This window comes from Capra hircus, chromosome 27 (genome assembly GCF_001704415.2).
Source record: "Capra hircus breed San Clemente chromosome 27, ASM170441v1, whole genome shotgun sequence".
NCBI classification, from domain to species: domain Eukaryota; kingdom Metazoa; phylum Chordata; class Mammalia; order Artiodactyla; family Bovidae; genus Capra; species Capra hircus.
In genome coordinates this window covers 21,502,907-21,647,085 of record NC_030834.1, presented here as the reverse complement: position 1 = coordinate 21,647,085, position 144,179 = coordinate 21,502,907, and the positions used below count along the sequence as shown (strand labels likewise).

General features: G+C 43.2%; 1 protein-coding gene across 10 annotated transcripts; it reads right to left on the bottom strand.

Annotated features, from left to right (window-relative positions):
* KIAA1456 (KIAA1456 ortholog) lies at positions 33,923 to 99,002 on the bottom strand. Of its 10 annotated transcripts, none has more exons than XM_018042084.1 (8): positions 98,513 to 99,002; positions 97,694 to 97,844; positions 77,324 to 77,590; positions 72,772 to 73,036; positions 60,488 to 60,686; positions 52,408 to 52,618; positions 43,322 to 43,495; positions 35,209 to 36,457 (listed from the first exon to the last, which is right to left on the bottom strand). In XM_018042084.1, the coding sequence occupies exons 5-8, from the start codon at positions 60,494 to 60,496 to the stop codon at positions 35,427 to 35,429; spliced, it is 1,425 nt and encodes a 474-aa protein (XP_017897573.1). In that variant the 5' UTR covers positions 60,497 to 60,686; positions 72,772 to 73,036; positions 77,324 to 77,590; positions 97,694 to 97,844; positions 98,513 to 99,002; the 3' UTR covers positions 35,209 to 35,426. The 10 variants fall into 10 exon arrangements, with proteins under 10 accessions (XP_005698843.2, XP_017897573.1, XP_017897574.1 ...); XM_018042085.1 differs by lacking the exon at positions 98,513 to 99,002 and adding an exon at positions 98,215 to 98,380; XM_018042086.1 differs by lacking the exon at positions 98,513 to 99,002 and adding an exon at positions 65,019 to 65,272 and having other exon boundaries at positions 97,694 to 98,149.

Here is a 144,179-nt window from a genome sequence, read left to right as displayed (position 1 = left end):
CTTCCCTGACCTTTGGCCACCACCCACGCCGTCATGGCTTCCACCTACCCCCATCCTAATCCAGTCAGTCGGCAGGCAAAGCTGATGACTCACGTTATTACTTAGAGCTCTATCTGGTGGAATAGAACTGGGTTCTGCAGCTGTGAAAACCTCCTGGCTCTCTTGTGATACCGACTTGCCTTAACCTTATTAAAACGTGCTGTTTCCCTGCCGTGTTCCCCAGGGCGCCCATGAAAGCTCTTGGTGATTCATAGGATTTGGAAATGTGAAAAATGTCCCTGCAACGGACATGTGGGACTAACTTGTTAACGTTTCTACAGCAGTTTGTTTTGGGGAGATAAAATGTAGCCAAGACACATGTCAGAGGTCAGAAAGGAAACAGGAGAGAAGTGATGAAGTTGTGATGATTCAGGCAAAAGGATGTTGAAGCTGAGAAATATTAGATGAAGCCTTTCGTGTATCTGATTCTTACCATACTGGTGATGAGGTCGTGGAGGGCTGCTGAAGTCACTTCAGTTCAGTCGCTCAGTCGCTCTTTGTGACCCATGGACTGCAGCACACCAGGCCTCCCTGTCCATCACCAACTCCTGGAGCTTGCTCACGCTCATGTCCATCGAGTTGGTGATGCCATCCAACCATCTCATCCTCTGTCATCCCCTTTTCCTCCTGCCTTCAATCTTTCTCAGCATCAGGGTCTTTTCCAGTGAGTCAGCTCTTCACATCACGTGGCCAAAGTATTGGAGCTTCAGCTTTAGCATCATTCCTTCCAGTGAATATTCAGGACTGATTTCCTTTAGGATTGACTGGTTTGATCTCCTTGCAGTCCAAGGAATTCTCAAGAGTCTTTTCCAGCACCACAATTCAAAAGCAGCAATGCTCCGCTGCTCAGCTTTCTTTATGATCCAAGTCTCACATCCATACATGACTACTAGAAAAACCACAGCTTTGGCTATGAGGACCTTGGTTGGCAAAGTAATGTCTCTGCTTTTGAATATGCTATCTAGGTTGGTCATAGCTTTTCTTCCAAGGAACAAGCATCTTTTAATTTCATGGCTGCAGTCACCATCTGCAGTGATTTTGGAGCCCCAGGAAATAAAGTCTGTCATTATTTCCATTGTTTCCCCATCTACTTGCCATGAAGTGATGGGACCAGATGCCTTGATCTTCGTTTTTTGAATGTTGAATTTTAAGTCAGTTTTTTCATTCTCATCTTTCACTTTGATCAAGAGGCTCTTTAGTTCCTCTTCACTTTCTGCCATAAGGGTGGTGTCATCTGCATATCTGAGGTTATTGATATTTCTCCCAGCAATCTTGATTCCAGCTTGTGCTTCATCCAGTCTGGCATTTTGCATGATGTACTCTGCACAAAAGTTAAATAAGCAGGGTGACAATATATAGCCTTGATGTACCCCTTTCCCAGTTTGGAACCAGTGTGTTGTTCCATGTCCGGTTTTAACTGTTGCTTCTTGACCCGCATACAGGTTTCTCAGGAGGCAAGTAAGGTGTTCTGGTATTCCCATCTCTTTAAGAATTTTCCACAGTGTTTTTGTGATTCACACAGTCAAAGGCTTTACCATAGTCAATGAAGTAGATGTTTTTCTGGAACTCTCTTGCTTTTTCTGTGATCCAGCAGATGCTGGCAATTTGATCTCTGGTTCCTCTGCCTTTTTGAAGTCCACCTTGAACATCTGGAAGTTCTCAGTTCACGTACTGTTGAAGCCTGGCTTGGAGAATTTTGAGCATTATTTTGCTAGTGTGTGAGATGAGTGCATTTGTGCAGTAGTTTGAGCATTCTTTGGCATTGCCTGTCTTTGGCACTGGAATGAAACTGACCTTTTCCAGTCCTGTGACCATTGCTGAGTTTTCCAGATTTGCTGGTATATTGAGTGCAGCACTTTCACAGCATCATCTTGTAGGATTTGAAATAGCTCAACTAGAATTCCATCACCTCCACTAGCTTTGTTCATAGTGATGCTTCCTAAGGCCTATTTGACTTCACATTCCAGGATGTCTGGCTCTGGGTGAATGATCACACCTTTGTGGTTATCTGGGTCATGAATATCTTTTTTGTATAGTTCTTCTGTGTATTCTTGCCACCTTTTAATATCTTCTGCTTCTGTTAGGTCCATACCATTTCTGTCCTTTATTGTGCCCATCTTTGCGTGAAATGCTTCCCTTGTGGCTCAGCTGGTAAAGAATCTGTCTACAATACGGGAGACCTGGGTTTGATCCCTGGGTTGGGAAGATCCCCTGGAGAAGGGAAAGGCTACCCACTCCAGTATTCTGGCCTGGAGAATTCCATGGACTGTATAGTCCACAGGGTTGCAAAGAGTCAGACACTACTGAGTGACTTTCACTTTCACTTTCTGTTAGGTCCATACCATTTCTGTCCTTTATTGTGCCCATCTTTGCATGAACTGTTCCCTTGCTATCTCTAATTTTCCTGAAGAGATCTCTAGTCTTTCTCATTCTATTGTTTTCCTCTAGTTCTTTGCTATGACTACTTAGGAAGGCATTCTTATCTCTCCTTGCTATTTTTCCAAACTCTGCATTCAGATGGATATATCTTTGTTTTCCTCCTTTGCCTTTCACTTCTCTTCTTTTCTCAGCTATTTGTAAGGCCTCCTCAGACGACCATTGCCTTTTTGCATTTCTTCTTCTTGGGGATGGTTTTGATTGCTGCCTCCTGTACAATGTTACGAACCTCCATCCATAGTTCTTCAGGCACTCTGTGTACCAAATCTAATCCGTTGAATCTATTTGTCACTTCCACTGTATAATCTTAACGGATGTGATTTAGGTCATACCTGAATGGTTTAGTGGTTTTCCCTACTTTGTTCAATTTAAATCTGAATAAGTCTGAATTGCAAACTCGTTTTGCAATAAGGAGTTCATGATCTGAGCCACAGTCAGCTCCCGGTCTTATTTTTGCTGACTATCAAGTTGGTGTATAAATAGACTTTAAACATTTTAGAGCCAGCCCAGAAGGGGACTGTATGATAAGTGACACCACTGGGAAAGGGGTGGTTACAGCAGAAGTCCTCTGTGGGGAACAGAGATAAGACAAAGACTGCCCTCTTGCTTATCACCACCCCTCCCCCACCAGCCGCCTCTGGGAACAGCAGGCAGAAGCCTGGGTGGCTGAGTAGGGCACATTTTCTGACATCCTTTCCATAAAAGTATCAGCAATCTGCAAAGACTGGGGCTACAGGGAAAGGTCCCTGCTCTACAGAATTTTATGATTTCGTAAGGAGAGGGAGCTTCAGCTGGTAAAGAATCCGCCTGCAAGGCAGGAGACCCCGGTTCAATTCCTGGGTCAGGAAGATTCCCTGGAGAATGGATAGGGTACCCACTCAAGTATTTTGGGGTTTCCCTGGTGGCTCAGATGGTAAAGAATCCACCTGCAATGTGGGAGACCTGCGTCTCATCCCTGGGTTGGGTAGATCCCCTGGAGGCGGGCATGGCACCCCACTCCAGTATTCTTGCCTGGAGGATCCTATGGACAGAGGAGTCTGGTGGGCTACAGTTCGGTGTGGGGCGGGGAGGGGGCGCCTCACAAAGAGTCAGATACGAGTGAGCGACTTTCACAAGTAGCGGGAGTCGTTCATGATTTAATGGGTGGAGGGGGTTGCGTGGATGCCCTTGAATGAGCGTTTCTAGCTCAGGGAGGTTTTGCATGTTTTAAGTCTCATAGACACCCTCTGTGTCAAGCGCCGCATCCGCAGAGAGACCCTAGGCCTCGCCAGCATATGCCTTCTGAAAGATAGGAAGTGGCTTAAGAGAAATGACCAGGGAAAGAGAAAGCACACTTTTGTTAGGGTTACAGTAACTCATGGGAAAAGGGTGAGACTTGTGGAACACAACAGTAGCTCGTGGAGGAGGGAGCACTCAGTCAGAGGAGGAAGGAGCACTCAGAGGAGGAAGGAGCACTCAGAGGAAGAAAGAGCACTCAGAGGAGGAAGGAGCACTCAGAGGAGGAAGGAGCATTCAGAGGAGGAAGGAGCACTCAGTCAGAGGAGGCGGATCCCAGGGGAAGGAGGTGCAAAAAGCTGAGCCACAGGCAAGAAGGGATGCCTCCCAGGACTGAGCAGAAGGGTTCAGTGAAAGAAAACCCCAGAAACTTCCTGAGAGACACAGCCCGCCTTCAGAGGACACGTTCCTTCAGCATGAAGCACAGTGTCGTCCTGTTGGGTTAAAGCGCAGGAGAGCCAGCCAAGAAGTAATTCTGGAGAAGCGTTCTCAAGGGTATGACGTGATTTCCTCCACGCAGTGGAACCTCCAAGCCATTCTTGCCAGTTGGGTGTTATTTCTTTTTTATTTTTGTTTATTCCTGTCTTAGTTTAAGTGCGTACTGGTTTCGATGGAAAATGTGGCTCTGTAATAACTTGGGAACAGAAGTGACAGGTTGAGGATGTCACTGTGAGTTGGGTCTGGCAGCCAGGGTATTGGAAGCATCATATTACAAATAATGCCGGTCCCCTCCTGTCCCCTCCTCCCACCAGCCTCCAGGCAGGCCAGGTGGCGCCTGGTACTTCAGCAGCCCCACATCAGCCCTTGGTGGAGCAGCAGAGAGGGTGGCTTCTTATCTAAGTTCCAGTGCCCTTCTTAGGTCACTTCTCCCCTGTGCCTTGCTTTCCCCCCTGGAAGACTAAGAGCTGCCCAGTCCTTACCACCCCCTAGCTGGTAAATACCTTTCAAATACCAAGCGGTACCCTCTCCTCTCCTCTTCCCAGTTTTCCAGGAGGTATTCCAGTGCTGCCCCAGGCAGTCTTCTGGGAATGTCCCTTATTCCCATTTCTACCCAGGAATTACCATGAGTCAGGCTGGGTGCACAAACGTGACACCTCTCCTTGGAGCATCTCTTACACACCTGTCTCCCTCCCTTGCATCAGTTTCTCTCTTTCTCTCTTTTTTTTTCTCACGAGACTTGGAGACTGTCTTGTATGATATTTGCAAGTTTCTTGTCTTGTCTTTTCCCTTTAAAGTGTAAGGATGATGAGAGCAAGGACTTTGCTAATCTTCTTGATGACTGTATCTTTAGTGCCGAGAACAGTGTTTGGCATGTAATAGGTATGGAATCATTTTTGTTGTTGTTTTTGAAGAAAGAGGATATTATTGTTCAGTCACTCAGTCATGCCGGACTCTTTTTGACCCCATGGACTGCAGCACACCAGGCTCCCCTGTTCTTTACCATCTCCTAGAGTTTGCTCAAACTCTTGTCCATTGAGTCAGTGATGCCATCCAACCTTCTTGTCCTCTGTCATCCCCTTCTCCTCCCACCTTCAATCTTTCCCAGCATCAGGGTCTTTTCCAGTGAGTCATTCTTTGCATCAGGTGGCCGAAGTATTGAAGGTTTCAGCTTCAACATCAGTCCTTTCAATGAATATTCAGGATTGATTTCCTTTAGGATTGACTGGTTTGACCTCTTTGCACTCCAAGAGACTCTCAAGAGTCTTCTCCAACACCACAATTCAAAAGCATCAAATCTTCGGCACTCAGCTTTCTTTATGGTCCAGCTCTCACATCCATACATGATTACTGGAGAAACCATAGCTTTCTAGAAACTAGACAGACCTTTCTTGGCAAAGTAATGTCTCTGCTTTTTAATATGCTGTCTAGGTTGGTCATAGCTTTTCTTCTAAGGAGCAAGTGTCTTTTAATTTCATGGCTGCAGTCACCATCTGCAGTGATTTTGGATTCCCCCCAAAATAAAGTTTCTCACTCTTTCCATTGTTCCCCATCTATTTGCCATGAAGTGATGGGACCGGATGCCATGATCTTCATTTTTTGAATGTTGAGTTTCAAGTCAGCTTTTTTCACCCTTGTCTTTCACTTTCATCAGGAGGCTCTTTAGTTCCTCTTCACTTTCTGACATAAGGGTGGTGTCATCTGCATTTCGGAGGTTGTTGATACTTCTCCCGGCAATATTGAATCCAGCTTGTGCTTCATCCAGTTCGGCATTTCGCATGATGTACTCTGCATATAAGTTAAGTAAGCAAGGTGACAATATACAGAGAGGATATAGTCAGCCCTAAACCAGAGAACTTGGGGAAATAGGATATTTCGCTGAGTGCAGCCAAAGGAGGACTTAGAGCAGCCAGAGGTCACTGGTCGGGCGAGGAAGGGGATGGAGAGCCAAGGAAAGAGAGTCAGGGTGAGGGGAGGGGGCTAGAGCAGAGGTTATCACAGTGTGGTCCACAGAGCCCCGAGGGCAGCGATCTCTGAGACCCTTTCAGGGAGTCTGTAAGGTCAAAACAGTGTTGTGATGTTGACTCTTTCACTGTGGTGACATTTCCACTGATGTTGCTGAAGCAGGAGAAGGTCCAGCATGAATCAGGGCAGAGGCACCAAACTAAGACCATATGCAGCAAAACAGGTTCCAGCCTCACTGAAGAATGTCCTCAATCTATCAGTGAAAGCTGTTCAGTTTATGAAACCTCAACCTGGAGTACGTGTCTGTTTCATGTCTGTGTGATCAAATGGGAAATACACATAACATTTTTGCTGAAAAGTGAAATATGTTGGTTTTCTCAGGGAAAAAAAATTTAATTTATTAATAAATTAAAATTTATCTTAATTTTTAAAAGTTAAAATTAAAAATTTTACTTTAAAGAATGAAAGACAAACGATACTTATTTAGACTGGGGCATTTCATAGATATTCTGCTGAAAATGAATAAAGTGAGCTTGTCAGGTGAAACGATAAATGACGTTCTCAGTTGCCAGGGATAAAATTTTAATTTTGAAGAGAAAATTAGAATTATGGAAAACCTGAGTCCATCACAGGCAGCTCAACAGCTTCCTTATAGAGACTTTTCTGATGAGATTGTGAAATGAAAGTCGCTCAGTCGTCTCCGACTGTTTGCGGCCCTTTGTGACCTATTCAGTCCATGGAATTCTCCACGCCAGAATACTGGAGTAGGTAGCCTATCCCTTCTCCGGCAGCTCTTCCCAACCCAGGAATCGAACCAGAGTCTCCTGCATTGCAGGCGGATTCTTTACCAACTGAGCTGTCAGGGAAGCCTTCTGATGAGATTGGTGGTGATATATTAATAATGGGATTTTTGATGTTGTGTGATAAAACAGATCAGCATTTGGAGTGATCCGTATAGCTCAGTGAGTCAGTATTTTCCAAATATTAACAAAATCACACGTGAGAACACATGAGAAAACCAACTGTTCAAAGAGCAAAACAGATCAGTGGCTTTCATAGAAGAGAGCTTTAGTTCATCGACAAGGTTGCAGATTCCACACTGAAAATTAACTGGAAAGAAATGAGCACTTGACTGTTTTTAGTTGTATCAAAGAATATATACAATTATCTTTCTTTAAAAAGCATGTTAAACTCTCACACTCGGGGACTGATTTTTTTTCATAAACTTTAACTAGGATATTACAGCAGGCTAAATGTAGAAGCAGAGAAGCTATGAGAACCCAGCTGTTTTCTATTAAGCAAGACATTAAAGAGATTTGTAAATGACATCACCCTTCTCACTAAACGTTTTTTTGTTTGGGAAAACCATCATAATTTATGTTAGCGTGTAATGCATTATTATTTTTTTGATAAATAAATATTTTTAAAATGTCTCAGTATTAATGTCTAACATGGTAAATACTGATAACCCTTTTTTCTTTTTTTTTTTTTTAAAAAAAAGCTCCTCAGAATCCTCTTTTGTGAGTGTAAGTGGTTAAAAAAAAAAGTGTTAAGGGGATTTTGAGACCAAAATGTTTGGAGAACCCCTGGCCTAGATTAGGCTTAAAAGAACTCAACAGTGGCTCCAAAGAAAATGAAGCATTTTCTTCTCACTTTTCTCTTTATACCTGCTATATACCTCCTATGTGTTAGTCACTCAGTTGTGTCTGACTCTTTGTGATGCCACTGACTGTGGCCCACGAGGTTCCTCTGTCCATGGAATTCTCCAGGCAAGAATACCGGAGTGGGTAGCCATTCCCTTTTCCAGGAGATCTTTCCAACCCAGGGGTCAAACCCAGGGATTGAACCCAGGTCTCCCACACTGCGGGCAGATTCTTTACCATCTAAGGCACCAAGGAAGTCCCTTTTCTTTTTAGTTGAGGCCAACTCCACACCGATGGTGTGAATTAGAAAACAGCACTGAAGGAAGGAGGCTCGTGTTTACGGATGCTCCTTTGTGTTGTGTGATGGCTGTTCTCATGTCTTTTCAGACCTATCCTATGAGGTCATAGTTATTCAGTCCCATTTTGATAGAAGAAAGAGGCTCAGAGGAGTTAAGTATCTTTCCCAATATCACACAGCCCCAAAGTGGGTGGCAGAACCACAGGTCTGCCCAGCATTTCCCACCAAACCACAGTACATCTGATAATTATCAGAAGTGTTTAGGTCCAAAATACTGTCAGGAAATGGCAACCCACTCAGCATTCTTGCTGGGAAAATCCCACGGGCAGAGGAGCCTGAGGGGCTATAGTCCATGGGGTCACAAAGAGGAGGACGCGAATGTGCAACTGAACACACACACACACACACACACACACACACACACACACTGTCACTTGAAATATAAGAATGATTGAGGTAAAATATGCTTTTGATGTATTTGAATGATCTCAGTGACTACCTGGTCGTGCCATCACCCTGGGCTGGCGAAGGCAATAGTATCACAGAATACCAAATTTTCTGTGAAAGTATAAACTAGCTGGATCTTTAAACTTCTTGGAATGCTTCTTCTTCATACAGAAAAAGGGTTTGTGTGTGTGTGCATGTGTGTGTGGTTTTTCTTTCCCTTCTGTTTCTGCTCTGGCATTCTTTTGTGAGCATGTAACTGATTATTAAATAGGGTCAAACAGCTCCAGTTGGGTTTCCTGTGTGAACGCACAGCACGGATTTCGGCCTTTTGTGTCAAATGTTGTCTGCAGCAGCTGTGCCCGCGGTTGAAGTTTCAGATCACTTCCTTCAATTTCCTGTGTTGTTGGAAGAGTGGATGTGTGTGCATACTGCCCGTGGAGACGGAAGGGTGTCTCTACATGGCTTTCCTTGGATTTTGTGAAACGTTTTCATTCAGACATGCGGAGTGCCACGTGTTTTCCTGGAAAGAGCACTGGCTTAGCACAAATACAGGCCCAGTGCTTGCCTGCTGTGGATTCTCTGTGTAGTTCGGGGCAAATTTTTTAGTTCCTAGGCCCAATTCTGCTTCCTTATAAGGTTCCTTCCCTCTCTGAAATTTTGCAACTCCGAGTCCTTGTAAAAACCTCATTCCCCAGCTCACCACACTCTGTTATTCTGAAACATTCATTTTTCTTCTTTCTGATTTTACTTTCCATCTACTGTTCATCCCCTTGCCTTTCCCTTTATTAGCCCAACATTAAGTGCAAGAGTATTTCAGTTCTTCCAGAATGGCTTTCACTGGCTCCATCATTCAGCTCCCATTGCCTCTAGAATGATATTATGGACGGTCTCCTTCCTCTGAGAAAGAAAACCCCACAGGGTGTTCACATACGGTTCAGCTGGTGGTGGATCTGGAGCTTGGACTGTGTCAGGATCCTCCCACCCCGCCGCAGTAAAGCCCAGAGGTGCTGGGCCGGCAGCCACTTCTCCAGCTTTGCTCTACTTTTTTTCAATGTAATTAGATTAAGCACGAAGGGTGATCATGGCAAATCAAACTCATTCTGCTTTCGCGGCCTAGTATGAACGTTTGAACTAGAACCAGGATGCGATAAGGTCTCTGTACTTCTCAACCTGGGCTGTCCCTTCCTGGCTTTCCCAGATGCGTCAGGAGTGGGTGGAGCGCCATCTAGTGGTGGGCTGGGCTGATGCTTTGCTGCCCGATTCTTGCTATGCCTGCCCAAGAAAACCCGTGGGCTGTGAAACACAGGCAAACAGGACCTTAAAATACTGGGGACATTTTGCAGCAGGTCACTTGGTATCCAGGAAGTTCCAGTGTGTTATTAACCATGCAAATGTGTGTAAGTACAGAATCCCTGGGGCTGTGAGAAGTGAAGATTTGTGGGCATCTTCACTTTCCTGGTGGCTCAGACCGTAAAGGATCTGCCTGCCACGCAGGAGACCCGGGTTCGATCCCTGGGTCGGGAAGATCCCCTGGAGAAGGGAATGGCAACCCACTCCAGTATTCTTGCCTGGAGAATCCCACGGACAGAGGAGCCTGGCGGGGCTGCGGTCCACGTGGTAGCAAAAGAGTCAGACACGGCTGAGCGACTAAGGCATTCCCTTGAGATGAGTCTTGTTCAGGTGTAAACTTTTCAGTGAGGTTTTGCGTTCTTAGTTTGAGGTCCAAGTTTGGGAATTTACACCCCTGTGAAAAACATGGGTAACTGGCTTGATTTTTCTCGGCCTCAGTGTCCCTGTTTCTCACCTGTAAGTAAAAGATCATTTCTGAAATCCTTCCAGCCCTTTAAGAAATGTCATCTAACCACAGGCACTGCAGTCTTTGTAACTGTGCACACTTCGGACCCATTGTTCTTTCCATCTTCCGAGAGGAAGTGTAGCAAGAATACTGATAGTTGTCATTGATGGGGTTCCTCTGCGTCTCTGATACTGTTTTAGGAACTTCACACGCATTTGCCTTTTTAATAGTTGAAAAGATCTCACTGACAGATTCTGTAAGATGAACATTATTATGCTCATACCACAGTCAAGGAATCTAAGGCTCCCGCTGCCTGTTCTCTGTGCCAACAAATGGGTAAAGAAGATAAAGAGAAACAAGTGAGAAAATATGCTGTTGTCATTATAATTCATCATAACACCGTTCACAGGGTTCCCGCAACACCAAGTGTACTCAGGCCTCCTCGGAAGAGGAGATATTTATCTTTCACATACTCATAAAGCTTCTGTCACGAAGTGATTGTTGGAGAAATAGTAAAAAAAAAAAAAAAAGTTTTCCAAGGATTCAGGGGGAAGGTCACCTTTTTAAGTGCTAACATGGTACTCAGCCCTCTTCCCTGGGAGCTGAGCAGTGAGGAGAGACGGAGGGTCAGGCCCCCAGGGGTAGCTGCAGTGTCCGGGCTGCTGGCGCGGTGATGGCAGGTGGCAGAGGTCCATCAGCACCATCGCAGAGATAGCTCTGCCTGCCCTGGCATGGCACTGTGGCAGCCTCCTATGTGTTTCTGTTAATTGGCTGGCTTGGGTCTTCTTTTCTGAAAGCTGAGCAGCCTTCCCCAAAGTGTACTTTCTAGGGTGTTAATACATTTTATGAGGCAAACAAAGCTTTCAGATCAAACAGCATGAAAACTACTGGGCTGAATAAAGTTAATGGGTTTCTTGGCTCTGGTGTAAGACTGCTTAAAATGTTTTGCAGTCAGCTAAGAAATTAGCTGCAGCTAATTTCAGTTGTTGGGAGGAGCATGAAGCCTGCAGGGTGCAACCCCACCTCCGGGAGACAGCAGCTACTGGGCTCACTGCTCTGCAGGAGTGTCCACCAGGTTGCCAGGTGACCGCGAGGAAACATTTTCATCTTTCATCATAATGGATGTGCTATCCACAAAGCAAAGTGAGGCAACAGGGACGTTTCTGGAAACCTACACGCACATGAACTAACCAGTGGTTAGCTACCGGGGTTCCCAGCACAGGAAGAACAGTTACACTTTCCCGCTCATCCCCAGCTATTGAGGGTTACTTGATTTATATAGTAAAATACAGTTAATGTAGGACTTGCCGGGTGGTGCAGTGGATAAGAATCCACCTGCCAATGCAGAGGACATGGGTTTGATCCCAGGTCCGGGAAGATCCCGCATGCCTCCGAGCAACTAAGCTGGAAAACCATAGCTACTGAGGCCACAGCTGCAACTACTGAAGCCGGAGCACCCTAGACCCTACACCCTACAAGAGAGGCCACCACCGTGAGAAGCCCACACACCACAACAAATTCAGTCACTAAGTCGCGTCTGACTCTTTGCAACCTCGTGGACTGCAGCACGCCCAGGCTTCCCTGTCCCTCACCAACTCCTGGACTTTGCCAAAGTTCAAGTCCATTGCATCGGTGATGCCATCCAACCATCTCATCCTCTGTCACCCTCTTCTCCTTCTGCCTTCTATCTTTCCCAGCATCAAGGTCTTTTCCAATGAGTCGGCTGTTCGCGTTAGGTGGCCAGAGTATTGGAGCATTGGTCCTTCCACTGAGTATTCAGGGTTGATTTCCTTTAGAGTTGACTGGTTTGATCTCCTTGCTTTCCAAGGGACTGTCAAGAATCTCCTCCAATACCACAGTTCCAAAGCATCAATTCTTCTGCACTCAGCCTTCTTTATGGTCTAGCTCTCTCATCCGTACATGACTACTGGAAGAACCATAGCTTTGACTATATGGACCTTTGTCAGCAAAGTGATGTCTTTGGTATTTAACACACTGTCATAGCTTTTCTTGCAAGGAGCAACAGTCTTCTGATTTCATGGCTGCAGTCACTATCCACAGTGATTTTAGTGCCCAAGAAGAGGAAGTCTGTCACTGCTTCCACTTTTTCCCCTTGTGTTTGTGATGAAGTGATGGGAAGTCAGTATGTGGTTAAAAATTTTTTTTTAATTAATTGTATATTGTTGTGGTGCATGGGCTTCTCACAGTGGTGGCCTCTCTTGTGGGGCGTAGGGTCTAGGGTGCTCCGGCTTCAGTAGTTGCAGCTGTGGCCTCAGTAGCTGTGGTTTTCGGGCTTAGTTGCTCGGAGGCATGCGGGATCTTCCCGGACCTGGGATCAAACCCATGTCCTCTGCATTGGCAGGTGGGTTCTTATCCACTGCACCACCCGGCAAGTCCTACATTAACTGTATTTTAATATACAAATCAAGTAACCCTCAACAGCTGGGGATAAGCAGGAAAGTGTAACTGCTCTCCCTGTGCTAGGAACCCCGGTAGCTAACCACTGGTTAGTTCATGTGCATGTAGGTTTCCAAAAACGTCCTTGTTGCCTCACTTTGCTTTGTGGATAGCACATCCATTCTGATGAAAGATGAAAATGTTCCCTCGTGGTCACCTGGCAACCTGGTGGACACTCCTGCAGAGCAGTGAGCCCAGTAGCTGCTGTCCCCCGGAGGTGGGGTTCAGCCTGCAGGCTTCACGCTCCTCCCAGCATCCTGATGCCGGGATGCTTAGGTTACTCTCCTGGTCCATGTTGGCATTGCCGTGCGTGTACATGCTCAGTTGTGTCTGACTCTTTGTGACCCCGTGGACGGTCGCCTGCCAGGCTCTTCTGTCCATCGGATTCTTCAACCAAGAATAGTGGGGTGGGTTGTCACTTTCTGTTCTAGGGGAAATTCCCCACCCGGGGGTCAAACCCGTGTCTCCTGTGTCTCCTGCATTGGCAGGGGATTCCTTACCACTGTGCCACCTGCGAAGCCCTATTGACATTGGCATTTGTTATCAATGATTTTGATTAATGATCAGTCCCACACTGACCTCATGTCCAGACGGACTGTCCTATATTATACAATAGAAATTAGCCATCAATTAGTTTATTTTAGGGCATAAACTGTATGCTTAAGAGGTCTCTTAAGAATGGCTACTAAACATTTTGGGGTAAATCCTAGTTCTTGATTCATGGAATCTTACCATTTTAGTAATAACATCTTTCCCATATGCTGGGCAATTGACATATTTTAATTTGACTAACCCTTCTACCAGCAACCCTATAAAGGTAGGTGCATGTAATATCTATGATTTATAGAAGAGGAATTGGATCAGAGATTGGTTAGGTAATTAACTTCCCCCTTAGACCACAACTTCCAGAATCTCTCAGCACCTCCTGCTGTTTTGCCTCAGCTGCCTTTTATAACTTCCAGGACTTCTCCTCAGAACCTCAGCTGATCCTGACACAGCCTTCTTGAGCACTGACTGATCTGGGATGCCTCCCCTCTACCCCCCACCAGCCAACTCTCACCTCCCACTTCCACCCTCAGCTGACTGCTCTAAGTATGACACATTTTGAACCACTTCTGTATAAAACTGTATGAAGTTTCAGTATTAAGACATAGAGTGAAAGAAACAAAAAGCAAACTTTTATGTACACTCTTGACTCCAGTTACAGGAAAACTGCCTTCAAGTCTGGAAGGAAAGATGGTGATGAGATTGTGTTAGAGTTGCAGGGGAATGGATTTTTTTTTTCTGAAATGTAGTTATATGAGGGAGAGATTTATATGTGGTTATAAAATGGGAGAGATTTATTTTTTATGAATCTATAAATTTCTTTCCAAAAACTGAAAGACGTCTATCAACTCAAATGGTTACCCTACACTGTCATGAACTATAAAGTAATTTTTACAATAGTTATTTTTTATCAGTTGATTAATAATTGCTGCTTGCCTTACACATCCAATTTTGAATCTCTATAAAATGTCATCAAAGAAGTTCTTACTGTACTCTTTTTGGAGCTGAGTAAACAAACCAAGGAAGAAAGCAAGCCAGTGGTTTGGTTTTTTTTTCAAGACCACAATTGCCAGCTCCAGGTGACTTCAAAGTGCCCTTTGCAGATAAACATCTGTCAGCGATGCCTGAATGTCTGTGGGCTCTTTCCACACACATCCTCTTGGTCAGTCACCATCATTCAATCATCATTCATTTGGTAGAGTGGCAGAAACGTCACTGGATGCTGTCACGGGGCCTCAGCCAGGGCTCCTGGGCTCAGATTCTGAGTTAATTCATCAGGCTGTGTGCTGGCCTGTCTCCAGGATGGCCCCCATGGAGCCCTGCCTCCTGCACTCATGCTCTTGTGTAGCTGCTTCTGTATCATTTCAGGTTGGTTCTACCTGACCAGGGGACCTGGCAAAAATGATGCTTTGTCAGCTCTGAGACTAGGTCATAGACAACTTCGTGGCTTCCCTCTTGCTTGCTTGCTCTTGGATCACTGACTCTGGGGAAAGCTAGCTGTCATGTCCTGAGGACATCTAAGCATGCACAGGTCCACGTGATGAGAAACTGAGGCCTCTAGCCACCAGCCAGTGTCAAAGAGGGATCTCAGAAGCATGTCCTCCAGCCTCATCACATCTCCAGATGACAGCCCCAGGCGATACCTTGATCGAAGCCTCCTGAGAGACCCGGGGTCAGACCCGCCAGCAAAACCTCCAAATTCCTGAGCCTCAGAAACTGAGCGGATAAAGGGGCATTGCCATGGGAATGGGGTGAGAGTGACCATACTGATCAATAACTGCTGTATTCTGTGATTAGTATGTTGTCTGTCAACCGTCTAAAAGGCCACCAGACAAACTTGTTGATTCAAGAAAGAGTGTGCTCATTACTTATGGGCTCATAGTTGCTGTGATCACTCATGGGCTGAATGGAAGCCTCCTAAGTCTTTCTCTTGCTCTTTTTAACAGAGTTGCTACATTCACTAACTAGTCTTAAACATTAAGGTGCATTGTTTAATGAGCGACATCGTTCAGAGACAATATGCATTGTTCTCATAAAAAAAAATGTTAGTGACCTGTCTTCTCTTGTCTCCTGGAAGTGGAAGGTGGATAGTGTATAATTAACTATGAGGGAGAAAAGCCCAGATTAGGAAGTGGGTGTTACTTCAAGGACCCAGAGTAGAATCAATGGGCATTAACCAGTATCTACTGAAAATATTCAGAAAATTACTTCAGACTCTCTCCAGTCATAGTGATAATAGTGACGTTAAGATTGACTATATAAACTTAGATGATTTCCTCTTATTTCACTTCTTATTTGCTATTTTTTCATTAAAAAGGCATTTTTGAGTTTTTTGTTTGTTTGTTTGTTTACAAGGCTAGGTTTATTAGTTCTGTCGCCATGAGGGGGACCATCACCTAGACAGTCTTTGTAGTGTCTCAGAAAAGGAAGCTAGGGCTGGGTATTTGTATAGTTTTGGGGGCTCGGCTGGGTGAATTTCGGGTGCCTCTTGCACTGTGGGGTCGGGTTTGGGCCGGGTTCCACCTTCCCAGCCTTCTCTGGACTGGTGGGCATGGTGAGGTGGGGGCCTGGGGCCCCTCTTCACACACCAGCTGTGAGTCTTGGTGAGTCAGCGGTCTGGTTGCATCAGGATTTTCTTCTAGGAACATGTGTTTCCTGAAGCGAGTAGCTTGGTTATTTTGTTTGGTCCTAGCATCATTTAACAAAGGTACAGGGAAGTATGTTGGCTTCAGTGCTTGGGTGTTACAGATGTGGAATCACGAAGCAGGAGGGTTAGTTCTTTGGAGAAGGAAGAGGATGAGGTGAGAGGAGCTTCCCAGAAGAGTTACTCAGGTGAGAGACAGAAGTGCGATGTGAATTCTGCAGAGATGCGAGCTGGGAAAGAATTTAGATTGTCTCTCAAACTTGAATGTTGCTACAGATCAGCAGGAAATGGCAACCCACACCAGTATTCTTGCCTGGAAAATCCCATGGACAGAGGAGCCTGGCAGGCTACAGTCCATGGGCTTGCAAGAGTCAGACACAACTTAGCAACTAAACTACCAGCACCACTGATCAGCAGATCAGCAGGGGATATTGCCGCAATGCAGATTCTTTATCCTGCCGTTCTCGGTTCCCAGGTGACACTGGCGCTGGTCTGGGGACCACAGTTTTGAGTCATGAGGTCCTCGACCCATAGAGGGGCATGCGAAACCTCCCCAGCATAAAGTGGTCAGGTGTATTCGGGGAGCATCCCCTAGGGGTTTGTGTGGACGGTGGTGAGGGAGGCACTGAGAGAGAGAGGCCCTGGCTTAGGAGGGCTTGTGGCCAGGAGAGGCTCTGGGACTCCAGGGGCCAGCTGCCCAACTATGACTGCACATCCAAGGTGAATTAGAAGCACGAGCTCTGAACTGGTGGGTTTGGAGTGGATGGTGTTCACTGGGATGTTGTGCTTTTCACTGTGGCTGGGCTGCCAACCACTTCTGTAAGTGAAGGGGGGCCGGGGGAGGTTTAGGTGACTCTGATGGTAGCTGCGAGCTGCAGTGGATGGGGCTGCACAGGAGGAGGCCTGAGTTCCCCGGGAGCTGTGGGAATTTCCTTCAGCTGTTGAGTTAACATGGGTTAGAAATCCGGGCCCAAGGGAACGCGAGTGCCTAGCTGGAGAAGGGACAGCCAGGTTCAGGAAATTTCCTACTCTGGGCTTGGGATGTCCTCCAGGGACGGATGCCCTGCAGGACACCTCGTGTCCCTGGGCTCCTGGCCATGGAATGGACCACCAAGGCTGGCTGGGGACATGGAGGGACCAGAGTGGGCACAAAGTGAGGCGGGGACACTGAAAATCAGTGGGTGTGCTACCCGGCTTTCCTAAGCCCGGCCCTCACCTGGGCCTGACACCATTGGGCTGTTCCTAGTTGGATATGTTCCTGGGAAAAATGCCTTTGTATAAATCAGAAATTCCGAATTTGATCTGTTGATATTGGAAATGCTTGCTTCCTCTATTTCTTTCAGTTTCGTTTGTATCCTTCTAACCAATACTGAACTCTTAATGTTTTTCTTTATACAAGTAGAATGGGACAAATGTCTCAGCTTCCTTACTCACAGTTGTTCTTGTCCTGTTTGTCCTTTTAAACGATGTCTGGGCCACCTGTTCAGAGAGGATGTTAAGTTTCACCCTGTGCCAGGGGCCCTCCTTGATAGCCCTTGCTTTTCCTGATGCTTTGAAACTCAAACACAGGTTGTATCTTACTCACTTTGCCTGGAACTGGTAGCATGAACCTCAGTTTACTGGCGAGGAAATTGTACAGATGAGAAAGCTGAGGCTCAGGATGGGTCAAGCCGATTGCTTAAGCCCGTGGACAGAGAATACAACCACAAAACTGAATCCAGGTCCTCTTAGAGCCCTGCGTCCTGGGGCGTGGAGAGGAGATAATGTACACAGGGAAAATGTAGTATGTAAAGATAGTGAGAGCTGTGGGCCAACACGAAGCTTGGAGGGGAATGTGTGTGTTTGTGGGGTGTCTGTGGGGGGTGTGTTGTAAGAGTGTGTGTGTGTGATATGTGTAAGGAGTGTGTGATGTGTGTGTGTGGAGTGTGTATGGTGTGTGTGTGGTGTGAGTGCGTATGTGGTATGTATCTAGTGTGTGTGTGGTATGTGTGTGTGGTGTGGTGTGTGTGGTGTGTGTATGGGGTGTGTGTGTGTGGTATGTAGGTGTGTGTGTGTGGTGTGGTGTGGTGTGTGTGGTGTGTGTGTGGTATGTAGGTGTGTGTGTGTGGTGTGGTGTGGTGTGTGTGGTGTGTGTGTGGTATGTAGGTGTGTGTGTGTGGTGTGGTGTGTGTGGTGTGTGTATGGGGTGTGTGTGTGTGGTGTGTGTGTGTGGTGTGTGTGTGGTGTGTGGTGTGTGTGTATGGTATGTGTGTTTGGTATGCGTGTGTGGTGTGGTGTGTGTGTGGTATGTATGTGTGGTGTGTGTCTGTGGTGTGTGTGTGTGTGAGTGCATGTGTGGTATTCATGTGGGTGTGGTGTGGTGTGGTGTGAGTGCATCTGTAGTATGTATATGTGTGCTGTGTGTGTGGTGTGTGAGTGTGTGTGGTGTGTGTGTGTGTGGTGTGTGTGTGTGTGGTATGTAGGTGTGTGGTGTGTGAGTGGTGTGAGTGCATCTGTGGTATGTGTATGTGTGCTGTGTTTGTGTGGTGTGTGTGGTGTGTGAGTGTGTGTGGTATGTAGGTGTGTGGTATGTGTGTGGTGTGGTATGTATGTGTGTGCTGTATTTGTGTGGTATGTGTGTGGTGTGTGTATGTGTACAATTGAGTGATCAGGGAGACGACTTTGAGGATGTGATATCTGAGCCGAGGTTGGGAGAAAGTGAGGGACACATTGCTTGTACTTCAGGGAAAAGCATTCCCAGTAGAGGGAACAGCAAGTGCGGAGCCCCTGCGTCCTGAGCTGTGTGAGGAATAGCCGGGAGGCAGCAAGGCCGGAGCTGGGGGCACCCGGGCGCCGAGTGGGGGTGAGACTGGAGGGCGCGGGGGTCGTGCAGTGGGCGCTGGAAGGCTGCTGACAGTTCTCTTCTCACGCCTCTCAGGCTGGAGCAGCCCTTTCTCTCTGTGCAGGACATGTGTGCATCGCAGGATGGAGGTGGAATCAGGGAGTTGGTGCGGGGTGAAGGCCTGGCAGGGTGCTGGGGGTACCTCGAGAGGAAGCCCCAGAGGCCTCGCGCTGAGTCGCGTCACACCCATGCAGCCCGGTTTCCTTCCGCTGCTCTCTTTGCCAGGTTGCATGCGCAGTATTCTTAAGTTGTTCAGACCCTCCGCATTTCATCACGCAGTAGCCTGAAGTATTCCAGTGTTGCCTTAGCAGCTAAAGATCACCACTTCAGCCCTTTATCACATTTGACATTCCCCCAAAGACCTCCCTTGCTTTTTCTCCCACAGACTATATTCTCTTCTGCCTTCTGTCCAGTGTGATCCTTTGTTATCACTAAACATATCTGAGTATGAGGCAGTGTGCTTTAGAAGACGCAGCAGCTGGCTTGGACAGCCTCTGTTTGCACAGATCTGTCTGAATTACTACTGAGTTACCAATTTGTTAGTTACGGAGCCTAGTGGGCTGCAGTCCATGGGGTCGCGAAGAGTCGGACACGACTGAGCGACCTCACTTTCACTTTTCACTTTCATGCGTTGGAGAAGGAAATGGCAACCCACTCCAGGGTTCTTGCCTGGAGAATCCCAGGGACGGGGGAGCCTGGTGGGCTGCCGTCTATGGGGTCGCACAGAGTCGGACACGACTGAAGCGACTTCAGCAGCAGCAGCAGCAGCAGCAGCAGCAGCAGCAGCAGCAGCGGCAGCAGCAGCAGCAGCAGCAGGCGTTTGAAAGTTAGTGTTGACTCAGCATCAGCTAGTTCTGGAAAGACCCTTAGGTGGTGCTGGCGTGTGCTGACAGCGTGGTTCACAGCCGGCTTTTACGTCCAGAAGAGGGCGCCCTAGTTCCACCGTCGCTGCAGGGTCCTCTAGTCTCAGCTCCCCCCGCTGGGCTCTGTTTTTCCTCCTTTTTGTCTCCCTGACTCTCTGATCAGATTCTAGCTCGTTCTCTCTGAACTTTGCACTGTATCTTATTTTCATTTCCATCTGCTCCATTGTCAGAATCGGAACACGTGTTTGCTCATGTGTCTGACCCTTGGAACCCGATGGACTGTAGCCCACCAGGCTTCTCTGTCCATGGGATTCTCCAGGCAAGAACACTGGAGTGGGTTGCCATTTCCTCCTCCAGGGGACTGAACCTGTGTCTCCTGCATGTCCTGCATTGGCAGGCGGATGCTTTACCACTAGTGCCACCTGGAAAGTTCAGCCCCTCCCACTACACCTTCGGCCTTCCAGAGGAATCTTCCCAAGCAGCTAGTCCAAACCCCTCCCATGCTTCCTGACATTATAGTTTGAAGTCTGAATTTACAGGGAGGCATTCAAGGCCCATGAGAATAGTCTGTTATGTGTGCAACAGTATTATATCTAAAAGATTGTACAGAACTTAATTTTAAAATACCTTATTTCTGAAAAATTGCCAACCATCCTCTGAGACTTCAGTGATTCATAATCTTTTTGCAATAGTAACATCAAAGATAACTGATCTCAGATATCATAGAAGACACAGGAATAATGAAGAAGTTTGAAATAATGCAAGAAGTCCCAAAATGTGACACAAAGTGAGCAGATGCAGCTGACAGAATGGCTTGGAGAGACTTGCTCAATACAGGGTTGCCACAGACCTTCCTTTTGTAAAAAAGGCCGCATCTGGGACTTGCAGGCACACACGGTCTGCCTGTACCAACGTATCTCTGTAGTGAGAGCAAGGCAGGTTCTCCATGGACACCCCCTTCTGAGGGCGGAGGCCTCACTAGATGGAACGGGTGCGGTTCTTCCAACTGCTGTGCTGAGCCTCCCCCTGGACCAAGGAGCTCTGCCTGTAGGAGGTGTGCAGGTCACTTCAGCCCATACACCGAGGGCCCCCAATTGATAAAATAGAGGGGTGCAGGATTGGATGACGACAGTCTAACGATCAACGTCCATGCAGTCATCTTGTGTTGTGGAACTTTGGGGATTCAGCTGCATTTCTTTGATGAGAAAACTTTAGATGCCTTTGATGTGGGCGCACACAAGCAGACCACCACCTTGTCTGGGCAGGGACAGTGGTCTGTCGTTACAGCCCAGGAACAGGACCCATGGAAATGGCTCCACCGAGTCATTGGGAAGTGGCAGCTCCACCCACTTTATGCCAAGCCTGAAGCGTGGGCCCAGGAATCTTTGGCAAGTTTCCCAGACGCGGGGCCAGCGCTCAGGCTCATGGTACACGTGGGGCTACCCCCAGGCAGGTTCCTTGCCTCCATGGGGCAGTGTAGGGGCCCAGACTGGCTTCTTGCTAGTGGGACTGCTCCGGCCTGCTTATCAGATGGCATCTCTGTCAACCAGTTACTGAGCCCTGGCTGCTCAAAGGCATGGATCAGGTTAAGTTTATGGTCAAGAGAGTTCTGTACACTGGGGCCTGGCTGCCCTGATTTTTCAGGAGTGACTTGTGGGAAGGAAGGGATTTACTTTTGTATCAGTATCTTCAGCTCTCACACTCTTCACTGTTTGCAGGGATGCTAAGTTGCTTCAGTCATGTCCGACCCTTTGCGACCCCATGGACTGTAGCCCGCCAGGCTCCTCTGTCCTTGGGGTTCTTCAGGCATGAATACTGGAGTGGGTTTCCATGCCCTCCTCCAGGGGATCTTCCTCACCCAGGGATCGAACTCACCACTCTTTACTGTCTTCTGCATTAGCAGGCGGGTTCTTTAGCACTAGCACCACCTGGAAAGCCCCCTTCATTGTATGCACTTGGCCAAATACGGTGGCCTCTTTCAAGAGAAAGAAAAAGCTAGTAATTGATGGTTTAAATATTGGTGACTGTCGTTTTAACCCTTGATCAGTGAACTCCAAGGACCAAGCCCACAACATCAGTTATCATCAGGCCTCAAAGAAAAATCTCACAAAAAAGTGAACACTTAACTCTTCCCACTTGGGGAGTCTTAGAGGACTTAGAACCATGAGACCTATGAGAAGTTATCTTGGGAGGAGACTCAAAATTCAGGGAGTCAGTGAAGTTGAGACACGGCCTCCCCGGCCAGCTGAGCCCACAAGCAGAATTCCAGTGGCCAGAGCTGGACTCTACCTTCCCCAAGTTGGGAAGGCAGCCTGGGAGTCGCCAGTGGGTGGGGGAGTTCCATTATGTCCCTTTACGGCTGCTCTTTAAAATGGCAAATGAGAGTCGGTTTCTGGAGCTCACAGTGGGGGTTAGCATGGAGGAGAAAGACCCTAGGCAGAAAAGTGAGTGGAGTTGGGAAGGTGGTGGTCAACTCGCGTTTTTTCTTTTTTTACTGGAGAGACAGGAGGAGACCAAATTGTAGCTGGTTCAGGAAGGTTGCAGGAAGATTCTTTGCTGAAAGTGAATGCAGCAAGTACTGCTGTCAGCTATCCTAAATGCACAGGGCTGCAGGATGGCGAGGAAGAAATCAGCGTGGAGCAGCAGGTTGGGGTGATTTCCCTGGAGATGGGACTTGGGCTGGGGGCTGCAGTGTGACAGTCCTGGATGGACGCAGAGGCCTAGAACTCCCCGGAGGAGTGCGGGGTGGTGTGGTGGGAAGTGCAGGCATGGTTCTCGGCTTGAGCGAGTCCCTCCTCCTCAGGCTCAGTGGCAGCTGGGGGCTCTGGCAGCTCCAGCACCTGACGGCCCCCCACCCTGCGGCTGTTCACAGGTGCACCGTCATCCTGGGAACTGTCTTCTGTGTCCTTCCCTGGGGACTGGGCCGGGGGTGATGAGCGCAGTAAAAAGGTACTGCAACTGGTTATTTCCTTCTGATTCCGATCATCAAGAAAATGCTAGAAACTGCTAACAAACCCATGATGCATAGGTTTGTTTTAAAGCTGAATTTACGCTTAGATATTTCGAAAATTCCAAGATGAGCACAAGGATGAAAGAAGTGATGGTTTCCAGAGACAAGAGCTAGTGCCGATTTTTACATTGAGAGACTCCCACCAAAGAGTACACTCAGCTTCACTGATTCTTGCCAAAGGTGGGCGCAGAGTGTGTTTCATTTGCTGTACTTTTCATTTTCGTCTCCCAAGCAGCTGGGCTGGGGCTTGACACCGATGGCTGGATGATTGGCTTTCTTCTTAACCCTTGACTGATGACCCCCAGGGACCAAGCCCACATCATCAGCTATCAGCAGCGCACGGACGCTCAGAGATTTGCCATAGCTTCCTCCATCACAGGGAAGGCATGGGAGGTGCTCAGTGCTGCCCAAGCCAGGGTGCCATCTGCTGCTAGAATGTGGCCCCGCTGAGCTGCATTGGAGCCACAGCAGGGCTGGCCTCAGGCCCCTCTTACTTCATTCACCCCATGCCCACCACCCACCCTCACCCCAGCTCTGCCAATGAGCTGACTGGCTGCAGACGGAGCAGGTCAGGAAAAAGAATAAAAGTGCTTGCATTCTTAAAATGTAAAAAATGATGCTCTTTCAATATTAATACTGTTTTTTCACACATGCCCACTTTGAGATAGTCTAATAGTTTTATTCCATCTTAAAAGATGTCCTTTGTTTTAGTCAATAACAGCCTTTTATTAACCCATTAATGACACTCTGTTATTAAATTCCTAGCTTGGTTTCTTCTAGACAAAGATAACAGAATCCAAATATAAATTTGCCCACTTCTGTATGTCCAAGGAGAGGTGGCTGGCTGAACAGAAAGAGGGTGATACCTGTCATGTCACACTCAGAGTGGAAATGAAAGGTGATTTTGTTCATCTTAGTAACATCTTTTTAAAGTACATTTAGACATGACTGAAACTATCAAACATTTCATAAGCATATGAATCACATTATTTTTAATACTTATTGCAAAAGATCCTAAACATTTGTTGGTTAATGCAAATAAAATATGTTCAGGTTTGTAGAACAGTCACGATATTTTCCATCAACTTGTGCTTTTAAAGGTTTCCCAGGTGCCTCCGTAGTAAAGAATCTGTCTGCCAGTGCAGGAGCTATAGGAGACACAGGTTCGATCCCTGGGTTGGGAAGATCCTTTGGAGAAGGAAACGGCAATCCACCCCAGTGTTCTTGCCTGAGAAATCCCATGGACAGAGGAGCCTGGTAGGCTACAGGCCATGGGGTCGCAAAGAGTCAGATATGGCTGAGCATGCACACACGTGCTTTTAAAATTGTTGCTAGTTTCTTCTAGGAAAAGCTAAAGTAACTGACTGTGTAATGTACAAGAGTAGGATTTTTGCACTTTTGATACAAATACACATCAACATCAGAGGAGGCGCAATAATAAAAGACAATTCTCTTCATAGTTCCCCAAACAAAAAAAATACATTTCTACTGCAATTGCTAATTTAATATTTCACATAACATAAAAAGGTCACTAGACATAGATAGCAAATGCTAGACATCTAGGAATGTGTGTATATATATATATATACATATATGCACACACACATATATATTTACATAATACATGTTTAAGAGAACATCTAAAGAAAATGCGACAGCTTTTACATACAAAGCTAAAGCATCTCAGAAGTTTCACTGGGGTACACGTTAGTGTGCCGTAAGTATTGCTAGTTTCTGTGTAAATGAGCAGAAAAGCAAACCTTTACTAATGATGTCCATCTACATGCATTAATAGAAACTCTTAAGGAATGATTAGCTAATTAGAGAAATGCCCATCATTTAGCCAAACCCCGTGGTGGGCGTAAAAATAGGTGGTGATTTCTTCATGCAATTCAATATTCAGTGACACCGGCTGCAGACTCACAACAGAGACTCTGTGTCTTTTCTGTGCCGGGGTAATATCTAGAGAAAAATAAATGTTTTGTGTGAAGGAAATGCAGTTACATGTATGTTAATTAATAACCAATTGGGTTAGAGTGAATTATATTTCTGCCAGCTCTAGTTGAAGAGACAAAATATGTACTGATTTGCCCTGTGAGAGATCCAGTTCGACAATCAGCTCTCACAAACGGTCCATTGGATTGGCCATACAGATTGCATTACAGCTCTGCTCCCACCCAAATTGGAGAGGGAAATGGCAGCCCACTCCAGTATTCTTGCCTGGAGAATTCCATGGACGGAGGAGCCTGGCAAGCTACATGGGGCCCCAAAGAGTCGGACATGACTGAGTGACTAACATACACCCACCCGGATAGAATGATGACAAGTGTGTAATCGACTGGGAAAGGCCCGCATCTAGAGGGGGACAGAATGTGGGTTATAGCTGAAATGATTCACATCCCGACTGTGGGACCCATGGTGAATAAAAATAGGGCAGTTCACAGTGAGTGTTTCTCTTTGATTGGCTCTCAGGCTTCTGTGTTGATGTTCCCCATGCCATGCCAAATGCTTTCTATCTGCAGTATCATTTCAATCCTGGGTTGATGAGAGTCCTTTAAAATATTCCCACTCCAATTTTGTAGACAATTGTGGCTGCAAATATGGAGTCTATAATATCAAATCAGTAATCATACATTTGACTTAAGACTGGGATGAGAGGAGTTGAGCATCCTGGTTTGGGGTCTGCTGATGCTTCTGTAATTTCACTCCTGTGGTGTGTCCATCTGCCGGATGGATGTGTGATAACACGTATCTCAGATGCCCTTTGAATTGACAGAATGATGCCTGTTCCATGCATTTTTCTTTGGAGAAGGATTACCATTGGCGTTTAAAATCCAAGTTTTTATCCAGGGGAAGTGATAATTACTTGTCATTATGTAAACCCTAATGAAAGTATTGTTTAAAACAGCAGATTGCAGAACAGAAAAAAAATTTTTTTGCAACAGCAGGAGATGAGACTGAAACATACTTAAGAGAATTTATGCAGGGGGGCATGTACAGGTCATCCTGAAAAGTTTTAATTTTACTCTTGAATAAGTTGCTTCTTTTAAATTATAGTACAATTGGTTTACAATGCTGTGCCAATCTCTGCTGTACAGCAGAGTGATTCAGGCTCAGTTATACCCATAGATACATACTTTTTGAATATTCTTTTTTATTATGGTTTATCCCAGAATATGGAGGATAGTTCTCTGCTCTACAGTGCGACCTTGTTGTTTATCCATTCTATTTGTGGTGGTTTGCATCTTGGTTATTTCATGAAATGTGTTCCACAGAATGCTTGTGCTGGAGTATGTTAACATGTCGAGGGCAAGCTCAGGTAAATCCCAGCTTACTTTAGGGGAAGCTTTAAATACGCTCACATGCATTGTGATTCTCTAAGAGGGGTTTTTGTAGATTGCTTTTCTCAAACAAAACAATACAATGCGGTAGTAGGTGCACGATGAATATGAAAACCGCTCCAGTCTGGCACTTTCAGTTTAGTTAATTCTAATATTCTGTGTATACTTGTGTGCATGTGTGCTAAGTCACCTCAGTCATGTCCAACTCTTTGTGACCATATGGACTGTAGCCCGCCAGGCCCCTTCTGTCCATGGGATTCTCAAGGCAAGAATACTGGAATGGTTTGCCATGCCTACCTCTGGGGAATCTTCCCAACCCGGGGATCGAACCCATATCTCTTATGTCTCCTGCATTGGTGGGCAGGTTCTTGACCATTAGTGCCACCTGGGAAGCCCCTGATACTCATTTCCTTGTATCCTATGTGTCTGGCACATAGCAGGGTTCAGTAAACAGAAGAAATGAAATATCTGCATAGCCCTCTGTTTTCTCACCTATGAAATGAGAAAATAGTAACAACAATTTTCAGAGGATCAAAGAGTTGGATAAAAGTGGTCACAGAGCATTTTGTGACTATTTTTTTTAAACTTAAAGTCAAATGGAAAGTGATTTACAAATGAACAGTTAATGTAAAAGATAGGGGGAAATATCTAAGGGATTCCTGTCCAATTACTGTCTAACTATGGAATCTTGGTTTAACCTTACCAAAGCTTATTTGTAAAGGGGATAATCACACTTCCCTCGAAAGGCTCCCATAGTCTGCATCATGCCGTGACTGGTGCTGTGTGGTGCTACAGGCAAGTGCAGAGACTGGGAGGCAAACAGCCTGGGTTTGAATCTCAGCCCTGCCCCTTACTAGCTGTGTGATTCTTACTATACATGTGGCATTGGACAATTTAACTGATCTCTTTCTGACTCAGTTTTCCTAATCTGTAGAATGGGAACAATAAGTATACTTAGCGATGGTCAGGATTACAGATAAAATAATACATGTTAGATATTTAAGAAGCTAGCTTCTCTTCATTATTTCCTGTTTCCTTCACAACAGGAGAGAAGCGCTCAGGCTTGCGCTCATTTGTTCTTCCCAGACTGTAGCTGCCTGGCCAGTGGTTATACCCCGCTTACCCCTCTGTCCCTCGAACTGAGTGCTCACAGCTCATTTTTTTTTTTAAATTTAAGGTGGTTTATTAAATGCTGAAGTATAGATTAGGTGTACTCTTTATTTTCTCCTTATGCTTATTTGTGTTTGTTTTCTCAGTAGCTAGCCATCCCCTCTCCCCCAAAGAAAAGCCCTTTGTATCTTTTTATTCTGAAGAGTGTTGAAGACTGGACATTTAAAAAGTGATTTTTATTTTTTAATTTATTTTAATTGAAGGCTAATTACTCTACAATATTGTGGTGGTTTTTGCCATACATTCACATGAATCAGCCAGGGGTGTACATGTGTCCCCATCCTGGACCCCGCTCCCACCTCCCTCCCCTTACCATCCCTCAGGGTCATCCCAGTGCACCAGCCCCGAGCACCCTGTCTCATGCATCGAACCTGGACTGGCGATCTGTTGCACATATGATAATATACATGTTTCATTGCTATTCTCTCAAATCATCCCACCCTCGCCTTCTCCCAGAGTCCAAAAGTCTGTTCTTTACATCTGTGTCTCTTTTGCTGTCTCGCATGTAGGGTCATCATTACCATCTTTCTAAATTCCATATATATGCATTAATATACTGTATTGGTGTTTTTCTGACTTACTTCGCTCTGTATAATAGGCTTCAGTTTCATCCACTTCATTAGAACTGATTCAAATGCATTCTTTTTAATAGCTGAGTAATATTCCATTGTGTATATGTACCACAGCTTTCTTATCCATTCATCTGCCAGTGGACATCTAGGTTGCTTCCATGTTCTAGCTATTGTAAACAGTGCTGCGGTGAACATTGGGGTACATGTGTCTCTTTCAATTCTGGTTTCCTTGGTGTGTATGCCCAGTAGTGGGATTGCTGGGTCGTATGGCAGTTCTATTTCCAGTTTTTTAAGGAATCTCCACACTGTTCTCCATAGGGACTGTACTAGTTTGCATTCCCACCAACACTGTAAGAGGGTCCCCTTTTTTCCACACCCTCTTCAGCATTTTTTGTTTGTAGTCTTTTTGATAGCAGCCATTCTGACTGGCCTGAGATGGTGCCTCACTGTGGTTTTGATTTTCATTTCTCTGATAATGAGTGATGTTGAGCATCTTTTCATGTGTTTGTTAGCCATCTGTATGTCTTCTTTGGAGAAATGTCTTTTAGTTCTTTGGCCCATTTTTTGATTGGGTCATTTATTTTTTTGTAATTGAGCTTCAGGAGTTGCTTGTATATTTTTGAGGTTAATTCTTTGTCAGTTGCTTCATTTGCTATTATCTTCTCCCATTCTGAAGGTTGTCTTTTCACCTTGCTTATAGTTTCCTTCATTGTGCAAAAGCTTTTAAGTTTAATTAGGTCCCATTTGTTTATTTTTGGATCACACAGGATCCTGCTGTGATTTATGTTGGAGTGTTTTGCCTATGTTTTCCTCTAGGAGTTTCATAGTTTCTGGTCTTACATTTAGATATTTAATCCATTTTGAGTTAATTTTTGTGTATGGTGTAAGAAAGTGTTCTAGTTTTATTCTTTTACAAGTGGTTGACCAATTTTCCCAGAACCACTTGTTAAAGAGATTGTCTTTTCTTCATTGTATGTTCTTGCCTTGTTTGTCAAAGATAAGGTGTCCATAGGTGCGTGGATTTATCTCTGGGCTTTCTGTTTTGTTCCATTGATCTATGTTTCTGTCTTTGTGCCAGTACCATACTCTCTTGATGACTGTGGCTTTGTAGCATAGCCTGAAGTCAGACAGGTTGATTCCTCTAGTTCCATTCTTCTTTCTCAAGATTACTTTGGCTATTCAAGGTTTTTTGTATTTCCATGCAAATTGTGAAATTATTTGTTCTAGTTCTCTGAAAAATACTATTGGTAGCTTGATAGGTATTGCATTGAATCTATAGATTGCTTTGGGTAGTGTACTCATTTTCACTATATTGATTTTTCTGATCCATGAGCATGGTATATTTCTCCATCTATTTGTGTCATCTTTGATTTTTTTCATCAGTGTTTTATAGTTTTCTATAAACTATAGAAACATATTAAATACATATAGAAACATGTAAAAGCTCTATAAACTTTTCTATAGGTCTTTGTTTCTTTAGGTAGAGTCATTCCTAAGTATTTTATTCTTTTCATTGCAATTGAATGGAATTGTTTCCTTAATTTCTCTGTTTTCTCATTGTTAGTGTATAGGATTGCAAAAGATTTCTCTGTATTAATTTTATATCCTGCAACTTTACTGTATTAATTGATGAGCTCTAGTAGTTTTCTGGTGGAGTCTTTAGGGTTTTCTATGTAGAGGATCTGGAGAAGGCAATGGCACCCCACTCCAGTACTCTTGCCTGGAAAATCCCATGGATGGGGGAGCCTGGCAGGCTGCAGTCCATGGGGTCGCTAAGAGTCGGACATGACTGAGCGACTTCCCTTTCGCTTTTCACTTTCATGCATTGGAGAAGGAAATGACAACCCACTCCAGTGTTCTTGCCTGGAGAGTCCCAGGGACGGGGGAACCTGGTGGGCTGCCATCTACAGGGTCACACAGAGTTGGACACGACTGAAGTGACTTAGCAACAGCATGTAGAGGATCATGTCATCTGCAAACAGTGAGAGTTTTACTTCTTTTTTTCCAATCTGGATTCCTTTTATTTCTTTTTCTTCTCTGATTGCTGTGGCTAAAACTTCCAAAACTATGTTGAATAGTAGTGGTGAGAGTGGGCATCCTTGTCTTGTTTCTGCTTTTAGGGGAAATGCTTTCAGTTTTTCACCATTGAGGATAATGTTTCCTGTGGGTTTGTCATATATGGCTTTTATGTTATGTTAAAGTATGTTCCTTCTATGCTTGCTTTCTGGAGGTTTTTTTTTTTTCCTAGTCATAAATGGATGTTGAATTTTGTCAAAGGCTTTCTCTGCATCTGTTGAGATAATCATATGGCTTTTATCTTTCAATTTGTTAATGTGGTGTATCACACTGATTGGTTTATGAATATTGAAGAATCCTTGCATCCCTGGGATAAAGCCCTCTTGATAATGATGTATGATCTTTTTAATGTGTTGCTGAATTCTATTTGCTAGAATTTTGTTAAGGATTTTTGCATCTGTGTTCATCAGTGATATTGGCCTGTAGTTTTCTTTTTTTGGTGGCATCTTTGTCTGGTTTTGGTATTAGGGTGATGGTGGCCTCATAGAATGAGTTTGGAAGTTTACCTTCCTCTGCAATTTTCTGGAAGAGTTTGAGTAGGATAGGTGTTAGCTCTTCTCTAAATTTTTGGTAGAATTCAGCTCACAGCTCATTTTTAAGGAGTACCCTCTCATCACTTATATGTGGAATCTAGAAAAATGATACAGATGCATTTATTTGCAAAGCAGAAATAGAGACACAGGATGGTACTGGGGGGATGAATTGAGAGATTGGTATTGACATATATATGACCATATGTAAAATAGATAATGAATGAGAACCTACTGGATAGCACAGGGAACTCTCCTCAATGCTCTGTGATGACCTAGATGGTAAGCAAATCCAAGAGGGGATGTATGTATATATGTAGCTGATTCACTTTGCTGTGCAGCAGAAACTAACATAATATTGTAAAGCAACTATGAGACGACCCAGAGGGATGGTGTGGAGAGGGAAGAGGGAGGGGGGTTCAGGATGGGGAACACGTGTATACCTGTGGCGGATTCATGTTGATATATGGCAAAACCAATGCAATATTGTAAAGTAATTAGCCTTCAATTAAAATAAATAAATTTATATTTAAAAAGTAAGTGAAGATAAAGAAAAAAAGCCACATAGTCTATGATACTTTTTAAATGCAATGTCCAGAATTGGCAAATCTATAGAGACAGAAAGCATATTAGTGGTTACTTTAAGTTGGGGGGACTGGGTGGGTCATAGCTAAAGATAAACAATACAAGGTTTCTTTCATCTGCAGATGATGAAAATGTTCTAAATTATATTACAATGGTAGTTGTACAACTCTATGAATATACTAAAAACCTCTGATTATATACTTTAAGTGGGTGAATGGTGTGGTATATGAATTTGGAGAAGGCAATAGCACCCCACTCCAGTACTCTTGCCTGGAAAATCCCATGGATGGAGGAGCCTGGTAGGCTGTGGTCCATGGGGTCGCTATGAGTTGGACATGACTGAGCGACTTCACTAAGTGGGTGAATGATGTGGTATATGAATTACATCTCAATAAAACTGCTACCAAAAAAAAGTACCCTCCCCCCACAACTATTAGAGGGTAGATCCTCTGTCCTCCTCCAAAACTATTTATTACAAAAAAAAATCTAACAGGGCTTATTCTTTTTGTGGCCATGAATATACAAGTACATTAACATTCCTGGCTGATTTATATTGGGATTATTTTTTCTCTGGATTACTGCCAGTTTTTGCCCATTCAACAGATGGTCAGTTAAAACCCAGAGGAAGTCCGGATGTTTAGAATTTGGAAGGACGCAGAAAGGCAAACTAAAAACGGGAATCACACACCATCCTGTGTATAGGAATGTGTGGTGAAAGGGAGGACTGAACCGAATTGATTCTCCAGGACGTGTTAGATGGCTTGTTAGTGACATGCTGGTGTCATTTGGTCACGTTAGTGACAGTTTTAAAAGTAAAAATGTAAATGGGCCACTTGCTTGCTTCTTACTCGCATCCTTTGTATGTGATAATGCACTTTCCCCCAGATCATTTGGTTATATGGAATTCCTTAAGTAGGCCAGCAAGGAATTGATAAGCCCATGGAGATTTCTAGGGACCTTCCAACATGCTTCCTTCCACATCAGATATTGGCATCTGCAATGATGCCAGCAAGTAAAGGAGAAGCAGGAAAGACACTCCAGTGTTAATACTGGAATCTAAGTTTTCAAAGTGTGTACTTTGAATTGAAAAGTAAAATCTATAATAGAGCAAGTCAAGGCCAACTAAACACTCACAAATGCTGTGTGTGTGTTTAAACTCACTTAGATTTGTATTTCCTTTTGGGTATAGTCCTAAGATGAACAAAATTTTAAATGATCAAGATATTTACATGTATGTATCATGTATATATGAAGTATAAGGATATATTATATCCATATATATGAAAGTGAAAGTGAAATTGTTCGTTGCTCAGTTGTATCCGACTCTTTGTGCCCCATGGACTACCTCCAGCCAGGCTTCTCTGTCCATGGAATTCTCCAGGCAAGAATACTGAGGTGGGTTGCTGTGCCCTTCTCCAGGGGATCTTCCCAACCCAGGGATCAAACCCACATCTCTTATGTATCCTGCATTGGCAGTAGAGTTCTTTACCACTAGCACCACCTGGGAGGCCCCAAGAATACTAGTTCAGTTCAGTTCAGTCGCTCAGTCATGTCCGACTCTTTGTGACCCCATGAATTGCAGCACACCAGGCCTCCCTGTCCATCACCAACTCCCGGAGTCCACCCAAACCCATGTCCATTGAGTCGGTGATGCCATCCAACCATCTTATCCTCTGTCGTCCCCTTCTCCTCCTGCCCTCAATCTTTCCCAGCATCAGTCTTTACAAATGAGTCAGCTTTTCGCATCAGGTTGCCAAAGTATCGGATTTTCAGCTTCCACATCAGTTCTTCCAATGAACACCCAGGACTGGTTTCCTTTAGGATGGACTGGTTGGATCTCCTTGTAGTCCAAGGGACTCTCAAGAGTCTTCTCCAACACCGCAGTTCAAAACATCAATTCTTTGGCACTCAGCTTTCTTTATAGTTCCACTCTTTATAGTTGGACTATAAAGAATACTAGAGTGGGTTGCTATTCCCTTCTCCAGGGAACCTTCCCAACCACAGGTATCAAACCCAGGTCTTCTGCATTGCAGGTGGATTCTTTACTGTCTGAGGCACCAGCGAAACCCACATATATATAAAGCAAAGAATCTGCCTGCAACATAGGAGCCGCAGGAGATGTGGGTTAGAGCCCTGGGTCGAGAAGATCCGCTGGAGGAGGGCATGGAAACCCACTCCATTGTTCTTGCCTGGAAAATCCCATGGACTACTGAATGACAAAGAAGACTGAAGTGACTTAGCACACACACGTGTGTGTGTGTGTGTGTGTGTGTGTGTGTGTGTGTGTGTGTGTGTGTATACATACCTCTTCAAAGACAGAAGTAAGATTTAAGAGTGTTTCTCACATGAATATAACAAAGAGAGATTATCAACTGGAAAGTCAGTTGTTTGCATACAAAATAATCTGGCTGAATAGAATCTTTGTGCTCAGCAGTTGAAGACTGAAAGATTGGTAGTATTAGTGTTTTTTTATTTATATCTTGTCAAATCAAAATTATATGAAAATATTCCTCTCTCAAAAACCATTCTAGAGAGTTAGCATATACAAAGTGGTGTGTGTGTGTGTGTGTGTGTGTGTGTGTGTGTGTGTGTAGGAGGTTGCACATAAAGGTTTGCTCAAAGCTTTTCTGGCGCTGTCTAATGATCTGAGTTCCACATACGTGGTGGAACTTACATGGTGGCTTTCCTCCCAGAAAGCCATGGCTTTATAAACAGATTTCAAGCCGCAAGGCTGGTAATGAAGATGTATGTGACAACAGACTTCAAGGAGAGGAAAAATCCACTCATAATAGAAGGGTCATCAAGCCTTAATTGTAAGAATGTCTCTGACTCTGAAAACATTTCTTTCCAACAAAAACCCCACTTATACTCATGGCTTAATATCCTCATTTAAGAAATGGAAGACATTAAATTAAATTTTAATTTATATTCCACTTTTATGTCTGTTTTTATCATCCCTCTAATGCAGACTGTGTGCAGAACAATACAAATCATAGATCTCATTTCCACCCAACAACCTCATCAACCAAAAAGGTGATGACACAATCTTATTTTGAAGCCAAGAGAGTAATAAACTTCAGTACTTTCAGATGCACATTAAAAATAACCCTTTAAACTTCTTTGAAAGTATCATCAGTATTTTTAGTTAGAGCACAATCACTGAAGAGAAAAAGTTATACTATTGTAGTGATTTGAGTGGAAAGCAAATCAAGAATTGGGTATCCTCCAGGTTTACAGTAGCCCATACAGTAAAAAGGCTTTGTCAAGTGTTGATTCTCTCCTAAGGAACTGTCTGAGACTGTATTCCTGGGTCAACTCATGCCTGCTTTTCCTAATCATAGCTATGTCTCAGTATCCACGACATGGATATAAACAGATCCATGGTTAAAAGTAGACAGATGTGGTGATCAGGCAGTGCCCACCTATCCATTTGTCTATAAAGTGGCAGAAATTGAACCTTTAGTTAGTAAGATTTGATTGTCTGAAAAACTACAACCATTAAAATGTAGTCCCTTTCAAGAGGATAAATGCCCAGATATTATTTTTTAAAATCCAATAGTTAGCCCTCCACCAAGTCCAAATATCTTGTACCTTAATGATCTACGTGTATCGAGAACCAACATAAAATGCTGCTTCAACCAGATTTTTATTTTCTAAATATCCCTTCAGTGCATAAGAAAAGCATCATTCCCAGATGAAAATTCGTTAGTCAGTCTTGGACTTTCCGTGACTGGATACTCCTGCTTCTAATAAGGTTGGAAAAATTTCTCCTGGATGACTTGCAACGTCTTCTAGTGCCCACATATCTACTCGGCATGCTGACAGTGCCTTTAAAAGCCTTCTGGGCAACATCAAAAACCTTGTTATTTACTTACCTCGAAGCAAGTTCGCTTATCGTTTAGAAAAGTTCTCAGAACCCTGCTTGTCTCTCTCCACTGTCTCTCACCTTTCTAAAGACTTCAAGCAGAAGCAAGGCCTTGGCCATGAAATCATTGATCACATTTGTGCAGTGGTAAATTATAACTAGAGCTAGGAATTACCCCCTTACTGCATACAAATGATGTTTTTACAAGGTATACTTAAATGCAGAATCTTTTGAAATCACAATATAATACTGAAAAACAGGTACACATGTATTGTTAGGGCAATTTGCCCATATTGGAGTTCATGTTCTAGTGCTTCTTCAGATCTCTTCTATTAACCTTTAACCACAAAGACTTTGTCAGATGCTTTAGATAGCCAAGCACTGTGCTTGACTGAAAAGATGCTGAATTCATAGTCTCTACAGACCAGAATCTAAATGGGTTAAACGCAGACCAAATAACAACATTGGATGCCAGTTCCAGGAATCACATCACAAACCCGGTGAGAAGAACAGGGTTCCTCTTTTGGAGGGCGTGTCTGAGATGATCCCATCAGTCACAGCTCTCCCTCTTCTCTGCAATGACACACCAGTTGCCATGGTCATTCCCAGAGCTCAGGATATGGAGCTCCGACACACTCTCCTTCAGCAGGCCACAGAGCTCACCTTCTCGAAACACGTGGTAGTAACGCATAAAGGCTCTGGAATCCAAAACGTTGGGCTGTTCTTCGACAGAAATGGCGTCCCCTGGGTTGGAGTCTGTGGAATCTGCTGCAGAAATCCTCCTCCATGATTTACTACCAGAAGCGGTGCTTTCTTCAAAGTTATCTTCATCCACGCAGCTCTCCTGAGCATTGGTGCCACCCAGAAAATTCCCATCTCCGTTTCTCCTTATGACTCCGGGATGGTCTCCGTTTAGCTGTTTGCATGTGGTGGGCGCCCTCAGCCACTCCAGAGGTCCTTGAGACGGCTCCACAAACACTTCCTCATCTAAATTTTGCTCTCCTGCTGACAAAGTCTCTGGATGACCTAAGTCGAAACTTGAGTGTCTTGAAGGCTGGATGGATATCGTGCTATTGGCCCAACTTTCTGTGCTTTTCAGGGGTCTCACTTTTTCAATTTGCTTCCTCAGAGTGGATTCATCCAAAGATCTAGAGGAAAACCAGGAGCGAAACGATTTCCCCAATGTGTTATAGAATCCGTTTTCTTCCTCGCCTTCCTTGGAAATATTTGCACAGCAGGTGCCAGCCAGAACAGAGTCGCAGTCCACACTGTGGGACCGCTTCGAGTTGCAGCGCCCCTCGAAACACACGGAACAGGGGCAGGCGGAGCAGGGTGGGTGGTAGGGATGGCCTCTTTCTGGGCGCCCACACGGCTGCTTTCTCCCCAGCTGGCCGGATTCCGAGAAGGGTTGGGAGCACAAGGCTTTGTTCCAGGGAACAAGCACGTCTTGCTTCTCAAAGTGCCGGTTCTTCTGTTCCATGGCCCAAACATAAATCATCAGCTGGCCCCCAGGAGCCAGGACCCTGGCCATTTCTTTTATGGCTCTGATTCTTCTTTGTTTTGTAGAAAAATGATGTATGACTGAAAAAGAAGAAACTGGATCTCAGTGTATACACATTTATAGACTAGTATTTTCTGTATAACAGTGATGCACTTTTGATGTATACTGGAGTGGGTTACCATTTCCTCCTCCAGGGGATCTTCCCAACCCAGGGATTGAACCTACATATCTTGCATCTCCTGCATTGGCAGGTGGATTCTTTTCCCACTGTCACCTGAGAAGCCCTTGACATGTGCTAAGTACTCCTTATTTCCTGCAGCTTGGGCAGATGGTAGAAACAGCGCAGACCTGGTTTCAGGAGAAGCATAATTTTTAACTTTGTTTCCTGTATCAGCAGACCCTGGAGATACTGTGGGTTTGCTTCCAGACTACTGGAATGAATAAAGTCACACGAATTCTTGGTTTCCCAGTGCATATAAAAGTGATATTTACACTATACTGTAATCAGTTAAGTGTGCACTAGCATTATGTGTTAAAAAACAACATATGTACCTTAATTTAAAAATATTGCTAAAAACTGCTAACCATCCCCTGAGCCTTCAGTAAGTCATAATCTTTTTGCAGCAGTACACCCAAGATCACAGGTCACCACGCAAAGATAATGATAATGAGAAAGTTGAAAATGTTACCAGAATTACTAAAATGTGACACAGGGACACAAAGTGAGCAAATGCTGTAGCCAGAACAGCGCCAGTAGACAACAGGCTCAGTGCAAGGTTGCCCCAACCTTCCATTTGTAAAAATGCAGTGTCCGCAAAGTACAATAAATGAGGAGAGTGAAAAAGTTGGCTTAAAGCTCAACATTCAGAAAACGAAGATCATGGCATCCAGTCCCATCACTTCATGGCAAATAGATGGGGAAACAGTGGAAACAGTGTCAGACTTTATTTTTTTGGACTCCAAAATCACTGCAGATGGTGATTGCAGTCATGAAATTAAAAGACGCTTACTCCTTGGAAGAAAGGTTATGAGTAACCTAGATAGCATATTCAAAAGCAGAGACATTACTTTGCCAACTAAGGTCCGTCTAGTCAAGGCTATGGTTTTTCCAGTAGCCATGTATGGATGTGAGAGTTGGACTGTGAAGAAGGCTGAGCGCCAAAGAATTGATGCTTTTGAACTGTGGTGTTGGAGAAGACTCTTGAGAGTCCCTTGGACTGCAAGGAGATCCAACCAGTCCATTCTGAAGGAGGTCAGCCCTGGGATTTCTTTGGAAAGAATGATGCTAAAGCTGAAACTCCAGTACTTTGGCCACCTCATGCAAAGAGTTGACTCATTGGAAAAGACTTTGATGCTGGGAGGGATTGGGGGCAGGAGGAGAAGGGGACGACAGAGGATGAGATGGCTGGATGGCATCACTGACTCGATGGACGTGAGTCTGAGTGAACTCTGGGAGTTGGTGATGGACAGGGAGGCCTGGCGTGCTATGATTCATGGGGTCGCAAAGAGTCAGACATGACTGAGCGACTGAACTGAACTGAACTGAATCTTGGACAATTTTTTAACTTCTCTGGACTTTGTCTCTTCATGTATAAGAAGACACCTAGAATGAACAATCTGTAAGGCCTTTTCCAGTTCTAGAATCCTGTGAATTTTGTTAGCCAGAAAAATGACCAGTGTGAATTAATAAAATTTGAAAGGGAGAGCTAACCCTAAGTTAGGTAAATGTTCCCTAGTAGAATTCTATGAAATAACTTGTTGTTTTAATGAATGATTTGTACTTCTGAAGCATCACAAATTGAACCTGGGTCTCTCGCATTGTAGGCAGATGCTTTACCATCTGAGCCAGTCATTGTTATTAAGATTGATACCATTGGTTGATTAATACAGTTGGTTAATAAGTTAAGCAAGTATAAGTAGAGAAAATGTTAAAAAAATTTTCTGTTTAGAAAATGCTAAGGTAAGCCATCCAACCTCCAGACCAAATGATTCCTTATAATTTTTCATAATGTTAATATAATATGAAATTGTATTTACTTAAGAAAAAGCAACTTACAGGTCACTGTTTTACTTGCAGTTCTTTGCAAGTTAAAATGAGAGTCAAGTGGGATTGCCTGTATCTAATCTTAGGGGGGTAATTAGATGCATTTTTATCAAACAGTATTTAGAAAGTACTAGTCTGTTGTCTATGGGGTCGCACAGAGTCGGACACGACTGAAGTGACTTAGCAGCAGCAGCAGCAGCAGCAGCAGCAGCAGCAGTCTGTGAGCTCCTAGAGTTTAATCACAGTGTGTCAAGAAAAAACATCACATTATTTTTCCTCACATAAGGTTATCACTTATTTCAGGTAGGAAATTGGCTCTAAAGAGAGTCTGGACATTGCTGCTCAGATGTGAGTGCAGAGTGGGTGAAACAGTGCCTGTAACTTTAGCATAATGCATACATGCTAAGTCGCTTCAGTCGTGTCCGACTCTGTGCGACCCCATAGATGGCAGCCCACCAGGCTCCTCTGTCCCTGGGATTCTCTAGGCAAGAATACTGGAGTGGGAAATTGGCTCTAAAGAGAGTCTGGACATTGCTGCTCAGATGTGAGTGCAGAGCGGGTGAAACAGTGCCTGTAGCCTTAGCATAATGCAGGGTACAAATAAATCTCTTTAGTTTACACGGCACAGAGAGCTGTCAAAGCGAGATTATCCAAGAGGTACACTTTGTGTTGTTCCCAGTCAGGTTTGCTTTCCCATCAGCTGAGCACAAACCCTGGTTTCTCTTACTATACCATGCAGGAACCTAGAGGCAAGAGGTTCAAATGCATGTAAGTTATTTATTTACAGCTGTGCTGGGTCTTCGTTGCTGCATGGGTTTTTCTCTAGTTGTGGCTAGCCTCTGGTTGCAGTGCGCAAGCTGCTTATTGCAGTGGTCTTGTGGCAGAGCACAGGCTCCAGGCCTTGCGGCTTCAGTAGTTGTGACCCACGGGCTCAGTAGTCGCAGCTCCCGGGCTCTAGAGCACAGACTCAGTAGTTGGGGTGCACTGGCTTAGTTGCTCCCTGGCATGTTGGATCCTCCCAGATCAGGGATTGAACCTGTGTCTTCTGCATTGATAGGCGGATTCTTTACCCCTGAGCCACCGGGAAACCCTCAGATGCATTTAGAGAACAAGACACCAGAGTATTTTGTCCTGGATCTAGCAGTGACCGGCTTTGTGATCGTTGGCTGATCACTTCACTTCACTAGGTGTCAGGCTAGTGACACTGAAGAATGAGCCCTTTGCAAAGTTCAGCTTGAAAGCGTACACTCTTTTTTTTTTTTAATTTATTGATGTCTTTTAAAATTTTTGTTATTTTTTGGCCACACCATGCAGCAAGCAGGGCCTGTGGGATCTTAGTTTCCCACCCAGGGCTCCAACCCAGGCCTCCTGCATTGGGAGTGCAGAATCTTAACCAGTGGGCCACCAGAAAGTAACGCCCTAAGCTTACACTTCTTGAGTAGTGTCTTGGTCAATGAGCCGAAAGGGGGCAGGGAAGTCAGGACTGAGTCAGACTTAGGCGAGCACTAACATTCAGATCTGTGACTACCCCTGGTCGTTAATATCTCCCACAGCTTGCACCTAATTCACCCTGAAGCTTCCGTGGGTGTGTTTTTTAAACGCAGTTGATCCTTGTCACCTGTGGATTCTGTGTCCACAGATTCGCCCACTCGCTAAAATATGTTGTAACTTCAGAACTCTGCATGCTCAGCATTTTTGTGGTCATTCCTTGACGTGCATAGAAGAACCAAGAAGCTGAGCGTCCTCAGTCACATGTTCCCAGCTGGGGCCTGAGGAGGAGCTGCTCCACCTTCTGTCTCCGCTCCGGCAGTGCCAGCAAGTGTCCTCTTCACGGTCTATTTAGTGCCGTGTGTTTTGCATTTTTTGTGTTTTTGTTCATGATTTCTCTGTTGATTAATTGACAAAAATATTGTGACCAGAGGCTCATAAGAACCTAATCCTGTATTTCCCCTGGGAGCAATGGTTCAGTATTTGTTAATTCAGTGTTCACAGGGCATTATAGAACATAACTTCTGTGAATAATTAGAATTGACTGTATTCTTGTGTTTTGACTGTGAGAGGGGAAAAACACCATTAAAATAGGATGATTTTAATACAGTAATGTCTTTTTAGCAGACTTTATAGGCCTTCAACATTTTAGGATTCTTGGCTTCAGAAGTTTTGTTTTTAAGGAAGAATATCTTTATACTTTTCATTCTTTAATATTGCTTATGTGATAATCCATTTTAATACCATAATTTCACCCAGGAAATATCTGAATCTTTTATATATTTAACATATAATACTAAGTAACTTTTAAGCCAGATGTTTCAGAAAAAGAAAAACTTATAATACATATAAAATGTATTATACATGCCTATACACACATATTCTGTTAAGAAACATTGTAAATAAGTGGAACTTAAAGATGTATTTATATGAATTATCAATGTCAGGAAACTGTGTTGAATTTTAAAGAATAGAAAAGTCCCTTGTTGTTTAAAAATCATAATTTAAAGGCAAAAGTAGCACTTGGTGTATGTTTCCTGTAGGATAGGGTGTTGATTGAACACATGGGTAGGTTGAATTCAGCGACTGGATTCCAGAATCATATGAGGTTACACGTAGTCATCTTAAAAGTCCTGTTATATCTTGATATTTTATGATGTATTGTTTTTTAATTTTTCAGGTGTGTCTCATTTGACTATAATTATTCAGAATCTATGGGTTTAGTATGAAGCAGAATTTTACAACCTAAGCACTATTGGCATTTTTAAACAAGCTGGGTAATTCTTTATTGCAAGGCAGTGGGGACCAAGTAGACAACAGTTGAACATACAATACTCAGTTGTGACAACCAAAAATGCCTCCAAACGTTGACAGATATCCCCTGAGAGTGGGGTACAGTATAATCTCAATTTGAGAACCACTGGCATGAAAAGTTGGTTTACACCATTTGAATATATGGACAAACTTTTATAAAAATTTTATCATTCTATTCTAAAAGTAAGTAGAAAGACTGTTGCTTTTTGTTATCTGCCAGTAAAACATAAGGAATGTATAATCGGGTTTGATGCCTACCGCCTACCCTCTCATATTATTATTAAGAGACATGGAAAATATATATTTATGTATTTAAAAATAGTAAAAATATATTTCTTCATGTTAAGCAGGAAATGCCAACATACATATTCTAAATAGGGAAGTAAATCTATGTGGACATAGGAGAGGCAGTTTAGTGAAATTTCCCCTAGTTCTAAATGTAAAAACTAACTGGAAAATGACCACAGTTCTTAAAAACACATGCTGGGTTTCCACTGAAGGAAGCATTTTTCACTGGAAGATGGCAGCCAGCTGTTCTCATCTCCTCTTCGGGCAAGAGACTTCAGCTGACCGAAAAGAAGGACTCAACAATGTACAACATGGAGCATTTTCTGAAAGAGCAAAGTTGGTCAGTAGTCCCACGCCCCAGCGGTGGTTCAGCAGCACAGCCTGTTTGTAGGGAGCTGGCCGCAGAAATTCTACAACTGAAGTAAACAAAAGAAGAGCAAGCACTTCTCTGACCTCTCTGCAGTTTCCAGTTCTTCAGGTGGCGTGACCAAACCAAAAACTTCCTACTGAAGATTCAGAGGACAGTGTAATGTTTCTTGGTTCAACAAGAATCCCTTCTCTTAATTCTTACAACCAAATGGAGTTAACAGTTTCAAAAGCAGAGAAGTGGGGCTGTCGAAGAGCAGGTTTCCATGGCAACCACCTCTTGCCGGTCCTAACTGGTTCCAAGGTCATGACATCCAGGCCTGCATCCCCTCACTTTGCAAATATACAGTCCCCAACTAGTGTTAATAAATTGATTTCTTGTTTATTTCAGGAGAGAGCAAATAGTCGTATTCTGTACCTTTATTAATATCTAGCAGTCAGTTTTGTACAGATTCACTTTGCTTTGATAAAGCTTGTTATATTCAAATATGTTAATTATTTTAAAAGTGTGTCGGAGGAAATACTTTGCCTTGTACAAGATTTCTCACTTTGGAAAAGAATTTGCCATAATATTCCCTTACATAGCATGATTCCCTAGCATATTTAAATATGAGCAACATACTAGGTTTCAGGAATACATGTATTGGGTAAAATGAGCCTTGTGATCAGTCAGTTGTGTCTGACTCTTTGCGACTCCATGGACTGTAGCCTGTCAGGCTTGTCTGTGCATGGGATTCTCCAGGCAAGAATACTGGGGTGGGTTGCCACTTCCTCCTCTAGGAAAATGAGCCCGATCTGTACATACCTCAGGCTGGATTTTTGCTGTTTCTTTTCATTTTTGGTATGTGTATTTTATGGGCACACTTGTTGGGAGAATATGACTGGTGTATTCCCTAGATTTTTGAATGATCTCTGACAGTGAGAGAACAGGGGGGCAATGTAAAACTAGGGCAGCCTGGGACCAGGCGGGCCTGTCTTCCCCAGAGACTTCTGTACCATGAGTGGCAGGTTGGTGACATCCTTCCAGTGACAGTCAGTGCATTACTTTTAGAATATTCTGCTAGTAAAGGCCACACTTGTGGGCTGAAAAAAGTAGTATGACTTCTAGAGAACTACTTCACGTTGTAAGAAGCTGGCTTCATTTCAGTAGAGCAAAGTACTGTTTTTAATGAGTACAACCCTAGTAGTTTGTCATTCATAAATGGAAGAAACTGGAATGAGTCATCCAAAAGAGGAAAGCAACAGTTTGAAGGTTAAACTAGATAAAAGAATCTCATGTACCACTGTAAGTACACTTGAAATTAAATAATTCAGTTGAAATATATTTTTAAAAATTAGATTAAATGAATTACATGGATCTTTCTACAAAGAATGGATGTTGAGTCCTCAACCAGGTAGTGTTATTCTCACGGTGAAGAGCGACCCTGTGATGGGGTTGCCTTACCGCCTATGGAGATGATGGCATCGAAGCCCTGATCCCTGAAGGGGAGGTTAAGGTTGTCACACACCATGACTTCACAGCCTCTGCTCCGGGCAATCTCGACCAATGGTGCACAGTAGTCACAGCCCAGGGTATGTACCTGACTGTTCACTTTCAGATACTTTCCAGTCCCACAACCTGTAAGAGAAAAATCTGTGTTACACGCTATCCTTAGTGGAAAATGCAATACTACCAGTTACTTTGTCTTGCTGCTGCTCTGCTAAGTCGCTTCAGTCGTGTTCAACTCTGTGTGACCCCATGGACCATGGCCCACCAGGTTCCTCCATCCATGGGATTTTCCAGGCAAGAGTGCTGGAGTGGGGTGCCATTGCCTTCTCCATACTTTGTCTTAGGGAATAGCAATAACTTGATACAGGCCAACCTTGGAGATATTGCGGGTTCCATTCCCGACCATGGCATTAAAGCAAGTGTTGCAATAAAGTGAGTCACGCGACATTTTTTTGGCCTCTTAGTGCATTTAAAAATGGTGTTTACACTGTAGTCTTTTCAGCATGCAGCAGCATTAAGTCTACAAAAACCATGTACATACCTCATTTTTTAAATAGGGTATTGCTGAAAAATGTTCACCATCATCTGAGCCTTCAGCAAGGTGTAAGTGTTTCTTCTGGTGGAGGGTTTGAAATACAGGGAGAATCACCAAAATGTGACAGAGAGACACAAAGTGAGCAAATGCTCTTGGAAAAATGGCGCCAGTAGACTTGCTCAAGGCCAGGTTGCCACAGACCTTCAGTTGGTGCAAAACACAACACAGTATCTGGGAAGTGCAATAAAATGAGGTCTCACCAACCAAGACAGAACCCCCAGCAAGGATTGCAGGCACGCAGGCGAAGAGCCTTCAGAGAGCATGGACGTGTTCATACATAGAGAAAAGGAGATGGAAATAGGAAAAGGAAATATTATTTATTGACTGTTTAATAAGGTCATGTGAGAGTTGGACTGTGAAGAAGGCTGAGCACCAAAGAATTGATGCTTTTGAACTGTGGTGTTGGAGAAGACTCTTGAGAGTCCTTTGGACTGCAAGGAGATCCAACCAGTCCATTCTGAAGGAGCTCAGCCCTGGGATTTCTTTGGAAGGACTGATGCTAAAGCTGAAACTCCAGTACTTTGGCCACGTCACGTGAAGAGTTGACTCATTGGAAAAGACTCTGATACTGGGAGGGATTGGGGTCAGGAGGAGAAGGGGACGACAGAGCATGAGATGGCTGGATGGCATCATGGACTCGATGGACGTGAGTCTGAGTGAACTCCAGGAGTTGGTGATGGACAGGGAGGCCTGGCGTGCTGCGATTCATGGGGTCGCAAAGAGTTGGACACGACTGAGCGACTGAACTGAACTGACTGAATAAGGTCATGTCCATAGGGGTTTCTTAACATGATAGCACAAGCAAGAAATGTCAGCTGGCCCCCAGCAGATAGTAATAGTTCCTAGTACTATTATTTAATAATAATAATATAATAATATATTATAATAAAATTTAATAATTTCATAATAAATATAACAGAATTTTATATTATATTTATAATATATAATTTTATAATATAATAATTATAACAAAATATAATAATATACATTATTAATAGTATTATTAATAATAGTAGTGCTATTATTGTTAATCCTAACTATTATTAATAATAATAGTTCCCTAGTACAAGTTCCCTAGCACAAGCAAGAAATGTCAGGTGGCCCCCAGCAGATAGTAATAGTTCCTAGTATTATTATTTAATAATAATATAATAATATTTTATTATTATAATTTTATCATGAATATAATATAATTTTATATTATAATTATAATAAATATAATAATCATAATAAAATTTAATAATATAGTATCATTAATACTAGTATTAATAACAGTAGTGCTATTATTGCTGATCCTAACTATTATTAATAATAACAGTTCCCTAGTATTCTAGTGATAGGGTCCAGTCTCTTTATAAGTTACTTTCACATACATATTTCTCTAGATTTATGTGTTTTGGGCATTTAGTCTTGTGTTATCAAAACTTCTTACAACTTGCCACTATGTAACAACTTTTCAATTTCTATAACAACTTATAAAATAAGTTATACAATGGAACGGGCCTGTCAGAAACTTAAAATTTGAATGAAAAAAGAGTTTCAGTATCTTTTTATGCAGTCTGTTGTCAGTGCTAGCTCTTGTAAGTTTATTTTTAAAAACTTCTTCATTTGTCCACTTATGGCTGTGCTGGCTCTTTGTCACCGAGCGCGGGCTTTCTCCGCTTGCGGAGAGTGGGGGCCAGTCTTCGTTGCCGTGCGCTGGCCTCTCACCGTGCTGGCCTCCCTCGTTGCAGCTCCCGGGCTCTAGAGCAGCGGCTCAGCGCTGATGACTTGCCCTGCGGCCTGTCGGGTCCTCCTGGATCAAGCATCAAACCTGCGTCCCCTGCGCTGGCAGGCAGATTCTCAACCACCGGACCACCAGGGAAGTCCTCTAACAAAGAACTATTTTTTCTTAAATAAACCAGTTTTGACATTTGCTTTCCAGTGGCAGAGACCCAGATAATTCAAGGTTCACACAGCGCCTAGATTTAGATCAGTCAGATTTCCCTGATATTATGCTGAAGAAGCTACTGACATAAAGAAACGGTCACCTTGAAACAAAATGTTCCATGGTCTAGTGTCCAGTATTCTGTTCTAGCGCAGACATATCGTCTATTTCTTTTTTCAGAAATATTTAAAGATCTCACTAGAGCTTATATCCCTGCCTACTTTTTTGCCTGAAGGATAGCTACCACTATTCAAAGATGATTCAGTTGCTGCTTTTGAACTACATCACAACACTCTTTGATGATAACTCCTTAATAGGAGCTAATCAAAATTATATGAGACACTAAAAACATAATTAAGATTCGCCAATGCCAGCTGAGACAGTGGAGAGCTTGTGAATAAAAAATTACATTTCTAACTTTATTATTTCAGTCTAAATGATTGATGTCTTAGAAATATTTTAGATCTCATAGCCATACTCCCTAAGAATGCTTTTGAGAAAAAGGATCCAATGTGTGAGAGCAATCTTGGGGAAAATATAATCCATAAAGTATTTTAAAATTGAAATCCCAAACATTTCAAAGATGATATTCATATTTTAAGAAAAATAACCTTGTAAATTTTTCTGCTGTTTTGAACTGGCTCAGGGGATACATTTAGAAAAATAAAAGGGGAAATTACTTCCAAGATACTAATAAAAACAGGTTCATGAGATATTAGAGCTAGAGGGATGTGTTCAGAGAGCATCTGGTAGCAATGAGGAAACTGAGGTCTTCTTAGATCTTATCGTCTCCTGAAGTGTTTCCAGTGCCCCTGATGCCCTTGATCTATCCCATATTCATTTCTTGGTGTGTGGGGTAGGTGGGGATGCTGTGCTGTTCTGCTTGCAGGGATCTTAGTTCCCTGACCAGAATTGAACCCTGAGCACCGAGTCCTAACCCCTGGACCACCAGGGAATTCGCTCATGTTCATTTCTAACAGCATTCGTTTTTCTTTTTTGGTTCTGAATACCTATTGAATTGCTTTATAATGTTGTGTTAGTTTCTGCTGTACAACGAAGTGAGTCAGCTATAAGTACACGCATATCCCCTCCTTGGACCTCCCTCCAACCCCCAGCCTCTCGGTCATCGCAGAGCACCGAGCTGAGCTCCCTCTGCTATCCAGCAGCTTCCCACTAGCTCTCTGTTTTACACATCATAGTGTATGTAGGTCTGTGCTGCCCTCCCAATTCGTCCAACATGGCATTCATTTTTGAAGAGAGTAATGGGACTCCTGAATACAGGGCAATTATCTGTTTCCTGAGTGCAGAACTGGAGGTGCTAGAGAGGGGAGATTTTATCCTAATGAGGAAATGAAGAATACTGCCAAGCCTAGTCACCCCATTATCTTAAACAAGCAAGAAGTAAATCAGAACACTTTTGATTCGGCAGCTCCTGTACACAGCAGTCATGCTCCTTTACACAATCTCATTAAATGATAACCTCCTGTAGTACTGCAGAGCGACAATAGCAGGTGTCTGCGTGCTTCCGTCCCCCTCTATTCCGTATTCTGCACCACAGTAGAGCTAAGGAAGAAAACAGATAATTACCTCAGTTCAGCAAGATGTTTTGGCCCATGGTGAGTAAGTACTTGCTAGAAATAATTAATCTGAATGTTCCCTCCGAAGTTTGCAGAAAGAGCTACATTTTTTAAATTGAAGTTTGTTTGTTTTTTTCTTTTCTTTTTGGCTAAGACCTTATCTGAAAGAGAATTCTCTTTTCCTTTGGGAAAAGGAAGAATACAGCCTATTTACTTCTCCTAAACCTTTTGAACTCAGAGATGAGGGAATATGTTTTGTTCTGTAGGCATGGTGCCTGCCCCTTAGTAGGAGCTCTAAATTTTTATTGACTGAGAGAAGAAATGGTAATTAGAGAATGACTTAGCAAAATAAGTCTGACCGCAGAATATGGGGAAAATAATTGAGAGTTAAAAGGCAAAAAAGAACTTTGATTATTGAAAAATTAGCTTTAGTTATGTGTACAAAAATTAAAATCTCAATACTGTTAGGATAGCTGTCTCTGATGTCAGGTAAAAAGGTCACCTTGCACAGAAAGGAATATAGCTCTAGTCTTTATTTTGCTTCTAAACTAATCAAAGTAAAGATTTTAAGCCGAAGAACACCCACCATGTACCATGTTCTTTTTAAATATTATAGTCTATTTGTATTCATAATTTATCAGTTTAAGACTTTGTTGAGTTGAGAGAAATGCGAGTTTTATATATAAGGATAAGGTTGTACTGAAAGGGATTGGTTAGCCAAATATGGTTCTGTTTTATTTATTTTTTGTCAGAATACAGGTGATTTACAATGTTGTGTTAGTTTCAGGTGTATAGCAAAGTGAATCAGCTGTACATACACATATAGCCCCTCTTCCTTTCAGGTTCTGTTCCCTCATCAGTTATGCCTGGTTGTTGAGTGGAGCTCTCTGTGCTCTTCTCAGCAGGTTCTCATTAGTTCCCTACTTTGCATATGGTAGTGTGTATATGTCAGTCCCAGTCTCCTGGCTTATCCCTGGCATGTACCCTCTTCTAATGGCCTTAAGTTAGTAGCCCATTTCAGGAAAAGGTTGCCTTCATGGTACAAGCTACAGTATTTCCTGAGGGTACTTTCATTCTGCTGTCTTTGAATCTTCAGTGCTCTTTGTATTTAGGCAGAGTTGCTCTGCCTTCATTCCTGATCCCTCCCTCAAGACATAGTTCAGGAATTGTCATCGCACACCTCAGCAGATCAGCTTCGCTGGGGAACAGGGTGATGTGCTTAATAAAATTTAGCCAATAAACAGTTGCACCACTAAAACAGCATAGCATAGCATCCCCGTGTGGGCAGCTGGAGCCCAGTTACCTTGCATGTCTGTTACCTTTGCAAAGTTTTATTAATCATCAGTACTGGAGTGGGTAGCCTATCCCTTCTCTAGGGGATCTTCCCGATGCAGGAATCAAACCGGGGTCGCCTGCATTGCAGGTGGATTCTTTACCAACTGAGCTGTGAGGGAAGCCCAAATCATTAATTACAAATTGCTAATCTAAATACCAGTCAAATTAGCCAACATAGACTTGATTTTTTTAACTAAGTAGAAAACCGAGAAAGAAAAAGTATTTCCTTCGGAGGATAGTTCTCTTGTTCTGTGGGCTTCCCTGGTGGCTCAGTGGTAAAGAATCTGCCTGCAGTGTGAGAGACACAAGCTCAGTCCCTGGGTTGGGAAGATGCCCTGGAGTAGGACATGGCAGCCCACTCCAGTGTTCTTGATTGGAGAATCCCATGGACAGAGGCTCCTGGAGGGCAACAGTCCACTGGGTCACAAAGAGCCGGACACAACTGAGTGACTAACAGTATTGTTCTCCTTCCTTTCCTCTACTAATCCCTTTGGATTCTTTCCTTTTTATTGATTTTTCTTAATTTCAATTTTATTTTTAAACTTATCTTTCATTGCATAATTAATCCTATTATTTATTGAGTAGTAAAAAAACTATAAATAACATAAAAGTCAAAAGATGCAGATGAATAAAATAACATTTGTATTTCCAAGCTCAGTGGTATAGAATCTGCTAGCCAGTGCAGGAGACACAAGAGACGTAGTTTCGATCCCTGGGTTGGGAAGACCCCCTGGAGAAGGAAATGGCAACCTGCTCCAGTATTCTTGCCAGGAAAATTCCATGGACAGAGGAGTCTGGTGGGCTACTGTCCATGGGGGTCACAAAGAGTGGGACAGGACTGAGCTACTGAGCACACAAAATTTACTCAATGGATTTGCACAGGGATACTTAAAGAATGTTATTTGTGCTGTAATTCGCAGTAGCAAAATGTAGCAAACAACATACATAGCTGTTGGTGTGGTGTTATTAGCATAGAAAGCTACGCAGCTTTTCATACTCAACAGCTATAGAACAAACACTATGCTGTGCTGTGCTGAGTCACATCCGACCCTTTGCAACCCTTTGGACTGTACTCTGCGAGGCTCCTCTGTCCGCAGGATTCTCCAGGCAAGAATACTGGAGTGGATTGCTATTCCCTTTTCCTGGGGACCTTCCTGACTCAGGAATCAAACCCACATCTCCTATGTCTCCTGCATTCCAGGGGGATTCTTTTGATCTCAATATACAAAAAGAGACAAAAGCTAGCTGTATTGTGTATAACATACTAATTTGTGTAATTGAAAAAGGTAAGGCTACCCAGGCACATACTTACGTGCACAAATATGCTTATGTTTATGTGAAGTATCTCAAGATTAAACAAGAAGCTAAGAGCATAGTGCCTCTGATGTGGGTTACTTGGTGCTGGGAGCTGGCATGGGAAGATAATTCTCACTATACATTTTTATGTACCTTTGTTACTAAGCCATTTAAATGGATTACCTATCAAAAAAATTTAAGCAATTTGTATTCCCCTAATATTCAGACTGTTTACTCATATGGTTTCATCATATTGGTTTTTCATACTGACTCTGAAGAAAGTTCTGTTGATTAAGAAAATTACTTTTTTTTCTCTCAGGTGTGTTGCACTTAGTTTTACCTAGTTTGATTTTGGTTTTTTACTTCCCTTATATTTATGTCTAGATTTCTGCCTTGTAGAACCTTTTAAATTTTATGCAGTCAAAAATACTAAATGCAGTCACTCTTCCTTACTCACAGATCAGTATTTGCATGCGCATCTATTTGCTGACGTTTATTTGTAATGCCAGAGCCTGTACTGACAGTGCACGAGTGTCTTTAAACAGAAACACACATGAAACAAGATTAGGTGTTGACCAGTTTTGTGACCACAGGCTCATAGGAACCTAATCCTGTATTTCCCCTTGGGGTGCCAATTCAGTGTTCACTAATTCTGGGTTCACAGGAGCTTTATAGAATCTGACTTCTTTAAATGATGACGATCAATTGTATTTTCCTTTATGGTTTCTGACTTGTTTTGTGTCATGCATGGAGATGCCTTTGGCTTTTGAAAATATTTTTAAAAATAATGTAGTCGTCCTCTAGCCCTGTAATCACTTTATTTTCTTATATTTAAATCTTTGCTCCATTTGGAATTTTTGATGTAAGATATAATCAGGCTTCCCTGGTAGCTCAGACAGTAAAGAATCTGCCAGCAATGTAGGAGATCCAGGTTCAATCCCTGTGTTGGGAAGATCCCCCAGAGAAGGAATGGCTGCCCACTTCAGTACTGTTGCCTAGAGAATTCCATGGACAAAAGAGCCTGGTGGGCTGCGGTCCATGGGATCGCAGAAAGTCAGACACGACTGAACAACTAATACGCACCTTTTTTCATGAGAAAGTAGCGTATACATTCTATTGTCTCCAAACCTTTTCATCCCAATTGATTTAAGATCCTGGTACTTTGCTTATATTATGAGTGGTAAGAGTTCCAAACCCACTGCATCTTCTGAAACCAGTTTTTTTTTTTTTTTAAGTTAACACGATAGAGATATTTTTAAAGATTCTCCACTTCTACATGACATGAACCCCTTCTTCGAATTCTACCCTGCTTGCACCATCTTTAACAAGCTGAAAGCCCTGGGCACATCTATTTCTCTTACCAGCATTTTGACTGAATGTCAAATTAAACAGAACTTGTGACTCCAGACTTATGATTTATACAGGTCCTGGCTGCATGCAGTTGCTAGAGAGCAGATTTAGGTGGGAATGCTTCCAGTGGAATCATACCTTGTCTTAAAACTTAACCTGAGCTCTCCTGGGCTGTGGCTACCACTTCTAGATTCCAAAACCTACTGAGCCGAAAACTTCCCAGCAAATCAGGGATTGTGAAGATATGATCCAATTTATGTTCTAATAATAAAACACCTACAGAATAGTTAAGGGAAGGAATTCCTGAGATTCATAAGAGGTGACAGGGCTTCTTGTGAGTGTATGTTAGTCACTCAGTCGTGTCCAACTCTTTGCAACCCTACGGACTGTAGCCCTCCAGGCTCCTCTGTCCATGGGATTTCCCAGGCAAGGATACTGGACTGGATAGCCAGTCCCTTCTCCAGGGGGTCTTCCTGACCCAGGGATCGAACCCAGGTCTCCTGCTTTGCAGGCAGATTCTTGACTGTCTGAGCCACCAGGGATGCCAGATAGAACCTCTTTTATATACACAATTCTGGCTCTTCTGTAGAAGGCGTGGAAGCCCCTCAAGGTGAGCCACCAAAACACTGTACTCCCACATGTGAAGGAATCTACATTTAAAATGGTCAGACTCACAAGCGGCCGTTTCTGTCCAGGCAGATTCAGCCAAGGTCGGGTTGATTTGTGAAAGGATATGCACAAAGGCTCTGAGAAGACTGCTTCTGTCTAAATGTAGATTTGGGGAACTTTTCTACTTTCTCGTGTGACCTCATGAATTTCTGCTATAAAGTGAATATTCTAGGTGCAGACATGCCAAGGACACAGTTTCAGACTTCCGGTTAGAAAAGAGATGAAAAATGAATCTGAAAAGGAAAGGCACGGAGTATATACACATCAGACTGCGTGGCCCTGCCCGGGTTACCTATGTCGGCGATGAGACTGCCTGGCTTTTGCTCCTGGAGGAACTGGCGGACGCGGGGCCAGGCTTTGCTCTGCAGGTCGCTGAAGTAGGGCGCGGTGCTCTCGTACACATCATGCACGTGCTGCTTCTCCAGCTGGGCGGCTGCATGGTCCATCCTGGGGAGAGTGGGGCCGTGCCAGGGGATGCGGTTCAGAGTGGGCACCGGGAACGGCTGATGGAGATGCAAGTTTCCTAAAATGGGAACTTACGACTGCCAAGGTTATGCTGTTTTTATCCTTTATTTTTCTCTCTCTTTTTTTTTAAATTACTTACTTTTTAATTGAAGGATAACTGCTTGACAGAATTGTGCTGTTTTCTGCCAAACATCAACATGAATCAGTCAGAGGTATACATATGTCCCCTCCCTCTCTTACAAACTGCAAAGTACACAGCCTTCACCGGAACCTCACCAGCATTGTTGAAAGACTAGCAGATGCATCGCTCTTAGCTGTACATCTTCAGAAAACAGTCATTTGGGAATGAGCTAACTGTAATGTGTTTCTGTGCAAGATGAGGCCTTAATTTTGGAAACATATACAAAGGTCTTAGCAGTGGTTCACTTTGGATAAAGCTCTTCTCTTGGATGCTAAAGAGATTAAAATTTTATAGCATCATTTTGCAACTCCAGTCCAATCACAAAGTCCGATTGATTCTACCTTTTGAATGTCTTCGGATTCCAACCATTTTCTTCACATCCTACTGATTCTGTTTTAGAAAAGACCTCATTTCTTGTTTCAGTTACTTCAACCACCTGTAAATTTTTTTTTTTGTCCCTTCAGTCTCTTTCCTTCAGTTATGCCACAACTGTTTTTCTAAAACCATAAAACTGTGCTGCTCCCTATCTTGCTGCTGCTGCTACTAAGTCGCTTCAGTGTGTCCGACTCTGTGCGACCCCATAGACGGCAGCCCACCAGGGCCCCCCCTTCTCTGGGATTCTCCAGGCAAGAACACTGGAGTGGGTTGCCATTTCCTTCTCCAATGCTTGAAAGTGAAAAGTGAAAGTGAAGCCGCTCAGTCGTGTCGGACTCTAAGCGACCCCATGGACTGTAGCCTACCAGGCTCCTCTCATGGAATTTTCCAGACAAGAGTACTGGAGTGGGTTGCCATTGCTCCCTATCTTAGACTTCTTCAAAGGCATTTTATGGCTTGTCTGCTCAAGGCCGGGTGTCTCAGGAGGGTATCCATGGCTCTTTCTGATCTGGCCTTCACTTACCTCTTGCAGCGATTTCTCACCTTCCTTCCCCAGCATCGGGGCACCTGTCATACTTAGTGACCCGGGGTTTCTCAGACTTGATGCATCCTCTCTCATCCAGGGGCTGGTACAGATTCTGTGTCTTACCTGGCTAACTTCTATTCATTCTTGGCCCAAGCATCACCTCTTCCAGAAGGACTTCTCTGACCTCCCATGCAGGATAAGGGCAGTCAGAGAGCAGTGGAGAGGACTTTCCTGATGGTGCAATAGATAAGAACCCGCCTGCCAGTGCAGGGGACACAGGCTTGGTCCCTGGTCTGGGAAGATCCCATTTGCAGTGGAGAAACTTAGCCCATGTGCCACAACTCCTGAAGCCCGTGCGGCCTGGAGCCCAGACTCTGCAACAGTGAGAAGCCCTTGCACCGCAGCTAGAAAGTAGCCCCCACTCACTGAAACTAGAGAACGCCCACAGGCAGCAGTGAAGAGCGAGCGCAGCCAAAAATTTAACAGAAAACAATTTTAAATAAAAAGGAGTGGGGAAAGTAGAAGAGCAGGTCTTCAAGGCTTCTGTTTGTTTAGGGTTTGGTCTTTTAATTATTCTCCTGTGGCACATGAGTGAGGATATCCCAGGGCAGCAGCCAGGGCTCAGACCGTGACTTTGTACCGATCAGTATTAAAGTATTTTTAATCACTGAAGAACCCACTTGGGCCCTACTGCTGCTCACCAGCTGGCTGAGTCCCACCCCCTATCCTCTTGCATCCCATGCGTCCTCTGTGGTTACTGAGGGCTGTAAGTCTATTAGGTGTTTTTTTTTTTTTTCTGTAGCCCTGACTGGAAGAGCCTAGGTAACACGGGCTTATCTTATTTAATGCCGAGTCCCCAGTAGTTGGCACACAGCAGACCTTCAATAAATGAACAAAGAAAGAAAGAGCCAGAGTGGACTCTGAGTACGGAGGGTAAGAGAGTAACCTGGGGAGTGTGGGAAGAGGGGACCCTGCACACCCACAAGCTTGCAGATGGGAATGTGGCAAGAGAAGGTGCTGTCCTTGGCCAGCCTCTGTATTCCCTCCACCCCCGACTCCCTGGTCTCTGTCACTCTGGGGAGTAGAAGGCACTTGGCTCAGATGGCATCTGAGGAGTTACCCCACTGTAAAGTGCCCACCTTCCACCTTGTATTTAAGAAATATCTTGATGAGAGATACTTAAAGACCATGTAAATATTGTTTCCATAATCTCACTCACCAATTTTTTTTTTTTATTTTAGTTTTTTTGGCCACCGTACGTGACATGTAGGATCTTAGTTCCCCGACCAGGGATCGAACCCACTCCCCCTGTAGCAGGAGCTTGGAGTCTTCACCACTGGACCACCAGCGAAGTCCTCGCTCACCACCTTCAGCGTCCAATCCATTGATGACTCTTTCTAACTGAAGTGTAGTTGATGTACTATATTAGTTTCAGGTTTATAACATGGTGATTCAGTGTTTTATTGATTATACTTTTAAAGCTATTATGAAATAATGACTGTACTTCTCAGTGCTATAGTGCAACCTTGTTGCTTATGTTTCATACATGGCTTGTATCTCTTAATGCCATAGCCCTGCCTTGCCCCTCCCCTTTCCCTGCTGCTAACCGCTCTGTTGTTTAGTTGCTTCAGTCGTATCTGACTCTTTTGTGACCCCGAGCACTGCAGCCGCCAGGCCCCCCTGTCCATCGGATTCTCCAGGCAAGAATACTGGAGTGGGTTAACCATTAGTTTGGTCTTTCTATCTATGAGTCTGTTTTTTGTGTGTTTTGTTATGTACATTTCTTTGTTTAATTTTTTAGATCCCACGTGTAAGTGAAATCTCATGGTATTTATCTTTCCTTGTCTGACTTATTTCACTAAGCATAATACTCTCGTTGAGTATTATAAGCATAATATCCACGTTGTTGCAAATGGCAGACTTTCACTCTATTTTATGAATGGTGATATTCTCAAGTGATGAGAATGATGATATTCTCATCCCATCATTCCTTTCACTGCGAGGAAGAGCTTTTCAGGATTTACTCTTAGATTAGCAGTAGGTTATCCTTAATGGGCTTCCCTGATAGCTCAATTGGCAAAGAATCTGCCTGCAGTGCAGGGGACCTTGGTTCAATTCCCGGGTTGGGAAGATCCCCACTCCAGTATTCTTGGGCTTTCCTGGTGACTCAGCTGGTAAAGAATCTGCTTGCATTGTGGGAGACCTGGGTTCGATCTCTGGTTTGGGAAGATTCCCTGGAGAAGGGAACGGCTACCCACTCCAATATTCTGGCCTGGAGAATTCCATGGACTGCATAGTCCATGGGGTCGCAAAGAGTCAAACACGACTTTGTGATTTTTACTTTTCACTTTATCCTCAACTATTATGGGCCTGCCCACAGTCCCTGCAAAAAAATCTGGCAACTCTCAAGAGAGTACAAATCTCATTTGTGATGTCTGACAAAACTTCCACCCAAACTGAAGCAGCTTATATTACACCCTCAACTAGAATACAAAGTAAACATATGGCTGCCTATAACTGCCTACACTTGAGGAAAAACCCAAACACTGAATGCTTTTCTCTGTAATCAAAATCTTAGTAGACTTAGGTTTGTTTAAAATTGTCCCCCCTTAAGGAATCAATTAGGCAGTACAGTCTTGAGAACTATAGAACAAATACGTTTTGCTTTATTGCACTTGCCAGTGTTAAGGGCTTCCCGGGTGGCTCAGTGGTAGAGAATCAGCCTGCAAACGTAGGAGACCCAGGTTCGATCCCTGGGTCAGGAAGATTCCCCTGAAGAAGGAAATGGCAAGCCACTCCAGTATTCTTGCCTGAAGAATTCCATGGACAGAGGAGCCTGGTGGGCTACAGTCCAGGAAGTCGCAAAGAGTCAGACACAACTTAGCAACTGAGCACACACACACACTGATAAAGTGACAATCAACATGAGCTTGATTCCCTTCAAGCTGGCTCCATCTGCAAGCTCAGAATCTGTAGTATTTGAAGAGCACCACATGGAGACCTTTCTGTAATTCTTCCCCAACGTTGCCCAGCTTCTATCATAAACAAGTAACTTCAAAGAGCTGTTTGAAAGCATGTGAACAGTATAAATCCATTTTGTTGTATTTTACACTTAAGATTATATTCTGCAGAATATGTAGCTGACTGTGAAATTGATTTGCAGAGCTGGGGCCATCCAATTTGACATTCTTGACACTCTGTGGATTTATATTTCCTGTTCTGTGTGCGTATGTATATGCTAAGTTGCTTCAGTCATGTCCGACTCTTTGTGAGCCTATGGCCTGAAGCCCGCCAGGCTCTTCTACCCATACAATTCTCCAGCCAAGAATACCAGAGGGGTTGCCATGCCCTTCCTTCTCCAGGGATCTTCCTGACCCAGGGATGGAACCTGCATCTCTTAAGTCTCCGGCATTGGCAGGTGGGTTCTTTACCATTAATGCAAACTGGGAAACCCTTCCTGCACTATACATATATGCAGATTCCTTGTGAATTTGGTCCTATGACTAAGCTAGTAAGACTGGTACTACAGCACTAGCGTAGGGCTCCAGCTGAAGCTAGGGATGTGGGGTTTGCTTTAGCCAGGCTCCTAATCTGCATGCTGACAAACTTGAAAGGAAGAATAAGTCACAGAAAGTGATGCCTTGCGCATCCAAGAACTAGTTTGGATTTCAAGTGCAGTGGAAAGTGGTTCCCTGGAGAGCAGAAGAGGGGAGAGAAAGGGCTAGGAAGCTAGTAGGAGGGGTCAGTGGCTTGGTGTGTTTCCCGTGGATAGAGGACCAAACAGAGAAACATCAGTGCTTCTTGCTTCTAGCCACAGGGTGCTCAGTAATAGGTCACAGATATTTGGTTTTCCTGTTCTGGGTGTGTAACTAGGGTAACACTTCTCCACCCAGCTTGATTCAGGCAAAGCCATGGGATATGCTTTGACCATTACATGTGATCAGAAAAGATCTGGGCGGAGGAAAACTTCTGGGCAGAAGCTTTACCAGCCAGAGTGTATTTCTGCGATCCTGGAAGCACCAACCCAGGCCTCCAAGTGACTGCTCTTGATGGGTGGACAGTGTGCATGTTTTTAGCCAAAAATAGGGCAATACACAGCTCATCATACGAGATGTGGATTATGTACCTAGATAATGGAAAAGTAAACTCTATCAGCCATGTTCTATTAGAAGATCACTTGTTACTATGTGAGTTTGTCCTGTTTTTTCCTTCATAAAAAGTAACATTTTTCTCATTACTGTAGATAGAAGTAAATTGGGAGAAAACTGAATATAATTCTGTCTCCCACTTTTTAAAATTAATACTATGAGCCAAGGAAGGAAAGGAGAGAGGCCGGGAGAAAGGATGCTAATATCTGGGGACCTGGGAGCATGAAGGCGTCAAGGTGTTGCTGAAAGCACTTTCTGTCAACATGTGTGCGTGTGCGTGTGCGTGTGCGTGTGTGTGTGTGTGTGTGTGTGTGTGTGCTTAACAATAACATGTTAGTTTGAAAAGTAAGAGGATCTGTCAAAGGTAGTAGTGGAAAAACATTTGGAGATATAAGATTCTAGGAAATATGTAATCTGTCCCCAAGCCTGAGTCCATGCATTTATGACCATTATTCACAGGCCTGGACATTTTAGAAATTAAAAACTTTTAAAAACCTGTGCCATCTGCTCTTCCTTTGAGGAACTGTACCTCCCTTTGGACTCCACGTGATGTTGGAGCCAGCCAGTCATGTAGGACAGGGATGGACACATGACCTCATCTAAGAAAATCATTGTCTCTCCCCTGGGAAACTGACAAGAGATAGTTGAAGCCAAATCACTAGAGGAAATATCCTCCAGTTTCTCCTAAGTCTTACCTTTCCTGAGTTTTTTTTTTTTCTATTCTATCAGCTACTTGATAGACTCCCAACAGATCCCTTCTTGCTTGAGCAAGAGTTTGTTTTGCAGGCAGAGGACTTTAGTTATTTCAGGCTTGAATGCTTCTTCATGATCATAGCATGGACCTTAGGGGGTGCCACGGTGGAAGAGAGGTGCTGCGGCCTCCAGAGCCCGGCAGGACTTGGCTCCCACAGATGGAAGGACTCTGGTTGGAGTCCTGGAAACGGAACACTGGGATGCAGTGTCCTGTTGGAACCAGTGCCAGCCCAAGAGATGAGCAGATTGTTGTACTGCCGCCATCTTTGCTACAGCTACATCTTTTTTTTTTGTTTTTTTTTATGGCCACAGCCTAGTATCTGAGCTGTTATTACAGCTTCCTAGTCAGTCTCTCTGTCCCCCTTGTCACCTCACATACAGCCATAACATGATGAGGTCACAGCACTCTCTTTTCAGTTAACATTCACTGGCTGGAGACATACCCTATAGTAAAAGGTGACTGCAGAGACCACACCGCATGATGCTGTTCTTGGCTTGATGGAAGTAGCTTGTTATCTCCCTCCAAGAACTCAAGAAAAGCAGTTTAGAATCTCTATTTTCATGCTGGTGCTGGATAATTTTCCTCTAATATCCGTTTGATCATCTCCTCTCCCTGTTGAAAACCGTTCAAGAGACTGCTCTGGGACAAAGCTTACACTCTTCCATCCAGGATTCAGAAGCTTCCAGGACCTGGTCTCAGTCTGGCTTTCCAGCCATATCCTCTTACTGCGACAACTCAAATTCTCAGCTCTACCCAAAGAACTCTACTCACGTTTCCCTGAGTGGGCCTTGTTTATAGGTCCTCATTCAGGTCTTTGCTAACATCAGCAGGCCCTTCTTTCTCATCTGTAGTGCTTCCCTTCTGAAATCTTAACCTGCTCTTCGAAGTCTAGCTCAGCCTCCCCCTTCTCTGTAAAGACTTTATGGGTAGCTATCAATAAAAATAATCATTTCCCCTAGTATTTCTATATATTGCATATTTATTATTGCTGTCACTCTTAGAGCATTTCTCCTGATTTTGTCTTGAGCTCTCAACTCTGTGTATGTTCCCAGCTCGATTAGAAGCTCCTGGAGGGCAGAACTGAAACTGGACCTCTCTTTTATATGTATCATAGTGTTTTCACTTAGTAGTTAACTGTAGAACCAATGAATCAATGAGCTGTTTACTTAGCTCCCTATACAAGACAATAATGCTTTACTCCAGATAAACTGGTCCTCAAATATTTGGTCATAAATCACTAATCCCCTGATAAGAGCCAAGAGGCTCTCAGAGGCTCCCAAGGCTAAAAATAAGCTTTCTCAGTCATGTTTTGTGTTTCCTAATTTCCTTCCCTTGCAGAGGCCTGTTCAGAGATATACCCTAGACACAAAATAGCCCCCGTTTTATAACTGAAAACAAATATAAATACTGTAAATTGCTCTCTTATTATAAATGCCACAGAAGACACATATTTTAAAAAGAGCATAGGGCTGCTTTAAACTTCAAAGATATAGTCAAACTGTGATTCTAAAGTTTAAATACAAAATGGTCAAATCAGGTCAAAGACTTACATTATAAAAAGACTTCATCATGATATAATTGAGTTTACTTAATCTTTTACAAAAAAATTTAATGCATGATACTTATACCTACATATTATTTTCAAATACAAATTATACTGCAACCTTTTGTATGATAAAAAACTATCATTTCACAATATGCTGACGTCCTAGAAACACATTTTGTTCTCTAATAAAACATTGAATACATTCTTGTTATTTTAAAACTAGTTTCAAATTCTTTTTTCCACCTAGCGCAAAAAGAAACTCCAGCTTACTTTATATCACAATGTCATAACTTTTAAATGATAGGGATTGGGCCTAATTAGGTTTACTGAATACGCTCGTATTATGTGAATTGCTGTAATAACAGAAAGCTACTAACCTGAGTCATCTTGTGATTACAGAAAATTACTTCTTGTCTTTTTGATTCATGGCAGTTTCCACCCTCAGAGAGTGACAGTTGTTGCTCATAATTTTCTCAGTGTGTAATGTAAACGCAGTGTGGTGGGAGGAGAATCAAACAGCGAGGTCCTTTCACACGGTGAGCCACTCTGTGTGAGTCTTCGCAGGGAATACAGGCTCTGTTAGGAAAAAAACAAGTACTGAAATTCATTTTACATAATACAACTATTGAACCAGCTACAGCCCACGCTGGCCTCTTGACATATGCCTGAATTACCCAGAGAAGAAGGGATTCGCATGAACTGTTAATATGTGGAATGTGCCAGAACTATAAGAGCAGTTTCTGAATCAACCCCTCAGCTTTCTGTAAAACACCCAGTACTTTCTCCCCAAATTAAATAGGATGATTTCATCTTGTTCCTCAAAAAATTACAAGTACTGAGAGTCAACTTCGAATCCAGTGGTTTAATTACTGTAACTTTTTAAGACATATGACTAAATGTTATTAAGTCATCCCAGTACAATTTAACTGTTCAATATTTGTTCTTATTACCAGCTATTTCCATGTCACTTTGACAAGTACCCCTAGTTATTCTTCACTGTTCACATTTATTTTTTTTCTTTTTACATAATAGAATGGGTTTGTCATGAAATTCATCAAAAGACTCTGAGTTACATTAAAAAGAGGACATATGCAGAAAAACCCTCTGTAATGGGGAGGTCTTGGGGTATAAAATGAGGTCTGGAGAGATGCCCGGTGCAGTAGGAAAAGCCCCTCGTGTAACATTTGGGGGCCTGATTCATCTGTAAATGAGGCGAATGGACTTTCATCTTGATCACAGTTCTCAGTCCCTTTCCTTGGTCTTCACGTCCTTGCGTCCTTTGCGTATGCACCTCAGTACCACAAACTGTGCCCCTTTATTACGCATAGTGATTCTCAGGATGGTGGGGTGGGATGTACTGGCTTCCCTGAACTTGCTGGGGCTCTCCACCCACCCCAGTCTTGATCCCTGTTTAAGAAGCACTGATCTGCATGTGCTACGCAAAGCTTCTTGCTGGTCTTCAGAGTGTGCATATAACCCATCGTCTCTCAGTCACATGCAGGCATACGATCTGTACCACTGAGAGCCACGAAGGCTGGCATTTTAGGAAGAACACTTAGAAAGAGTCTTGAAAGAGTTACTAGTCAAAAGATTTCATCTTTCCTTTGGCTCGAGCCTGCCTTAACCATAAAGGAGAGGATGTTTGGTGTGTATGTGTGTTGTGTCTGTCACATGTTATTTATTTTTAATTAGAGGATAACTGCTTTAAATACTGTGTTAGTTTCTGCTGTACATCAACATGAATCAGCCGTATGTATATGTACATATGTCCCGTCCTTCTTGAACCTCCCTCCCACCTCCCACCCCACCCCACCCCACCCCTCTAGGTTGTTACAGAGGAGCAGGTTTGAGCTCCCTGCATCATACAGCGGATTCCCCCTGGCTATCTGTTTTACATATGGTAACATATATGCTTCTCTGCTATTCTATCAATTCGCCCCACCCTTTTCTTCCCCCACTGTATCCGCAAGTCTTTTCTCTATGTCTGCATCTCCATTGCTGCTCTGCAAATAGGCTCATCAGTACCACTTTTCTAGATTCCACATCTATGCGTTAATATATGACATTTGTTTTTCTCTTTCTGACTTGCTTCACTGTGTATAATAGGCTCTAGGTTTGTCCACCTCATTAGAACTGACTCAAACATTCCTTTTTATGGCTGAGGAACACTCCATAGTATACATGTACCACGTTTTCTGTATTCCATTCATCTGTCCGTGGACATCTAGGTTGCTGCCATGTCCTAGCTACTGTGAATAGTGCTGTAATGAACATTGGTATAAATGCGTCTCTTTCAATTACAATTTTCTCAGGGTATATGCCTAGTAGTGAGATTGTTGGGTCATATGGCAGTTTTGTTCCTAGTTTTTTAAGGAATAGGAGATGATGTTGTCTGAAACTCCATGCTAGTGGCAAAGCCTAAAGCAAGACACCTCGGGTTCACGCTTCCAGCCCTGACCTAGGGGCTGCTCTGTCCCCAGCCAGCCTGACTGTCTAAGCACCTTGCCTTCAGGCATTCATGTCCAAATGCATTCACCCTCTCAGATAGGCCCTGAGGACAGGGTGTTCTGAGACTTAGTCACAAAGTGTAGTGAATGAAGAGAATTTCAGATAGTGTAGCGGGCATGTGTGAGCTACTGGGGTGGAAAAGAAAGCAGGGGTGGGGAACTTCTCTATTCACCCAAATCATATTCCTCAAGCACCTATGAAGATAATTGACTTTCCATAAGTTTACTGAATTATGATCCAAACTTGCCTCTGTTAAAAATGAATCATTTTATCTTTTCCAAGAAGTTTATGGGCAAAGACAAAATAGGGTAGGTAGTTTCTTTTAATAAGTTGAATTGGATCAGTCCTTTCATTTTATCAGCCACACATCTTTGGAGTATCTAGTATTAAAAATGCATTTCTTCTTCTTTTCTCCTTGAATAAATTAGAAACCATCTCTGAGAACAAAGGTGATCAAACCTTATGAAATTTTGAGGTTAACCAAGTGTGTGTATTTTCCTGGGAAGAGACTCAGCACCTCAAACTATGTCTCAGGGGAAAAAAAAAAGTAATTTCTGTATTAAATTTAAAAGATTCATTTATTCATTCACCAAATACTAATTGAACTTCTGTTATATATAAGGTGCTAGGGATAAAGTTTTTTTAAGTCTCCCAATTTAGGAATCCAAAGTTTAATATAGGAAGCATACAAAGAAATAGAAAGTTAAAATATGGTACTACTTTCACTTTTGGCATGGATACATCCTGAGAGCTTTGGAGCTTCTGAACCCCTAAACTAATTATGCCTTGACTGTTATACCTATGGATTGACAGGTCAATCAGTTGATTGATAAATTAATAGATAAAACAGAGCTATTACAGATCACTACATCATAGATCTTTAGGCCATCATCAGGTATGTAAAAGCACAGATGCCCAGAGCCCACACCTGGTGTGAGGACTGTTATGATCCAGGTGTGCACAGGTTCTGTAGGAACTGTAGGTGAAGCAGCTCAGCCAGCCTGTTCAGGGGGAGGGGCAGTGAGGCTCCCTTGAGAGGCTGACAGTTCAGAAGACAGTAGAGGTGAGTCAGGCAAAATGGGAGTGGGCGGTTCTAGCTATCAGAAACATCATCTACAGAAAAGAAATGAGACTTCGATGAACTTCAAGTAACTTAACGATAATAGCAAGACATGCACACACCCAATGTGCATTAATTATTTACTGTTATCGAGGCCCTGTTATAAGTATTTAACATATATATTAACTCACTGAAGCTACATAGTAACTAAATCAAACAGGAACCACCATGTCCCCATTTTACAGACAAGGAAGCAAGGCACAGAGAACACAAGTGACTTGCCAAGGTTACATAGCTAGTAAGTGGCAGAGCCAGGATTTCAGACCAGAAAGTTAGATTCCTGACTTCACACTCCTAACTAAACAGTCAGTGGGGAGGCAGGAAGGGAGAGCGGGTGATACTATAGGAACCTGGAAGAGTCAGACCGCACAGGACCTAGTTTAACTTTCTACGGAGTTTAGATCTTTATCCTGAACATAATGGTGAACAACAGTTATGCCAGTGAGAGAAAAGACAAATTTGGATTTTGTTTCCAGAAGTCCACAGCAAGAGTGTAGACTAGTATTTCCCGGACAGGTTCACAGAGAAAGAACCTAGTAAAATCCTTTAGACAGATAATGATATTAAGGATGCTTAGGAGGGGGTGAGATACAGGAGACATTAAGGAGAGAGCATCACATTAGTAGGACTTGCTAACTGATGAACCGTCTAGTCAAAGCTATGGTTTTTCCAGTAGTCATATATGGATGTGAGAGTTGGACCATAAAGAAGGCTGAGCATCGAAGAATTGATGCTTCCAAACTGTGGTGTTGGAGAAGACTCTTGAGAGTCCCTTGGACAGCAAGGAGATTAACCAGTCAATCCAGAAGGAAACTAACCCTGAATATTGATTGGAAGGACTAATGCTGAAGCTGAAACTCTAATACTTTGGCCACCTGATGTGAAGAGCTGACTCACTGGAAAAGATGCTGGGAAAGATTGAAGGCAGGAGAGGAGGGGACGACAGAGGAAGAGATGGTTGAATGGCATCATTGGCTCAATGGACATGAGTTTGAGAAAACTCCAATAGATAGTGAAGGACAGGGAAGCCTGGTGTGCTGCAGTCCATGGGGTTGCAAAGAATCAGACATGACTGAGTGGCTGAACAACAACAACGAAAATTGACGAAGAGTTAAGACAAAGAACACACTTAAGAGGAAGCAGTGCTACTGATACGGCTGACCCTGTAAGAGGTACCACCAGCATCCTAACACAGAGGGAAAGAGAGTAAGCATGAAAGACAAAAGGAAACTTTGGTAATGACCGTATATAAACCCTGAAAAACTCTTCCCTTGGAATACCTGAGAACACGTCCAGAGAAATTTACTTAGGATACTTGCATCTGCAGGCAAAAGGCTGTACGAAGGACTAGGTATTGGTAATGGAAATGCCATAGTGACCGGTAACACATTGTATTTCGCGTTATTGCCTGGGCTGTTTGTATATATCCATTATGTCTGTAATTGATGGCAGCATTTTCCAGATATGGACAGTGGAGCTCACGATCGCTGATGTCTTGTTGGGTATTGGAGTTTACACAGCATTCAGTCAATGTCTATGATAAAAATACACAAAGAAAGGCAGAGAAGAATAAAAAAGAGGGTGCTTTAGATGATGCTGTAGTTCACCATCAGAAGGAATACATCTGAGCAAGGGTTTAGGTTTGGACATAAGTGTTTCTGTTTATCTGAAGGACAACCAAGTAAGACAGACATGAAGCTCAGAGCAGGCTATTCTAGAGACATTTAGAAATCATTGTTCTAAAACTTGGCAGTGATGTTTCTTTAACTCTTACCATTTACTCCCAAAGAGAGAAGGCATATAGTGTTCAGCCACGACCAAATACAGTTTGGTCCGATTCAGAGAGCTTAAAAAACAGATTTCTCCTGAGCACCAGCCTAGTCCAGTGGACTGACCCAAGAGGCAAACTCGAGGAGCCAGTTAATGACCATCTCTATTTACATGGACAGTCACTGCACAATCAACAAGTTAAAGTTGTTGGGCCAGTCCAGTGAAGAGGTAATAAGGTGTTTATTAGGAACTCTTTTTCGCCCAGAAACAGTTAATATTTATAATTTAAAACCCATCCCACTACAAAAAAGGAAGTGAATTCAATCAAGAGATTGTGCAGAACAAGAAAGTAATGAGGTTAGGAGACCGTGGATCACCAGTAGTAATCAACGTGTTAGCGGGCTCCTCTGGTGGCTCAGCGGTAAAGAACCCACCTGCCAATGCATTAGACGCAGGTTTGATCCCTGGGTTGGGAAGATCCCCTGCAGAAGGAAATGGCAATTCACTCCAGTCTTCTTGCCTGGAGAATCCCATGGACAGAGGAGCCTAGCGGGCTACAGTCCATGGGGTCGCAGAGTCGGATACGACTGTGCGACTGAACAACGCATGCACATTAGCATTAAAGGAGAGGTGAGCCATGTGCTGTTAGAATTCGACTGTGACTATTTTGATCCAAGAAATACCGACCGAGCAACTACTAGGCAACAGTTGCTTTGGTGGTTCTGAGAAGAACTGGGATGGGTGGCATTTATTCTCGAGAAGCTACAAGCAAATGCAAGAGTGACTCAGCGAAACTGAATGACAACGGGGGCGGGGGGGCAGACATATGATTGATTGATAGAAGAGCAAAGCAGCAAGTGACCTCAGCTTTTATACTTTGTGGTGATCCTTTAACGAGAGTATTACTCCCTCCAAATAACGAGGCAGGCAAACCAGCTGCCTCTCTAATCAGTGTTCCCTATGCTACACAGGGGCTCCCCTTGTAGCTCAGTCGGTAAAGCATCTGCCTGCAGTGTAGGAGACCCGGGTTCGATCCCTGGGTTGGGAAGATCCTCTGGAGAAGGAAATGGCAACCCACTCCAGTATTCTTGCCTGGAGAATCCCATGGACAGAGGAGCTTGGTGGGCTACAGTCCCATGTGGAGGCAAGAGTCGGACACGACTTAGCAACTAAAGAGAGAGAGAGAGAGAGAGAGATGCTACACAGGACCTCCTTATAGCAGAAACGGTAGGAACAAAGGTAACTGGCATTTCTGGTTGAAATCCTATGAGGAGAATGAATGGAGGGCTTTGAAACAATAACATGTGTAACCCTGAGAGAACGGGACCCTCTCTGCAATCCCAGCAGGGACTGAAAGGGAAAGGTTACCCTGGAGGAAATACATGTGAAAAGAACGTGGATAAAATGAGGGAAAGATCAAATAGTCCAAAGAATATTTGGTTTTCCTGAAAATGTTCAAGAACTTGTGCATCTACATTGAATTGACTTCGTGTTGGAGCAGAATGGTATCTCCAGAATCTAAAAATAAAGGAAATGAAGGTGGTCATATCTGGGTGAGGAATGTGTGTCCCTGTGAGGGGTGGGAGTGGCTCCAGGAGGAGGACACAAAGAAGAAGGAAATAAGAAAGCCCAGTATTGATTATGAGATCTGTTATCAAAGGCCGCTCCCCCATGGGCACCGACTAGGCAGTATTTATTATAACTGCATCACAACTCATTTTGATGGTGTAGATTAGAGAATGCCAGAAAAGAACAAGAAAATCGAAGATGAGATTTAAGAAAAAATGAAAATATAACACCTGACTTGCCCCAGGCATTTGCTACTGGTGTCAATTTGACAAAACCAGTCCTCAGTCTGTGTTAAAATCGAGGGGTGGTCGTGGTCCCCCCAACAGCAGCTTAGAAGAAGATAGGTGTGATGTCATAAAAGGCAAGACTGGAAAAAACACAACACATTTCCCATCCCCTTTCCTCCTAGGAGGTGACCTTTGGAAAGTCCCTAAGGATGAGGCTGGTTGCCTGGGGGACCATGTGATTAGAGAGTTGGACCTAGAGGCCTATGCCTCAGACCTCCAGAGAGTTCAGACACCAAGGGCCAAGGATTTAATCAATCACTCCTCCGTGAGAACCCCAAAGGATAGGATTTGGAGAGCTTCCGTGCTGATGGACAGAAACCCATCCAGGTGTCAGGAGGGTGTCACGGTCTAAGCTCCAAGGGGCAGAAGCTTGGGGCCTTGAAAGGTCCATATCTTGCCCTGTGCATGTCGTCCATCTGGCTCTTCCTGAGTTATACCTTTTGAGAGACAAGCTGGTAACCCAGTTAAGTAAAATGTTTTCCTGAGTTCTGTGAGCCACTTCAACAAATTAATCTGAGTAGAGGGTCATGGGAACCACCAGTTGATAACCAGTCAGTAAGAGCACGGATGACAGCCTCCCCCAGTGGCATCTGAAGTGTGTGTGGTGGGAGGGAGCCCAGCTGCTACCCCCAGAGCGCTTCACCATCCCTAGTCAGTTTCTCTATGGACCCTGCCACTTAGGGATGAGACAGACATTTCTCTCTTCCCCAGGATGCTGTGTGGTGGGGTGTGTGTGTGTGTGTGTGAGAGAGAGAGAGAGAGAGAGAGCGCAGGAAAGTGGGTATCCACAGCACAGTAAAAACAATATTGCTAAGTCAGTCGTGTCCCCAGTGTCCAGGTCCTTCAGCATGGATGTTGCCCTAAGGGACATGAAACCAAATTTCATCCTGCGCTAAATCGCTTCAATCATGTCCAACTGTTTGCAACCCTTTGGACTGTAACCTTCCAGGCTCCTCTGTCCATGGGATGCTCCAGGCATGAATGCTGGGGTGGGCTACCATGTCCTTCTCCAGGGGATCTTCCCGACCCAGGGATCGAACCGCGTGTCCTGCATCTCCTGCATTGGCAGGCGGGTTCTTTACCGCTAGCACCACCCGGTAAGCACAAATTTCACAGTATCCAGCCTTAAAAAGGAACAGAAATCTGACCTGTGCTGCAACATGGGTGAACCTTGAAGACATTATGTCAAGTGATATAAGCCAGACACAGAAGGACAAGTCCTGGGTGATCCGCTTCTGTGAGCTCCCTAGAGCAGTCAGATTTATAGAGACAGAGACTGGAGTTGGGGTCGAGATGGGGCCTGGGGTATTTGGGAGAGTAAGAGTGGGAGTTACAGTTTCATGGAGAGGGAGTTTCAGCTTAGGAAGAGGAAAATCTTCTCGAAGTTGGTTGCACAAGAATGTGAAGGCACTTAGGCCACTGTCTGTACACTTAAAAATGGTTAAAATGGGAAGTTTTAATGGACTTCTGCCCGTCCTCCTGCATGACCTGCTTGGGTATTGTAGCAAGTAGCTTCAGCCCGTGAGGCTAACTGCCCCCTCATGTCTTTGGGACCATGCCTGTTGTGACTTTGTGGGCCCTGCACCTCCTTCTCCACAAGCTGTGTTGTGGGCGTGAGGGCTCTGCAGACAATACTTCTTCCTTGCCAAGTGGCTTTGCACCCAGGACACAGTGCACCAAAGCGAGTCCTGGAGGTAAGAGGAAGGAGAGGGACCGGCCCCTTTCGGGTTGCTTCCTGTTCCTGCGAGTGTCACCCGGCAACAGCCCTGTGCCCTGGCAGACCATTTGTTTCTGGGAGCAGTCAGTCCCAGCTCTTTTCCACTCTCCAAATCTCAGCCCTTTGCTTACCCCTGAGAGACCCCTCCATCCCAGGCAGCGCCCAGGCCAGGAGATCTGCTCCCAGACCCTCAGGGGCCCCTGTCTGGGCTCTTGAGGAAACAGCTCTAGCTGGCCAGTGCCAGCTTCCCAGAGTCTGGGTCCTACCCCCATAGACCCTCTCTAGGCCCTGGGGTCTGCTTGCTGCTCTAGGAGCCCCTCCTCTAAAACTCCAGGTTCTGAAAAACCCACTCGCTTTTCTTGATTCCCCCAATGCAGGGTGGCAACTCAGTTGCTTTTACTGTCCTGCCCCTGTGACTTTTGATCCTCTAATATCTGTTTAACCTTACATTTAATATCTCCTTACATTAAATTCTCTCCGTTAACGTAACTGGTGAGGTTTCTGTTTTCCTGACAGCATATTGACCAATAGTACTGTATTCCTGCACTTCTGTGCAAGAAATGAAAACAAGAGAGTGTGTTCCATTTCAACAACCTGCCACAGTTGCTTATTGCCTATCTGCTTTAACTAGTTTGTAAGCACCATAAAATCAGTTGTTTTTGGTTCACTGAGCTATACACCCTGTGAATGCAGGGTGAACCACAGTTTGGCACAGAACAGGCACCCATATCATCTTCATTGGATGAATGAATAGGAAATATTTAATTTGAATATAAAAAACCAGAATAATTCTAGTCATGAAAATGTGCTTGTAATATATAAATATACATGCAGATATCTCCAGGGGGAAAATAAGTAGCTGGAATTTGCCAGCCTCTTTCTGAAATTGTAGCAGTATCCATTTTATGTCCTCCCCACCCCCTTCGCCGCCCCCCCCCCCCCCGCCATTCTCTTGTTTAATGATTTTACTCAGTGGGGGTTCCTCCATATTTTTCTTGTGCTTTTAGGGCATGTTATCTGTAAGTAGTCAGTCAATGTGATATTGTGATTTATGCTAAGAAATATGTATTCACCACTGTTCCTGGCCCAGAGCTTCTAAACCCTTATAATTTCCTATATGAAAGCCTTAGAGGCATCTTTTGTTATGTGTTTTTTTCTCAGTTCCTGAAATAGTTCCAGAGCATAAAGGTGAAATGGGTGTCTTTTGTTATTAATAAATAACAAGCCCCTTTCAACCACACCAGAGTTTCCGTTAATGAGGTGACCTTTGGAAAGTCCCTAAGGATGAGGCTGGTTGCCTGGGGGACCATGTGATTAGAGAGTTGGACCTAGAGGCCTATGCCTCAGACCTCCAGAGAGTTCAGACACCAAGGGCCAAGGATTTAATCAATCACTCCTCCGTGAGAACCCCAAAGGATAGGATTTGGAGAGCTTCCATGCTGATGGACAGAAACCCGTCCATGTGTCAGGAGGGTGTCACGGTCTAAGCTCCAAGGGGCAGAAGCTTGGGGCCTTGAAAGGTCCATATCTTGCCCTGTGCATGTCGTCCATCTGGCTCTTCCTGAGTTATACCTTTTGAGAGACAAGCTGGTAACCCAGTTACATAAAATGTTTTCCTGAGTTCTGTGAGCCACTTCAACAAATTAATCTGAGTAGGGGGTCATGGGAACCACCAGTTGATAACCAGTCGGTCAGAGCACGGATGACAACCTGGACCTCCAGTCGCATCTGAAGTGTGTGTGGTGGGAGGGAGGGTGGCAGTCTTGTGGCACTGAGCCCTTATCTTGTGTATCTGCATCTTTCTCAGGTGGGTGGTGTCAGGATTAAGTTAAATTGTAGGACACCCATCTGGTGCAGCAGAGGTGCCTGATGTGTGGGAAAGCTCCACGTCTGGGGACCACAGTGAAGCGGTGTGAGAGCAGAGGGGACGCACACGAGGGTGCTCTTCCTTTACATCCATTCAGCCAATAAAATGCACAGTTTGAAAACCGAAACACCAGTACATTACACTTCACAAATAAAAGACTTCAAAAGGAGAACTCGGGGAATTTTGATGGGATGAAAACATAACCGTACTAGTGACCACTTAGGCTCACGCTGTCACTGCTGGGTGACCTTGGCAAGTCACTTAGCCTCTCTGGGTATCTGTGACTTCATCTTCAATATAAAAAAGTAGAGATCATTTGTGAAGTGCCTTCCTTCATTTAAGACTCTGATTCTTCAGATAGAAGAGTGCTTTACCATCCTAAGAGCACAAGAGAACTTTCAAGCCTTGAGAGTCTATCCCAGACTCGAATTTCTTCTCATCACTGTCCTCAGGCGTATCCTTTCCATAGACGGAGCCTGGCAAAGTGTGAAGTGACTGACAGTTGAATAAAAAGCTTTGGTGCCAATTCCTATTTTCAGGTACGGATGAAATTCTAATTTTCTGTAGCTCATACTTTTTAAACTTGCCTGGATATCTTTAAGGCCCTAATCTGCGGAGCAGTGTTAATATTGAAAGCTGCATGAAACATTTGACACTCAGAATACATTGCAATAGCTCAACAGAGACCAGGTCAGAGCAGCCATCTCTTCTCTTTCCCTGACATTTAAACGGATCAGACAGCCCAGAATGCACCAGCCCGACTCTGAGCAATGGGGCACAGGCTCACGGGAGGGAGCCCTGCATCCACGGAGCCATGAGAATGAACCGGAATAATGATCCGCAGAAGGAACCCGAAAATGGTCCACAGAACGATCTGGGATAGTGATCCATGAATGGAACTGGAAAACAGTCCATGCAACGGATTGGGAAGGAAATGGAATAATGGTACAGTACAAAGTAGCGTGCAACTGCTCTAACCATTCTCTTTACTGTTCTGTGTGATGGAGAACAGTGCAACATAAAGGTCTAAGGCTACTTTAGAAACAGTGAGAACAGAGGAAAAACAGGCTTATGCAAAAGACATCACAGAGTCAAAAGTTCAAGGACAGGGAAAGAACAGAATGGTCTGTTTAAGGACAGCTGCTGCTGCTGCTAAGTCGCTTCAGTTGTGTCCGACTCTGCGTGACCCCATAGACGGCAGCCCACCAGGCTCCCCTGCCCCTGGGATTCTCCAGGCAAGAACACTGGAGTGGGTTTTCATTTCCTTCTCCAATGCATGAAAGTGAAAAGTGAAAGGGAAGTCACTGAGTCGTGTCTGACTCTTTAGCGACCCCATGCACTGCAGCCCACCAGGCTTCTCCGTCCATGGGATTTTCCAGGCAAGAGGACTGGAGTGGGGTGCCATTGCCTTCTCCGTTAATGACAGCACAGGTCTACAAAAGTGAACAGAGTGAATCTGCTTGTTGTTGTTGTTTTATATCTAAGATGAAGTCACAGAGACCCAGAGAAAATTGTTTCTACATTTCTGTTCACAGGTGAAATACAATGTGTATGTGTATAAAGTGTATATGAGTAAGAAAACATAGTTTTCATTCCTGGAAGAAAACCGAGCAGCGTTGTAGTGATTGGTCATCAGGGAGGCTCACTATCAGTGAGGAAGCCAGGATCTCAAATAATTCTCTCTCTCTCCTCTCCCCCACACGCATATATACAGACACACACGTACATATACATATTGTATATATCCACACATATGTATACATATGTATGTACATGTATGTATTTATATATATAAGTAACACAAAACAGGACAGTGGACTCACAAGCTGTGTGAACACAGAAGCAGGGAGCTGTGTCTCAGCCAAGGATGGAAGGCTGGGTGTCACCGTGAAGGGGAAGGGACTCCGGCTCTCGCAGGTGTCTGAGGAGGAGATGCCTCTGCGACAGCTTCTGAAGGACGGCAGGTTGGTTGCATCTCTCTGTGACGCTGCTCAGGCCAGGCCAGAGTAGTTAATACACGGCATGTCCTCTGTTCATCACAGTTCGGCTCTTCTCGTAATTAGCGGACATTGTTGCATTGAAAAATACCTGCGGAGAGGTGGGGGTGTCTCACTGGTGCCTCCTGTGAGCGACTCAGAGCTGAACCCTCTGGGCTGCCTCGGCTCCTCACCCTGAGGGTTGATCCCTCCCAGAGGGGGCGACGAAACATCCCGGCAACAGGGACTCTAGGTCTCACATCAGAACGTCACCAGGGTTCCTGGTGACGATTCCCTGACAGGATTCCTCTCACTCTGCATGCCATAAATACCCAGATCTCAGAGCAGAGAACATGAAGAGATTCTAGTAATTAAGAGCGCTGCAGTAGCTCTTTATGACAAATACATCAGAAATTGCTAAAGGATCAGTGTTTGTTTAAGAAGGAAAATTCTTCTTTTCCGGAAATTTCGAAGAAGAAGCCCATGGCTTTCTAGGTTAAAGGAATAGAAATCAGGAATCTCTGCCCACGTTTGTCCCCTTCTGACCTCGTCTTTATAAAACAGGCCACATCCCAGGAAAGGCACATAATTCTGCAGACCTGTATAGTCCCTTAGCATGAGTGTCTTTTATCATCTGGGCAGCATCTCATTTGAAACAGAAATTCATCTATGGTGGTGTCTCTTTTGAGAAACTGTATCCCAAGTTCATTCAGCCTGACAATGGCAGTGACAATGGTCAAACTTGCAACAGTGCTTTAAAAGAAATCCATCATCTGCTAATAGCGTACTCCCAGGTATTGCATGGAGAAGGCAATGGCACCCCACTCCAGTACTCTTGCCTGGAAAATCCTCTGGATGGAGGAGCCTGGTAAGCTGCAGTCCATGGGGTCACTAAGAGTCGGATACAACTGAGAGACTTCACTTTCACTTTTCACTTTCATGCATTGGAGAAGGAAATGGCAACCCACTCCAGTGTTCTTGCCTGGAGAATCCCAGGGAAGGGGGAGCCTGGTGGGCTGCCGTCTATGGAGTCGCACAGAATCAGACATGACTGAAGCGACTTAGCAGCAGCAGCAGCAGCAGTTACTGAGTTCATATGGACATTCACTACTTTCTATTTTAGAAAGACAGTGTTCTAAAAATGTGTTCAGTATTGATCTGGCTTTCTAAGTTGATTAGTGACTGTAATTCTACTGTGGGAGGGACGACTTTCATTCTTAACAAGAAACATGGAAAATTCAGGAGAATTTGCCTTCCCTAGAAATTATGGGTGTTAACAAGCTGCTTTAATTAGGAAGGTTTAGCTCAGTAGGGGCAAAATGTTCGAAATAATCTAAATGGAGAGAGCCTGAATTGGTCACATGCCAACAGAGGAGGTTATTTTAATGTCGACTCCACAGGAAGAACTGCTGGGGCACACAAACGTTTGTCATTGTCCCTCTGACTTCCTGAGGTCTGTGGAGGGCCTGTGTGCGTGTGGAAGCGCTAAGATGGAGCAGGGGTTAAGAGCCTGCTTTTGAAGCCCTCAGTTCCTACGTTTTCACTCTGCCGCTGTCTGTGCCATCACGGAACATGTTTTCCTAAAGTCTCAGATGGCGTTTTGAGCCACCCTTCTTGGTTTTTGCCAACAAAAGTCTTGTTGGCTTTTGCCTAACACATTAGTATTTAATGTAACTGACAAGATTTGGGGGCCCTGGGCATACCTTTAGATGATTATTTCAGAGAGGAAACAACTATAGGAAGTGATTTACGTTGGGCCCTAGAGTTAAACAGAATTTGCACATGAAATCCACAGAACATTTCTGCTTCAACCCAATTCTTCTGTGTACTGTGAAAACATTAATTTTCATGCTACCTAAAATCTTGTCACTTACACTTCCCATACCTCAGAAGTATTAGCCAGTGGTATTATGCTACCTGATCCTAAAATACCTTTGAATTATAATCTCATAATGTAAAACTTAAAAGGGACACTGAAAAAGGTGAACAAGTAATATTGTAACCTCTATTTTTTGCGCCTCTGAGCTGGAGAAATGAGGTGGTCAGCTGTCCCTCCCCTGCCACGCACCTCCTCTTGGGCCAACTCCAGGGCACACAGGCTCCTCCCACCTCCAATGGGACCTGTTTCTAGAAGCCTAGCCTCTCTGGTCTCCTGCGTCTGTTTTGCTCCTCCTCTGGGAGGGTGGTGGTATGAGCATGTGGCAGCCAGCTCCTGTACTGGTCTGCGAAGTCCTGTGCTAAATAGACAGGTACTGAACTCAAAACAGAAGCAGAAGATATTAAGAAAAGGTGGTAAAAATATACAGAAGAAGTATAGAAAAAAGATCTTAATGACCCAGATAACCACAATGGTGTGATCACTCACCTAGAGCCAGACATCCTGGAGTCTGAAGTTAAGTGGGCCTTAGGAAGCATCACTATGAGCAATACTAGTGGAGGTGATGGAATTCCAGCTGAGCTGTTTCAAGTCCTAAAACATGATGATGTGAAAGTGCTGCACTCAATATGCCAGCAAATTTGGAAAACTCAGCAGTGGCCACAGGACTGGAAAAGGTCAGTTTTCATTCCAATCCCAAAGAAAGGCAATGAATGCCAAAGAATGTTCAAACTACTGCACAATTGCACTCACCTCACACACTAGCCAAGTAACGCTCAAAATTCTCCAAGCAAGGCTTCAACAGTTTTTAAACTGAGAACTTCCAGATGTTCAAGCTGGATTTAGAAAGGCAGAGGAACCAGAGATCAAATTGCCAAGGGTCATCGAAAAAACAAGAGAGTTCCAGAAAAACATCTATTTCTGCTTTATTGACTACGTCAAAGCCTTTGACTGTGTGGATTACAACAAACTGTCAAAAATTCTCAAAGAGATGAGAATACCAGACCACTTTACCTGCCTCCTGAGAAATCTGTATGCAGGTCAAGAAGCAACAGTTAGAATTGGACATTCAACAACAGACTGGTTCCAAATTGGGAAAGGTGTATGTCAAGGCTGTATATTGTCACCCTGCTTTTTTAACTTATGTGCAGAGTACATCATGTAAAATGCTGGGCTGGAGGAAGCACAAACTAGAATCAAGACTGCCGGGAGAAATAGCAATAACCTCAGATATGCAGATGGCACCACCCTTATGGCCAAAAGTAAAGAGGAACTAGAGAGTCTTTTGATGAAAGTGAAAGAGGAGAGTGAAAAAACTGGCTTAAAACTCAACATTCAAGAAACTAATAACATGGTATCCGGTCCCATCACTTCATGGCAAATAGATGGGGAAACAATGGAAACAATGACAGACTTTATTTTCTTGGGCTCCAAAATCACTGCAGATGGTAACTGAGCCATGAAAATAAACAACGCTTGCTCCTTGAAAGAAAAGCTATGACCAACCTAGATAGCATATTAAAATGCAGAGACATTACTTTGCCAACAAAGGTCCATCTAGTCAAAGGTATGGTTTTTCCAGGAGTCACATATGGATGTGAGAGTGGGACTATAAAGAAAGCTGAGCGCTGAAGAACTGATGCTTTTGAACTGTGGTGTTGGAAAAGCCTCTTGAGAGTCCCTTGGACTGCAAGGAGATCCAACCAGTCCATCCTAAAGGAAATCAGTCCTGAATATTCACTGAAAGGACTGATGCTGAAACTGAAACTCCAATCCTTTGGCCACCTGATGAGAACTGACTCATTGGAAAAGACCCTAATGCTGGGAAAGATTGAAGGCAGGAGAAGGGGATGACAGAGGATGAGATGGTTGGATGGCATCACTGCCTTGATGGACATCAGTTTGAGTAAGCTCTGGGAGTTGGTGATGGACAGAGAAGCCTGGTGTGCTGCAGTCCATGCAGTCTCAAAGAGTCAGACACAACTGAGACTGAACTGAACTGAACTCAAAATTTAGACCAATTTTAATTTAAAAAAAAAACAAAACTGGGTCACATAGTTGAACATTAGAAGCAGCTGAGGTTGACCCTTTTTGTTACCAAGGTATTGTTTATTTAATCACTTCTGGGGGAATATTTCAAATATGCCACATACTTTTTATGCCTTTTTTCTTTTTGGCCATTCCCCACAGCTTCCCCACAATTTAGTTCCCTGGCCAGGGATTGAACCCATGCCCGCAGCAGTGAAAGCGTGGAGTCCTAACCACTGGACCACTAGGGAATTCCGTTCTGTCTTTCTAAAGAGCCTACATAATGCATTTGTAAAGAATCCGCCTGCAGTGCAGGAGACCTTGCTTGGATTCCTGGGTCGGGAAGATCCTCTGAAGAAGGGATAGGCTACCGACTCCAGTATTCTTGGGCTTCCCTTGTGGCTCAGCTGGTAAAGAATCCGCCTGCAATGCGGGAGATCTGGGTTCGATCGCTGGGTTGGGAAGATTCCCCTGGAGAAGAGAAAGGCTACCTACTCCGGTATCCTGGCCTGGGGAATTCCATGGACTGTGCGGCACGACTGATCGACTTTCCCTTTCATAATAGAGCAGCAGTGCCCTCCAACATCCAGCGACGCTAACAGAGCATCTGCATTTACGCTGAGTGCCGTCGTGACTGCTTCTCTGCCTTGCACTGCTGTGGGCAGCCACTTTTCACGCTCTCTCTTCTCCTTTCTAATTTGCTGCTCTTCATTGGCTTGGAGTTTAAGAGAGATCAAACAACTAAACCTGTTGGAAATCTACCTAAAACAGGAAGAAAAAAACATTTGGGTCATTAGAGGTGTGAGTTTAGATGAACCAGTTTGATGACATCTGTACTGTGTTGGTTCTGGGTTATGATCTGGAGGCTAAGAAAGGCTTACTGGCCTCCTGCTCAGTCCTTGGGCGCTGGTCCTCTGATGGTCGAACTTCGTTGTTTTTTTCTTTTACCCAGAGCTCGCTGACCTCCGCTCCTGGCTGTGTGTTCATGTCAGTGCTAGTTCTGTCTCATTTCTGCTGAGCTCCTTCTTAATAGCTCAGACCTTGCAATGCCCTCTGTTGTCTGCAGCAGCCCTCACCTCTAAAACCAGCCAGTGCGTGACGGGGTTTGAATGTTTACATCACACACTGAGGCATTCGATTCAAAGTAAGGGCCACAGAAATAAAAGCTGCACAGAAGGAGGAAATATGCCAGTTGAAAAAAAGAGAGGTCTAATTTGCAGGCAGCTTGCATTGTATTTTATAACAATATGTTTGACATTTTCAGCTTTCCTATGGCAGTAAATTGTACTTCTCCTAGCAGCAAGAGTTATTAAGTCTGTGCCCAGAATAAACCAGACTGTTTTGGAAAGTTTAATTTTTTCAGTTTTCATATTCCATTTTATGACCGTGTTGGTTTCTTCAGCAGTAAGCCTATAAGGAAACTCTGTTTATTATTTCTAATTGAAAACTATAAATACTATGTGTATCCTTCACAGTTTCATCATAATTTACTTAAAAAAAAAACAAATACAGTTTTATTCTAAATTAAAAAGTAAGACAGAAGATTTAACATAAAGCACTGATGGCAAGGTGGCAATTTATCTTGGTGATGGTGATAAGCACTGAATGGCATCCAGGGGGCCATCCTCGTAGACTGAATGCCCACATCTCCTGCAGGATTCACATGTTAAAGCTCTGACTCCCCATGTGGCTGTATTTGGAGAGGGCCTATCAGAGGGTAATTAAGATGAAATTAAGTCATAAGAGTATGGTCCTGATCCAGCAGGGTAAGAGACACCAGAGAGGTCTCTCTCCACGTGCACACGGAAGGAAGGTCATGAAATGACACAGGGCGAAGGTGGCTGTCTGCAAGCCAGCAAGAAGGGAGCTCTCACCAGAAACCAGACCAGCTGGAGCCTTGTGGGAAAACATGTTTCTGTTGTTTAAGCCACCCTGTCTGTGGTACGTGGTCATGCCAGCCCATGCTAAGACACTGTCTATTTTGTGACATGCATGCTTATTTTACCAGGAAAGGCAATGATGTGTCTGTCATGAACTGGAACTCACTCACTCGTACTCAGTGGGGTCCGACCCTTTGTGACCCCATGGACTGTAGCCTGCCAGGCTCCTCTGTCCATGGGATTCTGCAGGCACGAATACTGGAATGGGTGGTCCTTTCCTCCTCCAGGGCATCTTCCCGGCCCAGGGATCGAACCCGAGTCTCCTGCGGCCCCTGCTTTGCAGGCGGATTCTTTACCACTGAGCCAGCTGGGAAGCCCCCCAAGATGTACAATTCCAATGACGTGGACAGGTGAAATATTGAAAAATAAAGATAGAATACAATGTTTTTGATAAATAGTTTTTAAATAACAACTCAAAAAGGACAATAATGACTTGAGTTTTTAAAAGTAGCCTTTTCCTTAGAAGTGCCAAGCACTAGTGTACTTTGCTCACCAGATCTTTGTTTGATGGCCTCCTAAACTGTTAGAAAATGAGATGTTGCACAGCTCATGCATGAAAAACTAGGGTCAGATGAGGGCAAATGGATGTGAAACCAAAGCTTTCACTTTGATTGTTTACATCAGGATCTTAATTCCCTGGGCAGTCAGGGATATTGACAAAACAGTGCCTTTTCAGGCTAACTCTGCTCTGACTTCACTACGAAAATGCAAACCTCTTCCATTTCCCTCTTTGTGCTCCAGTCTCATGCATCCCTTTTGTTTCAGAATCCTCAGACTCCGCGCCAAGGCTGGCCTCTCTCCTCCATGGATCCCATCTTTATGGGGACATCAGCAGCATTCACCCCTCTTTCTGTCCTGGCCTTTGGCTCTTGCCCGTGGCCTCCTCTCCTCGGCTAGCAGACACACAGAGCCCCCTCTGCTTAAACAGAAACACAAAGCCACACACAAGGCAAGCCCTGCCAGGCCCTGCCTCTGCTCTCAAGCTTTACTCTCGTCTTCCTCCTCCCTTTTCAAGAGGGGTCCATGAATCCCACCTGTTTTCTTGTCCTCCAGTATCCTCTCAACCCATCGCAGCCTGGCTGCCATCCGACACACTCCATCACCAAGGCCTCTTGGGTCATCCTGCCACCTGTTTCCATCGCTCGGTTTCAGAGAAACACCATCCTGGAGAGAAACTATGGTTGAGTTCCACAGGATGGTCATTTTGCTGAGACCTGCGGAACTCACTGTTAGTATGTGGACTAGAAAATATTCTTTCTGAAGCCACTGGTCATCTGTCCAGCATGAAGCCTCGGTTTAGTGCTGCTCAAGCGAAGGGTTCAGGATGCTAAAGAAGGCTTGAAAGGAAATGGCTGCAGGATGTAAGGACGGCGAGGGAAGACCATGATGTTGGCATGGTCAGGCGAGGAAAATGTCAGCTGTGGAGTGAGGTTTATTTAAGCTCTGGGTCACAGTAAGAATGCACGCCGTTATAAATACTTGAGAGCCAATGCGTAAGTAAAAGAAAACTATATAATTATGTTTCTGAATGACTAAAATCCTCCTATACTAATTCTGCAAGGGCAGGGGTCTACCCTGCCACACTCTGGTCTAGTTTAAATAAACAAATCCAAGCTCTAACTAAAGTAGTCACAGCTTTAACTAAATTAATTGATACACAAAGTATTCAATAACCTGAATCAATGCTTTAATGGTTACTATTACCTGTAATAAAAATTTCTGTGTCAAAATACATAGTTTTCCTTCATTTTAAAAATTATTCCATTATCCTTCAATTTCCTTTTTTTTAATGGACAAATCATAATACGCAAAACCCTGGGAATCATTCAGAGCATCAAACTCTGGGGTTAAAAGTTTGTAACTTGACAGTTGAGTCCACAGGGTGTACCTTGCCTACAATACAGTTTTCTGTTTTTAACAGCACTTGTAGTGGGATTCCTAGTAACTTCTGCTTTCTGAACATTCGCTATCATCCTAAAGTGGTATGTTATACATAAAACCATCAACATATCCAAAATATAATCGTCTTAATGAGAATAAACCTCTCCTGTATGCACATACTTCCACTGCATCTCAAAAGGCCTAAGGTTTAACAAGTAAAATAGACAGATTATCTAACATAAATGACTTTAAAAATATCTGGCTGAACATTCCACTTGGAGGTTTATACATCTTCTGCATACATATGGATGTGCACGTGTGTCTGTGTAGCTTTTTTAAGGGAATGGCGGATCGTCTGGCCCAATTTTTCATGGTCATGTGGGAAATATAACATTCTTGGCTTGTGAAACAAGAAAAGGTAGGTTTGCATTTCTGCCAACTAGATGCAAAGTCTCAAGAGCTTCCTGCAGAGGAAAGCCAGCCTGGAGAATCCCGGCAGTGTCTGCAGGAGGGAAAAATTAATGATAGAAGGTTGGAGGGCCTTGATGATGAATGGCCTTGACTGCTTCAGAAGCAACCTTTTCTCTGGTTTCAGGCCTGTCAGTGGATTCTCTGGGCTCTGGTCCTAGTCTTTACCCCATATTCAACTGGATGGCAAGAAGTAGTCTGCTCAGAAGTCTCACTGAGTACATCTTCCTCATCTCCTAAGAGCTTGGGTGAAGTGTCAGTGCCTAGGGTAAGTGCTGCTTATAAAATGTTCCAGCTGGGACTGGGATGACAGAAATGCTCTCATTTATTAATTTCCCTGAATTGAGCCATGTTCCCTGACATGCCATTACCTGGCCTACTGAAGGTAACATTCTTTACATTTTCTTCTCTAGCACATGAAGTACCTATTAATATATATTTTTAAATATTTAGGTAATTTAAAAATTAACATCTTGCATTGGTGTGGAACTTTGGTTACAACCGATGAGCAAATCGTGATGCATTATTATTAATGTGTCCATAGTAGGCAGTAGACTTCACAGTTTGTATAATTGTGTACTGTGGCCTTTGCCACATGCAACATGTCATGTGTCCACAATTACCCACACACCATGCAGAATAGTTTCATTGCCATAAAACCCTCTGTGTCCACTTAATTCACCTCTTTTTCCCCACCAAAAACCCCTGGCAACCACTGATCTTTTCACTGCCTTTGTAGTTGTTCCCAGATGTCTAAAAATTGGGATTATGTAGAATTTAGCCTTTTCAGCCTGGTTTATTGACTTAGCAGTTATGCACTTAAAGTTCCTTCTCCATGTCTTTCTGTAGCTCCATAGACATTTTCATCATGGAATAATATTCCAGGACTTCCTTGGTGGCCCAGTGGTTAAGACTCCACACCACCAATGGAAGGAGTGTGGGTTCAATTCCTGGTCAGGGAAGTTGTGCATGCTGCAGTCAAAAAAAAACCCAGCACCACCACCACCAACAGCTAGAGACTAGTATACCACTGTATGAACAGACCGTTTATCCATTCACCTGTTGGAGGACATCTTGATTATTTGTGAATTTGGGATGTTTGCATTATAAACATGTGTGTGCAGGTTTTTGTGTGGATTTGCCTGATAATTTTTTGGTACTCAGCAATACAAGTGCAGTCTAATGCCAGCAGACTTGTGGATGCTGTTCATTTTTGGCACCCATGAGATATTCACTTTGGGTCTTCTTTTCTCAATGCTCCTTAACACCTGTTGGGCTCTCAGCTATCATCTCTGGCTGGCAAGTAACTTCTGCAGATGTATTTTCTGAAGCTTAGTTACTACTGATCACCAAAAGTTTATTAAGTTTCTTCAAGTCTGCTATTACAGATGAATGAGATTTCTTGATTGACTCCACAAAAGGCTGGTATCTGCCAATGAGACTTCAAGAGAGGGAGCAATTCCCACCCAGCAAATGTGGCAATTCTTTGTTTGTTCCAGACATGTCAGTATTACTGTCCAGATCTATAAACCCCCAATGGAAACCAAATTTAAAAATTTCAAATGAAGGGTCATATTTTAATGCTTCTATTTCCATAAAGGTCTTCCCTGGTGGCTCAGATGGTAATGAATCTCCCTGCCAATGCAGGAGACATGGGTTTGATCCCTGGGTCAGGAAGATCCCCTGGAGGAGGAAATGGCAACCTACTCCAGGATTATTATATGGAGAACCCCCAAGACAAAGGAGCCTGGCGGGCTACAGGCCATGGGGTTACAAAAGAGTCAGGGCATGACCGAGTGACTAAATAACAACAATTTCCGTAAAGGGACTAATAAGTTGAGATCAGATGCATCATTTTTTTTTAACTTTCTTATTTTGTATTGGGGTATAGGCAATGAATCAGCGCTTCCCTGGGAGCTCAGCTGGTAAAGAATCCACCTGCAATGCAGGAGACCCCGGTTTGATTCCTGGGTTGGGAAGATCCCCTGGAGTAGGGATAGGTTACCCACTAGGCTAGTATTCTTGGCTGGAGAATCCCCATGGGTAGAGGAGCCTGGTGGGCTACAGTCCATGGGGTCACAAAGAGTTGGACACGACTGAGCAACTAAGGACAGCACATAGCTGATTAATAATGTTGTGATGGCTCCAGGTGAACAGCGAAGGAATGCAGCCATACATTTACATGTGTCCCTTGACCCCCAAACGCCCCTCCCATCCAGGCTGCCACATAACATTGAGCAGAGTTCCCGTGTGCTATACAGTGGAACCTTGTTGGTTATACATTTTAAATAAACCAGTGTGTACCTGTCCATCCCAAGCCCCCTAATTTGACATTATTACCTACTTCCACAGCCAAAGGAAGAATATTTTTCTTTTTATGTAGAAGGACCACATTCTGCTGCCTGTCTCCTTTCGTCTCCCCGTCCAAGCCAACAGGTGGTTGTCGGTTTGTTGCCTGTCTCCAGGAAGTTCATGTCCCCTGTGTCATGTTTTTGGTCACGTGGACTAGTTCTGTTTGATCTCATGTTGTTGATCCCCTGGTTCTTTATGCTGCTGGAGGCTGTTCCCTGACTCCAGTGATGACATCCTAGATGCCACGCCTTTTCTCTTAAAAACATCTGTGGTCAGCCCGTTATAACCGTTGTGACAGAAGAGCTAGCTTCCTTGTGTGAGGATGGAATTCGAGACCCTGGGTGCTTTTATCAGCAGGCAGCTAGTTTAAATGATCCCAGATTCCTTTCTCTGATGAATTCTGCAGAGTCAGCGCTGGACTTCCGCCCAACAAAGTATGATGCTGGAGAAGTGTAATGAAAAAGATCCTGACAGGAGATAATGTTCTTTTCCCCTTCCATTTTTAACTTCATTTAAAAATCAATATGGTGGATCTATATCCCAAAGAATTGGAAGCCAAGGACTTGTGGAGAGATTTCCACACCCATGCCCATAGCAGCATTATTCACAACTGCCAAAGCGACTCAAGTATCCACTTAGAGATGAATGAATTAACATAATGTGTATATACATACAGAAGAATACTTGTGGCGTTTAGTCGCTCAGCCGTGTCCAGCTCTATTGGACCGTGTCCTTGCCACCCCATGGACCACCAGACTCCTGTCTGTGGGATTCTCCAGGCAAGAATACTGGAGTGGGTTGCCATTTCCTCCTCCAGAGGATCTTCCAACCCAGGAATTGAACATGAGTCTCCTGCATCGGCAGGCAGATTCTTTACCACCGAGCCACAGGGAAACCCACAGAAAAATACTATTCAGGCTTAAAAAGAAGTACAACTCTGATATATGCTTCGGCATCAATGTATATTTTGCTAAGTGATTAGGACAGTCACAAAAGGACAAATATCGTGTGATCCCACTAATATAAGGTACCTAGAGTAGTCAATGGCACCCCACTCCAGTACTTTTGCCGGGAAAATCCCATGGATGGAGGAGCCTGGTGGGCTGCAGTCCATGGGGTCGCTAAGAGTCGGACACGACTGAGCAACTTCACTTTCACTTTTCACTTTCGTGCATTGGAGAAGGAAATGGCAACCCACTCCAGTGTTCTTGCCTGGAGAATCCCAGGGACAGGGGAGCCTCATGGGCTGCTGTCTATGGGGTTGCACAGAGTCGGACACGACTGAAGCGACTTAGCAGCAGCAGCAGCAGAGTAGTCAAACTCATAGAAACAGGAAGTAGAAACTGTGGTTGCCAGGAGCTGGGAGGAGAGGTAAATGGGGAGTTGCTGTTTAATAGGTGTAGTTTCAGCTTTGTAAGATGATAAACATTCTGGAGATGAATGAAGATGATTGCACAGCAATATGAATGTACTTAATGCCACTGAATTACAGACTTAAAAATGGTTAAAATGGTCAGTTTTATGAAAGTCACTGTTGCAATTAATGCAATAATGCTACACAACACCTTAATCTTGGGTGAGATCTTAAGTCCAAGGCTTGCTGGGGCAGTCCCCACCCATGCTTCTTTTCCCCAGGGCACTCATTAATACAGGCAGACCTGGAAAATATTGTAGGTTTGGTTCCAGACCACTGCAGTAAAGCAAATATTGCAATAAAGTGAAGAACATGAAATTTTGGTTCCCATTACAATAAAAGTTATGTTTGTAATATACTGTAGCCTATAAGTGTGCAACAGCATTATGTATAAAAAATGTATGTACCTTAATTAAAAAATACTTTATGGCTAAAAATGCCAACTGTCATCGCAGCGTTCAGTGAGTCTTAATCTTTGTGCAGTAGTTAACATCAAAGCTCACTGATCACAGATCAACATAGCAAATATAACAACAATGAAAAAGTGTGAAATATTGTGAGAATTACCAAAAAGTGACACAAAGGCACAAAGTGAATACATGCTGTTGGAGAATTGGCACTGATAGACTGGCTCGATGCAGGGCTGCCTCCAACCTTCAATTTGTAGGCGAGACAAAATCCGCAAAGTGCAATAAAATGAAGCACAATATAACAAGGTCTGCCTGCAGTCCCCCACTTTTTGCTCTCAAAAGTGTCCCAGGTTGAACAATAAGTCACATGATCACCCTGGTTCTGTTTCGTGATTGCATAAATCATTGTATTGCCATCTTCATTTGGAAACATCTTAACATTTAGAATATGCCTGCATTTTCTAGAATCACTCTAATTATAAACACGATGTCCTGGAGAATGCTACAGTCTCCAGTATTTTTATTTTTTAATTTAAAACAACACTTATCTATTTGCTCATAACTCTGTTGGTTAGATATTTGGCACAACATAGCCGAGTTTTCCGCTCTGACTATGGTTAAGACTGAGACCAAGATAATCAGCCAGGGTGAGCTGTCAGCTAGAGGCTCTGAGGTAAAGTCTGCTTCCAAGCCAATTCTTGGAAATGAATTTCATGTGGTCATAGGACTGAAATCCTTGATCAGAATGAGGTTCCCCTTTCCTTGATGCCACCCTTCACATTTTAAAAAAATTACTGATTACTTGCCAAACAGTGACTGAAGTACCAAAAGCAGCCCCCCATTCTTACAAATGCTTTACTTCTTTAAACACAAAAAACCTTTTTTTTTTAAATTGAGGTAATACTGGTTTGTAACATTATATGCATTTCACGTGTGCAGCATTATATTTTGACTTCTGTATACACTGCAGTGTGCTCACCACTAAAAGTTTAGTTTCTTATCACTGTACAGTTCAGTTCAGTTCAGTTTAGTCGCTCAGTCGTGTCCGACTCTTTGCGACCCCATGAATCGCAGCACACCAGGCCTCCCTGTCCATCACCAACTCCCGGAGTTCACTCAGACTCACGTCCATCGAGTCCGTGATGCCATCCAGCCATGTCATCCTCTGTCGTCTCCTTCTCCTCCTGCCCCCAATCCCTCCCAGCATCAGAGTCTTTTCCAATGAGTCAACTCTTCACATGAGGTGGCCAAAGTACTGGAGTTTCAGCTTTAGCATCATTCCTTCCAAGGAAATCCCAGGGTTGATCTCCTTCAGAATGGACTGGTTGGATCTCCTTGCAGTCCAAGGGACTCTCAAGAGTCTTCTCCAACACCACAGCTCAAAAGCATCAATTCTTTGGCACTCAGCCTTCTTCACAGTCCAACTCTCACATCCATACATGACCACAGGAAAAACCATAGCCTTGACTAGACGGACCTTAGTCGACAAAGTAATGTCTCTGCTTTTGAATATGCCATCCAGGTTGGTCATAACTTTTCTTGCAAGGAGTAAGCGTCTTTTAATTTCATGGCTGCAATCACCATCTTCGGTGATTTTAGAGCCCCCAAAAATAAAGTCTGACACTGTTTCCACTGTTTCCCCATCTATTTGCCATGAAGTGATGGGACCGGATGCCATGATCTTCGTTTTCTGAATGTTGAGCTTTAAGCCAACTTTTTCACTCTCCTCTTTCACTTTCCTCAAGAGGCTTTTTAGTTCCTCTTCACTTTCTGCCATAAGGGTGGTGTCATCTGCATATCTGAGGTTATTGATATTTCTCCCGGCAATCTTGATTCCAGCTTGTGTTTCTTCCAGTCCAACATTTCTCATTATGTACTCTGCATATAAGTTAAATAAGCAGGGTGACAATATACAGCCTTGACGTACTCCTTTTCCTATTTGGAACCAGTCTGTTGTTCCATGTCCAGTTCTAAGTGTTGCTTCCTGACCTGCATACAGGTTTCTCAAGAGGCAGGTCAGGTGGTCTGGTATTCCCATCTCTTTCAGAATTTTCCACAGTTTATTGTGATCCACACAGTCAAAGCCTTTGGCATAGTCAAGAAAGCAGAAATACATGTTTTTCTGGAACTCTCTTGCTTTTCCCGTGATCCAGCGGATGTTGGCAATTTGATCTCTGGTTCCTCTGCCTTTTCTAAAACCAACTTGAACATCAGGAAGTTTGTGGTTCACGTATTGCTGAAGCCTGGCTTGGAGAATTTTGAGCATTACTTTACTAGCATGTGAGATGAGTGCAATTGTGCAGTAGTTTGAGCATTCTTTGGCATTGCCTTTCTTTGAGAATGGAATGAAACTGACCTTTTCCAGTCCTGTGGCCACTCCTGAGTTTTCCAAATTTGCTGGCATATTGAGTGCAGCACTTTCACAGCATCATCTTTCAGGATTTGAAACAGCTCCACTGGAATTCCATCACCTCCACTAGCTTTGTTCTTAGTGATGCTTTCTAAGGCCCACTTGACTTCACATTCCAAGATGTCTGGCTCTAAATTAGTGATCACACCATCATGATTATCTGGGTCGTGAAGATCTTTTTTGTATAGTTCTTCTGTGTATTCTTGCCACCTCTTCTTAATATCTTCTGCTTCTGTTAGGTCCAGACCATTTCTGTCCTTTATTGATCCCATCTTTGTGTGAAATGTTCCCTTGGTATCTCTAATTTTCTTGAAGAGATCTCTAGGCTTTCCCATTCTGTTCTTTTCCTCTATTTCTTTGCATTGATCACTGAAGAAGGCTTTCTTATCTCTCCTTGCTATTCTCTGGAACTCTGCATTCAGATGCTTTTATCTTTCCTTTTCTCCTTTGCTTTTCGCCTCTCTTCTTTGCACAGCTATTTGTAAGGCCTCCCCAGACAGCCATTTTGCTTTTTTGCATTTCTTTTCCATGGGGATGGTCTTGATCCCTGTCTCCTGTACAATGTCACGAACCTCATTCCATAGTTCATCAGGCACTCTACCTATCAGATCTAGGCCTTTAAATCTATTTCTCACTTCCACTGTATAATCAATCCTTTGACCCATTTTGTCCTCCTCACACTCCATAACCACTTCTCTGTTCTCTGTACCTGTATGTTTGTTTGTGGTTTTCAAATTTTGGTTTGTTCATTTATTTTGTTTTGTTCTATATTCCACGTAAGAGTGAAAATACATGGTATTTGTCGTTCTCCATCTGACTTATTCCACTTAACATATGTTCAAGGTCAGTGTTGTAGTAAATGGATGGTTGTATCTTTCTATGGCTAAGCGATATTCCGTTGTGTACATAAACCACATCTGCTTTGTCCATCTATCCATCAGTAGGCCTTTGTTTCCGTATATTGGCTGTTTTAAGTAGTACAATGAACGTGATGGTGTATATATCTTTTAGAATTAGTGTTTTTGTTTCTTTAAATAAATATCCAGGAGCAGAATTGCTGGATGATATGGAAGTTCTAGTCTTAATTTTTTGAAGAATCTTCATATTGTTTTCCATAAGTGATTGCACTGGTTTGCATTCCCACCAGCAGTATATGTGAGGTTCCTTTTTTCCACAGCCTTTCCAACACTGGCTGTTTCTTGCGTTTTTGATGATAGCCATTCTGATGGCTATGAGGTGATACCTCATTGTGGCTTTGATTTGCATTTCCCGGATAATTTGTGATATTGGACATATTTTCATGTGCCTGTTGGCCATCTGCATGTCTTCTCTGGGAAAATGTCTATTCAGCTCCTCTGCCTGTGTTTTAACTGGGTTGTCTGGCTTTTTATTGTTGAGTTGTAGAAGTTCTTGGTAATTTTTTAGATATTAACCCCTTATTGGATACATGATTTGCAAATATCTTCTCCCGCTTGTTAGGCTGTCTTTTCATTTTGTTAATGGTTCCTTCTGCTGTGAAGAGGCTTCTTAGTTTGATGTCATCCCATTTGTTTCATGGTTGATTTTGTTCCCGTTGCTTGAGGAGACATGTCCAGAAAGACATTACTAAGACCAACTGCAAAGAGATTGCCTATGTTTTCTTCTAGTAGTTATGTGGTTTCAGTTCTTACATCAGGCTTTAATCCAATTTGAGTTTCTATTTGTGTATGGTTTAAGACTAACATAGAAATAGAAATAGATGGGGAAACAGTGGAAACAGTGTCAGACTTTATTTTTTTGGGCTCCAAAATCACTGCAGATGGTGACTGCAGCCATGAAATTAAAAGACGCTTACTCCTTGCAAGAAAAGTTATGACCAACCTAGACAGTATATTCAAAAGCAAAGACATTACTTTGCCGACTAAGGTCCGTCTAGTCAAGGCTATGGTTTTTCCTGTGGTCATGTATGGATGTGAGAGTTGGACTGTGAAGAAGGCTGAGCACCGAAGAATTGATGCTTTTGAACTGTGGTGTTGGAGAAGACTCTTGAGAATCCCTTGGACTGCAAGGAGATCCAACCAGTCCATTCTGAAGGAGATCAGCCCTGGGATTTCTTTGGAAGGAATGATGCTAAAGCTGAAGCTCCAGTACTTTGGCCACCTCATGTGAAGAGTTGACTCATTGGAAAAGACTCTGATGCTGGGAGGGATTGGGGGCAGGAGAAGAAGGGGATGACAGAGGATGAGATGGCTGGATGGCATCACGGACTCGATGGACGTGAGTCTGAGTGAACTCTGGGAGATGGTGATGGACAGGCAGGCCTGGCGTTCTGCGATTCATGGGGTCGCAAAGAGTCGGACACTACTGAGCGACTGAAACGAACTAAGACTAATATAATTTCATTTTTTGCATGTGGCTGTCCAGTTTTTCCAAGAACATTTATTGAAGAGACTATCCTTTCTCCTTGTATGTTCTTTGCTCTTTTGCCGTAAATTAATTGTCCATATGTGTATAGGTTTATTTCTGGGCTCTCAATTCTGTTCTATTGATCTGTGTGTCTGTTTTTCTGCCAATACCATGCTGTTTTTACTACTATGATTTTATGGTATAATTTAAAATTAGGCAGTATAATTTTATAGTATGGTTTAAAATCAAATCCAGCTTTATTATTTTTTTCTCCGGATTGCTTATTTGGGATCTTTTGTGGCTCTAAATACATTTTAGGGGTTTTGGTTCTATTTCTGTGAAAAATGTTGAAATTTTGATAGGTATTGCACTTAACCTGTAGATTGTTTTAGGTAATATGTAAATTTTAACAATGTTAATTCTTCCAATCATGAGCATGTAATATCTTTCAGTTTCTTTTGTCTTTTTTTGATTTCTTTCAGTAATGTCTTATAGTTTTCAGGGTGCAAGTCTTTCACTTCCTTGATTAAATTTATTCCTAGATTATATTGTTCTTTTTGTTGTGACTTTTATAAATGGGATTGTTTTCTCAATTTCTTTTTCTGCTAGTGTGTTGTTAGTGCGCACTTTGGCAACACATAATACTAATATTAGTTTGTTACTAGTGTATAGAAATGCAAAATACAATTTTATATATTGACTTTGCACCCTGAAGCTTTACTTCTAATAGTTTATTATTTCTAATAGTTTGTGGTGGGGTCATTAGGATTTTCTATATATAAAATCATGTTATCTTCAAATAGTGAAAGTTCTTCCTTTTCAATTTGGATGCTTTTTATTTATTTTTTCTTGCCTAATTCTCTCCAGTACAGTGTTGAATAAGTGTGTTGAGAGTGGGCGTCCTTGTTCCTGATGTCAGAGGGACAGCTTTCCATTTTCATTGTTTAGTATGATGTTAGCTGTGGGTGTGTCATATAAATTTTGCCTTAAAAAATATATCACAACCCCATGGTCTCTCTTCCCATATCCCTGATTCAATTTGGCACATCAGTGATCTAACCAGTGATTTAAGATTTGGATGTTCTTCTGCTCCATAATACACTTGGCAAATCGAAAGACCATTCTGATTTTCAATCTTTAAAAAAAAAGAGTTGTATCCTGCAACTTAATCTTTAAGCTCCATATAGCTGAAGACAAGAACTCATCATGCTTATAGCCAAGAGGGAGGAAAAAACCAGGTTTTTCTCTTGAATATTTACTCAAATAGGAGTGAGAGAGAAAAAGAGGAGGGTGGGGAAAAGCTGGAATTAGGTCATTTGTGTATTACTGTAACATACAAAGGTGAATACCACTTACTATTCCTCACAGTGAATCCGATTAAGGTTAGATTCAACCAGTTCCTCCCTGAGAATATACTGTACATGGGCTTAGTTGGGGGCTCAGTGTGGAAGAGAATGCATTTGTCCTGAAGCTGCATTTATAGAGAGAGTACTGTTTTTATTTTGAAGTGTTTATTTATGGTGACATGGGGCCGAGTGGCTGAACGCTTGCTGTCACCACTGGACCTATAATATGATAGTGTGGTTTATCCCAGGCAGCATTTATAATTCTGCATTTAAATTCATTCATTACCTACCAGAGCAGATCTCTGAATGAACTCTCACCTTTTGAGACATGAAAATCAATTAGATATTATATATATATTAGACTAACAAATTCACTAAGTAACTCCATCTCCCTCAGCTGCTCTTCTCTAATTTTTAGGTTCAAATATCAGAAGCAAATATAAAATGATTTCATTCAATAATTAATACTTAATTCCTAGATGTGCTAATATAATTTCTGAGTACAAATAAGTGATAATGTGTTACTTAGGAATTGTAAAGACCGAATCATATTTGATCTTCAAATCAGGGCTTCCCTGATAGCTCAGTTGATAAAGAATCTGCCTGCAATGCAGGAGGCCCCAGTTCAATTCCCAGTATCCCAGTGGGATAGGCTACCCACTGCAGTATTCTTGGGCTTCCCTTGTGCCTCAGCTGGTAGAGAATCTTCCAGCAATGTGGGAGACTTGGGTTCGATCCCTGGCTTGGGAAGATTCCCTAAAGAAGGGAAAGGCTACCCACTCCAGTATTCTTGCCTGGAGAATTCCATGGACTGTATAGAGTTCATGGCGTTGCAAAGAGTTGGACATGACTGAGTGACTTTCACTTTCACTTTCAATCATATTTACTTTAATAACTCAAAAAAAAATCTGACAAGCCTCAGAGTATGAAATAAGTAATTAGAGTGAATTCAAGCATACTCTTATTTTAATCCCCAATTAACAGGACATTTCTCTATTTAATCCTCTAAAAAAAAACCATTAAAGTTCCAGAGCAAAGAAAGATTCAGTAGAAACACAGCCACACAGATAATTCATTTAATGAAAGAACCAGCCTTCCAGAAGCTATTATATCCCTGCTCAGACCCTAGTTCCTCCTTTGTATTGCTGTTCATTAAGTAGATAGGCTTTCTGGAACTTGGGTGGGGAGGAGCTTTTAAAAATCGTTTTCTTGGTATTTTACCTCAATTACAAAACTGAAACAAAAGAAGATTATTTCATATTCAAATAGAATCACCACAGGAAGGGGTAGGTGCTTAGGAATTTTAGTGATTTATTTGCTTGATGCTTTTTCTAGCAATTTCATCTGTAATGACTGTAACATCCATCTGCTTGAAATGCAAATTGGTTAGCAACTGGATCCTTTTTTGATTCTTACAATATATCATCTCTCTGCTTTGAATGAAATATTCTAGCTAAGTCTCTGATGAAATCTGTTTCCAGGAAGCAGAAATCACACAGCATCCATTCTGGTCTCCTCCAGGTGTGCCTTCCTTTGTCTCTAGGCTGGAAAACCATCAGCTACATTTCCCAGAGTCCCTTGCAGCCAGGGTTCTGGGCAAAGCTTAGGTTCTGCCAAGTGAGAGAACCTGGATGGGAAGCGAGGTAGAGGGTGTCTAAGGAAGATGTTCGCTGGCTTGCTTCTGTCCTTGGTAACCAGGTTCTGTTACTAGCTTCCTGCGTGGAGTGGCGCTTTGCAGCAGCTTCTCTGATCACTGAACACAGCTCAGAGAGTGAGCTCTGATGTCAGCAGCTCAGGCAGTGGCTCTGATTCCCAGCCTCCGGACTTGGGCAATGACGGCAGCAACTGTAGGACACCAGTTCCGTGGAGCTGTCTGGGGCTTACCCCTCCAGCCCAGCCTGCAGCCTCTCCTCTCTGAGCAGCAGCCTTTCCTTCCAGCCTTCCTGTGAGCACCTACTTCCCATATGAAACCCCTTTCTGCTTAAAATAGCTGGGATAGTTTCTCTTATCTGCACCATGACATTTAAATAAGAGAAAGGAAAGATAACAGCCTTCAGTGCCCAGGAGAGCAGGTAAAGCCTGGAGAGAACCACGAACGGGAAAATGGTTGTGACCTCCACAGTGACTCCTTAAGGACCAGAGAGAAGTCACAGGCCCTGCCACCAAGAACTCCCCAAATCAGGGCACCACTCTTAGGGCCCAAGGATGAGGCCACAGCATAACGGCTTTGAAATAGTCATGAGACATTTGGAGAAAAAGAAAAAAAGAAAAACATGAAAGGAAAAATAACGAGGGGAGAAAGGAAGGGAAGAGAGGAGAGAAGAGGGGAAAAAAAAAAAAAAACCAAATCAGGCACTGGTGGCAACAGTTCTCTGCCAGCTTCCTCACGTGACCTGGCCTGGGTGGCACTGCCCTGTCGGACCTGTTAGTGTCACAGAGCTGGGCTCAGGGGGTCTCAGATGCAGATGCAGGGGCACTTTCCACAGGAGAAAATCAAGCAAATCCATCACCTCTTGAATAGATAGATTCAAACTGGATAAATACATATATTTTGTTTATTTCCAGCTATCCTATACACGTGTGCATGCTAAGTCGCTTCAGTCATGTCCAACTCTTTGTGACGCCATGGACTGAAGCCCTCTGGGCTCCTCTGTCCATATATTCTCCAGGCAAGATTATTGGAGTGGGTTACCGTGCCCTCTTCCAGGGGGTCTTCCAGACCCAGGGATAGAACCCATGTCTCAAATCTCCTACACTGGCAGGCAGCTTCTTTACCACTAGCGCCACCTGGCAAATCCGTCTATATATAGTGTTTTTTCTCTTAATCAATAAGATAGATAAAAAGAAATATAGTAGCTGGAAATTATAGCCCATGGAATTGCAGAGTTGGACATGACTGAGCAGGCATGCATGCAGCTGGAAATATGCAAAATACGTAGTCTAAACAAAAATCTATTAGATTTTTAAAAAGGAAATGAATCCAGATGGCTTTAAAGTCAGACAGTTAATAATGCAAAGAGTTGACAGACTAGTCAATTATGGTAAATATTGGCTTAGGCTCTGAGCAGCTTTAAAAAAAAAAAGATTGTCCGTATGTTTTTTTATAATTCAGTAGAGTAATCTGTAAGAAAAACAAATCCTAAGCTGTTTACACAAAACAATTAAGATTCTATGGAGATGTAATTCTTAATGTAAAATAAAAGCAAGCGTGTCTCCCAGCCCAGCCTGCTGTTCAAGCCCCACTCACACACCACTGCCCCCCTCAGCAAAGCTATCTGTTCTCTCTGCCGCTTGCTCTCTCCTCATCAGGAAACCTGCACACAGCAGGCACACAGAATCTCTGCAGGTTCACTAGGCTTTAATCCTTCCCAACCCCAATATCACTTCCTAAAGCACACATTCCTGACTTCCCTGCCTCCACAGGTCAAATTCCCCGTCTCCTCCCTTGACATGTTTCCTGCACAGCACTCAGCACAGGTGTAATGATAGGTCTACCTGTGTAGTACCAGCAGCCATGCTTCCAGGAGGGGTTACGTCTGCTTTTCTTGCATCCTGAAGGCTTTAGCTTGATGTCTCAGGTGACTTAGGGATGCTTAACGAATAAAACCCTGCATGAGTCATATTGCTGCTTCAGCCCCAACTACTCCATTTCTAAACATGTACCTGCCCAGGGGAAAACTATGGACTCTTATCGTTTTATGAGAACCACACTTTAATGGCATTAACAGAAGCTAGTTTATAAAAGACTTAAATTTGATTTTAGAATTTCATCTCCTTCCTCCCCCTGCTATCTCATCATTACCTCTCAGAACCACTACACATAACTTCGTTCAGCTAGATAAGCCAGTGGTCTGTCCATGGGGGAGGAGATACAGGCTTGACAGTATAAGCCTCTAATTCCCCCCCAAACACTGATTGCTAAGAGTCTATTGTACCCTGTAATGTATTGTACAAAAGTATAAGTTTACCAGGACAGGAGAATGAGTCACCCAAATACTCAGTTCTACCATCAATTACACAGCAACCCCTCTGCAGCCCTAGGAGATGAGATTTAAGCCATAATATTTGTCTCTCTTGTAAGACAGCTCACAATGTGCATTTTACACCAGTTATTCCATTTGCTCCCAACTACCGCCTTAGTTGGGCTTCCCAGGTGGTGCTAGTGGTAAAGAACCCACCTGCCTTTGCAGGAGACATAAGAGATGCGGGTTTGATCCCTGGGTCGGGAAGATCCCCAGGAGAGGGCATGGCAACCCACTCCAATATTCTTGCCTGGAGAATCCCACAGACGGAGGAGCTTGACGGGCTACAGTCCATAGGGTCGCAAAGAGGCAGACACCACTGAAGCGACTTAGCATGCATGCACGCACCACCTTAGTTACGAAATATTATTCCCATTTCACAGATGAGGAAATGTGGCAATTCAGTCCAGGTGATAGAGCTCAAACTCCAAGTGTTTCCCTGTTTGGAAAGTGAGTACCCAAACTGAATGGTGCAACTCCTCTTGGACACCTCTTAGCTAGAGGTTCAGGCTGTCTGATGACATCAAGAGAAGAGAATCACACAGGCGAAGGGATGTTCGGTGGGTCAGTTAGCACCCCCACACTTCCACCCTGACCACCAACCGAGCTGCACCAGAATCAGCCTCCATACTTAGTTCCTTCTGTCTGTCCTTAAGTAAATCACCACACAGTCTTCATCCCTTGCTGCCAGTCTCCTTAGAACACGTCCTAATTTATCTACGCTTAAAAGCATAAGACTGCACAGGCAAGTGCTGACAGCTTGATCGCAACGATACTTCATAGAAAGGCTATAAATCACAGTGAGAGCTGATTCAGTTCCCATTTAAAATACGAATCGGAACATCTACATGCAGTAAACACAGGATTTAGTTGCATTTCTTCCTCAGCACGGAGGTCCTGTTTATTGCCAAGCTTGTCTGGCCCTCTGCCTTCCTCAAGGTAGTGCTGACAATTGTCCGTCATAATGTGTCTCAGATTTCGGACACACGTTCTCTAAAGGCGCATATGAATTCTTTACAAGTGGAATGCATATAAATATCCCCGTATCCACCTATCAGAAATACTGAAAGTATTAATACCTTCTTTACAGGCTTCTTAATCCCCATTAGGATTTGGCTTTAGAAGATATATGTACACAGAGGGTTAAGATGTATTGGGAAAGCACCACCCCCCCACTGCCCCTCTGCTTTAAGGCAGAGTTAACCATGAGGACATAGCATTTTTCATTTCCCATCCATCCGGTAACTAAAATCTTGTTAAAACCTTGATGCTTTTGCTATATGAAGACAGACACACAGAAGGACAAAGTATTTCCAAAGAACATCATTTCATTAATTGAATCTTCCTAGAAAAAGGATTTCTTCTGAACTAAGAGAAGAGTCTATAGAGAGCCCGCCTCTCAAATCTGACCAAATGCATTAAGAAAGCAGTTCTCTGGAGCAGTTTCCTTGGTGAGGAGATAGATCCTTTCCAACCTGTCAAGGTCCACTTTAAAAGAAGTTATGGGCAATCGGGGCCACCAGGGAGTCGCTTTCATTCTCTTCAATGATCTTTCCCTCTGAGCTACTCTAGAGCAGCCCTCACCATCCCTGGAGACTCCTTCATACTGCGTTTCCAGCCGGGCATCAGGACAGAAAAACCTACAATTGTTCCTTCCTAAACTTCAAGACAGATTAACCGTTCATCAGTCAGAAATGTCAAGGATTTGCTGTGCTAATAAGTCACATGAATAATAGTACCTCAGCTCCTGAAACAAGGAGTTAAAAGCCAACTGTTAACCTGTATTATTGCCAGTAACCTTAAACTCAAATGACATAGCTGCGTTCTAGCTTTTCGCCCACAGGAAATATTCTGTGTACATTTAAATGCATGCAGACATACCAATATAAAGCTTTACCTTTGCAGTAGTTGTTCACAACCGTACCCTCTTTCTATGCATTGCACGTTTAGAACGTTTATCACTAAGAACTCAGATAATATGTAAGGACACAGAGCAAATACTACACAAATTCTGCCAATCTCGTTTTGATATTCTTTCTTAAACTGTATTTTTGACATCAGCTTGGACTATTTCAGTAAGTTTTTCCAGATCAACTAAAAAATATTCCCTGACAAACTTTCTGGCTTCAAGTTATGTTCGTTTATTGCCTCCAGCTAGTTAAAAATCAATTCCCAAGTGATAGCTTCCAAAAGGAAAGATACACATGTACTCCAGGAAAACACAAATTCATTTTCACCTTTAGACACGAAACAGGTTTCCTGCAGCTCCGGGTTCTGATTTATCCGCTGTCACATCCGAAGCCCATCCCCGCAGTCCCTTCCTGCACGCCAGGCTCCGCTGTTCGGATCACGTCTAAGTTTTCAAGGTAAGCAGGTCACCCTTGGCTACTGGAATGACAGCGGGAGAGCAGGCACTCACCCCAGGCGGTCAGACCCGGGACATGGGCGCCCGAGAGCGCGGGAGGCGACCTGTCGCGCCCCCTCCTCCGGATCCGAGGCGGGGAGGGCAGGCGCGGGGCCGGCCCAACTAGGGTGGAAGGGAGGCTCCTCGCCTCCCCCACTCTGCGGACCACGGTCAACGCCACGGTCGCTGGCCCTGGCCGCGAGGTATGGGGGCGGGAAGCTCTACGAAACGGAATAGTTGCAATGCATTCCCGCACCGCCCACCCCCCGCCCCTCCCTGGAGCCGAAGCGGAAAAGCTGCCTTTGCATCAAAGCCAGGGGCTGCGCCGGGTGTAACTTCCACCCGGTGACCTACTTTGGAGTGTGAGAATGAACGCGATGGGGGGGAAAAATAGACGGAGGGCGCACGGGAGCTGGGCTCCGGGGACGCGCGTGGCCGCGTGGGAACGCGCGCCCGCGCGCCCCCGGGGCTGCCAAAGAGAAGTTGCTGCGCGGCCCGCGGAGGCCTGGGGCAGGGCCCGGCGGCCGTCGCTCCGCCGGCGCCTCCCCGCGCCGCGGCCCGGGTGCGGGCTTCCTGGGGCTCGCGGGCCTCGGGACGGCCGCCGCGGCTCCCCGCCCCCACCTCTGTCCCCGCCTCCCCGACCCGCCCTCACCTCTCCCGGCGGCTCGCGAGCTCCGGCGGCCTGGGGACCCGGGTCAGCGGCGCCTCGGGGCCGGGAGGGCGGCGGCGGGCGCAGAGCGGAGCCCGGGGAGTGCCGCCTCTCGGCCCGGTCCCCTGGGAACGCCTCGCCCGAACGCGCCCGGGAAGTGAGGCTCTGCCGCGCCGCCTGGCCCGGCGATCGGGGTGACCTTCCTGCCTCTTCTCCTCGGTGTCTCCCGGCGCGGCCCGTCCTCCGTGGGGAGGCCAGGCCGAGGCGAGCACACCTGGAGCGCAGCAACGCCGTACCTGGGTGACAGCAGCGTGACGTTTCAGCGCGTCTTTTCTCATTTGATCCTGGCAACCACCTTCTGCCACCGAAAGGTCCCCATTGGGTATCTGGCAAAACCGGAGATCAGAGGGGTTCCGTCCCAGGTGCCGCTGCTCGTACTCTCCAGATCTTTTCACTCACATGGCCTGCGGACTAGACCCATCCAAGTAGCGTCTGTCAGAAGAAGGGATGGAACTTAGGTTGAAAGTTTCTGCGGAAAGTTGGACACAGATTCCTCCCTCCCCAGCCCCCCGCTTCTGTAACAACAGGGCTAGCTACTTTCTATCAGGTCCTTCGCTTGGTGCAACAACTTAATCTTCAGAGGCCTATGACTTAAAAATGCGGCTACGCAATATTGGAAAAGTAACATGTTGAGTAACTGTTCTGCCCCTCCTTGTGTTTGAGTATGACACTCCTGCCCCTCTGCCCCTCCTTGTGTTTGAGTATGACACTCCTGACCCTATGGGACCGAGATGAGTTGAGTTGTATTTCCAGGCACGGTTTCCTGTGGGGACCCAACTACACCTCTCATATAACACCTGGATGATGTTATTTAAGGCAGTACCAAGAGGAGCTCAGCAGATACAGCTTGTGATTCTGGAGTAGTTTTCTAGTGCCATGCTATATTGGGAAACTTTGCTTGGGCATCTCTGTCTTAATGCCCAAGGGGAATCAAATTAACGTTTCCTTTTTATATAAACTCCTTTTGGCATTTAAAAGGGGAAGAATCATGAGTTTGATGGTACATGTTAGCATGCCAGCCCACAGAAGTGCCACTGCTCGTTTTTGTTTCCATTCAGTGGCGTTAGAGCTGCGTTGTGTCCTTGGACGAGGGCTCTATACTAGATACTGAGGTATTCCTTGGACTCTTCTAAAAGGGCAGTGGGAGACAAAGCTGCATATATATATATATGGGTTTTATGGGCCTCTCCATCTTCCTGAACTACGTAAAAAATAACACTACCAAAAATCCCAATCTTTCTCAAGCACCTGTCCTGGTTTTCTGCTTTTCTCTATCATCTTTCCCTGGACAGCCTCATCCATTTTGATGAGTGCAAGCAGAATCTCTGTGAAGGTGTCTCAAGAGCTGGTCTTTGCATAAACCTCCCAACCCATATTGCCAGCAGCTTGCTTGACCTCCCCTGTGGAGTGACCGCAGTATATTTGAATCTGAGATCCTGTGCCCTCCATGACCTCATCCAGCTTCTCTTTGCATTTCTCTATCAATCCCATCCTCCCACTTCCCTGGTTTCATCTTCAAACTCTTTGTTTCTCCTGGCCCTCCGTATCCCACTGGCAGCCACCATCTACCATCAATCTTTGCAATACTTTTATTTACCTCCCTCCCTCCCTTCTAATTGTTTCTGCTTTACTTGTTTATGTCCTATTCCTTCTCACCTATGTGATTATGTTGTTTAATTCCATGTCATGACTCTCAAAACCATCTCTTCTTTGAAAACTTTTAGCTTTATTGGAACTAATCACCCTGTCCTGAAACTTTAGTGGTCTTTATCTATGTGCCTCCTATAACATTTATCACTAACTTTTGAAAGTATTTATTCATTTTTTTCAACAAATATTCATTGAACATCTATTATGTACCAGGCACTATGCTAGGAAAACAGTGGTGAGCAAAACAGATAAAATTCCTACCCTTGTAGTACTTATAGTCTAGTGAGATGACAGACATTAATCAAATAATCACAGATACCAAAAATGAAATATGTCATTCAAACTGAAACCGGTCCCAGGGAGGATAGGTACAGACTGTCATGAGAGTTCATGTGGCGAATCTCTCTCCCTGTGGGAACTTGGCAGTGGGACTCAGCCTCAATATGTAGCCCAGAGCTGTACGTGGGGAGGTGTTCAGAGTTTTTGTTGAATGAACATATGCATCAATTTCTTACATGTAAGTGACTTGATATGTTTCTATATTGCAGAGTATTGAATAAAATAACAATAAACACTGATCACAACCCACTGCCACTTAAGCTATTGGCTATTGTTCCATTACGACAAATCCATGGATCATCTGTCTCTAAATGCATCCTGTTTCCTTTGTCAGCATGGTGACAGATGAATTTTTTGTAATCCCAGTAGCATTATCAAGAACATTCTTTATGGCAGAAGTTCTATGTACGAACAGTTTCACCAGCATCAGCCCCTTCACCTTCCGTATGGTTCAAAACATTTGCTGAGGATGTAAAATAGCCTTGTTTTTTTCTGCCCTGCTGGAATCCTCCACCCTCTGGGTAATTTCCCTGCTTCCTCTCCATCTCTGTAATTGTGTGAGCATTGTTTCTGCATCCCCTTTCTCTTCATTTCTGCTGTGTTGCTCTTTATCATCTTTTGCTTGTGATCCTGTCATTTTGGGAAATCAATCTTTCACTGGAACAGTAAGTGACACGTCTCCTATTTATTTTATCTTTTTTTTTTTTGTAGTGCTACTATGTAATTCTTTTTCAAGAAGCACTTTTGAAAAAAAAAAAAACAGAATCTGAAGTCTGATTTTTTTTTTATCTATTGTTTGTTTTCAGCATCAAATAGATATGGAGTGGGAAAGTGACCTTATTTTCATGGTGGGAAAATAAAGAGTAAAAAAGAAGTTCAAACAACAGAAAATGTCTCATATAAAAAGTAGAACATTTAGCATGTAGAAAAATACATGATTTTGAAGATAAATTTAATGACCTGGAAATACAATAAAAAGTTAAAAAGCATTTTGAATAGATTTTAGGTTAGGTAAATCATATGTTCACATATATGTATAGGAAAACTACTGTGTAAGTATACCAAAATGATAATAGTGGTTTTCTCTGAGTGATGAAATTTTCACTGTTATATTCTTCTATATATTTTTTTTAAAGAGAAGGGGATGATATGCAGTTTCAGAGCAAAGCATATTTCTATTTGTAGCCACAGTCTGTCCTCATGGATTTTATGGATTGTGCCTCCCTGCTGTTATTAACACTAATCAAGTATGTGAGAAGTGGAATTAACATACGAAAGGCCCTCTTGTTCCTTTCCTTTAATGTTATTTTAAATACTCGAGTGCCAGCAGTTTAAGTCCAGTTGTTTTAAATATAGAAGTCACAATTACCAACTGTTTCCATACTGGAAAGCTGTTCCGCTATGTTAAAGACACAGCCATATGTGCCCCATCTTGTATTGTGCTTAGATTACTTGTATTTATGTTCTGCTTTGTTAGGTACAGTCAAATGTCAACTCAAACCCCTGGGTAAGCATCTTGATTACATCTACCTATTGTTAATGGTGATCTTGAGTTTATCTGAATGTCAACTCTAGGAAAAATGGAGATGTAGATTCATTGTGTGTGTGTGTGTGTGCACGCATGTGCACACGTGCTTATGTGTGCAGTTATGTGTGTATATGCAGTTCCCAAAGATTAGATATTCTGGGGAAGATGGAAGGTGAATTTTAAAGTGGTTTTTATTTTTCCTTGATGATAATTTTGGAACTCTCATGTGGGGTTAAAACTTGTTTTAAAATTTAGACTAAATTAGTAATTAAGATTAGGTCCTAATACATGGCTTCCTCGGTGGCTCAGTGATAAAGAATCTGCCTGCAGTGCAGGAGATGCAGGAGACCCAGGTTCAATCCCTGGGTCAGGAAGAACCCCTGGAGGAGGGCATGGCAATCCACTCCAGTATTCTTGCCTGGGAAATCCCGTGGACAGAGGAGCCTGGCAGACTATGGTCTGTGGGGTCACAGAGGGTCGGACACGACTAACGTGACTGAGCACCCACCCACCCACATTACTAGAAGTCAACTTGACGTAAAATAGTTGCAGAAAACTGCACAATAACAAAATGTGTTGAAAAACCGTTTGTAATTGTCACATCACAGTGTTTTTATCTTCTGAGAACAAGCAAGACAATAGTATTCTCCCACAGTCCTACCACCAGAATTACAATGACCAGGGTTCTTTGACCCCGATCTCAACCAAGACCTCTGGGTCTTAGATGATTCACGTGAAAATTCAGGGAACCAAGTTACACCTTCATGGGGTCGCAAAGAGTCGGGCAGGAGTGAGGGACTAACACTTTCACACTTGGTGCCTTGTTTATCTTACCCATTTATGATCTTAAGGTTGAGTAAGAGCTTCCTATTTTCCAATCTGGATTTAAAAGGATCAGGTGTGGCGCTCATAGATGGTACTAGTTTCTATTTAATTCACAAGAAGAATTTAGGAAGAACTTGCAAGATGAAAGAGGAAGGAGATTTATTTCAAGGTGCTCCAGAGGCAGACTTGGGCCAACAAAGGCAAGTTACAGGCCAGCACATTTAGACTCAACAAGAGCTAGATATTTCTAGAGTTTGAGCTGCCTGGAACCCAGTTCCTTTTAACAGGTACAGTTATTTGTATCTGGATAGACAGACAAAGAGGCCCTCTGACTTATTGCTGCCCTTTTCGAAAGGAATCCACACATAAGATGGGAGATCATGTTATGCCCAAGTCTCGAAATCTCCCAATGACCACCAGGGAGCCGATATCCGATGCAAAAGCAAGAGAGTTTTTATTACCAAGCTTGAGCTGGGGCTCTCACCGATACCGACAAAGCAGCTATAGGGAGGAGCCCTGAGCTCTGGGTTACATTGCTTATATAGGGTATTCTCACACGAAAAATTCAAAAAACGGGAGTCTCTGGATCTGATTGGTCACCTTCTGGTGAAGGGTTAGGTGTTGAGTTCTGATTGGTTCTCGTTTCCCGGGCTGGCCACGGATGCTGATTGGTTCCCATTTCCCCGCCTTGATTCCTATTTCCCCGGGCTGGCCAAGGGTTCTGATTGGTTCTCAGGTGGCGGGGTGAGGTCAGGGGATTTCCAAAGGCTCTTTTCCCGGAACCTTACAAAATGGAGTAGCTTAGATTCTTCAATCATGCTTCTCAGGCAGCCACAGTCCCTTCCCAAGAACCATGGGATTTTTTGATGTGTTGTTGAGAAAGGGTGTTGAGAAACGGTAGAATACAAAGTCTCTTCAGGCATTTGGACAAAGAATGAGGCTATTTTTACAACACAGTCTTTGCCATGCTGGTTTCTCCTTCCTTCTCCAGTTGGTTTCATCTTTTGTATTGTGGAAATGCAACTGATTGTTTTTGGAAATAGCAGTCAAGCAAAGATATACACTAACATGAGGAAGAGCTGCAAAGATCGGTTTCACCCCATTATTCAAGGCAGTTGGCTGAGACCAGAGCAGGGTATTGGTTCAATGGTTTAGTTGCTAAGTTGTGTCCAGGTCTTGCAAAACTATGGACGGTAGCCCGTCAGGCCTCTTTGCCTCTAGGATTTCCCAGGCCAGAATACTGGTGTAGGTTGCCATTTCCTTCCCCAAGGGATCTTCCCAACCCTGGGATTGGACCCGAGTCTCCTGCATTGCAAATGGTCTCCTACAATGCAGGCAGATTCTTTACCACTGAGCCACCATGGGAAAGGGCTGCAAAAATTGGTTTCACCCTGTTATTCAAAGCAGTTGGCTGAGCAAGGAGTGTAACCTAAAGACTATGAGGAATCTGTGTGCAAATCATCAGAGAAAACAGCATCTGTGGCTTGAGTAAGACTGGGCTCATACCTGCTCACCTGGAATTTGTTCTTCCTTTTCCCCTTTAACAAGCGAAACAAAAAGGAAATAAGACAATGAGTAGGGAGGTGACTAAAAGCATTAGAATATCCAACTGAGCAACAGGAAAAGACACAGAAGGTCAGAAAAAGGGTATGTTGCGTTTTGAAAATTAATTTTTCTTTTTTAAAGATTTTTTTATTTTTGTGGAAATTTTTTAATGTCTTTATTGAACTTGTTACATTATTGCTTCTGTTTTGTGTTTTGATTTTTTGGCCATGAGGCATATGGGAACTTGACTCCCTGACTAGGAATCAAACCTGCACCCCTGCATTGGAAGGCACAGTCTTAGCCACTGGACCGCCAGGGAAGTCCCTGTTTTGTTTTCGTATCTAAAAGGAAAATGAACAATCATCACCTAACAAGGATAACAAAACGGAAGAAAATGCCTTCCTATGGGGAGAATTACAAGTGAACTGGCCCAGAGGTTGAAGTCATTGCCAGGGGTTAGATAGGTAGGAAAGCCCTTGGCCCAAACACTCTCTGTTATTGCAGGAGCAAACTCGTCCATCATTTTGGACAGTGGCTCTTCCATTCCCGAAGGCCAAAGTTCTTTTGCACTTACTGTTCTGGCCACATACAGGCATGGTAATGTAATATACATAGCCATCCCTTGTGAGCTCAGTTCTATCTGATCGGAAATCAAATCAGTCTAATGTGAAGAGAACAATTTAAGAGAAGTGCCAAGCACAATTTTCCTATATCCAAACTGAGTCCATGTTAAAATAATTTTCTTTACCCATGGGCTAACTTAACTGAAGAAATATTCATGCAAGAGAGAAAGGTATCTTACATGGGAATAAAAATGAACTTTTTTTCAAAACTTCCATTTACATCTAAATTCATAAACTACAGCATATCAAACATTCAGTATATTTTAGTTCCAGCTTTAAAGAAAGCCTGAAATGGCTTGGAGTTCTAGAGTTCTGTGTCTCTGATTGTCAGGTTCAACCATTCAGTGAAATTTTATCTTAGAAATCATTTGAAATTAGTCCAAATGATTCGGGATCCAGGTACATGTTAGAGAAAGAAGGGGAAAAACAAGGATTTGAAAAGATATCTTTGCTCTTTACTATTGACTGAGAGAGAAAAAAATCTAAGAGCAGGGACTATTTGCTTCTCTGCAGGTTAAACTTTAATGTTACTGGCCGATTATTCTAACATGAGAGTAAAGCAAAGAATTTCCTCTGGGAATTTTTCTTGATTTCATGAGAAAACAACATTAAAGAATCATATCATGTTAATAAAGCAGTTGTATGTACATATAAAGAGATGGAAGGAATTTTTGAGATATTAGAGAATGTATGAAATAAATGTTTACTCTAAAAACATCTGAAAATTCAGAATTATGTGAAAAAGATGCATAACTGTACCACTTCAGGACACTATTATTAACATTGTAGTGCATTTCCTCCCTGTCTGCCTGTGTGAGTCCATTTAATAATTTTAAAATCAAAATTGGGTCTTGTATTCATTTTTATTTTAAATTGTATCTTTGTGCAACATACCATGTTGTTAAGTAAGCTCCCAAAACCCTGATGTTAACATCATTGTAAATATTCACTGAAAAAATATTTAGCACGTGCCAGGTATTGGACAAAGTACAACAAAGCATTAACTATGTAATCTTCAGGAGAGCCCAAGGCAACAGTATCTTTACTATTATCTTTGTTTTTAACAAATGGGGAAACTGAGCTCAAGAGAAGTTAAATAACTTGCTCAAAGCTAATAAATGATGGGCTGGGACTTAAAACGATTTGGTTCTAACCTCAATGCTAATATTCTTAATTATTATGATCGACCACCTCTACGTGATGAATGTAAATGATCCCAATAAAAATGTCAAAAGTTTTATTTACTCCTTTATTTTCACTTGTCAGAAAATCAATTAAGTTCCTTCAGAAGCCTTCCTGAATAAATCACTGTGACAGCTGTATGAACTGCATCTCCCCTCAGAGAGCAAATATTGCTCTCTACACAAGGTTTTCAGTTTTCTCTTTTGGAGCTCTGAATTTTAAAAGGCAGGACTGTGCATTTGTCTCTGTGTTTGGAGAACACTATAAGCCTACGTTAGAGCTGTATGAAAACCTGGAGAACATTATATCTGCTTCTCTTTTTGTAGTAATGTTGTATGAGTCATACAGTAAAGCCATAATTACTGTTGCTTTGTCTCTTGGCACTTACTGTAGGTTATTCTGTGTTACTTCTCTCATTATGTGGAAGTCGTGATGCCTTTCTTGTTTGTAAGCTCCTTCAGCATATTGTCACTTCTTGCATGTTCAGAGTCTAGCACATCACCTTGCAAAACAATTTCTCAACACTTGTTTGCAATATACACGATGCTGATTATGGTCTATGGATTAATACTTAAATACTAAATGTGTGCGTACTCAGTCGCTCAGTCATTTCCAACATTTTGTGACCACATGGACTGTTAACCTGCCAGGCTCTTCTGTCCATGGAATTTTCCAGGCAAAAATACCGGAGTGGGTTGCCATCTCCTACTCCCTGGGACCTTCCGGACCCAGAGGTCGAGCACGAGTCTGCTGAGTCTTCTGTACTGGCAGGTGGATGCGTTGCCGCTGTTCACCTGTCCTTCTCGTTCAGTCACTGATTCATGGCTGACCCTTTGCGACCCCATGGCCTGCAGCACGCCAGGCCCCCCTGTCCTTCACTGTCTCCCAGAGTTTGCTCAAACTCATGTCCGTTGAGTCAGTGATGCCATGCAGCTATCTCATCCTCTGTCGCCCTCTCCTCCTCCTGCCCTCTTTCCCAGCATCAGGAAATGAGGTCCAGTGAGTTGGGTCTTGGCATATTGGAGCATCAGTCCTTCCAATTAATATTCCAGGATGATTTCCTTTAGGATTGGCTGGTTTGATATCCTTGCAGTCCAAGGGACTCTCAAGAGTCTTCTCCAGCTCCACAATTTGAAAGCGTCAATTCTTTAGTGCTCAGCCTTCTTTCTGGTGCAATTCTCACATCTGTATGTGACGACTGGAGAAACCATAGCTTTGACTAGATGAACCTTTGTTGGCAAAGTAATGTCTCTGATTTTTAATATGCTGTCTAGGTTTGTCATAGCTTTTCTTTCAAGGAGCGAGTGTCTTAGTTTCATGGCTACAGTTACTGTTTCAGTGATTTTGGAGCCTAAGAAAATAAAATATGCTTTTTTTTTTTTTCATTTTTTCCCTATTTGCCATGAAGTGATGGTACCAGATGCCATGATCTTAGTTTTCTGAATGTTGAGTTTTAAGCCAGCCTTTTCACTCTTCTCTTTCACCTTCATCAAGAGGCTCACTAGTTCCTCTTCACTTTCTGCCATAAGTGTTGTATCATCTGCACATCTGAGGTTATTGATATTTCTCCTGGCAATCTTAATTCCAGCTTGGAATTCATCCAGCCCAGCATTTCTCATCATGTACTCTGCATAGAAATTAAATAAGCAGAGTGGCAATATGCAGCCTTGTCATACTCCTTTCCCAGTTTTGCCAGATGATTGTTCCATGTTAGGTTCTAACTGTTGCTTCTTGACATGGATATAGGTTTTTCAGGAGGCAGGTGAGGTGGTCTGGTGTTTCCACCGCTTTAAAAATTTTCCACAGTTTGTTATGATCTACACAGTTAAAGGCTCTAGTGTAGTCAATGAAGCAAACGTAGATGCTATTCTGAAATTTGCTTGCTTTTTCTATGATCCAGTGTATGTTTGCAATTTGATCTTTGGTTCCTCTGCCTTTTTTAAATCCAGCTTGTATATCTGGAAGTTCTGGATTCACATACTGTGGAAGCCTAGCTTGAAGGATTTTGAGCATAACCTTGCTAGCATGTGGAATGAGCGCAGTTGTACAGTAGTTTGAGCATTCTTTGGCATTGTCTTTCTTTGGGCACCTGAGAAGCCCTAAATATTTAAATGCTTCAGTGAATTACCTGCATAGATGATTTTATTTCTGTGGCACAGACAATGCTAAGTGGTGACAAACTGGTGTACTTACAGTCTCAGCACACGGAGGAGTGACCCAGTCACGTCTCCTTTCCAGTTTAGTGGGACCATGTCTGCGTAACTTAGTTCTGGGAGCAAGAATGTGGGCAGAAGCAATGTATGCCCTTGCAGGCATGGTCCCCACTGCCTGCAGCCTCCTCTGTGGCCTGACCTCTCTCCCTGCCTCTGTGTCTCCCTCTGTTGCTCTTTGTCTGTCTGTGTGTCTGTCTCTCTCAGATCCACACACACACAGCTTCATGGAAGACAGAACTGGTAGATGCATAGGGCTGTGGATCTCCATCTGGAAGGCTGCCGACTGAATACAAATCTGACTGTGATGGGATGTGAGTTGTTGAGATTCAGGGGTTGTTTCCAGCACTTCATATCCAACTGTGTTTGTCACGTACTGTTTCACACGCACTTTGGGCACCAGGCCCTTCTGTCCTCTACAATCATGTTTCTCTTCCATTTACTCCCAGTATTTCTTCAACCTGAAATTCCCTCCTCCTATATCTGTGCCTTTTAAAACCCTACCTATGACTCAGCTCAAATGTCCTTTGTGTGAAGCTTTATTTCCTATCACAGGCAAACTAAGTTTGCTCCGCTCTAAACTGTTACTGAACTTCATTTTCTTATTGTATTTTCATCATCGAGTGTGGTTGCCATTGTGTCTCTGGTATTGGCCCAGTGCTGACGTTTGTGAGCACTCAGTCATACTTGTCAAGCAGTGACTGAGTGAAGGAGCCCGTGGCAGATGAGTGCCTGACATTCTTCTACAGATTTGATAAGCTCTTTGCTTATAGGATTACATATAATTTATTTCTGTATTTCCCAGCAGCAAACACAGAATGTGGCACCTGGGAGGCAATTAAAATATACTTGTGGCAGCATGCTCACAAAACATGCTGAACTTTTTTTTCTTTTTAAAATTTTAAATTGGAGTATAGTTGATTTACATGGAGTATGACAGGGTCACTTTGCTGTACACCTGAAATTAGCAAAGTATGTTGAATTTAAAAGGGTCCCAAGCTCACCAAGTTCTGCCCAGGGTAGCCTGATTTACCAGTATTTCATGAGAAAACAAAACTCAGACCTTTTAAGGTGCCAAAAAAAGAGAAAAGGCTGTGGAATGGCTAAAGTGCTATCAGTGACGGTGGAGAGAAGTGCGTTTCTTTTTCCTTAGAATAGGTGTTCATCAGGGTTTTATAATTCTTTGAATATTTAATAACACTCCCAGATGGGAAATTCATCATTAAACTTGACCTAAATTCCTTTTGTTGCAATTTCAAGTCTTCCATGATTCTTAGTTACCCCACAGTCAGAACACTTTGACGCAGGAAGAGGTTCCGTTCTCATAAGCTATTTCTGTCTGGTTGATGTATTTACAGAAGAGATCGTAATGATTCAACTGCTCTGGATCAATACTGCTGTACTGTTTCAGGAAAGACAGAGTTTTGAGAGTCCTTTACCATGTATTACTTTTCGCTTGTGGCTTCTATAATTTGTCACAAATTCATGCTTACATGGAGGTGGAAAATTGGACCCTCATAATCTGGGGAGAAAGTAATGGGGTAGCAACCTGTGAGGCTGACTCTATTGCTGAAGGCTCAGGAATTAGTACTATCCCAGTGATAAAATCAGGGAGTGTGTCACAGGTGAATAAGTAAAGTGATTAAAATTGCATGGAATTAATTATTAAGAATATGGCCATTATCCAAAATATAAACACAATCTGATTTCAGAAAATATAGCTAACCACTGAAAATGCCTACCATAATTGTGATTGTACTAAACAGCCCCAAGTTATGCCCTGAAATGTAATAAAATATATTTATTGCCAGATATCAAAAGGGCATCAAAATACACTTTTATATTTTAATTGTAAGGTCCAACTATGTTTTGGTATAAAATTAAACAGTAAGATGTACAGATTTTTTTATATTGGCTCTTTTCACGGCTTCTTTCCCACCCTAGATGCACTGTCCTTCCCAGAAATCACTTTTGTTAAGGGTGTGTGTAATGTCTTTAGAAAAGAGAAAGTCATGTCTGACTCTTTGCAACCCCATGTAGTATAGCCCACCAGGCCCTCTGTCCATGGAATTCTCCAGGCAAGAATACTGGAGTGGGTTGCTAATTCTTTCTCTAGGGGAATCTTCCCAACCCAGGAATTGAACCTGAGTCTCCTAATTTCAGGCAGATTTTTACTATCTGAGCCGATGTCTCTAGACTTCTATGCAATTGCCAATAACTTTTTGCCTGTACAAATATGATGGAGAGCAGTTTTTATAGATGTTGTCTTCAGTTCAGTTCAGTCGCTCAGTCATGTCTGACTCTTTGCGACCCCATGAATCGCAGCACGCCAGGCCTCCCTGTCCATCACCAACTCCCGGAGTGCACTCATATTCGCATCCATCGAGTCAGTGATGCCATCCAGCCGTCTCATCCTCTGTCGTCCCCTTCTTCTCCTGCCCCCAATCCCTCCCAGCATCAGAGTCTTTTCCAATGAGTCAACTCTTCACATGAGGTGGCCAAAGTACTGGAGTTTCAGCTTCAGCATCATTCTTTCCAAAGAAATCCCAGGGTTGATCTCCTTCAGAATGGAGTGGTTGGATCTCCTTGCAGTCCAAGGGACCCTCAAAAGTCTTCTCCAACATCACAGTTCAAACGTATCAATCTCAAGCACTCAGCCTTCTTCACAGTCCAACTCTCACAGCCATACATGACTACAGGAAAAACCATAGCCTTGACTAGATGGACCTTTGTAGGCAAAGTAATGTCTCTGCTTTTGAATATGCTACCTAGGTTGGTCATAACTTTTCTTCCAAGAAGTAAGCGTCTTTTAATTTCATGGCTGCAGTCACCATCTGCAGTGATTTTGGAGCCCAAAAAAATAAAGTCTGACACTGTTTCCACTGTTTCCCTGTCTAGTTCCCATAGAGTTATGGGACCAGATGCCATGATCTTCGTTTTCTGAATGTTGAGCTTAAAGCCACCTTTTTCACTCTCCTCTTTCACTTTCATCAAGAGGCTTTTTAGTTCCTCTTCACTTTCTGCCATAAGGGTGGTGTCATCTGCATATCTGAGGTTATTGATATTTCTCCCAGCAATCTTGATTCCAGCTTGTGTTTCTTCCAGTCCAGCATTTCTCATGATGTACTCTGTATATAAGTTAAATGAGCAGGGTGACAATATACAGCCTTGACGTACTTCTTTTCCTATTTGGAACAGGTCTGTTGTTCCATGTCCAGTTCTAACTATTGCTTCCTGGCCTGCGTACAGATTTCTCAAGAGGCAGGTTAGGTGGTCTGGTATTCCCATCTCTTTCAGAATTTTCCACAGTTTATTGTGATCCACACAGTCAAAGCCTTTGGCATAGTCAATAAAGCAGAAATACATGTTTTTCTGGAACTCTCTTGCTTTTTCGATGATCCAACGGATATTGGCAATTTGATCTCTGGTTCCTCTGCCTTTTCTAAAACCAGCTTGAACATCAGGAAGTTCACAGTTCGCATATTGCTGAAGTCTGCCTTGGAGAATTTTGAGCATTACCTTACTAGCGTGTGAGATGAGTGCAATTGTGTGGTAGTTTGAGCATTCTTTTGCATTGCCTTTCTTTGGAATTGGAATGAAAACTGACCTTTTCCCGTCCTGTGGCCGCTGCTGAATTTTCCAAATTTGCTGGCATATTGAGTGCAGCACTTTCACAGCATCATCTTTCAGGGTTTGAAACAGCTCCACTGGAATTCCATCACCTCCACTAGCTTTGTTCGTAGTGATGCTTTCTAAGGCCCACTTGACTTCACATTCCAAGATGTCTGGCTCTAGATGAGTGATCACACCATCATGATAATCTGGGTCGTGAAGACCCTTTTTGTACAGTTCTTCTGTGTATTCTTGCCATCTCTTCTTAATATCTTCTGCTTCTGTTAGGTCCAGACCATTTCTGTCCTTTATCGAGCCCATCTTTGCATGAAATGTTCCCTTGGTATCTCTAATTTTCTTGAAGAGATCTCTAGTCTTTCCCATTCTGTTATTTTCCTCTATTTCTTTGCATTGATCACTGAAGAAGGCTTTCTTATGTCTTCTTGTTATTCCCTTCTCCAGTGGGCCACATTCTGTCAGACATCTCCACCATGACCCACCCGTCTTGGATTGCCCCACGGGCTGGCTTAGTTTCATTGAGGTAGGCAAGGCTGTGGTCCTAGTGTGATTAGATTGATTAGATTTCTGTGAGTATGGTTTCAGTGTGTCTGCCTTCTGATGCCCTCTTGCAACACCTACCATCTTACTTGAATTTCTCTTACCTTGGGTGTGGGGTATCTCTTCACGGCTGCTCCAGCAAACTGCATATATTATTCTACAACCCTTTGTTATTCAACCATTATATTTTGAAAACACATGTCCATACAGATAGATTTGCCTCATTCTTAACTGCTGTTGCAACATCCATCATGTGGATTTACTACATTTTATTTAACCATGTCTCCAAGGATAGAGAAAATTTACTCAATATTTATTATTATGAATTGCTATAAAGAAAATCACTGCCTATGTCCTTACAGGCGCGTGTATGAGTATTCTTATAGATTGGAAAGTCCCAGGTAAATACAATATCTGTACCAAAGGATATTTATCAGTTCAGTTCAGTTCATTTATTCAGTCATGTCTGACTATTTATGACCCCATGGATTGCAGCATGCTAGGCTTTCCTGTCCATCACCAGTTCCTGGAGCTTCCTCAAACTCATTTCCATTGAGTACGCAATGCCATCCAACTATCTCATCCTCTGTCGTCCCCTTCTGCCTTCAATCTTTTCTAGCATCAAGGTTTTTTCCAGTGAATCAGTTCTTCGCATCAGGTGGCCAAAGTATTGGAGTTTGTTTATTTATATGTAAATATTTATATTATTTTGTATAAATATTTTACATATTATATAATTATAAATTTGCTTCCCTGGTGGCTAAGATGGTAAACCATCTGCCTTCAAAGCGGGAGACCTGGGTTTGATTCCTGGGTCGGGAAGATCCCCTGGAGAAGGAAATGGCAATCCACTCCAGCACTGTTGCCTGGAAAATCCCATGGAAGGAGGATCCTGATAGGCAACAGTCCATGGGGTCGCAAAGAGTCAGACAGGACTGAGCGACTTCACTTAGACACTTAAACACTTACGTAAATATTTATATTATTTTATTATCTTATTATATATAAATATATATTTATATTAGTTCAGTTCAGTCACTCAGTCCTGTCTGACTCTTTGTGACCCTATGGACTGCAGCATGCTAGGCTTCCCTGTCCATCACCAACTCCTGGACCTTACTCTAAAACTCATGTCCATCGAGTCAGTGATGCCATCCAGCCATCTTATCCTCAGTCATCCCCTTCTTCTCCTGCCTTCAATCTTTCCCAGCATCAGGGTCTTTTCAAATGAGTCAGTTTCTCTCATCAGGTGGCCAAAGTATTGGAGCTTCAGCTTCAACATCAGTCCTTCCAGTGAATATTTAGGACTGATTTCCTTTAGGATGGACTGATTTGATCTCCTTGCAGTCCAAAGGACTCTCAAGAGTCTTCTCCAATATCACAGTTCAAAAGCATTATATTTATATTATATATGGATATTTATAGTGCATTTAAAAATTCCATGGTTGTTCCCCAATAACCTTCCACAAGAACTGCACTTCTTTATTGTCCCATCTACAGAATGAGCTGGGTATTGTTTTTGCTCTGGCTTCATCCCTTCATTCTTTCTGGAGTTATTTCTCCACTGATCTCCAGTAGCATATTGGGCACCTACTGGCCTGGGGAGTTCCTCTTTCAGTATCCTATCATTTTGCCTTTTCATACAGCTTATGAGGTTCTCAAGGCAAGAATACTGAAGTGGTTTGCCATTCCCTTCTCCAGTGGACCACATTCTGTCAAACCTCTCCACCAAGACCCGCCCGTCTTGGGTTGCCCCGCCGGCATGGCTTGGTTTCATTGAGTTAGACAAGGCTGTCGTCCTAGTGTGATTAGATTGAATAGTTCTCTGTGAGTATGGTTTCAGTGTGTCTGCCCTCTGATGCCCTCTTGCAACACCATCTTGCAAACCCATCTTACTTGGGTTTCTCTTACCTTGGGCATGGGGTATCTCTTCACGGCTGCTCGAGCAAAGCACAGCCACTGCTCCTTACCTTGGACAAGGGGTATCTCCTTACCACTGCCCTTCCTGACCTTCAATGTGGGATAGCTCCTCTAGGCCCTCCTACGCCCGCGCAGCCACCGTTCCTTGGGTTGCTCCTCCTGGTCATCGCCCCTGGCCTTGGGCACCGCCCCTGGCTTCCAGTGCGGGGTGGCTCCTAAGGGCCAACGCCCCTGGCCTCAGGCGCAGAGTGGCTCAGCTGTGGATGTGACTGGTGATAGAAGCAAGGTCCAATGCTGTCCAATATTGCATAGGAACCTGGAATGTCAGGTCCATGAATCAAGGCAAATTGGAAGTGGTCAAACAAGAGGTGGCAAGAGTGAACGTCAACATTCTAGGAATCAGCAAACTAAAATGGACTGGAATGGGTGAATTTAACTCAGATGACCATTATATCTACTACTGCGGGCAGGAATCCCTCAGAAGAAATGGAGTAGCCATCATGGTCAACAGAAGAGTCCGAAATGCAGTACTTGGATGCAATCTCAAAAACGACAGAATGATCTCTGTCCATCTCCAAGGCAAACCATTCATTATCACAGTAATCCAAGTCTATGCCCCAACCAGTAACAATGAAGAAGCTGAAGTTGAACGGTTCTGTGAAGACCTACAAGACCTTTTAGAACTAATACCCAAAAAAGATGTCCTTTTCATTCTAGGGGACTGGAATGCAAAAGTAGGGACTCAAGAAACACCTGGAGTAACAGGCAAATTTGGCCTTGGAATGCGGAATGAAGCAGGGCAAAGACTAATAGAGTTTTGCCAAGAAAATGCACTGGTCATAGCAAACACCCTCTTCCAACAACACAAGAGAAGACTCTACACATGGACATCACCAGATGGTCAACACCGAAATCAGATTGATTACATTCTATACAGCCAAAGATGGAGAAGCTCTATACAGTCAACAAAAACAAGACCAGGAGCTGACTGTGGCTCAGATCATGAACTCCTTATTGCCAAATTCAGACTTAAATTGAAGAAAGTAGGGAAAACCGCTAGACCATTCAGGTATGACCTAAATCAAATCCCTTATGATTATACAGTGGAAGTGAGAAATAGATTTAAGGGCCTAGATCTGATAGGTAGAGTGCCTGATGAACTATGGAATGAGGTTCGTGACATTGTACAGGAGACAGGGATCAAGACCATCCCCATGGAAAAGAAATGCAAAAAAAAAAAAAAAAAAGGCAAAAAAGCCAAATGGCTGTCTGGGAAAGCCTTACAAATAGCTGTGCAAAGAAGAGAAGTGAAAAGCAAAGGAGAAAAGGAAAGATATAAGCATCTGAATGCAGAGTTCCAGAGAATAGCAAGGAGAGATAAGAAAGCTTTCTTCAGTGATCAATGCAAAGAAATAGAGGAAAAGAACAGAATGGGAAAGATACCAAGGGAACATTTCATGCAAAGATGGGCTTGATAAAGGACAGAAATGGTCTGGACCTAACAGAAGCAGAAGATATTAAGAAGAGGTGGCAAGAATACACGGAAGAACTATACAAAAAAGATCTTCACGACCTAGATAATCATGATGGTGTGATCACTCACCTAGAGCAGACATCCTGGAATGTGAAGTCAAGTGGGCCTTAGAAAGCATCACTACGAACAAAGCTAGTGGAGGTGATGGCATTCCAGTTGAGCTGTTTCAAATCCTGAATGATGATGCTATGAAAGTGCTGCATTCAATATGCTAGCAAATTTGGAAAAGTCAGCAGTGGCCACAGGACTGGAAAAGGTCAGTTTTCATTCCAATTCCAAAGAAAGGCAATGCCAAAGAATGCTCAAACTACCGCACAATTGCACTCATCTCACATGCTAGTAAAGTAATGCTCAAAATTCTCCAAGGCAGACTTCAGCAATACGTGAACCGTGAACTTCCTGATGTTCAAGCTGGTTTTAGAAAAGGCAGAGGAACCAGAGATCAAATTGCCAATATCCGTTGGATCATTGAAAAAGCAAGAGAGTTCCAGAAAAACATGTATTTCTGCTTTATTGACTATGCCAAAGGCTTTGACTGTGTGGATCACAATAAACTGTGGAAAATTCTGAAAGAGATGGGAATACCAGACCACCTAACCTGCCTCTTGAGAAATCTGTATGCGGGTCAGGAAGCAGCAGTTAGAACTGGAAATGGAACAACAGACTGGTTCCAAATAGGAAAAGGAGTACTCAAGGCTGTATATTGTCACCCTGCTTTTTTAACTTATATACAGAGTACATCGTGAGAAACGCTTGACTGGAAGAAACACAAACTGGAATCTAGATTGCTGGGAGAAATATCAATAACCTGAGATATGCAAATGACACCACCTTTATGGCAGAAAGTGAAGAGGAACTAAAAAGCCTCTTGATGAAAGTGAAAGAGGAGAGTGAAAAATTTGGCGTAAAGCTCAACATTCAGAAAACAAAGATCATGGCATCCGTTCCCATCACTTCATGAGAAATAGATGAGTAAACAGTGGAAACAGTGTCAGACTTTATTTTTTTGGGCTCCAAAATTACTACAGATGGTGATTGCAGCCATGAAATTAAAAGATGCTGACTCCTTGGAAGAAAAGTTATGACCAACCTAGGTAGCATATTCAAAAGCAGAAACATTACTTTGCCGACTAAGGTCCATCTAGTCAAGGCTATGGTTTTTCCTGTGGTCATGTATGGATTTGAGAGTTGGACTGTTAAGAAGGCTGAGTGCCAAAGAATTGATGCTTTTGAACTGTGGTGTTGGAGAAGACTCTTGAGAGTCCCTTGGACTGCAAGGAGATCCAACCAGTCCATTCTGAAGGAGATCAGCCCTAGGATGTCTTTGGAAGGATGCTGCTGAAGCTGAAACTCCAGTACTTTGGCCACCTCATGTGAGGAGTTGACTCATTGGAAAAGACTCTGATGCTGGGAGGGATTGGGGGCAGGAGGAAAAGGACGACAGAGGATGAGATGGCTGGATGACATCACAGACTCGATGGACGTGAGTCTGAGTGAACTCTGGGAGTTGGTGATGGACAGGGAGGCCTGGTGTGCTGTGATTCATGGGGTCGCAAAGAGTTGGACACGACTGAGTGACTGACCTGAACTGAACAGAATGAGCATATCAATTCTGGATGTGGAAAGTCATTTTGTTGAGAATACCTCAGTTTAAAAAAATCCAGATCTTGATATAAGCGTGATTCCCCCTCGTGGCTTCTGGTGTGGAAGAAGAGTAGGAGAGTGTGGTGGAGGCTGGGACTTGTGCAGTAGGCAGCAGAGATGGTGATGATGCTGGGGCTGTGAGTAAGATGGCAGTGGTGGAAGACGTTTAGGAGGGAGCAGGGGCAGAACGTGTGACTGAGGAGGAGACTAGAGGTGAGGGGAAGGGAGCGTTCTGACGACACTCAGGTTTCTGGTCTGCGTGACTGTGTGGAGAGCAGAGCCACTGGCTGAGATGGGAACCTGGGAGCCAGAGCAGGTTTGAGATCTAGTGATGAATTTGGCTTTGGACATGTCTGCAAGGTCTCAAGTGTCTAGGCCGTTCTCCTCATTTTCTAGCTGAAACAGGGGCAATCTTGAGGAAACTTGTGACCCACTGCACATGGTAAGGCACTGGTAGCCCCAGAGAGACTTTCTTCCCTGCTTCCTCACTGTTGTTCCAAAGGTCTGCTGCTGCTGCTGCTGCTAAGTCACTTCAGTCGTGTCCGACTCTGTGCGACCTCATTGACGACAGCCCACCAGGCTCCCTCGTCCCTGGGGTTCTCCAGGCAAGAACACTGGAGTGGGTTGCCATTTTCTTCTCCAATGCATGAAAGTGAAAAGTGAAAATGAAGTCACTCAGTCGTGTCCGACTCTTCAAGACCCCATGGACTGCAGCCCACCAGGCTCCTCCATCCATGGGATTTTCCAGGCAAGAGTACTGGAGTGGGGTGCCATTGCCTTCTCCAGTTCCAAAGGTCTAATGTATGACAAATGTTTTCTACCAGTTAGGGCAAGTCTTTTTAATTTTATTTGTGTCTCTGTTTTTCATGTAACAGCTTTAAAATTTTAGGTAGTCAAACCTATCAATTTATCATACAGGGGCCTCTGGAGTTTGTATTTTGCTTATGAAATCTTTCCTCTTGTAACAATTATAAAAATATTGGCCTTTTTTTTCTTTTTTTAAATAGTTATTTATTTGACTGCCCCGGGTCATAGTCGCAGCATGTGGGATCTAGTTCCCTGACCAGGGATTGAACCCAGGCCCCTGGCACTGGGAGCACAGCGTCTTAGCCACTGGACCACCAGGGAACTCTCTAGCCTATATTTTCTTATAACACCTTTGTAATTTGTTACTGTTATAGTGCAAGATAAGGATCATGGGTAACAATAGAATACCTCACTCAAAGATCGTTCCACTCTCTTCCAGATTTCAGTTTCACTAGGACTTTTGGATGAGAGTCTGATTCCATCAGTAGGAGATACCTACGAGAGACTTGCATTTGAACTGAGTTGTTTAGAGAGAAAAGAAGGGTGTGGGGTATTCATCCGGCAGACTTGGATCTTGTCAGCACCAGCAAGTTCTAGAATCAACATCTATGGTGGCTGCTTCTCATTAGGCAGATGGATTCCTATGCTGGCAGCTTCCTGAGATGGCAGAGAGTTGTTGTTCTGAAGGGGCAGCTGTGGTAGCAGCTCCTGATTCTGCAGCTGCCTCTTGTGCGTGCATCAGGTGCCTTAACTGTTTAATTCTGGAGGTTGGTTTTGATAATCATTCCTACAAATTCAGCCTGGAATCTTTTTCTTCATTTATTTACTAAAACAATGTTGTGAACTCCACATACCCCTTAATAAATTCCTTTTATCTTAAGCTAGTTTGAGTGGATTATATTACCTACACCTTGAAGAAGGCAATGGCACCCCACTCCAGTACTCTTGCCTGGACAATCCCATGGACGGAGGAGCCTGGAAGACTGTAGTCCATGGGGTCGCTGAGGGTCGGGTACGACTGAGCGACTTCACTTTCACTTTTCACTTTCATGCATCGGAGAAGGAAATGGCAACCCACTCCAGTGTTCTTGCCTGGAGAATCGCAGGGACGGGGGAGCCTGGTGGGCTGCCGTCTATGGCGTCTCACAGAGTCGGACACGACTGAAGCGACTTAGCAGCAGCAGCAAGGATCTTAACGAAAACAGAATCCAACATTGTTTTTCATCTAAATCTGTCCATAATTATATTTTGAGTCAGTTTCTTTATTTTTTTCCCATTATCTCCCTATTTACTTCTATACCCAGTACAATTATAATTCTGTAGTTTTCTGTTATGTTTTAATGTAAGTGGGAATGTCCCTTTTCATTGATTAGTTTGTTGAAATTTCCTTGATTATTAATGCACATTTTCTTTTTCCAAAGAATTTTAGAATTAATTGGTTGAGTTGCGTAAAAATAGGCTTCCCAGGTGCCTCAGTGGTAAAGAATCCACCTTAATGCAGGAGCTGCAGGAGACACGGGTACAGTCCCTGGGTCTAGAAGATCCCCTGGAGGAGGGCATAGCAACCTACTCTAGTATGCTTGCCTGGAGAATCCTATGGACAGGAGCTTGGTGGGCTATAGTCCATGGGGCTGCAAAGAGTCGGACACGACTAAAGCAGCCTAGGATGCATGAGCACATAAAAATATATCATTAGTGTATGGCTTCATCTGAATTTAACTTGCATATTAATTTGAGAATATGCTTTAAAACAGAAGTTTTCAAATTTTTGGTTTCTAGATCCCTTCATACTCAAAAAATTATAGGACTTCAGGGAGCTTTTGTCATATGGAATATATCTATCAATATTTGCCATATTAGAAATGGAGACTGGTGGTGTAGAAATATTTATTAATTCATTAAAAGTAACCATGAAAGTGAACGTGAAGTCGCTCAGTCGTGTCCGACTCTTTGCGACTTCATGGACTGCAGCCTACCAGACTCCTCCATCCATGGGATTTTCCAGGCGAGAGTACTGGAGTGGGTTGCCATTTCCTTCTCCAGAGGATCTTCCCGACCCAGGGATCGAACCCGGGTCTCCCACATTGTAGGCAGACGCTTTACCATCTGAGCCACCAGGGAAGCCTAAAAGTAACCATAACGCACATTATATTTAAATCTCTATACCATCCATGCATGCATGCTAAGTTGCTTCAGTTGTGTCCAACTCTTTGCGACCCTATGGACTGTAGCTCACCAGGCTCCTCTGTCCATGGGCTTCTCCAGTCAAGAGTACTGGAGTGGGTTGCCATACCCTCCTCCAGGGGATTTTCCCAACTCAGGGATCGAACCCACGTCTCCTACAGCTCCTGCATTGCAGGTGGATTCTTTTACCACTGAGCCACCAGGGAAACCCACATATACCATATTCATTATGAAAAATAACTTTGTTTTCTAAAACAAAAGAGTAGTGAAAGGGAAGACCTTACAGTTTTGCAAATCTCTGTAATGTTTGGCTTAATAAAAGAGAACTAGATCCTAATCTGCTTCTGTATTCTGTTAGTTGTGATATGCTTTTTTGATTGAAGTATATGAAAACACATTTAGCCTCATACATATATGTAGTTAGAAAAGGAAAGGGTATTTTAATAACTTGCTCAGATAAGTGTGGATGTTTTTGTTTGAGACTACATCACAACCTGATAATTAGTGAGTTCATAGAGGTTAGCAAAACTGTGGAATCTGAAATCTTATCAATGAAATTTTTGTACTCTGGTTTATTAAAATCTCTTAATCTGTCTTGAAACTTAAATAGATCTTTTACCCATTCATTTTGTAACATGATCCACTGGCTATTTGGCAAATACTTGTTTATGCTGATTTTGCAAATATTAGCACATTTCATTATACAAAATTGTAAAGTTCTTTTCATTAATATAACCACTGAGCTCATCAAAAAAGTTGACAACTGTTGGAAAGCTGACAAGCTTACTATGGTGAGTACAGGTTTTTCAGAATTCTAATTTTCATTTAAAAGCTTAAATTTTAAGCTTAATAATTAATAAACATTGTCAGTTGTTTTCTTTGAACCTACATGCCCACTTCACTACACTTTAAAGATATGTTTGTCATAGTTTTCCTGTCATTTGTCCTTTCAAGTAAAAATGGTGTTCCATGAAAAAAGTAGGTTGAGTTTTATTTTTTTTAATTGCCAAACTTCGAGTTAATAGTTTTTGGCTTTTAGAGTTGAGGATAAGGAACGTGGACCTGAACTACATTTCCCTCATTACTGATACCTACATTTCTTACTTTACACTTTGGAGATTGTTTTGATGGACTGAATAATCAATTTATTTTACAAATATATATTTACTGACCTCTGCTGTGTGCCAGACATTATTGTTCCTGGTCCCAAGTATAACACAGCCAAATTGTGAATCTTATATGTTCATGAGGTGAGACAGATTATAGTTGACCTTTGAAGTCAGAGTTGGAGGTGCTAACCCTCCAAATATTGGAAAACCCTTGTCAGACTTTACTGCCTGCCCTCTATATCTATGGTTCTGTATCAGGGGATTCAACCAGGGATGCTATCAGTGTAGTGTGGATTTAATGAAAAAAAAAATCTGAGTCTCAGCAGACCCTCATAGTTCAAACCCATGTTGTTTAAAGGTCAACTGTATAAACATTTAAACAGATAAATAGAATCCCCAATAGTGTAAAAGTTATCGGGAGGGGAAACTTCCCCCGTCGTCGAGTGGTTAAGAATCTGCCCACCAGTGCAGAGGACACAGGTTCGATCCCTAGCCTGGGATGATCCCACGTGGCTCAGAGTAACTAAGCCCATGCGCCACAACTACAGAGCACACACTCCAGAGCCTGCACTCCAGAGCAAGGGGGCCACCAAAAGGTGAAGCCCGCGCACTGCAGCAAAGAGTGGCCCCCGTTCACTGCAACTAGAGAAAGCCCGCCCTTAACCGCAAAAAGACCCAGCACAGCAAAAATTAAAAACAAAATAATTAAGCAATAAAAGCTATCAGGTGAAATAAAGCAGGCTACAGACATAGAAAATGACAGAGGTGTGACCAGGGGGCAGGGGTGAAGTGGGAGAGGAGCTGAGGAGGGTGAGCGGCAGAGCTGATGGAGCAGGGTGGTCAGGAGAGGGCAGCTTGGCCTTTTGACCAGAGTGCTGTGGGAAGTAGGGCAACAGACAATATGAGTATCTGAGGGAAAACCTTTCTGGACAGAGTGAGAAGCAAGCAGTCTGGGAATAAGAATATTCCAGCATGGTGGGGGGTGGGGCGTAAGAAGCCAGAGCGGCCCCAGCAGAAAGAGCAAGGAAGAGAGTGGAAGGAGTCTGCACCTAGATGCCATCCCATAAGGACTTGGAATCTTATTCCCAGCAGATGGCGCACCTTCTGTGAGCGTGCTGACCAAGGAGGGGTGGGATCACGAGGCTTATGCTTGACCGAGTTGAAATGGACAAGGATAATAGGTCCTAGAGTCTGATGATCAGTATCTACTCCAGCCTCTTTCTAGAGCGCCTCTTGGTCCTGGAGACACCAGAAAAATATAACCCACATTGCCAGGTTCCTGTTTAGTGGGAGTTCTGGAGGTGATGTTGGTTCCACCAAACAAATGCAGTCACATGAGATTTAATAGGGTTGAGGCCATGAGATGGCTGATTCCTCTGTTTTCTGCTGGCTGGTCTTGTTGCCAGGAGAAGCAGCTTCTGAACATGCTGGCTTCCTGTTTGTGGCGAGGCTGCATGGTTTGGAGTGTGTCGCCTTACCAGTCGAATGATTATAGCAGTGGCGGTAGCTCTCTTGGTGGCCTGGTTCTACCATACGAATCATCAAAGTTTGGATTGCGACTCAAGCTGGTGTTTGTTTCTGTAGCCTTTTTACTGCTTCTCTTGAAACAGCTTCTAGTCAGTTCCTTTCTGCATTGTTAGCAAGATGAGATTCTAGCCTATGCCTCAGGAGAGGAAGCCACGGTGGAGTCTGGGAGGCTAATTAGGGGGCTTCTGCAGAACCAGGGTGGGGGATGCTTGGTCTTCTGTGGTTTGGACTGTGTTCACACACAGGTCTGTGTGAATGCAGTATTAGGAAGCAGTCTTGTCTCTTGTTTTGATGCCTGGTGGTCACAGCATGGCCTTGTTTAAGGTGGATTTTCTGTGCAATTGTTTATGTTTAAGGGAGTCCAGCAGTGCATGCAGGCCAGATATTGGCAACACCAAGGCTGACCGTTAGCATCAGGCTAGCTCCAGGCTCTTGGCTGCCATTCTCCTTCTAAGAGGAAACCAGAAGAGTGTGGCATTATCAAAGCCAGGATATCAAGGTGACTCAAGAAGGGAAAAATGATCAGTTGTTTAAAACCCTGCCACAAAGTCTGGTGAGATGGAACTGAGATGTTCCTATTGGACTTTATGATATTGAGTCTTTGGAGACCGTGACAAAAATGTGGAAAGTTAATTGGATTAAAACTTTCTAGAAAAAAATTTGAGTTCTAGTTTTAGCTATTTAAAAAAAAAAGAAAAGCAAACCTGAGAAATTCTCTGGAGGTCCAGTGGTTAGAGGGCTTCCCAGATGGTGCTAGTGGTAAAGAACCTGCCTGCCAGTCCAGGAGATACCACAGACTTGGATACGATCCCTGGGTTGGGAAGATCCCCTGGAGGAGGGAATGGCAGTCCACTCCAGTATTCTTGCCTGGAGATTCTCATGGATAGAGGAGGCTGGTTGGCTGTGGTCCATAGGGTTGCAAAGAGTCAGACACGACTGAAGCAACTTGGCATGCATGCATGCCAGTGGTTAGGATTCAGATTCAATCTCTGGTTAGGGAACTAAGATCAGATCCCACAAACCATGGTGTGGTGGGGAGAACCTACCAATTTGACCTTGGGAAAGTCAGTTTGCTTTTCTGAATCTAAGCTTTCTATTTGTAGGAGATGAGGTTGACCTTGATGCTTCCTAAACCTTGCGGGGAGACAGCATGGGATAGACTTTATATTTTTGGGCTCCAAAATCACTGCAGATGGTGACTGCAGCCATGAAATTAAAAGACACTTGCTCCTTGGAAGAAAAACTATGACCAACCTAGACAGCATATTAAAAAGCAGAGACGTTACTTTACTGACAAAGGTCCGTCTAGTCAAAGCTATGGTTTTTCCAGTAGTCATGTATGGATTTGAGAGTTGGACTATAAAAAAAGCTGAGCACCAAAGAATTGATGCTTTTGAACTGCATTGTGGAGAAGACTCTTGAGCGTCCCTTGGACTGAAAGGAGATCCAACCAGTCGATCCTGAAGGAAATCAGTCCTGAATATTCATTGGAAGGGCTGATGTTGAAACTGAAACTCCGATACTTTGGCCACCTGATGGGAAGAACTGACTCATTTGAAAAGACCCTGATGGTGGGAAAGATTGAAGGCAGGAGGAGAAGGGGATGACAGAGGATGAGATGGTTGGATGGCATCAGCAACTCAATGGACATGAGTTTGAGCAAGCTCTGGGTGTTGGTGATGGACAGGGAAGTCTGTAGTGCTGCAGTCCATGGGGTTACAAAGAGTCAGACATGACTGAGTGACTGAACTGAATGAACTGAAGTCATGTCTGACTCTTTGTGACCACATGGAGTGTAACCTGCCCAGCTCATCTGTGCATGGGATTTCCCAGGCAAGAATGCTGGAATAGGATGCTATTTCCGGGGATCTTCTGGATCCAGGGATCGACACTGAGTCTCCTGCATTGACAGGTGGGTTCTTTACCACTGATTCACCAGGGAAGCCAGACACAGTACCAAATCCTGGTTCCACTTCCTAGCTATTGTATTTTAAGGCTGCCATTCAAACTCTTGGAGTCTCAACTGCCCCAACTCTGTGTATTTCACAAGCTGCTGCTTCCCACACCTCTGGCCCTGGCAACCTCTGTTCTCAGTCCATGCCCTTTTTGAAGTAAGACTTAATGTTCTTCCACTGTTGATTTTATTAAAATATGGGAGATTTTTTGGAAGAAGAGTGGAAATGGTTTATAGTGTAAATATTTAGCAAGAAAAAATATTTTAATTCTATAAAACACTTTTTTCCCTCCTGACATCCCTCCTTCCTGGCCTGCTCTTGGCTTCCTTCCCTTCATCCTTGGATGTTGTCTTATGCACCCTCTTCTTTCTCTTCTTCTATTTATTTTCTCTGTTTTTCTCTGCTTTTCTTAAGCAGAGGCATTTGATACCAAAATCTCCAAGTTATATAATACTTCTACTCTCTCAAGATCAGCACACATTGGACTTTTAGGTAATCAGAGCTTACATGAAGTAAGCCTCAACAGATTTGAAAAATCAAAAGCATTTAGCTTGTATCACGTAACAAGTTAGTAAGACTGTCTATACCTTTATGGGTGTTTGGAGGATTAAATGAGATCTAAAATGTGATGTGTCTAGCTTAGTGTTTGACCCATCATATGTGATCAGTAACAACAAGTTCTTAGGCTTCCCTACCTGCAGATCTCAATTATTGTGGTTTACAATTTTATCTCTTTTATGTTTTAAGAATAATCATGGAAAATGATTATTTTCCTAATGCACAATTGGAGAGCATTCCCAGATACAGAGTCCTGCTCATCCCGTTGTTCCTTGCCCTTTCAGCACTGTTGATAAGGACTCACCAGTGGGTTGTTCTGATCCCTTATACTGGTTGCCTTGGGAGCCAGGCATAAGGGAATATGCCAGTGGATCAAAGTATGATAAAGACAATGTAAAAGACTCTTGGGGTATACTTTCATTTCCATCTCCCAGTTCTTATCTGTCAGTTCCTACCCGGTAGCTAAAAGATTGGAAAGCTTAAACTTAATGTCCTAGCTTAAATTCAACGTTCCAAAAACCTTCCAACCTGACAGCAGTTAAATATTTAAGTCTGTTAGTCGGATGGTTCCAGGAATTTCAGAGATGCTTTTGTCAGATGAGTTCCAGCAAGGACATATTAAGATGCATTTATCTCATCTGTCTGTGAAGACCTTGAACTGAAAACAGACCACTGGAGGGATTTTGCCATAGAATCAGGTCCTTCTTTCAAGTCCTCATCACCTGGCTCTTAGTTTATGACATTTGAAGCGCTAACTTGCCAACAGAGATGAAAGGTAACTATTGATTCAAGATATTGACAGTACTCGGTTGGACTCCTACGTATACCCAGACACTGGAATGGATTTTTAAATTAACCTCGCTACCCAGTCTTCTCTTCAGCCCCTAGATCTGGGAAAACACTCCATTAACCATCAAATGCTGAGATAATATTTAAAAGCTGCATCTCCCTGTTACCCAGTAACCCCAGATATCATTCCTTTCCTTGCACCTCAGATCTGTCTCCCACCTTGGAGATGCAGGCATCTGCCATGTGCATTTTTCTCGCTCCAAGATGCAGTGTAATGCCTTATACATGGTAGAAAGAACTCAACAATTATTGAAGCCTGAAGAAAAGCTGAGTACTTATGATCCACAATTCAGGGTCCTGAAGTGGTTTATAATTTCTGAATAAAATCCTTGCATTTAGGTCTTATCATCTCAGGAAGCAAGCTGAAGGTCTTTATGTAAGAATGCTCGGACTGCCCCTCCCCCTGCCCCGCCCACACACACAACATCCTCTGTTTTCTCACAGGAAAACAGTGTGTCCTCAGAGACTGCTTCACTAAATCAAAAACATGGTCCTACCTTCAGAGCCATGTAGCTCAGTTCCTAAATATCACCTTTCCAAATTTCTGAGTCCAGGGTCCACAGGTTTGGGACCAAGGGACATGGTCTACTGACGTTTTCTCAGTAAGGAAATTGTCACCAGACTTTTTGGACCATTGTTCAAACTCCACATTTATGACGAGGCCCACCAGGAAGCATCTATGTGCAGGCCATAGAATCAGGATAGTAAAGGGAAGTAAAATTTCTGGGATTTTACATTGCAAACCACTTTCATTAAAGGGCTGAATTAAGGGAGGGATTAGGGCTTCCCTAGTGGCTCAGACGGTAAAGCATCTGTCTGCAGTGCAGGAGACCCGGTTTCGATCCCTGGGTTGGGAAGATCCCCTGGAGAAGGAAATGGCAGCCCACTCCAGTATTCTTGCCTGGTAAATCCCATGGACCGCAGAGCCTGGTAGGTTACGGTCCATGGGGTCGCAAAGAGTCGGACACGACTGAGCGATTTCACTTTCACTAATTTTAGCTACTGGCTTCCCTGATAGCTCAGTTGGTAAAGAATCTGCCTGCAATGCAGGAGACATCAGTCTGATTCCTGGGTCGGGAATATCTGCTGGAGAAGGTATAGGATACCCACTCCAGTATTCCTGGGCTTCCTTTGTGGCTCAGCTGGTAAAGAATCTGCCTGCAACGTGGGAGACCTAGGTTTGATCCCTGGGTTGGGAAGATCCCCTGGAGAAGGGAAAGGCTACCCACGCCAGTATTCTAGCCTGGAGAATTCCATGGACTATACAGTCCATGGGGTCGCACAGAGTCGGACATGACTGAATGACTTTCACTAATTTTAGCTTTACATAAACCAATAGTTAAGATGGCTAGGAAATCCTTCAATTGAGCTGAGCTTTTTCTTTGTTTTCTTTCTCCTTTCATCTTCTCCTTCCTCCCTCCCTTCTTTCCTTGTCTGTAGAAAGGAATACACGAAACCATATTGCTATGTTGTGTTGGGAGCTGTATACATTCAGCTGGGTCATAACCTTTTTGTTATTTTGATGCAATTATTTCATTAGCAAATGACATATTATTCCTGGTTGATTCCCCTGATCAAGATTTGTATTAAATCAATAGATGAAATTAAATCAAGGTAAACTGAATAGATTTATAATCCTTTAAATGCAATCATTCATTTCTAAATCGAATTCCAGTGACAGGCCTAGGCTTGAGTCATCTTCCTTCTCTGATAGGAAAGTTTTGTCCTAGGCAGAACCCACCTCTGGACAAAGAGGACATAGTAGTGCTTTCAGGCTTTGACTTCAGGAGAACAGACTCAATGAATGCAGGATAGCTCTCCACAGAGCGCATAAGCAGTGAGAGTTAAAGAGATGGTGGAGGACATTTAGAAGAGTCTTTCCTTCCTTTTCCCACACACTCTATAAATGGATAGGCACATATACCTTGGTAGAGTCCCCAGCTGGTAAATGAAAAAACTGCACACAAATGACCAGTGCCTCCAGGCTAGAAGGAACAGCTCAAAAAGGGTGACCTTAAAGGAAATCAGTCCTTAATGTTCATTGGAAGGACTGATGCTGAAGCTGCAATACTTTGACCCCCTGATGCAAAGAACTGAGTCATTGGAAAAGACCCTGATGCTGGGAAAGATTGAAGGCAGGAGGAGAAGGGGATGACAGAGGATGAGATGGTTGGATGGCATCAGCAACTCGATGGACATGAGTTTGAGCAAGCTCTGGGTGTTGGTGATGGACAGGGAAGCCTGTAGTGCTGTAGTCCATGGGGTTGCAAAGAGTCAAACACGACTGAGCGACTGAACTGAACTGTGCTTGAGGGGCGTGAGGTGGGTGGGGCCAGAGAGGCCCACCTCCCAGCCCTAAGATGGAAGGTGTAACTCCACTGTATTAACACGGTCATTTAAAAATTCTAAAAATTTTAGGATAACATCTAGTTGAGATCCTTTGTAGGAGGAAATTCTGCTTTGCAGGCAAGTCACGTAGTGAAACAAGGTGGTAAGTGACTCTGGAGCATGGCAACAGTAGGTTGGGGAGCAGCAGAGGACGGAGGATACTGTTTGCACTGTGGGAGGAAGGCCATTCAGCACCTGATGGGAGCCCTGCAGCTCAGGAACCGACCAAAGAGAAGTGAGTGGCTTCATCTGGAAACCATACTACTCGCCTTGTGACTACATTTTTTAGGAAGTAAATTCTAAGTTCCAGCAATAATCTTTGTTTAGTCAAAGTATTGACTAATTATTTGTGGTTTTGTTTCCAGATTCCTGCCAACAATTTAATGTTGATTTTTGCCATCTGTCACTTAGCCGTGTCTCTCAGATTTGTTTTAACTACATGATTGCTTACTATGTACATATCCAAATCACAAAAATGTTAAACAGGGCAGATCAAAGATGAGACCTGCGTGGTGCTTTGCAACTACTTCTGTAGTTGATAAGCCTTAGAAGTTTGGCGATAAATGGATTTTTCAGAATATTTCATGAAGCATTCATATTGATGAGAAACAGAGACCTGGAAAGTGGGTTGAATGGTTCAAGGACACACAACTGGTTTTTCATTTATTCAAGAATTGTGTGAGTGTGTGTGGTTGTTGTTTAATCCATTATTATATGAACTCACTTTTAGTAGAAGAGTCCAGATTCTCCCCTGACTTCAAGACCACTACTCTTTTCCACTAATTCTTTAGACAAAGACTCATGAATCATCACTGCTGAATGCAAATATTTATTATGTAACTCTCATCTATCTGCAGGGATCTCATGGGTAGTCTATTAAATACTCTGCTAATATTAATGTAAATTTGACTGAGCCTTCTCCTGCCCTAATAAGGCGTTGCTTGTATGAAAATTAATAAAGAAAAACTTTACCACAGCAGAGTCTGGAGGGCAGAAGAGGGAGCTCTCACACGTGTAGATATGCACAAGGCCAGTATGTGTTCCAGCAGGAAGTGGTGCACCTTGCCTTTCTAGAAGGAAGTGAGCATTACATTACTACCACCCACAGGAGCAAGAAAGATTTTTCTCCCAGTCTAGCACCAGCTCAGCCACTGAACTTCACACTTCCACTTTCATCCAATGAACTTTTTGTTTAGATATCCCTTCCCAATTTGCCCTTCTCCTCTGTAAAATAGAGTTTCCTTCCTTTTGCTTTACTGATTTGTGCATGGTTCTCCATAGTAGCACATTGCAGTTCCTTGCTGCCCTCAAGTAAACCTGCTTTGCAGGTAAAATAACTGGCTCTTTTATTGTTTTTAGATTAATGCTTGTGTTTTAGTGAACATGTTTATTCACTCCATCCCCCTTCCTCTTCCATGCTCTGCTATTCACCCAACTTAGAAAATCTTACGCATTGTGATAACTTCCACATACATATCGTCAATTCCTGTCTTTCCTTAAACTTTGAAACTTTTCTCTTCCCATGTACAGCACAGACCTCAAACTCAAAATATTGAAAACCAAACTCATTGTCTCTTCTTTGTCAGTTCCGTTTCTTGTCCTGAACTTAATAGTAGACATGTCTTGTCTACTATATCCTACTCTGTTCCTCCTCAAGTTATCTTTATACCTCCAAATTCTTTCAGTTTAGATGCTCATTTTATCTTGTTTTGATAGCCACGATTACATCTTAACCAGTTTCCCAGTTTCCACACTTCGATACTCTCTCTGGAGTATTCTTTCTACAACATCCGTCCAGTTTTTTTTGTTTTTTGTTTTTTGTTTTTTTTTTTTTTTACCAAACTGGGCGGCTGTGAAATATTGTTTTGCAGTATCCTAAAATATTTTCCATAGAAAAAAGTTGCTTATTGTGGTAGGCAGAATTTTTAAATGGATCTTCAAGATTCCTGGTTCGTCAATCAAATAGTCATTACTGCTGGGAAGAGATTTTGTAGATGTAATTAAAGGCCCAAATTGATTGACTTTAAAATGGAAATTTTATCCTGGTGGGCCTAAGCTCACCTATGAGCCCTCTGGTCAGAGGCAGGAAAACAGAGAGATGTGCCCTGGCTTGCTTCAGTTCAGTTCAGTCACTCAGTCGTGTCGGACTCTGTGTCCCCATGGACTGCAGCACACCAGGCTTCCCCAGCTTACTTAGAAGAAAGCAAGCTCCCCACCCCCACCCCCCCACCCCCGCCATGCTGTGAACTGTGAGTGAGGCAGCAGGGTCCACAGCCAGCAAGGAAATGGCATCAGTTCTGCAACAGCAAAGAGGCAAAGAACTGAATTCTGCCAACAATATTAAAGTTTGGTGGTGGATTCCCCTCTCCTCCCCGACCCAGGCCCCACAAAGCCTCCAGATGAGAATTTAACTTGGGCAACACATTGATATTAACCTTGTTAAAACTTCAGCAGGGAACCTAGCTGTGCCATGTCAGACTTCTGATGCACAGACTGTGAGCTAATAAATAGACTTTAATTTTCTAAAACTGAAAGATTTTGTTACACAGCAATAGAAAAATAATACACATACTTAATTGTATTTTGGAAATACTATGCTAAACCAAGTTAAGCTTCTTAATTTTAAGAATTCTCAAGTGTGGGGAGTACAAATGAGGAGTATGAGATTAACATATACAAACTACCAGACATAAAATAGATAAGCAACAGAGATTTAGTGTGTAGCACAGGGAATTATACCCAATATCTTGTAATAACTTATGATGGAATATAATCTGCAATAAAGATGAGAATTACTATTCGATACACCTAAAATTTACGCACTACTGTTAGTCATCTATACTTCAATTAAAAAGTTAAAAAATAAAGTACAGGGTACAAATATTCTTGCACATCCTCCTTCGAATGCCAAAAAAAAAAAAAAAGAATTATCAAGTGTATATCATGTTCATTAGAGTTTTTGTGAATCTGTAGGAAAGAGATATGTTGTCATATGTCAAATCATGTTGACTGTAGGCATTGGTGAGAGACATTGTTATACAAACACCAGTTTGGGAAGCTTCTCACATAATCATTCTATTCCCTATAAAATCTGTGATAGCTTGCTGTTATTTGCTCCCAGATGTTCAAATATCCTAATTTGGCTTTTGGGGACTTGCATGCTGTGATCCCAGCCTCTATTTCTAGTATCGTTCCCCTCATTTTCCCACATCCAGCTTGGCCCACTCTTGCATACCAAGTCGTGATAGTTCAGGGGTCTGACTTTCCATGTGTCTCTTTGTTCTGAGACACACACATCCCTTTTGTGACAGGTCCCTGCCCACCTTCCTCACAGGCAAGTATGTATGCTGTGCATTGTAAATTGCCATTGTAACTTTGTGCATAGAGCTCTTAGGTTCTGTGTCATATTACATGACAGTAACAGTTCACCTCCTCTTACCTGATTGTGAACTAGTTGAGAAAAGAGACTGTATTTCATTCATCTCAGTCTTCTTCATGATAGAAGTGGACCTTAGGCTTCATCTTCTGAAGTCTCTTGATAGCTTATTCTTTCCTTATAAAAATTGGGGTGATGTTAGCTTGTCTCTAATCGTCAACCTTTTTTTCATGAATTAAACTTTTGATTTTTTTTGCATGTGACCAATTATGAGAAATAGAGTAGGGAAACAGAAAGAGGAATATTGATGCAATCCTAGGGAATAAGAATGAGCAAAGGTTCAGTATGTGAAGAAGAGTTCCTGAAACTGAAAATCTACCTACTCCTTGACCTTCCAGAAATACCTTGAAAATTGAGTATCATTCTCTTTTTTAGACCCCAACCCTGTTTTCTCTCGTCTGTCCGTTCCCAGGGGCCACACGTAACTTTCACTTTATTCTAAACTGAAACCATCCCCACTGCCTGACCACACTTGTCACGCAATTAGGAGTGTTCCACTTGTTCCCAGTAAGAATCAGTACCTTCTGTATCTAAGCTTAGAAAATTCCAACATGCAGTGTTAAAGCAACATCAAGCAAGAAGTAAAGGTACAATGTTAAAAATTTTCCTTCCAACTCTGCTTTTCTACCTTGGGGAGTTATTTTAAACACTTATCTAATGTAGATACTGATGGTACCTAACAAATATCCCTCCCCTGTCTGTCTTCCATCCCTTCCCCCTTCTTTTGGATGAACAAATATCCTTCCACATGTCACAGTTCCCTTGTTGTTGAGCTCAGAGTCTGCCCATTAGAATCTGGAGAAAAGTAAAGCAAGTCATGTTAAGTCCTGGTACATAAAAGACCCCCTACATTCTTTTTACCCTCTCTTCCCCTGTCACAGTGCCCTTGGAGCCCTTCATGCACCAGAGGATGTCATTTCAAAATGGAAGACAGACAACTGGTCTACCTCACTTTGTGTAAAGCTGTTATTGCATTAAACCTCTGAAGTTTCAGTGTTTAATCATTCGCATGGCAGAGTGGAGCCTTCCCTTAGTTTAGTCTGTTAAACATTTAAAACTTGAAAATAGTCCATAAAAATGTACTGGCTGCAAATATGTAAATGAAAATAAAAGATGAATTTGAGAGAAGTCAGCCAGGAATCTCCAGTTTAAGTGAAGCTTTGTTGTTAAGATTTAAATGCTAAATAAATGCTATAAGTGCTTAAGTTATAATTAAAGTAATCGGAAGGAAATAAATTTCCCATGCACAGATATAATTTTATCCAAGAACTAGGTTGTACCCCTTCCAGTTTTCTTTCGGAATTCTTAATTATAGAGATTACTAGCTCAAGGAACAGGAGGTTAAACATCTGCTTCCTAAAATGAAGCCAAAGGCATGAGACAAATAGTGTGAATCATATACTAAAAGGAAAGAATGAGAAGCTAAAATTAAACATCACCACCAGCAGCTGATACCATTTCTAATGAAATAGTCTTACATCAAGAGCTTGATGGAAGGAATAGGGTTAGATATTGAGGAAACCTTGAAGAGAGGCCTTCTCAAGCCTTCTTAGTGACTCACATTTATAATTGGCCCCTGCACATGTAGATGGGACACTCACATTTATAATTGGCCCCTGCACATGTAGATGGGACACTCACATTTATAATTGGCCCCCTGCACGTGTAGATGTGGTGCACTTTGTCCTCAGATCCTTCTGCCCCTGTGTGTTAAGACGCTTCAATTGTGTCCGGCTCTGCAACTCCATCGATTGTAGCCCACCAGGCTCTTCTGTCCCTGGCACTCTCTAGACACGGATACTTGAGGGGGTTCCCATGCCCTCTTTCAGGGCATCTTCCCTACCGAGGGATTGAACCTGAGTCTCTTATATTTCCTGCATTGGCTCAGACGGTAAAGAATCTGCCTTCAATGTGGGAGACCTGGGTTCAATCCCTGGGTTGGGAAGACCCCCTGGAGAAGGGAATGGCAACCCAGTCCAGTATTCCTGCCTGGAGAATTCCTTGAGCAGAGGAGGCTAGCAGGCTACAGTCCACGGGGTTGCAAAGAGCTAGACGTGACTGAGTGACTAAGCACAGTTATTTTTACTGCTAGCGCCACCTGGGAAGCCCTTGCACCTACTTGAAATGTCTGTGTTTATCCCTTTGGTAATAAAAGTAATGAAAGCTAAAGTTCTTTTGATTTAATTGTCTGTTAAGTTTCTATATTAGATTTTTGTTGAAGAGTTTATTTAAATGTTAGATTTTTTTTACTATTAGTAGAATAAGCTGCAAAGATATATGATACAGCATAGGAAATATAGCCAATATTTTACAATAAATTGATTTTTTTTATTTTTTAATGTCTTCAAGGGTTTGTAGTGTGGACCCCTTTTAAAGTCTTTGTTAAATTTGTTATAGTATTGCTTCTGTTTAATGTTTTGGTTTTTTGGCTGCGAGGCATGTGAGATCTTAGCTCCCCAACCAGGCATCAAATCCACAACCCCTGTGTTGAAAGGCGAAGTCTTAATCACTGGACGACCAGGGAAGTCCTACAATAACTTTAAATGGAATATAGTCTGCATAAATATGGAATCACTGTGCTGTACACCTGAAATTAATATAATAGTATAAGTACCAATTAAATATAAATAAATTTAATGATAGAGTTAAATATAAATAAATAAATTTATACCAATTAAATATAAATTAATATACCAATTAAATATACATAAATTTATTATAATATAAATAAATTTAATGATGGAGTTAAATATAAATAAATAAATTTATACCAATTAAATATAAATTAATATACCAATTAAATATACATAAATTTATTATAATATAAATAAATTTAATGATGGAGTTTCCCTGGTGGCTCAGTTGTAAAGAATCTGCCTGCCATTGCAGGAGACACAGGTTTGATCCCTGGTTTGGGAAGATCCCCTGGAGAAGGAAATGGCAACCCACTCCAGTACTCTTGCCTGGGAAATCCCATGGACAGGGGAGCCTGGCGGGCTACAGTCTACGGGATCCCAAAGAGTTGGACACAAGTTAGTGACAAAACAACAGCAACAAATTTAGTGATAAAGTAATACCAGATGGTTTTAAATGCCAGAATATTTACAGGGTTATATAACATGTCTGTTCTGTGTCTTTTGGATGGCAGTCGGTCATGTGCAGCCGCAAGAGGGGACACACGAGAGGCTCAGGGAGTTGGACCTGCGTGGTTCTCATGGGTCCTCGATATAGGAAGCTCAGCAGGTGGAGCAGGGCCAGGTGGGGAAGCCTCAGGATTGTCAGGAGACAGCAAGAGCAAAGGGAAAGCCAAGACCAGAGCCTGTCTGGGCGTGCCCAAGAAAGGCAGGACAGGGGAAACAGTTTGCAACTGGCTGCTGCTTCTTAGTCACTTCAGTCATGTCCGACTCTGTGTGACCCTGTGGACTGTAGCCCGCCAGGCTCCTCTGTCCATGGGATTCTCCAGGCAAGAACACTGGAGTGGGTTGCCAGGCCCTTCAAGGGATCTTCCCAACCCAGGTATTGAACTCTGGTCTCCTGAATTGCAGGCAAATTACTGCAGAGCCACCGGGGAACCTCTTGCAATTGGCTAGTTGAAATAATTTCTTCAGGCTCTAAAGTACATGGGTGGTCCCAGATGCCAGGTACCTGGCCTTGGGGTGATTGAGGCAGAAGAATGTTACCTCCTGGGGTGCACAGGCCAGAGAATGGAAGTGTTACTCTGGATCAGTTAGTGTGCCTGTCAGAGATCACGGGACTGAGCCCTGTCCTGTCTCAGAGGAGTGGCCAGATCAGGGAAAGGGCAGTCTCTCCCCAGCCAGAAAGGTTTTTTAAGATGTCAAAACAGTGCACAGAAAATTTAGACACAGCCACCCCAGTGTTCATTGCGGCACTATCTACGATAGCTAGGAAGCAACCTAGATGTCCATTGACAGATGAATGGATAAGGAAGTTGTGGTACATATACATCATGGAATATTCTTCAGCTATAGAAAGAGACTGGTGGATGAACCGAGAGCCTATTATACAGAGTGAAGTAAGTCAGAAGGAGAAAGACAAATATCGTATATTAATGCATATATATGGAATCTAGCAAGATAGTACTGATGATCCTACATGCAGGGCAGCAAAGGAAACGTGGACATAAGAGCAGATTTTGGACACAGTGATGGAGGGAGAAGGTGGAATGATCTGAGAGAATAGCACTGAAACATATACATTACCATATGTAAAATAGATGGCCAATGGGAGCTTGCTGTATGAAGCAGAGAACCCAAAGCTGGAGCTCTGTGACAGTCTAGCGTGTGGGAAAGAGAGGGTGGGGAGAGGGGTTCAAGAAGAAAGGGACATATGTATACCTAATGCTGACTCGTCGATGTATGGCAAAAGCCATCACAATATTATAAAGTAAGTATCCTCTAATTTAAAATATATATAAGCAATACAAAGTCAAACAATACAGAAGCACAAAAATGAAACATTGACAACAGCCATCCCCTTCCTCACCCCCATCTGCAATTCCATCTCACTGGCAGTAGAGTTAGCACTCTGTGTGTGTTCTTCCAGGCCTTTCTCTGTGCAAACATATGCAAACAAACATGTTGATGCCAACGTAGGAATTTTTTATAAATATGAATTCACACTCTATACATCTCTCTGCTGCTTATGCTGTCACTGACTATATTTCATGAACAGCCCTCCAAATTAATACTTGTATACTTCATTACTGTTAGTATACGCTTAGTATTTTATAGAATATATTCTGGCTTATTCAGCCATGCTTTTTATAAACATGTTGGTTATTTTCAGCTGGGTTCTTTTTTTTTTAATAACTGCGTGTATGCTTTAATATGAGAGTTCCCTGGAGGCTTATACAGTAAAGAATCCACCTACAATGTAGGAGATCTGGGTTTGCTCCCTGGGTTGAGGAGATCTTCTGCAGAAGGGAATTGTAACCCACTCCAGTATTCTTGCCTGGAGAATCTCATGGGCAGAGGAGCCTGGCGGGCTACAGTCCATGAGGTCACAAAGAGTCAGATATGACTGAGTGACTAACGCTATGCTACATGTATGCTTTAATGCATATCCTGGTGCATAAATCGCCATGTTCCAATGCTTTTATTTCCCAGCGAGGTTGTTGGGTAAGTGAATGCATTGTAAACATGAAGAGAGATAATAGATAGCATCAATTTTTTTTTTCCTGATTGTTGAGTAGTTGAAACCAGTGTCAGCAGCATGGGAAGTTTCAACCACATTTTGAGCAGCCCTGGATGTTCTAAGTGTTTTAATTTTTATAAATCTGATACGTGATAATGGTTTCATTATTTTTCTAATTTATTTTTCTCTTGCCTATTAATAACACTGTATGGTACCACATATCACACAGCAGTGCTGACCTTGCTTTTTCCTCTGCAGGTCTGCATTATATGTCTTCAGTCTCCCAGAGTGAGATGAAGTAAAACTTAGCCATTTCCAAATTCGTTTGATGCAGGCTGTGTATAGGATTTTTTTTTTTTAATGGTGTTTGTTATTGTCTCATCTTGGAAAATAGGACAAGAGAATGGCTGTCAGCTACTTGCTTCTGAGTGTTATTGTAATTTATTTCCTTTGAGAAAGTAACACTGAATATGTTTAGCTATTGAATATACTCGGTTTAAAATGTACCATCATTTTGTGCTGTCATTGAGACCTGATGACACCATGTTCTGTAGTTTCGGTGTTATTAAGCAGGGTGAATCTAGGAGCAAAAAATAATTAAGCCCTGGTTTCTTTGGAGTGAGTCTAAGGCAGATAAGCCTGTGAGGGCTCAGTGATTACTTCTGATGTAGTGGCCTTGTGGGGAGGGATATTGGCAAGGTGGCAGTGGCCTTATATTAATAGCCAAGACTGATCAGGGTGAGAGGGTGACGGTGAAGTGATGGTATTAGTCAGAGTTCTCCAGAGACACAGAATCAAAAGGATCTTTCTCTCTCACTCTCTCAGTGTCTCTCTCTGTTGATAGATAAGAAATTGGTTTACGCAGTTGAGAAGCTGATAAGTCTCAAATTTGTACAGCAAGCCAGAAGACAAGAAGTTCAGATAAGAGTGGATTCACAGTTTGGGGCCCAAAGGCTGGAAACCCAGGCAGAATTTCTGCATTGCAGTCTGGAGGCAAAATTCCTTCTCCAGGTTACCTCAGTCTTAACTTTTAAGGCCATCAACAGATTAGAGGAGGTACTTTGTATAGAGGGTAATCTGCTTTACTTAGAGTCAACTGATTGTAAATGTTAATCACATCAAATAAAAAATACTTTTACAGTAATGGGCACATTATTCTTGCCAAGTTGGCACTCAAAATTAACCATCACTGTTGAGTATGTTTGGTTCAAAGGGGTTCAAATGACACAAGTAGTATTCATTTCTCTATGAAGCAAGTAATTTAAAGTAGAGTCTGGCTATAGTCAAACTGTGGTCAGGAGAGATCTCTGATGTCCCTTTCATTTCCAGCATTTCTATCCCCATGAACAAGTGGAGATCATGAACATACTCTAATTTAGGGAAAAGTAGGAAAATAAGTGGACACAGGAGCCTGGTGGGCTGCAGTCCATGGGGTCTCTAAGAGTCAAACACAACTTAGCAACAAACTTTCATGAGAATGCATGATTCTCTTATTCCACAACTTTCCTTCTTGTCCTCCTTTGTCAGCATAACCCAATAAATTGACCTATTTTTCTTGTCTAAAATAGCTGGTGTGAAGAGTGTTCCACTGAAATGGAACAAACCATTTATTTTCTTGGCACAATTTTTCTGCCTAATGGGGAAAAAATTCTGTACCATATGGGGAACTTTAAAATTTGCACCTAAATCATTGGTCATACCATCCAGATCGACAAAATACATTGGAAAATTTTTAAATTATCCACTTCTACTTCACTTGTGTAATTAAACAAAATAATCGATTGAGGTGAAATTCACATATGTCATTTAAAAGTGAGCAATTCATTAGCATTTAGTACTTTCACAGTGTTGTGCAAACACCACCTCTCTCTAGCTCCAAAGCGTTTCCATCTTTCCGAAGTGAAATCTTTGTCCATTAAGCCATTTCTCCCCATTCCTCCCAGCTTTTGGTACCCGCTAATCTGTTGCAGATGGTGATTGGAGCCATGAAATTAAAGATGCTTATTCCTTGGAAGGAAAGTTATGACCAACCTAGATAGCGTATTAAAAAACAGAGACATTACTTTGCCAACAAAGGCCATCTAGTCAAGGCTATGGTTTTTCCAGTGGTCATGTATGGATGTGAGAGTTGGACTGTGAAGAAAGCTGAGTGCCGAAGAATTGATGCTTTTGAACTGTGGTGTTGGAGAAGACTCTTGAGAGTCCCTTGGACTGCAAGGAGATCCAACCAGTCCATTCTGAAGGAGATCAACCCTGGGATTTCTTTGGAAGGAATGATGCTAAAGCTGAAGCTCTAGTACTTTGGCCACCTCATGCAAAGGGTTGACTCACTGGAAAAAACTGTGATGCTGGGAGGGGTTGGGGGCAGGAGGAGAAGGAGACGACAGAGGATGAGATGGCTGGATGGCATCCCTGACTCGATGGACGCGAATCTGAGTGCACTCCGGGAGTTGGTGACAGACAGGGAGGCCTGGCGTGCTGCGATTCATGGGGTCGCAAAGAGTTAGACACGACTGAGCGACTGAACTGAACTGAACTGAATCTGTGTTCTGTGGTTATGGATTTATTCATTCTGGATATTTTTTATACATGGAATAATATAATATGTGATATTTTATATCTGGCTTCTTTAACTTAGCATATTGCTTTGGAAGAATAGCATATATTCGTACTTCATTCCTTTCAATAGCTGAATAATACCCACTTAATGTATATACCTGGGCTTCCCAGGTGGCGCAGTTGGTATAGAATCCTCTAGCCAATGCAGGAGATGTAAGAGATGCAGGTTCAGACCCTGGGCTGGGAAGATCCCCTGGAGGAGGAAAGGGCAACCCACTCCAGTATTCTTGCCTAGAAAATTCTGTGGACAGAGGAGCCTTGTGGGCTATAGTCCATGGGGTCACAAAAAGTTGGAGACAACTGAGCACTAACAAGGACTAGGAATGTATATACCACAATTTGCTTTTTAACCTCTTGATGGGCCTTTGGGCTGTTTCTACATTTTGGCTTTTGTAAATAGTGTGTACGCTATTTACACGTGTGTACATGTTCTTGTTTGAGGACCTGTTTTCAGTTATTTTGGGTATATACCCAGATGTGGAATTGCAAGGTTATATGATAATTCAGCCCTGGGATTTCTTTGGAAGGAATGATGCTAAAGCTGAAACTCCAGTACTTTGGCCACCTCATGCGAAGAGTTGATTCATTGGAAAAGACTCTGATGCTGAGAGGGGTTGGGGGCAGGAGGAGAAGGGGACGACAGAGGATGAGATGGCTGGATGGCATAACTGACTCGATGGACGTGAGTCTGAGTGAACTCCGGGAGTTGGTGATGCCAGGGAGGCCTGGCATGCTGCGATCCATGGGGTCGCAAAGAGTCGGACACGACTGAGTGACTGAACTGAACTGATGGAAATTCTATGTTTAACTTTTTGAGGAACTATCAAACTGTTTCCACAGTGACTGAAGCCTTATACATTACTAGCCACTCTAGTGGGTGTGAAGAGGTACTTTATTGTGATTTTGATTTGCATTTGCTTAGTGACTAATTAACTCAACATTTAAAAAACTAAGATCATGGCATCCGGTCCTATCACTTCAAGGCAAATAGATGGGGAAACAACAGAAACAGTGACAGTCTTTATTTTCTTGGGCTCCAAAATAACTGCAGATGCTGACTGCAGCCATGAAATTAAGATACTTGCTCCTGGGAAGAAAAGCTGTGATAAACCTAGACAGCATATTAAAAAGCAGAGACATTACTTTGCCAACAATTCATCTAGTCAAAGCTACAGTTTTTCCAGTAGTCATGTACAGATGTGAGAGTTGGACCATAAAGAAAACTGAGCGCTGAAGAATTGAAGCTTTTGAATTGTGGTTTTGGAGAAGACTCTTGAGAGTCCCTTGGACTGCAAGGAGATCCAGCCAGCCCATCCTAAAGGAAATCAGTCCTGAATATTCATTGGAAGGACTGATGCTGAAGCTGAAGCTCCAATACTTCAGCCACCTGATGAGAAGAACTGACTCATTTGAAAAGATCCTAGTGCTGGGAAGGATTGAAGGCAGGAGGAGAAGGGGACGACAGAGGATGAGATGGCTGGATGGCATCACTGACTCGATGGACGTGAGTCTGAGTAAACTCCGGGAGTTGGTGATAGACAGGGAGGCCTGGTGTGCTGCAGTCCATGGGGGCGCAAAGAGTCAGACACGACTGAGCAACTGAACTGAATTGAATTAGTGACTAATAATGTTTCATATCTCTTCAAGCATTTGTGTAATTTCATCCTAAACTTTAGGTACATGGCAAGGGGTCTATTTGGTATGGCATACATAGCAGAGGTCACAGATAAGCCAAATTACTGACCCCCTTGAGTCCTTGGGGCTACCAGCGGAGACTTCAGATGGCCGGAGTCCCTGGGGTCATTTATCTCAGGCGTGAGCAGACCCTCCCACTTTCTCTGTCCCTCTCTGTGTGTGTGCCAGTATATGAATAATTTGGGGAGTACTGGTTGTGGGGGTGTAGGAAACCAGAGTCGTCTTGAGCTGTCTCAGTTAATGGGACAACAGATGGACTCCCAGCTGCTGTATAGCATTGTAATTTAATTTTTTTCACAAATTATAACAGAACTTTCTGTAATGTCTCACTAAGAATAGCCATTCTTAGATTGTGTTCTTAAAATAGGGCTGTATATTAATGTAATATACAGACTTTAAGTTAGAAAAGTCTAGTGATATAGTACAGTAATCATGGTAAGTCACTGAACTTTGGACAATTTTAATTTCCAAAATGGCATACAACATATGGATACTTAAATAATAAAATGCAAAGCACTATGTATTTGTTTTATATGATGACTTATGGGAGATAGGTGTTTGAGATTAAATCCCAATTCTAGGCAGTGTGAGGATCATCCATCTAAAGTTAACATTGTTGTTCAGTCGCCCAGTCATGTCTGACTCTTTGCAACTTCACTGACTGCAGCACGCCAGGCCTCCCTCTATTCAGTTAAGTCGCTCACTCAGTCATGTCTGACTCTTTGCGACCCCATGGACTGTAGCATGCCAGGCCTCCCTGTCCATCACCAACTCCCAGAGCTTGCTCAAACTCATGTCCATTGAGTTGCTGATGCCATCCAACCATCTCATCTTCTGTCGTCCCCTTTTCCTCCTGCCTTCAATCTTTCCCACCATCAGAGTCTTTTCCAATGAGTCAATTCTTCTCATCAGGTGGCTGAAGTATTGGAGCTTCAGCTTCAGCATCAATCCTTCCAGTGAATATTCAGGACTAATTTCCTTTAAGATGGGCTGGCTGGATCTCCTTGCAGTCCAAGGGACTCTCAAGGGTCTTCTCCAACACCACAGTTCAAAAGCATCAATTCTTTGGTGCTCAGCTTTCTTTATGGTCTGACTCTCAACATCTGTACATGACTACTGGAAAAGCTGTATCTTCGACTAGATGGACCTTTGTTGGCAAAGTAATATCTCTGCTTTTTAATATGCTGTCTAGGTTTATCACAGCTTTTCTTCCCAGGAGCAAGTATCTTAATTTCATGGCTGCAGTCAGCATCTGCAGTTATTTTGGAGCCCAAGAAAATAAAGTCTGTCAATGTTTCCATTGTTTCCCCATCTATCTGCCTTGAAGTGATGGGACCGGATGCCGTGATCTTCATTTTTTCGAATTTTGAGTCTCAAGCCAGCCTTTTTTTTTTTTTTTTTTTTTTGTATTTCAGTAGATATTTCAGTAGTTTAACTTAACAAATATTTTATATACCTGGTGCTTAATAGTACTGTCTTCGAGTATATTGAGAATTATAATTCAGTGAGTTCACAACATAACACCTTATTTAGAGTTACATAGAAGAACATTTAGTTGCATTTCAAAGTCCTTCTGAAGCTCCCTCTGACAGAGACTAGATGTTGTCATGTCTGGCTTCTGGGCAGTAAGTGAAGGATGTGGAACTGGATGATCTTGGTGACGGAGAAACCATTGAGCCCGGCCCTTCAAGTCAGTCTCCAGCCTAATCGACTCCTGGAGGACAGATAGGAAGCATTGATGTTAGCTTTCACGAATTGATGGAAACATTATCTGAAACAAAATTCGGACGTCTTAACATCAGGGTCATGTTGATCAAGTTAACCCACCTTTCACGTTCTTTTGAGTCTTACTGCAAAGCTCTTTCCCCCATCTAGGACATTTCTGTGATCAGAGAAAATAGAAAACTTCCCCTCCTCAAATGGAGCCATGTCAGGCTAATTATATCAGATTTAAATGAACATTGTCTCCTTAAAAAAAAAAGGCACACAACGTGAGAGTTGCAAGTTCAGTTTTGTTTGGGGCAAAATAAGGGATAATAGCCCAGGAAACAGCACCTCAGATAGCTCTGAGAGACTGCTCCAAAGAGGCAGAGGGGGAAAGGTCAGAATATATGATTTTTGGTGAAGATAGAATGCGTATATTTCTCTAGAAGGTTTCT

Excerpts from the sequence above, each read along its gene's own strand:
- KIAA1456 (XM_018042084.1), bottom strand. Across the intron at positions 43,496-52,407 it reads CAGTCTCATCGCCGACATAG|GTTGTGGGACTGGAAAGTAT; the intron begins GTAACCCGGGCA and ends TTTCTCTTACAG. Across the intron at positions 36,458-43,321 it reads TGCCATCATCTCCATAGGCG|TCATACATCATTTTTCTACA; the intron begins GTAAGGCAACCC and ends CTTCTTTTTCAG.